Source organism: Momordica charantia, assembly GCF_013281855.1.
Source record: "Momordica charantia cultivar OHB3-1 chromosome 1 unlocalized genomic scaffold, Mcharantia_2.0 BLBB01000001.1, whole genome shotgun sequence".
Taxonomy (NCBI): Eukaryota; Viridiplantae; Streptophyta; class Magnoliopsida; order Cucurbitales; family Cucurbitaceae; genus Momordica; species Momordica charantia.
The window spans coordinates 17,465,743-17,581,360 of NW_028275157.1; the positions used below are offsets into that span (position 1 = coordinate 17,465,743).

The 115,618-nt window shown below is 33.2% G+C and overlaps 14 protein-coding genes, 1 non-coding gene and 1 pseudogene across 27 annotated transcripts; 6 read left to right on the forward strand and 10 right to left on the reverse strand.

Annotated features, from left to right (window-relative positions):
- Window positions 1–3,228: 3,228 nt before the first annotated feature.
- On the forward strand, window positions 3,229–5,011 carry LOC111005399 (alkane hydroxylase MAH1). Its single transcript, XM_022276877.2, has one exon. The coding sequence runs from the start codon at window positions 3,250–3,252 to the stop codon at window positions 4,783–4,785; it is 1,536 nt and encodes a 511-aa protein (XP_022132569.1). The 5' UTR covers window positions 3,229–3,249; the 3' UTR covers window positions 4,786–5,011.
- Window positions 5,012–9,935: 4,924 nt separating this feature from the next.
- Window positions 9,936–15,582, reverse strand: LOC111005642 (ABC transporter F family member 5). Of its 2 annotated transcripts, none has more exons than XM_022277225.2 (9): window positions 14,517–15,582; window positions 13,984–14,325; window positions 13,237–13,377; window positions 12,949–13,125; window positions 12,632–12,787; window positions 11,666–11,767; window positions 11,439–11,567; window positions 10,906–11,010; window positions 9,936–10,272 (listed from the first exon to the last, which is right to left on the reverse strand). In XM_022277225.2, the coding sequence occupies exons 1-9, from the start codon at window positions 15,402–15,404 to the stop codon at window positions 10,177–10,179; spliced, it is 2,136 nt and encodes a 711-aa protein (XP_022132917.1). In that variant the 5' UTR covers window positions 15,405–15,582; the 3' UTR covers window positions 9,936–10,176. The 2 variants fall into 2 exon arrangements, with proteins under 2 accessions (XP_022132917.1, XP_022132916.1); XM_022277224.2 differs by having other exon boundaries at window positions 12,949–13,128.
- Window positions 15,583–22,092: 6,510 nt separating this feature from the next.
- LOC111005740 (uncharacterized) lies at window positions 22,093–26,004 on the forward strand. 4 transcript variants are annotated; one of them, XR_015792124.1, is made up of 4 exons: window positions 22,093–22,245; window positions 23,352–23,594; window positions 24,729–24,873; window positions 25,621–25,805. XR_015792124.1 is itself a non-coding variant. In XM_088126259.1 (4 exons), the coding sequence occupies exons 1-3, from the start codon at window positions 22,228–22,230 to the stop codon at window positions 25,666–25,668; spliced, it is 309 nt and encodes a 102-aa protein (XP_087982385.1). In that variant the 5' UTR covers window positions 22,093–22,227; the 3' UTR covers window positions 25,669–25,699; window positions 25,830–26,004. The 4 variants fall into 4 exon arrangements, 3 of the variants coding, with proteins under 3 accessions (XP_087982385.1, XP_087982384.1, XP_022133053.1); XM_088126259.1 differs by lacking the exon at window positions 24,729–24,873 and adding an exon at window positions 25,830–26,004 and having other exon boundaries at window positions 25,621–25,699; XM_088126258.1 differs by lacking the exon at window positions 24,729–24,873 and adding an exon at window positions 25,833–26,004 and having other exon boundaries at window positions 25,621–25,699.
- A 3,484-nt stretch (window positions 26,005–29,488) lies between these two features.
- SK1 (shikimate kinase 1) lies at window positions 29,489–35,245 on the forward strand. Of its 2 annotated transcripts, none has more exons than XM_022276783.2 (11): window positions 29,489–29,651; window positions 30,041–30,291; window positions 31,542–31,597; window positions 31,801–31,855; window positions 31,936–32,008; window positions 32,422–32,509; window positions 34,207–34,289; window positions 34,365–34,494; window positions 34,623–34,701; window positions 34,833–34,897; window positions 34,984–35,245. In XM_022276783.2, exons 2-11 carry the CDS (start codon window positions 30,075–30,077, stop codon window positions 35,047–35,049), a joined length of 912 nt encoding a protein of 303 aa, XP_022132475.1. In that variant the 5' UTR covers window positions 29,489–29,651; window positions 30,041–30,074; the 3' UTR covers window positions 35,050–35,245. The 2 variants fall into 2 exon arrangements, with proteins under 2 accessions (XP_022132475.1, XP_022132476.1); XM_022276784.2 differs by having other exon boundaries at window positions 29,492–29,651; window positions 30,070–30,291.
- Window positions 35,246–37,075: 1,830 nt separating this feature from the next.
- SEP2 (stress enhanced protein 2) lies at window positions 37,076–38,180 on the reverse strand. Its single transcript, XM_022276789.2, has 2 exons — window positions 37,770–38,180; window positions 37,076–37,610 (listed from the first exon to the last, which is right to left on the reverse strand). The coding sequence occupies exons 1-2, from the start codon at window positions 38,097–38,099 to the stop codon at window positions 37,341–37,343; spliced, it is 600 nt and encodes a 199-aa protein (XP_022132481.1). The 5' UTR covers window positions 38,100–38,180; the 3' UTR covers window positions 37,076–37,340.
- Window positions 38,181–39,247: 1,067 nt separating this feature from the next.
- On the reverse strand, window positions 39,248–41,266 carry LOC111005326 (uncharacterized). 3 transcript variants are annotated; one of them, XM_022276786.2, is made up of 5 exons: window positions 40,849–41,266; window positions 40,234–40,284; window positions 39,957–40,090; window positions 39,761–39,852; window positions 39,248–39,706 (listed from the first exon to the last, which is right to left on the reverse strand). In XM_022276786.2, exons 1-5 carry the CDS (start codon window positions 41,140–41,142, stop codon window positions 39,522–39,524), a joined length of 756 nt encoding a protein of 251 aa, XP_022132478.1. In that variant the 5' UTR covers window positions 41,143–41,266; the 3' UTR covers window positions 39,248–39,521. The 3 variants fall into 3 exon arrangements, with proteins under 3 accessions (XP_022132478.1, XP_022132479.1, XP_022132480.1); XM_022276787.2 differs by having other exon boundaries at window positions 39,248–39,700; window positions 40,849–41,265; XM_022276788.2 differs by having other exon boundaries at window positions 39,248–39,695; window positions 40,849–41,264.
- A 624-nt stretch (window positions 41,267–41,890) lies between these two features.
- On the reverse strand, window positions 41,891–56,053 carry LOC111005382 (E3 ubiquitin-protein ligase RKP). Of its 4 annotated transcripts, XM_022276860.2 has the most exons (12): window positions 55,863–56,052; window positions 54,441–55,370; window positions 53,710–53,951; window positions 48,901–49,722; window positions 47,721–47,881; window positions 46,453–46,591; window positions 45,924–46,007; window positions 44,647–44,928; window positions 44,417–44,548; window positions 43,963–44,162; window positions 43,625–43,829; window positions 41,891–43,446 (listed from the first exon to the last, which is right to left on the reverse strand). In XM_022276860.2, exons 2-12 carry the CDS (start codon window positions 55,204–55,206, stop codon window positions 43,150–43,152), a joined length of 3,330 nt encoding a protein of 1,109 aa, XP_022132552.1. In that variant the 5' UTR covers window positions 55,207–55,370; window positions 55,863–56,052; the 3' UTR covers window positions 41,891–43,149. The 4 variants fall into 4 exon arrangements, with proteins under 4 accessions (XP_022132552.1, XP_022132550.1, XP_022132551.1 ...); XM_022276858.2 differs by having other exon boundaries at window positions 53,710–55,370; window positions 55,863–56,053; XM_022276859.2 differs by lacking the exon at window positions 55,863–56,052 and adding an exon at window positions 55,668–55,851 and having other exon boundaries at window positions 53,710–55,370.
- A 1,457-nt stretch (window positions 56,054–57,510) lies between these two features.
- On the reverse strand, window positions 57,511–61,458 carry LOC111005769 (NEDD8-conjugating enzyme Ubc12). Of its 2 annotated transcripts, XM_088126720.1 has the most exons (8): window positions 61,324–61,458; window positions 61,136–61,177; window positions 60,508–60,606; window positions 60,329–60,442; window positions 58,540–58,648; window positions 58,111–58,189; window positions 57,906–58,022; window positions 57,511–57,823 (listed from the first exon to the last, which is right to left on the reverse strand). In XM_088126720.1, the coding sequence occupies exons 4-8, from the start codon at window positions 60,435–60,437 to the stop codon at window positions 57,686–57,688; spliced, it is 552 nt and encodes a 183-aa protein (XP_087982846.1). In that variant the 5' UTR covers window positions 60,438–60,442; window positions 60,508–60,606; window positions 61,136–61,177; window positions 61,324–61,458; the 3' UTR covers window positions 57,511–57,685. The 2 variants fall into 2 exon arrangements, with proteins under 2 accessions (XP_087982846.1, XP_022133087.1); XM_022277395.2 differs by lacking the exon at window positions 60,508–60,606 and having other exon boundaries at window positions 61,324–61,457.
- A 5,476-nt stretch (window positions 61,459–66,934) lies between these two features.
- LOC148213363 (geranylgeranyl pyrophosphate synthase, chloroplastic-like) lies at window positions 66,935–68,388 on the reverse strand. Its single transcript, XM_088118986.1, has one exon. The coding sequence runs from the start codon at window positions 68,304–68,306 to the stop codon at window positions 67,191–67,193; it is 1,116 nt and encodes a 371-aa protein (XP_087975112.1). The 5' UTR covers window positions 68,307–68,388; the 3' UTR covers window positions 66,935–67,190.
- Window positions 68,389–80,746: 12,358 nt separating this feature from the next.
- Window positions 80,747–81,964, forward strand: LOC148213364 (calcium uniporter protein 3, mitochondrial-like). The gene is made up of 2 exons (XM_088125715.1): window positions 80,747–81,286; window positions 81,387–81,964. Exons 1-2 carry the CDS (start codon window positions 80,804–80,806, stop codon window positions 81,795–81,797), a joined length of 894 nt encoding a protein of 297 aa, XP_087981841.1. The 5' UTR covers window positions 80,747–80,803; the 3' UTR covers window positions 81,798–81,964.
- A 4,595-nt stretch (window positions 81,965–86,559) lies between these two features.
- Window positions 86,560–88,242, reverse strand: LOC111005330 (fatty acid elongase 3-like). The gene has a single exon (XM_022276792.2). The coding sequence runs from the start codon at window positions 87,832–87,834 to the stop codon at window positions 86,908–86,910; it is 927 nt and encodes a 308-aa protein (XP_022132484.1). The 5' UTR covers window positions 87,835–88,242; the 3' UTR covers window positions 86,560–86,907.
- A 5,205-nt stretch (window positions 88,243–93,447) lies between these two features.
- Window positions 93,448–95,090, forward strand: LOC111005272 (RING/U-box superfamily protein). 2 transcript variants are annotated; one of them, XM_022276717.2, is made up of 2 exons: window positions 93,448–93,761; window positions 94,162–95,090. In XM_022276717.2, exon 2 carries the CDS (start codon window positions 94,195–94,197, stop codon window positions 94,879–94,881), a length of 687 nt encoding a protein of 228 aa, XP_022132409.1. In that variant the 5' UTR covers window positions 93,448–93,761; window positions 94,162–94,194; the 3' UTR covers window positions 94,882–95,090. The 2 variants fall into 2 exon arrangements, with proteins under 2 accessions (XP_022132409.1, XP_022132410.1); XM_022276718.2 differs by lacking the exon at window positions 93,448–93,761 and adding an exon at window positions 93,811–94,050.
- Window positions 95,091–102,356: 7,266 nt separating this feature from the next.
- On the forward strand, window positions 102,357–104,032 carry LOC148213365 (putative galacturonosyltransferase-like 1 pseudogene; annotated as a pseudogene).
- A 31-nt stretch (window positions 104,033–104,063) lies between these two features.
- LOC111005386 (serine/threonine receptor-like kinase NFP) lies at window positions 104,064–106,484 on the reverse strand. Its single transcript, XM_088126089.1, has one exon. The coding sequence runs from the start codon at window positions 105,897–105,899 to the stop codon at window positions 104,064–104,066; it is 1,836 nt and encodes a 611-aa protein (XP_087982215.1). The 5' UTR covers window positions 105,900–106,484.
- A 4,112-nt stretch (window positions 106,485–110,596) lies between these two features.
- Window positions 110,597–110,905, reverse strand: LOC148213366 (signal recognition particle RNA). Its single transcript, XR_015793118.1, has one exon.
- A 643-nt stretch (window positions 110,906–111,548) lies between these two features.
- LOC111005959 (uncharacterized) lies at window positions 111,549–115,090 on the reverse strand. The gene is made up of 6 exons (XM_022277679.2): window positions 114,920–115,090; window positions 114,747–114,811; window positions 112,773–112,844; window positions 112,483–112,649; window positions 112,165–112,276; window positions 111,549–112,032 (listed from the first exon to the last, which is right to left on the reverse strand). The coding sequence occupies exons 2-6, from the start codon at window positions 114,786–114,788 to the stop codon at window positions 111,811–111,813; spliced, it is 615 nt and encodes a 204-aa protein (XP_022133371.1). The 5' UTR covers window positions 114,789–114,811; window positions 114,920–115,090; the 3' UTR covers window positions 111,549–111,810.
- Between the last annotated feature and the right edge of the window lie 528 nt (window positions 115,091–115,618).

Here is a 115,618-nt window from a genome sequence, read left to right on the forward strand (position 1 = left end):
CTGCATAGGAGGAAGAATATGTTGGAATTAGTTTAATATATAAATAATGTTTTAACGGGGTATGATAGGGCTTTCTGGGGAACTTTCCAACGAAATTCTTTATGGAGAGACAGTTCTATTGACAAAATCTGTAGTTATGACGATGATTTTATGCGTCGGGAAAACCCAAATTTATTGGAGTGATAATTAATATTTTAACTGGATAATAGAGTTTTCTTTACTTTTTCTTCCTTCTAATAACCATTGTCTGAAAAGTATACACCGCACCGTCAATCTCTGTGAAATATAAAAAAAATCTTATGATTAATATTTATATATTTAGTGTTATAGTTCTAAATATTTATATATTTAGCGTTATGTCTCTAGAGTTCTATGTAATGATGAATTGGTATATAATCTTTACCAACTATTTGTACAAAATATATATATAATCCCCCATATTTAGCCGAACTATATTTAAATCATGTAATTGTGTTCTATATTTATAAATCAGGGTTATAAGCTTGGATTTAAAATCATTATTTACAAGTTCATAACTAAATCAGACATTGCCATAACAAACTAAAAGTTAACAGCATTTAATTGGTTGGATTATGAAGTATACTCTCGTTTTCAAAAGATTATACCCAATCAACTTTTGTTCTTTCCTTTTTCTTTTTCTTTTTTTTTTCTCTTTCTTTCTTTATAATTGAATATGGGATCTACCACTAACTTTAAAATATCCATTAAATTATGCTCGAATTAAGATGCATTAGCATTCATGTTAGAAGGGAATAAAGGAAAAGAAAAATATAACAACAACAAATGCTTTACATTTGATGGTAATGATTCAAATATAGAAAGATGAGCATGAAATTGAGGTTGTTTGGTTGGCATTAATTGGGCTACATATAAACAACTCATTGATTTCTCATCAATTTTCAACAACCCACTTGTTGGTGCATGGTAGTGTCATAGATATCTCGGTTTGGTTTCCACGAACCATACATTTATTATGGAACTAACTATGGGGTGCCACGAGATCAAAACGCTGAAGAGTAAATATATTTGGGAGGTAAACATGACAATTTTACTGTTAGTTTTTTACTTTTATTTGTGTGTCTAAAACTAGAACTTAGCTCGATTTTGATCACAAGAAGATTTCAATTGACAAAGAATTTGCTGATAGTAACGTCCAGGGTCGGTTTAAGGTATAGACGATCGAGGCGATTGTCTAAGGCCCCAAATTCTAAAAGGTGTCATATCTTTCATATATTAGTATATATAATATAATATAATATTGTTATCTATTTATTAGGTTTTACTTATAAATGTACTTTAAAATATAAAATAATATATACCATACATATTTTATACAAATTAATAATAAATATACTTCTCTAGAAAAAAAATCTTTAATTAAATATGGATCTCTATAGAAATTCCATAAAAGAAACTGGACTGATTGGTGCGGATCTCGATCCGGGATAGCACAATCCCGGATCGAAATTGCATAATCTCGGACAGGACTAGAAGATGTGCTATCTTGGATCGGGATCCGCACATCAGTCCATTTTTCTTTCCTTTTTTTTTTTTTGTCTTCTCTCCCCTCTCAACCCTATTTCTTGATAAGTTGTACATTCATATTAAACAATTAAATATCTAATATTCCATTTTGTAATTTTAACTTTTTTTTATCGGTTTTTTCCATATTAAATTTTTAATTAACTATTTGAGTTAGATTTTTTTTTCTATTAATGTTATATTTTTTAAGTTTGTAATGGATTATTGTGAGAGATTTGTGGAGGGAATAAAGATTCAAAAGAAATTTGTGTTTTCTTATACGGAGCACGGAGAGATTGTTGATTTTGAAACATGAGGGTACCACAGTAATTTCACATTTAAAAATTATGAAATAGGTAAAAAAAATAAGGGGAATAAGGTCACAAACTAGTTTTTTTCTAAAATAGGGTCATAAATCCAAAATGAATTATTGAAAAAGTCATATATCCCAATTTCCCTCCCATCTATCGCACTCCTTGGTGCATTTATAGTGTCATTGTCTTCTATAAGTGCCTTCAACAACCTATGCATTTAGGGTAGTAATTTGAAAGGGATATATATATGTAGGCCATCCAAAGAAAAATTACAACATATTCTTAGTGCCCTAAAGCTTGGACTCATCAAAATTTTAAAGGAAAATTTTGAAAACATATATACTTTTGGAACCAAATTTTTTGGCTGAGGATTCAAATAAGACTGCGATGGTCACTTGTTATAAGTACAGAAAATAAATTGAAAATCTAAAAAGATAAATTAGAATTTCATTTATCACCTCAATTTAGCTAGTTTTTTAATTAATATATAAAAAATTATGAGAAATCTAGGAATTTTGTTTATTTGGAAATTCTATATAAAAAAATATATAATATATATTATATCGTAGGTGTGTGTGGGGCACCCTTGGTTTATATTATAATCACAAATGTATATAGGTATATATTACAACCATTCATTTATGGAAAAGAATCTATAGTAAATAGTAAAATAATATTACCATTTATATTTCATCAATGGGACACTATTAGGCGCTATTTACTTCTAGGAAATGGAAATTAAATTTGGATGTTGTTTACTTAAATTATAGGAATAGAAGTGAGTGGTGAGACCCACCCAAATTTTGTAATTCTTACTCCAAATTTGACATTTGTTAAGTACTTTTAACGTCAATAAAAATTTAATTGTTGATCTTAAAATAAATTATTTTTAAAAAATACATATATTGACAGTTATAAAACGTCAACTTACATATATATTAAAGTTGGCACGATATAGTGTCAACTTTTAGACTTTTATTGACGTTAATTACATGACTTTCCGTAAATTTTCGTAGTTCTCATGTTTTTTGTATAGTTGACGATCTTTAATCGTCAATATTGCACTTTTAATTAATGACTAAAAACTGTCAATACAAAAGATAATATTGAAACATTTTAGCCGTCAACTAAAAATTTGGATGAGATTATGAATTTTAATATAATTTGGATGAGATTATGAATTTTAATATAATTTGGATGAGATTATGAATTTTAATAAAATAATTAAAATAAATGAATACCCAATACTTATCATTTTTACACACATTTTTACACACGTGCGGAGGGTAAGAAACACACACAAAAGGAGCTAAGTTTTTTCCTTTTTTTTCTCATCAAATTTTGTTTCATGTGGCCTCTATATATACAACCAAGTTTCAGTTGCAGAGCTCCAATGGCTTCCCTCGCCTTACCAGAAAATCTTTTTGCCTTCATACCCTTTATTCTCCTCATAATTTTCTTTCTAATTTTGAAGTGGAATCTCGATGGCTTCATTCCTTGGAATTGGCCTCTTGTGGGGATGACGCCCACAGTGGCCTACCACATACACCGAGTTCACGATCGTATGACTGAAGTCCTAAACCAAACCGGCTGCACTTTCCTTTTCAGAAGTCTTTGGTTTTCTAATCTCGACTTCTTGCTCACAGTCGACCCTTCAAACATTCACCACATTCTCAGTTCCAATTTCGAGCGCTACCCAAAAGGCCCCGATTCCAAGTACATTTTTGACATCTTTGGAGACGCCATCATCAACTCCGACTTCGATTCCTGGAAGAGCAAACGCAGAGTCGCTCATTCCTTGGTTCGCCGCGACAACTTCCTCCGATTCTTGGAGGAATCCACGATGAAGAAGGTGAAGGAAGGCGTGGTTTCGGTGCTTGAAAGTGTTTGTGAAAATGGGTCGGTGTTGGATTTCCAAGATCTGTTTCAGAGATTCTCGTTTGATTGCACTTGTATGTTGGTCACTGGCTTCGACTTCAACAGTTTGTCTATTGATTTCCCGCAAGTTCCTTTCTCCAAGGCCATGGACGACGTGGAGGAAGTGATTTTTCTTCGCCATCTCATCCCTAAGAGTTTGTGGGAATTGCAAAAGAAACTCCAAATTGGACAACCCAAGAGGCTGAAAGAAGCTTGCGAAATCATAGATCAAACCATCGAAAATTTGCTAGCTTTGAAAAGAGAGAGCTTGCAAAAAGAAGAGCCAGCCCAAGGAGCTGATTTAATCACATCATATATGATAAACGACAAATTGGAAGAAGAAGATGGTAACTTTGAGGAAAATGACAAATTCTTGAGGGACACACTTCTAAATTTCATGATTGCCGGTCGGGACACTGTCAGCTCAGCTCTCTCTTGGTTTTTCTTCTGTGTCTCAAACAATCCGACAGTTGAAGCCAAGATAAGAGAAGAGCTCAAATCAAGCATCCCAAAAAACGAAGCTTGTGACCAATGGAGGATATTTTCCATGGAAGAGGTGGATAAGTTGGTTTATTTTCATGGAGCTTTATGTGAAGCTCTTAGACTTTATCCTCCAATCCCACTTCAGCACAGGGTCTCTACACAACATGATACTCTCCCAAGTGGCCATATTATCAATCCCAAAACTAAGCTTGTGTTTTCGTTGTATGCATTGGGAAGAATGAGACAAGTGTGGGGAAAAGATTGTGAGGAGTTCAAGCCAGAGAGATGGATTTCAGAGAAAGGGAGTATAAAACATGTGCCATCTTACAAGTTCTTGGCCTTCAATGCAGGGCCAAGGACTTGCTTGGGAAAACAAGTGGCTTTTACTGAGATGAAAATGGCTGCAGCTGCCATTATTCACAACTACAACATTATTCAAGAACTGGGGCATGAGGTTGTCCCAAATTCTTCCATTATTCTTCACATGAAGCATGGATTCAAGGTGAAGGTTACAAAGAGATGGTCTTGAAGTTCAAAGGGCAAGGAGGAAAATTTTCTTATCTTTGTTGAGCTCAAATTACATTATCTTAGAATGAAAACAAAAATGATGCATTGTAATCTTTTGATAATGTGTTGTTGTTGCTGCTGCCCTTTTTTTTTCTTTTTTTTTTTTCTTTTTTTAGTTATTATTGTTGTTGTCAATTGGTGACTTGACTAATGTTGTATGATAATGTGAATTTGGGCTTTAACTTTCACTACTAGTGTAGTAAGGTTTAGTTTATAAATTTAAATATTTACTGTTTGAAAATATGACAATACTTTAAAGAAGAAGAATAAAAAAAGGGATGAAAACAAATGTTGTGACAATAAATTTTTTATGGCACGATTTGATAGAGACGTGCTATTGTTATAATCCTCTCGAACAAAGTCTAGTCTAAGATTCTTCCTTCCATATTCGACAATATGTTTTTTTTTTTATTTCTTTAACATCAAGTCAATAATGTGAGGGTATAGATTTGAAGATTTTTTAGCAACTTCTATATTTTCTTTTCATTTGCTAACTTCTTTTTCCTTATAGCTTTTGCCTTTTTTTTATTTTTTACAATAACATATATATAGCAATTTGGCTTCAAATAATTTGCAAATATAGTACCATTTCTTCTTAGCCCTAATAAAAATGTATTAAAAAGTAAAAAAAACATCTCATCACCGTATCACAACATTGCATGTCTATTATTGATAGACCGTATCAATGATACACACGTCCCTCGTTAATAGATCCTAATTTATAATTTATAGTGATTAGCAGATATATCATAGATAAGTCATATCAATAAAGTGAAAAAATAGTATTTAATATATTAGTGATTATGTAATTTTTATTTTATTCTTTTTACATGCTTATTTATTATTTGGTTTATCTTTGATATACCCATATCAATAAAAAAAATGATATAACAATGATTATGTAACTTTTATTTTCTATCGAGTGTTCTTTTTCATGATTTTTTAATATTTGGTCTCATGATTGATACACCATGTGGTAGAATTAAAATGGTATGTATTATATTCTTTTTTCACATTGATTTTTTATTTGGTTTATCATTGATACATCAAATTAATAGAATGAAAATGATATATCGGTCATTAATTAATTATGATTTTCTATCGTATTGTTCTATTTACATGGTTATTTTGTCCAATCTATTATCGATATATCATATCAAGACATAGAAAGACAATGGTATAATAGTAATTATGTAACTTTTGTTTTCTATCTATGTTACGTTTACATGCTGATTTACTATTTGGTATATTGCTAACATACCATATTAGTATAATGAAAATGGTCTACCACCGATCTATAAGTGCTATTACTAATTGAACTCGATAATAATAAATGTAAAATAGAATATGAGTGGTATACAGAGGGTAAAATTGATATTACGTAAAAATATATAAATAAGTTGGTGAAAAATTAAAAAAGTTTTGTCACATTTACAAATTACTTTTTTTTTTTTGATAGATTTGCAAATATGACAACCAATTTTGCCTCCCATTAAAATTTCTCCTCTCTTTCTCAACTTTTACAGTGACATATAATATGTATACATTAATATCTATCCAATATTATGAATTATCAATTGGAGAATATTATCAATTATCAATGACACATGTGTCAACATGAATATATATCAGCATATATATAATCATACTAAAAAAAATTTAAAAATTTATCAAATGACGCATATTAAAAACAAATCCTATTGTTTTTTTATTAATTTGTCATTTAAATTTTTATAGTAGATAATGAACTTGGGATTTATTAAAATTTGAGATAAAAAAATTTTAAAAAAAAAAGTTAAAAAATGAAGATAATATTTTTAAAAAAAAAAGAACTAAAACTATATTTAAAAAAAACGTCCAAAAGTAGATAAGGAATTAAGGAATATCTCTAAAAAAAAAAAAAGAAATAAAGAGTTTCAAACGTGAGCAATATAATTCATGAGTTGAAATTTTACTCGTTGTACTAAAAACAAAGTAAAGAGTTTCAAGGTGAATTGTTAAATTTCAACCCAAACCCAACAATAAATCTGTCCTACACCTTCAATGCCACAACCAACCTTGTCGACAAAAGATATGAGATCTGAAAAAAATAATCCGATAAAAAAAAATCTTAAAAATTTGATCTCGATGAATATTCTAAATAAACTATAAAAATTTACCAAGAAATTCATAAAATTTATATGAATAAACATTTCACTTCTTAAAACAAGTCAAGTTTATTTATTAATAATAATTATGTGCAGTGATATTTTAAAAATACTCTATATTTCATTATTTATAATGAAAAATATCGAACATATATTTAATTCGTTGCCTTCAACTTTCTAAATTTCTTTATCTTTAGATACTTTTTTTTTTTTTGGTCAAATATTCATAAATTTGTTTCTGAAAGATTACTGACCTCACAAATAAGAAATGTACGAATTGTGGGCTGGAAGAAATTTCATCAAATTAAATGACTTGTTTTTTTCTTTTTTTTGGGGTTAATGAACTTGTCAGACTGCAGGTTGGAATTTAACCACTAGCACTCTACATTTATTTATCTGACAGTTTTTTTTTTCCTGTTTCTTTTTACTTCCTCTTTTTTTTTTTTTTTTTGAAATGAAATGGGATAGGTCTTGATCTTAAAGTAGGTACCATAAATTTAAGTTGAATTTATCTGATAAGTTTTAATTTTGACATTTTTTATCTTAAATCACCGCAAATCCATTATAAAAAAAATCACTACTCCAAATTTAGGGTGTGGTTCAGGATATTAAATATTTGTCGACATTTCCATTGACATGTCCATTTCTATAGATTTGATATCATAAGGGATAGAATGGACATTTCCATAATATTGAAAAAAAATTCGACAAAATATGAAAGTATCAACAAAATATCACTAGTATAGATATAATATTAATATTAATCATTTTTAACTTATTTAGAAATGTTGAAATGCTTAATTTAAATATTTTTTACGAAACTTTTTATAATATTTTCATAAATATCCATTGGCATGAACATTTTATCGATATTTTCATCAACATCGACATTTAAAAACTTACTGTCACCGGTTACTTCAAGTAAGAGTTGCGGTTTCTCTCTTCTCGAGGAGGGGTGACTAGTGGCAAGTGGCTAGTGTTCTGCTCCTCTCCTCTCCGTGAAGGATGTACGTTTTCTCTCAGTCTTTTGACTGATTTTTTTTTTCCAAAATGTGTTCCTCTCTACTTTGTTCCAGTTCTTCCATGGTTTTTCTCAAGAATTAAGTAGCACGAGTCAAGATATAACAGGGACCTCTCTTGCTATTGTGGAGACGATTTTTCGAAGAGGATCTCTCGTTCCTATTGGTTTCTGTGGTGGCAGACGGTGGTCGGGGATCTCCACGTTGGATGTTGATAGTGCTGCTGCGGCTAACAAAACCAAATGCAACGTTGTCATGTATGGTCCACAGCTTCGTCATCAAGATATTTTGAAGACTTATCACGCACAAAATTAGAGAGGGCACTCGCCTACGCGATTTCTTAGGATGCTTCTTCACCTTCTTTGCATCATTGTTCAAAGAACTTCCATGGTCCAGGGGCAAGTGGGCAATGGCAGAAGTGCGGCAACGATCGACTCGAATCATGTTTTGAAATCTGCAGAGGCTATAGGGGTGTCATAATTGACAATATTCCTCAATTAATTGAGGAGTCACTGCTGACATCATTGAATAAGGTTGAGAATGTTGTAACTGTTCTTTGAACAAGTAAGTTGTTTTATTAGTCAACGGTGTCATTTCTTTCCATCGATACTTTGATTAAAATTAAAAAAAAAATATGGTAATAGTTGTGATAATTCTCAATATGGTCTATATACACTTAATAATGTCACAATATATCTGGAAAAAAAAGTATAGGCCACAATTAATATTGACCACAGTCTATAATTGTGCATTATAGTGCAAATTAACCATAGTTCACCTTATTATACTTTTTTTTTTCTATTGGTGATCTATAAAATCACAATTATATAAAATATTATTAATTAATTTATTAACTTATAAATTTTGTATAATTATTATTTTATAGTATTGTATAATTTATAATAAAATGAAATGAGTTTATTAAGTAGTATATTTATCAAAATTTTGATATTTTTCAATGTAATTCTATATCTAAAGTTTTAAATTTAAAATTTTGAAACATATCAACATTGTTTTCAAAATCTAACCAATTTTGGATGACAAAATCTAAAGCATTTATAGAAAAACAAATTTGTTAGATATTGCTCTTATTTAATCAATATGAAACTTTGGTAGCATCCTCAACAACACTTGCTTCAATATTCCTCTCAAGAGACTCTCGGTCGAAGAACCCAAATTAAAATCCCGTTACTTGCATACAAAATCTCGTGCTGAATTTGTCTTCAAGGTTCAACAATGGATTCGATCTATTGCTGTACAGAATTGAAATTCTGTGTTCAATTTCCATATAGATGCCTGTTGGGGTTTGTGAATAATGAAGGTAAGAGATTTGAGGTGCTGCTACTGCCATGAAAAAACAAGTGACTGCGGAACTTCCAAGGGAAGTTGGGGAGAACGAAAAGAGAGGAAAGAGACAGACTTCCATAGAAAAAAAAGTTTCAGTCTCCTCTTTCGAGACAAGAGATTTCCAAACTACTTCCTCCTCCCTGAAAATTAGTGTAGACGACGAGTGCCATGGTGAAGACGCGAATGACAGATGAGCGGTGGCGAGAAGGTGGCCAGCAGCAAAGCTCACGGCCACCGGTGAAGCTCACTGGAGAAGGGATGAGGAGGGGAAGGAGAGAGGAAAAGTGAAGAAGGAGAAGAAAGTCCAATCACCACAAAAATATGGTTAAACTAATAAATTTTGCCTATTAGCACTTTTAACACTAGATCATCTTAAAGTTAGTCAACTAACCGTCAAAACATGTAGGGATCATTTGGAACCATTTTACAAACTTCAAAACCAAAAATATCTCTTATAAAATTCCAGGCACTAAATAGATACCTCCTCGAAACTTCTTAGCCCAAAATAGTTTTATTTCCCGTAACATTTTTTAAACGTAGACTAAAAGTCATATCAAACCACTGTTAAGGATTCAATCTAGAATTTAAACGTTCTCATCTGAATAGAAGAGGAAGAAAATAAATAAGAACAGTAGGCATGAAAAACCATGAATTTACAGGATAAGATTTTCCGTTGCAGCCTTTTAAACCAAGAGCTTATGATTCTATAACTATTTATACATTATAGACAAGGTGAGGAATCTGGCTCACAGTCGGGCTACACCTCCTAGGCTTTCTAATTTCTATCAGTAACATTAATCTCAACAAATAACGTTCAATGAGAGTTTAAAAGGTTCTCACTCATTTCCATCTCTTAGCATTCTTTAATCCTTTTGATTTTGATTTTGCTTGCTGAAATGCCTGCATCTTCTGTTTCTTCCGTGCTTCCTTCTCAGCCTGTAAAGTCACACGAGATAGGGGGAGTAAGTTTACCTCATCATTCATTGTGAAACAAGTTCCACCATAATCATACATAACCAATCATATCCAGGGTTCTAAAATGATTTCAAACGGCACTGAAATTTTTAAAATCTAAATATCATACTCCTTTCATTTTTAACATCAGTTAGTGACTCAATCAGCTTGGCCACACCTCAGCCAATTTTATGGACAACTACCTAACCCTTTTACATTTGGTTGTCCAAGAAAACTCGTATGATTTTAAATCTTAGTTAGGTGGTCATTATGCTTTAAACCCACTCCTCTGGCAAATTTTATGGACAACTACCTAACCCTTTTACATTTGGTTGTCCAAGAAAACTCGTATGATTTTAAATCTTAGTTAGGTGGTCATTATGCTTTAAACCCACTCCTCCTTTATTACTGTCATATCCTACTATACCACCGATGGGCGGCAGGTTGATAAAAGTTACAAAGGCAGCTTTCTTTTCCTTCATGTCAGAGAGAAGGGCCAACAGGATTGGTACATACATGCTACGTACTAATTCCATTAAAACTAACCGGATGCAAAATAAATTAATAAAGAGTGTAATTTGGAATTATCCCTATTTATTTTTAACGTTGGTGTACCTTTGACATCTTGGATTTGGCTTTAAGCTTGGGAGCTTTTTCATCGAGCTCTGCCTCACGTTCTAGCTCTCTTTCCCTGGCATCCAGATTCTTTTCCAAATAATACTGTTCGTAAACCACAAAGAGCGTCAAGTAAGAACCAAATAACAAAATTCACAACTACCATCATTAATACTCCACAGTGAAATGCCTAATACAGATCTGGTGTTACAAGCGATTTCTCCCAAATTTTTCTAGAAATTCATGATTTTCATGCTAAATCTACAATGGTTGGGGAAATTGAAACAAAAGGGAAAGGTTAGCAGAAGAGGTTTTATCTCCTTTGAATACAACAACAACATTATGATTGGACCTTGGTCCATGAACTTTTGCATCCTTTAAAGTCTCACGAAATGTTGATTTCATCGTGGGATTAAGATAAAATCTTTCTTTAAAGTTAGGAGCAATGGTTTCACAGAATAGATAAAGGGCAATGTGAACCAAGACATGGGTCACTAGATGATAAATAAGCGAAGGGTTGAAGCAGTGCTTACATTGTAGTCACCCGCGTAATCCTGTAAATTGCCGCTATTAACTTCAATGACTCTGTTTACAATTTGTTTTATAAAGTATCGATCATGAGAAACAGTGATGACAGTGCCACTGTACTCAGTTATTGCCTCCTGATAAGATATTCAGAGATTGCAATTGGTTATGATACTTCAAGAGTAATGTTATATAAGATATACGAATATTCAAAGGGGAAAAAATGACATTAAACCTCGAGCATTTCTTTTGAAGGTATATCCAGGTGATTTGTTGGTTCATCCAACACCAGCAATGTTGATGGTTTTACCATGAACTTACAAAATGCAAGGCGTGCCTGTAAAAACAGAGAGATGTACATTTTAAATTTTGTGCCACGCCAAATTGAAACGATACAGGTAAACATGCCAACAGAATAAGACAACATGCAAAAAGGAAAATTACAAGGGTATCTGAAATGGGAATTATGTAACACAGGGAGGAGAAATAAAGTTTTAGGGGGGAGAAAAGAAGAGGGAATAGACTCAAATAACTCAAAAGTAAATTCAACAATCAAATCTGTCTTACATTAAGGCTAAAGGCCTTTCTACTACAAAAAGTAAACCAAGGCAACCTAATGAAATAAAACAATGCCAAAATAAACTCAGAATATAATTAAATAGGGATATCTAAGGAGAGAGACTCAGTAATTCCTTATTAGGTGGTATTGGATTGCACTAAAAGAGCAATAAATTACAGTAGTATCATAAACGATAATCGTAATTTAAGGTTAAGGCAAAGGTGACATGAGGATCAGTCAGGACTCTGGATTTAAGACAACTTCAAATGTTTGGTTATGGTAGTAACCCAATTGAAAGTAATCCTGTCTTCAGGAATAATCATCTATGATGAGGAATCTATGATCTGTAATATCTGGATCCTACCAAAATCCCAACGATATTAACAAATATGTAATTAACTCTAAGAGCTTCAGCTAATTGATAAATATGTAATTAACTCTAAGAGCTTCAGCTAATTGATAAGGTAGACATATAGCTAGTAATATGTAAAGTCAGCTGCTCCGAAATTATAATCTAGACATCGTGAATAGTAACGGGAAAGAGAGTGCAATATCAGTCATAGAACATAAAACCTACGAGACTTCACAACCTGTTGAGAAAATAAACATTAATCTCAATGATAGTAGGTGATTTAAGATTACCTTCTCCCCACCACTCAGTAATGAAACCTTCCTATCAAGCATCTCAGTTTTAAAATTACAGCGTCCTAGGAGACCTTTTATATCATCAATTCTCCAGTCCTCTGCAACTTCTTCTACTGTCTCGAGAACTGTCTTATTCAAATCAAGTGCCTCAGCCTGAAAAAAAAGTACAAACAATATAATCGGCAATACATTTTCAGAACAGAGATTTGTCCCGCATAAAATTGTCTGTATTAAGTATCATATGTAAGTATTGAAAATGAGAAACACAGTTATTATAGATCAATAGATGTGATGCACAACTAACTGCAGTATACCTGGTTTTGCTCAAAATAGTTAGGCAACACATTGTGCTCCCCGAGCAGAACTTCACCTCCTTTTGGTTTTTCCAAACCCATTATTAATTTTAGTAAAGTACTTTTTCCACATCCATTTGGGCCAATAATAGCAATCTTCTCACCCTTTTCAATGATAAGATTTGCTTTATTGAACAACTGCTGCCACACCACAACCAAAAAACCCATATTAATATGGAGAATTATTAAATTCAAACACATTGAATCTCCCTGGAGCCTCTCAATATTTAAAGATCCTCATGAACTCACCTTATCCTCAAAGCCAAATTCCAAATTTTTTATTGTTACAACAGATCTCCCACTCTGCCCACGCTCAGGGAACCTAATCTTCATTTGCTTCCTTTGAAAAGGCTTTTCTACAAGATCCTCTTCTTGAAGTCTCTCCAATTTCTGTTGTTATGAGAAAGAGAGAGAGAGAACAGAAGAGTGATGTTAGGAAAAAAACTGAAGCTACTGAACGTATAATTTGGCCAACCCAACATAGATATAAAAAATCCCACACAGTGCAAGTGGAAGAATCAAATTTGAGGCAAATGAACTGTTTCTAGTGGCATCTTGAAGAAGGAGAAGAAGAGAGCAAGAAGCAAGCAGGTCATTTGAACAGGTAATAAGCTCATGGCAGCTATGAGCTAATCATACGTTAAGATAGTACTATGAACGTGGCATGTGATTTTACATGACAACATTTCAGTTCATCAATGAATTGGCACAGTTTAAGTATTTCATATCTTAAGTTTCTCAGTAAAAGAAGACTTGCAGAACTCTCACGCAGAAAAGGAAATTGACGGGAGAAAGAAATCTATAGGCTGTAAGTTTGCCAACTATAGATTAATATTAAAGGTTTTGCACAAAAAGTTTGAGGGGTACTTCAAAGTTCAAATAATGCTTACTATAATGAACAACTAAGAAAGTAATTTGCACATGACAATCATAACATAATTGTCATGGCTTCTTGTCTATCACGTTTATACCTAAATATGGAAGAGTTTTATGTACCTTTTCAGCTGAGGAAGCACGTCCGGAATTTGCACCAGCACGTAGCCTACTTATCAAGTCTTTTGTCTGTTCAATTTCCTTCTGCTGCTTCTCCCATGCTGCATTTTGAGCTTCAATCCATTCAGCCTTTGAAATTACATATTGTGAATAATTTCCCTCATATGTCCTCGATACACCCATATCAGTTTCAACTATTTTTGTACACAGCTGATCAAGGAAAGCTCGATCATGTGAAATGATAACCATTGGCACATCCTGCTTGTTGAGATAACCCTCAAGCCACTCTATAGTGTCAAGATCAAGATGATTCGTAGGCTCATCCAATAGTAATAAATCCGGCTCCTGCAGAGAGGCGCACAAGACTACAATTTACTAGCAGAATTACCAAACTAGGACATATAATAACCAATGGCAGGTACAAAAATAGTGCATTAAAAAGCCACATTGTCAATTGGAAAATTCAAACAGACAGTTAATGATAAACTAAGATTAGACTTATAATGTCAGATTATGATCTAAACACCCGAATATACCTGAAGTAAGATCTTCCCAAGCGACATTCTCATCTGCCACCCGCCACTAAAAGATGCCACCAACCTGTCTGAGTCCTCCTCAGAAAAGCCAAGTTCCGGCATCAGCTTACTGACCTTAACATCCACTTCGTCTAAGTCAACTGCTTGTGCTCGCCGCTGAAGCAAATCAAACTCATCCAGAAGCCTTCCCATCAACTGCAAATCCTCCACTGCACTTTCCAATGCCTTCTGAACCTTCTCCAACCTCGTTGCTATCTCCATTTCCTCTTTAAATGCACTCAAAAACTCCTCCTTCACTGTCCTACTCAACGAAACCTCAAATTCTTGGCTCAGAAATGCAATTTTCATGTTTGCCTTTGCCTTTATCACATTCCCTGAATCAGGCTCTTCGAGACCGGCAATAATTCTCATCTGCGTCGTTTTCCCTGCACCATTTACACCGACCAAACCAACTTTTTCGCCTTTTTTTACTTCCCAATTCACGTCCTTCAATACCGTCACGCCCTTATAGCTCTTGCTCACATTCTCCAGCTTCACACCTGACGAAATTCGAGAATCGCCAGCATTTGACTGTTTATACACACGTTTACTTTCAAATTCATCCACGGAATTGGTGGAGAACAACGACTCGATATCATCTTTGGTCGAAGTTTCCGCAACCGATGCTTCTACCGCCACCGCTTCAATTCTAGAATTCGCCCTTCTGGGGTTGGGCAAACTGCTAGCTCTAATACTCTTGAAGTTACCCCCAATGGATTGAGCGGCCATTCGATTGGAAACCTGATGCTGACACGACCCAAAAACAGTCTTCCGAGAATCCAACAGAGGCGAGCCGGTGAGAAAGCTCGAGCGGAGGTGGAGGTGATGAAGCTTAATAGTTAGGTCCATGTCTGAGATATCAGAGTAACAGCAAGAAATACAGATGAAACACAAGAAATCGCGATTCCTGAATGGAAGGAACTCGCAAATCAATGGAGATTGCGAGACTGGAGAAGAAGTGCGAGCTCCTTCAATGACAAAATGAGAGCAACTCTAACTCAGCCCATGGTTCATCAGATATTGGATTTCTCGTTTTAATATATATTTTTTCATTAATCATTTTAAATAATTTAACTTCTTCTAGATCAGAAAAGTCATATTCCTATTCTTGCAATAATAGATAATTAGTCACGATATTCTAAATTATAAATCTCGAAATAAGCATTAAGGCAGGCACTAGTAATTTTCCTTTAGGTCTTCAATCAAAAAAGAAAAAATCTTTTAGGTAAATCTTCAATTTCATATTAATTGTGCCACGTATTTTAGATATATGTTATTAATACTTTTATTGCACACATATTAAACACCAATCTTTTTTCTAAAAATAATATACAAAACTATGCACAAACAAAGTTGAAAATTTTACTTTAACTGTTCTTTTTAAGAACTGCAAGTTATAGTATAAAAATATTTTATTTTTGTGTATAGCTTTTTAATCTAATCATCATCCTTTTTCAGATATTGTTGGTATATTTTTGTTTTTGTTTTTAAAATTTTTATCTCCGTGTTATAAAAAAAGAAATAGCAAGTTAATAAATTAAAGTTGAAAACTATTAAAAATTTAATTGGCTTTATTGGGATTGTTTTTTAGGGATTAAAAAATGAAATGGAAAATAATAATAATAAGAAAATGCATGTTTCTAAATTAAGATGGAAAAAATGAATTGAAGAGCGAAGATTGCATTTTTGTGGCCCGCGGGAGAGATAAAGCCCAATTCGTCAATAAGAGTGTTTTGTGGTGACCGTTGCGCTGGGGAAGCTTTCCGTGGTTCATCGCATCCAGTGAGGCTAGGCCACGTGTTACCGTATTCGTGGATCTCTGCTATCCACGTATCTGGATTTGTAGGCAGCTTGATTTTTTTTTGTTCTGTATTTATTCGTTTTCATAAATAATAATAATTATTATTATGGTTAAATATTATTTTGACCTTGGTTGTTGAAAATTTCAACTTTATCGATGGCACACCTTGTTTACTCTCAATATTGAAATTAAAAAGTAATAATTATGATATGATTTTTTTTTTAAGTTCGATAACAAGTTTTGGGTGGTTTTAAATTAATATATTTACCATTTATATTCATGTTGATAATTTTATACAGCTTGTTGGTATGATGTCTTCTCTTGGACCTGGTTGAAAATTTGTTCTTGTCTTTCCATTCTAATCTTTAATTTTGTTTTTTTTACATTGGGGTTGGGGTTGTGTAAAGCCTTCAGAAAATAGAATTTCCCTCGCCCTTATTTAGTTGGATCATCTTTATCTAAATTAATTTAGGCCCATAATTAATGGGTTTAAAAGTATGGTTCGAATATAGAATAGACCGCCTTAATATTTATTGCTAAACCATAATCCAACTGGAAATCTTGGCCTGTTTCATCAATTTGTGGATCATCTCGCTCTATTAGGTTGATGTCAAAAACGTGGTTTGGATATGGATCGGGGAAATTCCCCACTTCTTTGTTTTTTCAATTAAAGTTTAAATCCTAATTTCTGTCTCTAAAATACAATTCTATATTGATCTCTCAAACTTCAAAATATTCTTTTTTTCTTTGAGCTTTTCAAATTTGTTTCATTTTAAAAATGTATATTTTAGTCTCTAGCTTTTTTAAAACGGCCTTTTTTTGTCATCATTTTCCTTTTGCTCCTAACAAACTAATAATGTAACTCCAAAACACGTATTAATATGTTAACATAGGTATATATTAAAGTCATCTAGGTTGGTTGGGTGACTCATTAGCCAAGCATGACAGAATAATATGAACCAATAAAATTGTTAGTTCTTTACCCTTCAATTAACTAAAATAGAAATTTTGAAACTTTATAAATGAAATAGTTATTTTTTATGTTTATAACTAAAAATATATATTTTGAAAGTTTTAAACAATTGGAACAAATTTAGAAATTTAGAGATCAAAATATAATTTAAGTATTTTATTAGTTCTTTTATAATTAAATACTAAAAGCATATATATGAAATACACATTCTTAAGCTAAAATGTAGATAAAGCTAATTTACAGGTTGTTGTTTATTATATATAATCGATAATGTATATTTTATATTTTATATGGATGAATGAATATGAAATTAGTAGTAGATATCATTATAATTATATATTATTTTTGGATAATTTTGAAGTTTATATTTACAAATATGTCATTTGTAATTATAACGGATTATTAAGTATATTTACTTTAAATCATATATTGTCATTTAAAGGGTTATAATATCAAAAGTTTTTTTTCTTTATTTTAATTTATTTAATGAATAGATATTACATTTTATTGTATAATATTATAGGTATCAGAATCTCAATAATTTTTTTGATTATTCATTTTTTACAACTATAAAATAACTGTCTTTATCTAATTTTGTATGACAATGACTATAAATATGAAATGTTACATATTTTATTAAATAAAAAAGCAAGAAAGAAATGCTACATATTTTCCTCCTTATGTTGAATTCAATAATAATAATGATATTATTTTATAATCCAAAATATTTAATTCGGCGAATTAAATTTTAATAAGGTATGATATTCATGAACACAATTTTTATTTAGATATGATACGTACAATTGATTTTATTAAACTCTTTTAAAAAAACGACTTCATTAAAAGTAAAAATATGAAAATATCAATTTGTTATTTTTGAAGTTTGATATAATAAAAATTAGCTTAAAATATTCATTGAAATTTAATTTACAAAATATAGAACTATCTAAATTTAGCTTTAGTAAATAAAAATTTAAATACATCATAAAATCCACACATTTATGGAATCTAAAAGACTTGAATATGTAATCATTGTCCTAAATTTTTAAAAAATCTTGACTTTATAGAATCCCAAATGAGTTAAGAATTTAAAAAATTTTCCTTACATTTCAATTCTCTGACATTAAAAATAAAAAATAAATCTTCTTAAACCATCACGATTTGTTTGTTTGTTAAAAGAAGCAAAGATGAATTAAAAGAATTTAAGAAGGGTGAATTCAAACTCCATGATAGCTAACCTTAGAATTAATATCGTTAGTCCGGGCGCTAACGATATATATATATATATATATATATATATATATATATATACACACACACACACTGGTAGTTCCGAAAGGTAAGTCGATCCCAGATACTTAGAAAATAAGTCAGTCGCCAGGGCTAATTTGCTGAATGTACTGTAAGGACCGATCCAATGTAGGTGGTTCGAAGGAGCCCGCATGAGCAGAAAAATATCCGGATGAGACAACTATCTACCCCATTGACCGTTATAAATACACCATCATTGAGCAAACTCATGTATGAAATCTGTCTGAAGCTGATATGTTAACCACTGATTCCTAACTGACTTAGGCGTCGGAGTGGCCTACTTGTTTTGCAGGTCCCCTGAAGAACACTCCAAGTATTGCATCCCAACTTCCCAGGTTATTCTTCGTGCCTTGGCAGACTTTTGCATCAACAAAAAAAAAAACAAATATATATATATAAAGTCCTACAATTTTTCTCACCAACGTATCTGAACTCAATTTATTTTTTCCTGAGTAGCGAGCTATTTATTCTCTAATTTTAATTTCTCACCTTTTTCATTCCATGAAGTTGTATATTGGTTGGGGTGTTCACGAGTTGGGTGGGGTCGAGTTAGGAGGGATTTTGAGATCAACCCGAATTTTCGAATTGGTCATATATAGGAATCATCGGTTTGAATTGGATAGTCACCCTAACCCAATATTTTCAAGTTGGGTTGTCAGTTTGTGTTTTTTTTTATTTCTAATTATCACGACGGCGATGAGGAGTTATGATTAAAACTTAATAGACGGTTGAGATTAAGATACAAAATAAAAGAAGATAATATAAAACCCTTAAATGAAGGGCTAGAATTAACACTAAATGGATGTTTGAAATTGAAGATAAAAATATTGTTATATATATAATTAAGAAAAATATAATCTATGCATAAATTCGGGTTCAGTTGGGTTGTCCCAATTTTTTAAAGGTTGAACCCAAAACCCGACCCAACCTCATCTGGTTGGAAAAATCACAACCCAACCCGAGGCTTCATCTAACCAACGGGTCGGGTTCGTCGGATTTTTTGAACATCCCTATATATTGGTATTTTTCTAGCAATGACGAGGAAAAGCTATTTTAAGAAAGTTATGTATAGCGTTTTGATTTTCTTTTCTACTATTGTTTTCTTCTTCTTCTTTTGTAGATAGTTCTTTTCTTTTATTCAAAATATTCGTGCCAATAGGCTCACTTTTATAAGAAAATTAGCATGTTTATTAAATTACAATATTTTATTGGTAAATTTAGATTTTTTAAGTTATTAATTTTTGTTCAGTTAAACTATTTTAATAATTTAGGTGAAAAAAAACAATCAATTCATATTGAATTATTATTTTTTTTAGTATAACATATGGTATATAATTTGAACTCGCGATCTTTCAAAGAGATAGGTATCTCAACAAGTTGAATAATACTTTTTAAATTATTGTTTTTAAATTGTTCAAATCTAGTATTTTGAGCCTAATATATATTTAGTCAACTACGAAACCATTTTTTAGTCAACTTTAAAATTCATTTGATTTTTTGAGCATGATATATGTTTAGTCAACTCTGTCTAGAAAGAATCAAAGAATTTTAAAGTTTCAACTTTCAATAATGCCTTAAAACTTTTTTTTTACAACGTCATTAATGTATGGATTAAAATTGGTCCATTCATACATTTATCCCATAGTGTCAATTTAATCAAAATTTAATTACTAAAATTATTATTTTAGAAAGTCGCACGAAGGAGCATAATTAAACCTCAACTGATTAAAGCATCCCCGAGCAATTTAAATTCCGTCTAGTTATTCGAATCAATATCCATGGAGTTTCATATCAAAACCAATTGACAATGAGAAGAGTAGCCTAGGTCTATTATAAACACTTGTTAGGTCTCATATCTTACCAATATGGGATCCTTAATAGATAAGGTCTATATGATACTTCCTCCAAGCTTTACATCAATGATTTCACAATGGTTTTTCGTCTACGAAAGCCGTGGTATGGTTTATGTCAGGCTTCTCGATGTTGATTTGCCAAACTTGTGACAATTTTAAAGAGATATGATTTTTTTATCATATTCTGATTATTCTCTCTTCACTTACACTGAAGGGTTTGTTCAACTTAATATATTGGTGCATGTTAATGATTTAATAATTTATGGCAATGATTCTATTGCAGTAACATGTTTTAAAGCATATTTGAGCAAGAATTTTCATATGAAGGATCTTAGTGCTTAAATGTTTTCTTGGTATTGAGGTAGCTAGAAATACTTTAGGTCTATACTTATGCCAACGAAAATATGTTCTTGATATAATTTTGGAGGTTGGTTTGTTGGGATCCAAATCGATTTCATTTTCTCTTGAACAAAATCATCAATTGGCGCATGCCACGAGCCCATCCTCTCTCAAATCCCAAGTCCTGTCCTATTGACACTTAGTTGGACGTCTTAATTATTTGGTTGTCACCTGTCCTAACTTAGTCTATGTTCCGACGGTGATATGTTTTTGACAAGTTAGTGTGAGAGATTGGGTAGTTTATCATCTTACTTGGTGATCTTTTTTTTTTTTTTGGGAATTCACCATTTTCATGGAAAACTAAGAAGCAACATACAATTGCCTGCTCTTCGGGTAGAATATCGTTATATACTTCTATTACACGTGAACTAAAATAATTGAAGGTATACTTCTGAGTTTGAGAGTTCATTGTCCAAAAACAATATCACATGTAGCATAGAATCCAATTTTCCATAAACGCACCAAACACATCGAAATTAAGTGTCATTTTGTTCGAGATGCTATCCAATATTGTCTAATTGCACCATGTTATGTTCCAAAATCGGTACAGCTAACAGATATTGAGAAAGAAGCAATTCAATATTTTTCTTGACAAATTGGACATTTACGACATACACGCTCTCACTCGAGGGCATGCAATGTGGAGATTCATGAATCCCAGGAAATAAATGAAGATTTAATTTCCCTTTTCTTTTTGGTTTTCCTTCTTTTGCCTTTTTTATATATATGTATCAATTGAGTCAACGAGAAGACAAGGAGAAAACCCCAATTTATCAATATTAAAAATATTTTCAAATCAATAAACAACTTTATTTAACACAAAAAATCAAAAGCAATTTCATATAGAAAAATAGGTCCTCCCACATCCATCTTGAATGATCAAAGCTTTATCTATAAACGCGAAAGAATCAGACGTCGTCGTTTGGCCATCCAATAATTTCAATCCGCGTAAGCGCCACAATATATATATATCTAATATTTAATTCCGTGTAAGGCTAAACATACAACTGGAAAAGCCTGAGAACCAGCGAAGGCCGCACCGAAACAGCCAAGACTAATGCTGCAGTGGCATAATCGTAATATACCAACACTGGAGGCCCATTATTGCCAACTGGGAGACCTATATAGACTGAAAACAGAGGCTTTCCAGTTTTCTTCTTCTTTTATCAGCCAAAGAACTGGTGTCTCGTTTCCCACTGCACCTGCTTTGCTTTTGCTATACGCTTTCACTCTCAATTCTATTCGAAGAACTCTTCTCTTCTTTCTTGTAGTTGAATCGTCTCGTTGTCTGCTGTTCTTCGTGCTGTTACGAGGTGAAGAGTTGTATTCGATACGATGGATGATCGGAAGGAGGTGGTTTTTCTCTCTGTTTTGCTTGCCTGCTTCTGCTTTTTCTTGTTTCTTGCTCTGTTTTTTTGCTTTGAGAATCTTCGGGTTTCGTTTTATTGTTTGCCTTATCTACTGGTTTAACTGAGGGAATGGAAAGAAATTATTGATCTAAGCTGACTGCTTCAGCGCGACTCTTGAAGAGGAGAGATTGTCGTTTCTCTAGTTTTTAACCTCGCCTAATGAAAACAGTCCTAGAAGCATTAGAATTTCGTAATTAGTCAAACTGTGAAGTAAGTTTCAAATGTTACTCTGGTATTGCTTCCTTTTGGAGCGTAATAATCATCGATGTTTTCCTGGCATTTCATCTTGCACATGCATGTGTATTTTTATTTTCCTGTTTGTAAATTGAATTTGATTTTTGAGTTTTCTGCCTTTTTCTCTGTCGAATTTTTTCTCACATTGCTTTGAATATTCAGACATGTAATCTGATTATCTCGCTAGCTTGGTTGGATTTGGACGTATGTGTTTTGTCACGGGAGAAATTGGCGTTATGCTTTTGCTTTTTAACCATTTTTTGATCAATTCACGGAGGCAATCATGTTACTTTTTGTAAGCTGGGAAGCAGTCAAATCTGTCTACTTTTCTTCCATCCTCTCGGCAATTGTTTTCCCTTGGTTACAAAATTTCAACGCTTTAGCTGATGAGTTTCCTTCAGTTGCTCTTGTATTTCAACTATTGACTTTATTTTTTGGGGGGGCTTGCTTTTGAAGACTGAATAATAAAAATTTAGAAAAGTTGCTGTCACTGACTTTGAAGGTGGAATAACTTATCCAATTTATTTATTACTCGCAGATAACGATTCGAACTCTAAATTGATCTGTAAAAGAAATTAGAAGGATTTTCTTGGCTCTAATAAGATAGTAAATTGGAATCAGATGAAAAAAGAAAAAAACCTAAAACAGTCAGTTTCCGACTCTGGTGACTATAAACCTTTGATGTGGTCGATGCCTTTGGTGACTATAGATCTGTTAGTTCTTTAAATTAGAAACCTGCAGAGTTTTTTTAATTGACGTTCTTTCTTTTATTTTTTAAGAAATATAAAACGAAACTGACATTCTTATTTTCTTCAGAAAACTGCTCCATGGCTTTCAGTGCCACAGTTTGGAGATTGGGACCAAAAGGGACCGCTGCCGGACTACTCCCTTGATTTTTCTAAAATTAGGGAAAATAGGAAACAGAACAAGAGAGATGTGTCTAGGGCGAGTCTCGGAAATGAAGAGGAGCTCATTGCCTCAGCCACGCCCCCAACCGTAACAGACTCTTTTCCTACTGAAAATCACCACCCCTATCATCAGAGTCACCATCCTCCACCAGTAAGATTCGTACTCTTCCTCCCTAAGATTTGATATTGGTAACTTTTTGATTGTCTGATAGGGACTTGCATGTTCTTGTAAACAAATACCGTTTGGAAAACGCAAGAATTGGTTGGGTTGGGTTACATCAATGTGTTGTATGTGCCTGGAAGTTTCTTTATCAAACTTGTGGGTCCATGCTGCTATTGTCTATTAACTTGTGGGTACAGCTATTAATTGTTGAAAAATCAATACAAACCTAAAAGTCTCGAGGTCAAAGCACTTCCCTGAATTGTCATCTAGTTTTATGATGAACTGGCTAATAGCACTTTGAATGTCTTGGATATTAGATTTCCTACCCTAAATGTTGTAGGGTTGAGGGAATTGTCCCAGACTCATTATAGTTATAAATTTATAATTAAAAAAAAAAAGAAAAAGAAAAAAGAGGATCCCAATGACTCAACAGTCAACACTTAGTTCTTCGTTTAACTGTTAGAGCTATCTATTGATTTTGTTGATCGTTAGATCCAGACTCTTGTACTGTTTTGATTATTGACAAAGTGAAACATGCTTACATGCCTGCTTAAAAACAGCATAAACATGCTTCAGTTTAGAGAGGAGAATTCTCAAAATATTTGTGATGAACGTCCTATACCTTATTTCAGTGCATAAAATTCAAACAAGAATATTGTCCAAAATAAAATTTAAACAGAATAATAAAACAAATTAATTACTGGAGAAAGATAAAAAAAATTGTTTAAGGAGCTGAAATTATATTGCCATAATTTCAGTTCAGTTCAGTTCTCAAGGTGGAATATTAGACTATTCATGAGCCTACTTAAATTACCAATTAGGCCTTGTGTTTGTTCAGATCCCATGTGGAAGTTTTCAATTAGAGTGAGAGAGATATTGACTTAAAGTTACGTTTGTGGAAACAAGTTGCGGGCTGGGTCCTCTTCGCACCTAGCCCACTAGAAAGCATAAGTGGTGTGCAGGCATCTGCAGTAAATCCTATGTCATGTTTTGGAACGGCAGTGGCCAGACAGGTTTTCTTTCCTTATATGGGGGGGAAGGTGAAGAGAAGCAAATTTTTCCTACCAAGGACGATTCTAACATATGTCAATGTCTAATGATTTTTATTCTTTTTTCTTTCAGTTCCAATTGAAGTTAAATAAACGGTGGTTGAGAAATTATTGGGTGTGTTGCTATATTGTGGCTGATCTCCCATGACCTTTAGATGTGTCGTCTTAGGCAAAATTTCTTGGTTTCAATTGAAGGGGACGTGATCGTGTTTTGGAAGGTCAGCCACGTTATGACAGCTAACTCTAATAATTTCTAGACCACTCTTGGTTTATATTCTGTTGATGTGTGCTTTTCATTGTCCGTATGTTTTATTGCATTAAACAAGAATCCTTGGCCACAGAATACCACATTAATTACTTTTGAAAAATCGACTTCTAAATTCAAAAGGATGAAAGGCCGGTTGCCTAGTCAGATATAGAATGAAATAAGCATGAAAATTTGTTACGATCCCGTTTTATTCTATTTTATCAGTTACATTATGTTTTAGGATTTAATTGGTTTCGGCATTTAGATTTTAATCTGGTTATGTGAGAGAGAAATAAATTGTATGAGGGATGGGGAAAGAGCGAGTCTTAGAGGGGAAGGAGGAACTAACTACACAGACAGTGCAAAACTGCAAACATGGGGAGTAATAGGATGGAGGTCGGGTTCCAAAGCTTTGTATTTTCTTTTCTTTTCTTTTCGGGTTTTCACTCCTTTTTGTATCTTTTTCATTTCATCAGTGAAAAGTTAGTATCGTTTCCGAATCTGTCTTCCAGTATTAGATGAAAAACCACGGGTTAGTTCAGTTGAATTTGTGTAACCTCCAGCTCAAGTGATTTGGGCTCTTACCCAAATCTCATTTTTGAGGTTCAAACTCATTCAAATGAGTGTTCCATCTTCTAAAATTTTACTTGAATATGAGGTAATATCAAAGTGTGTCCATTTTCGGCTGATTCTCATATACTTTCGGGTGTTCTGCCAGACGAGAAAGAGCATTCTAAGCTGCTTCAACTGCTGCGTGAAAGCCTGAAGTACTATTGAGAACCTCTGGAGGCCCACTTGTAAGTTGTAATGACATTGTATTAATTGCTTCCCTACGAATATCTCTATTGCCCTTTCTCTTTTGTGCTGATTATAACAACTGTATTATATTTTTGGATTTTTTTATGATGGCTGTGTTCTTGCCTGTAGCAGCTGCTGTTTCATTAGCTCTGCCATGAATTAATTAGGTTGCAGATTTATTTATATATAAAAAAAAAAAAACTACCAGGGCAGTGTAAATTAAAGCATTGGGTTTAGGTGAACTGTCTCCATAACTTAAAAAGGGGAAAAAAAGTTGTACAATGACAATGTTCCCTTCTCATTACTTGGCATATTTTTACCCTCTTAAAATGATTTATTTTTGGTATTACTATAAGAAACTCTAACGTAGCATGTTAAATAATTGAAGATAAATACCAAGTGAACACCCTTTAGTATCAAAATAGAAAATTTTCTTTTATTAAAGTGGCAAGTTACGCTTTCATGTGAAGTGTAAAACTGCAGAAGATGTCTAATTTTATTTCATGTTTGATGGAACGACATGCCATTTCAATAGCAATTATAGGAGAATGGTTCAAACAGCTTGAATTGTGAATCATAATAAAATGTTAAAACATATTTACTTTCTTCTCATAGTAAGTTCATGATCAAATAATAAAAGTTTAATAGAAAAAGAATTATATAACCATGGGATCAAACAACCGATTCTAGCTCGAATGGGCTATATAAACAACCTCTAAACTAAGATTGTTTTTAATTGCATCAATTAACTTCTAACTTGAGCAATCAAATCACGATCATGGGAGTGAGGTTTTAAATCTACACTGTGTTCAAGGGAGATATGTTAGTGATTTTATTTCTCTCTTCCTATATTTTCTCAATCTAACACAAGTTCTTTCCTTCTTGCTAATATAGTTTCTCTTCTCTCTCTCTCTCTCTCTCTCTCTCGTCTCTATTTCTATATCTGTACCACCATTTCTTAGTATTTATCCTATATTCTCACTCTCTAACACATTTAGACCATTTGACCCACCAACTTAAATATAACTACTCAACCATCGGGTAGGTTTGAACATAGCTCAATGGTTTAGATATTTACCTCCAGTCAAAAAGTCGTTCAAATTTCCACCTACTAAAAAAATTTGTCTCTCTCTAATATAAGATGTAATTTTTAATAGAATAAAAAAACTACATTTGTAACAGTGTACTCACCCTGTACAATAGTAATTTGTTGTCCCTTTATTTTTTTTTTTGTTAAAAATCAATCAAATAATACAAGCAGTAGATTTGATTAAGTCCATTCGTTAATACGTTCACAAATATAGTTATTTGAAATATTTACAAGAATTTGCTGCGGCCAAGAAGTAATGATGAATAACAAAAAAAAAAAAAAAACAAGAGAGAAAGAGTAAACAAAATTTAGCTCACTAATTTTTTTTTCGTCATTTTAGTTTTTGGTCATAATTTTGAACCTTCCAACCTTAATATAATTAAAAAAATTTAATGAAACTTAGAGTGGAAGCAAGTGGCACTGGATAGAGGAGAAAAACTCCGACTATACGCTACAAAAGAAAAAACTCCGACTATCCACTACAAAAGAAAAAAATTATTTAGTAGTTGGTTTGGGGCCCGGTGGTGGTAGGTGTGATGGGATTGGGAATGGAGTAGGTAAATGGATTTTATTTTTTATTTTTACTTTGAGGTTGAGTAGGTAAGTGGCTTTTATTTCCCATTATGATTGAGAAAGGGCCCAAACAAATCCGCCTTAATCACAATTTAGACTTACTTTTTGAATAATCATCTCAAGTGTTTATTTAAAAAGTGTTTTTAAATTTATTATCAAACACTCAAAAAACTATCTGATCAAAACATGCACTGTAAAATCGCAAAAAAACCTACATTATATACCCTCTAAATTAGTAATTCTTTCCAAAGTTACGCCAAAACATGTGCTATATTTATGTCTTATCTCCAAATCTAATCTTTTGTTGTTTTTTTCCCTTAGCAAAAGAAAAAACGATGAGAATGGTTAGTAAGGAAAGCATAGCAAAAATATGGTTAATGAAATTGTACCTTTACTCTATATGCTTTTACGCTTATGTCAAATTGAAGTCAATGGTTATATTATTGTTCGAACTTCATTAAAATTTAGTCCATGTAATTTTTTATTACATCTTTCAAATGAAAGAAGTAATGAGTTTACTCCACTCAAAAACCTTTATACAATCGTTATTTTAACTTACATGCTAAATATTAAACGTCAATACATCATTTCTCTTTAGAAAACGTGTCACATAGGAAAACAGTTAACATTGGGTAATACCAATATGACAATTTTGAGAGGTTTAACAAAATCATAGAAACTGTAATGAGACTTTTAAAATCATATAAATGAAATTGATACCAAACTCACGTCACAAAAACTAAAATGGTTGTCAACCTAAGAATCGTGTTAAAACATTAAGACACGTTTGGTAACGTTCCCAATTCTTATTCTTCATTTTCAATTTTATTAAGAAATCTAAATCTTCGATAACTATTTATGCAGTTTTTTAGAAACATTTTCCAAATTTTATAGAAATTTTAGAAACAACAAAAATAAGTTCTTATTTCTCGTTCTCATTTCTAATTTGTTCCAACATAAATTAAAATTTTGTTTTATTTATTTTTTAATCCATGGAGGTTGATAGCAAAAACGAGCATAGCTTAACGGTAATTAACATATAAACGAGAACGTTATTAAACGAGCTCTTAATAACTTTTTTTTATAGGTTGAAGTTTGAATTTCCATCCCATATTTGTAACGTTATATTCTCAAAAGATAATTAAAAGAATTAAAATGATAATTTAATCTTAATGAACTAACAATATCCTAACATTGAAAAATATATCATAAATATATCATGTGATTCACTCATTTTTAAAAGTAAAATAGGAAAATCAATTGAGATATTAAAATTATATTAAAACGACAAAAAGACAGTTTTATTCGGTGGATATTTTAAAGGATTAAAAGGTATTGTAAATTTAAAAGATTAAAAAAATATACAAATAAAAAGATTAAAATAAAAAAAAAATTTCCACCACGTGCCATGCATTAGAAGCTGGATCTTTTTAAAGAATTTATACCTACCCCCAAGGCCAACTACTCGACCTACCAACCCCACGACGTCACTCGTTAATTAAAAAAAAATCGAATGAAATTACAAAAAAATATATTCAATTTGACTAAAGTAAGCATAGTTTAGTGATAATTGATATACATCTCAAATCAAGAAGTTGTGAGTTCGATCTTCCAATCCCACGTGTGGTACTAAAAAGAAAATATGTATATATATAGTCAATTTGAACTTTAAGTTTAATTTAATTTAATTTGTTATGGTAATTGTCCCTGTTTAATAGATGAGGATGGATATTTGAACTCTAACCTCATGATTTGATATATGTGTCTAAGACTGTGGGTTTGATCCGTATTGTACTAAAAAAAATCCAAATGAAAAGGGCTGAATGACTCGAATATACCATTTGAATTATGTTTAATGTTCTGGATTCTTATCGTATTGGTTTATAAAAACTATTTTTAGATCGTATATCTAAAACAATAAAAATTATGTTAATCCATTATTTTCGAATTTCTCACCAACCGAAGGCAACCTTTTAATTCTAAGTTTCTAAGCACTGGAAAACAATGAAAAAGGGAATAATCCGTTTTTAAGTTGGAAATAATCGATTAGGGTATTTCGAAAACAAACAATTCTATAATATATTTTGAGAAGGGGAGAGGGAGAGCGACGGCTGTCATAATTCACAGCACCCACAGAAATTGATACTGTTGTTAAGCACAGCACTGACATTGAAACTTCTCCTGGAGAAAGCACATATATATATATATATATATATGGACGCCACTGCCAACTCTCTTCTCTTCGTCCGATTCGGTGCCCCATCGCTCGCTTTTGCTTCTGATTCCAGGTAACGCTCTTCTTTTGCTTTCTTTCTTACGTTCTCGATCATGTTTCGGCCTTCTAAGTTCAACTGATTCAGATTTCTTTTGACTCCGGTTACTGCAAATTTCTTGGGATTCATTCGGCCGTTCAAGTTCTACTCTGTCAACGAGTGAGCTAGAACCGTTTTCCTGGTCATTTTGGAGCTTTGTAATCGTTTGATGTTTATGTTTTACAATCTAGCGTGGTTGGAGTTGTTACATTTTGTTGCCGATCTTTATTTTGAATTTTGATGCTAGAAGTCGGGGCTTTTTCCTCCTGTCCTTCTCTTTCACCTATTTCTTCGCATAATAAATATTGGTTCAATATAACCTCTTGGTCGTGTATGGCGATCTCTGACTGTGAAGCTTAATTCAGCTAGCTGAGAAACTGGGGTGCGTTGGCAGGGACCATGGAGGCCAAAGTAGGACTGTTGCAGCATTTATCAATCCGGATTGATTCTGAAATGTTTGTGAGGAGACCGAGCGGTTTGGGCCGATTTATTCAGCCAATTTCTGATAAGCAGAAGCTTCCAGCGCTGGTTTCGGCTTTTCGGCAACCTTGGAGACTTCCAAATCGACTCAGGAAGATCTCTGTAGAGACCTCCTGCTCTCGTGACAATATTTCGGGTAACACAAGATATTGAACTTCCAGTGTGATTAGAAATGCGCATTTTTTGTTTCCTCTTTCCTGGTCATTTCATTTGTTTGATTTGTTTGAGTTGCATTCTCATTGACGATTTTGACTTGGTGATTGGAAACATCATCTGACATGACAAAGCTGTTAAGCAAGTATGCTTAGCTGCGATATTTTGATACTGTTGCTTTTCATGGCTGACGTTGATTTGTAGACAAAATTTCTGTTATTTGGATTCTTACAAGAGTTCTGGTGAATTCATTCATCCATTTTCTGTCCCAATTTTAATCTCCATTTGTCTAAACAATCAAAGATTACGAAAGTGTGAACTCCATAGTATAATTCAGTAACACGAGACTGCATCAGAAAAATTTTAGTTATTTTTGAAAATGAAAACATCAGCATCTCTCATGTCTTATTGCACCATAATCTCAGATTCTCGTTTACTGGAGAGAAGTAATGGTGTTAACTAAAATTATTGAATGCAGAGAAATATCATTGATAGTGTTCTCTAATCTTGGGATGAAGTCTAATATTAAATTGGTGAAAGACTCAGAAAAGTGGAGTGACACAGAAAAAATTAGGTTGTCCACCTCCTAGGTGGAATCAACCGGTGAGCATAACTCTTGATTTTGGCCAATGAGTTAAGAATTATTTATATTCTCAAGTAAGCAAGAGGAACAAGAATGGACGAAAATGATACTCATTCGCGCTGGCAAGTGTACCTCTGCCCCCCTCCCCCACAAGGGAGTGGGTTCTAGTTCAAAGATACCCTCATTCCAAGTAAATGAGTATTACTAAAGTATTTTTAGGTGCTTTACATGGATAATATATAAAACGGTCTCAAACTGATATAGTGTCTAAAATCCTTGATAAATGCACTCTAGCAATCATCCCTCCTTCGATAATTATATTTCTTGTTTAACTGATCTCTCAGTGAGTAAGCACCGTATTTATATGACCTTCTCTTGGACTTTTGAGCATCCATTGCCCTAAAATCTGTTGAAGGAGAAGTGCAATACTGAGCGGTTACTCTATCTTGTTTAATGCAATTAATGACCCTGTTGCTAGACCCATGTTGAAACATGCCTTTTTTTTTAATTGATTAAATATCAATTTTTTATTAGTTTTTACTTCTTAAAATTATTTTGTTGTTGACATGCCCGATGAATAATCTGTATCATATTGTCTTCCTCTCTCAACCAATTGACAGGCTTATTGCTTTCCATTAATTATTTTGTAGGTTTGACATTGGAAACTGAAAATTTTCATCCTTTTGACAAAGATCTACTTTTAAAGGTTTGAGAGAATCCTTGTCATATCTTGCCTTAAATCCTTGTAGAGATGTGTGGCCGTGGTATACGTGCTTTTCTTTTTGATGTGTAGCATTTAACCCCCCACCACCAAAAACATAACTTTTAAAGTATAATTAATGAAATTTGAGCAGAACTTTGATGTGCAACTTTGAAAGTTCATCTGACTTGAATTTCGCAAAATTGCAGGATAAATCACTAGAGGTCCAGCCTTGTCTAAATGGACGATGCATATATCTAGTTGGTTAGTGTCTTTTCTTTTTACATTTTATAATTGGCAATTATTCTCTTGGATACTAAGTCTCTCAAAATGTTCATTTGCAGGAATGATGGGATCTGGAAAGACAACCATAGGCAAGATTTTAGCAAAAGAATTGAGTTACACATTTTCTGACAGGTTTGCAGTTTAATTGCCAACTAACAAAAGACTTGTACTCTGATTTGAATTTTAGTAAATAAGGAAGTAAAGAATATATTGCAAGAAAAATTATTGCCCAATTTCCTATATCATCATATCATTATTCCAGCATCCACGGTTTATTATGAAGCTGAACTGGGTTGCATGAACAGTATTGAAGTGATGTTGAGGACTGTACAACTGAATGAATCTAGTGGATAGTTGCAGCTCCTCATGCAGAAAATTGGATTTGCATAAACATGGGATCTAATATGCTTTTGAGCTAGGCTTTCTGATAGAAGAGTTTGGCATCTATAGTTTGTCTTCTTTTTTAGTACAAATATGCTAATGCAAGTTTCTTGTGGATGATTTGCTTTCATATTAATTCTGCATTACATTTCGGGATGCTACAGTGATACATTAGTGGAGCAAGAAGTTGGTGAAGCTTCAGTGGCTGAAATTTTCAAGCGTTATGGCGAGGGCTTCTTCAGAGATAAGGAGGTAAGTGATGAAGCATGCGATTTGATTGTCCTTCACATTTGTGAAGTTGGTGGTTCTTACAGTCTACTGTATTTGATGTTTTGGTTTTCAAATGAATCGAGTGAAAGGTGGAAAGCAGAAGTACGCTGCTTCATACAATAATTTTCTGTGAAGTGAAAATTTTTAATAGTTGAGACGTTGGGGGACAAATGTTAGAATGTAATTTTCCCTTTTCCTCTATAGAATTGAAAGGATCCAGGATTTGTAGGTCTTAGTGTAGAACGGGGTGTCCAAAATGCCAGGTGAATTTTTCAAAGTTAAATTTGGTTTATAAACTTGAATGGATTGGTTTGCCTCCACTTAGGTTGAACCTTGGTAGACATCTAAGAAGCACGGACACTTCAATTTGGGAAACGTGTCCATGTTGGATACTCTGACACTCGGACACTTATTTGACACGTATCGGACACTTGTTAGCTCCATAGATGTGTGTCACACACTAGTTATACATAGTGAATATGGATTCAACACTTGTTATAGGCATGTATCAAACACTTTTCAAGCATAAGAAATAGACATAAATAGTAACATAGGACAAAATAATAAATTTTGAGAGCAAAATACATCGAACTCAATTTTTAAAGTATGAAAATGCATAAACTTATTGATTTTGGATTTCCTACTTGTATAAAAATGATATATACTTAAAAAAAAAATGGTATATTTTAATAAACATGTCCTTGACGTGTCCGTGTTCTAGATTTTTAGAAAATGACGTGTCATATCTGTGTCTCGTGTTTGTATCTCTACTTCTTAGGTAGATTGGGTTTGTTTGTGAATACTAAAATTAGTTTGGATTGAACTGAATCTATTCAAGCTTATCAATTGAAAAAGTATCTCTTTATTTCTAATATGTTTAGTTGTATATATGTCTTTTTTTGTTTTATTTCATTTCACAACTCTTTTAGATTTTTGTATTCTCCAATAACTTTTAGGAACTAATTTGTTCAAGTCTTTGGAATAGTACTTTTGGTAACGGAAAATACTATTTTGAACGGCCATTTTCAATTTAATGTGTTAAAATAGGGTAATTGATCCTTATTATTATTTTTCTTGTTTAATTATTAATGATTCGAATGATACGAACCAACCCAGATATTATATTGGGTTGACGTTGGGTTTGGTACACTACTTTTAACTAAAGGTTATTTGGTTGAACAAATTCTGTGTTGGGTCCAAAATGTCTTGGCATTCAGCTCAATCCACCCCAAACACATCTATTGTTGAACATTACTATTTTTATATTTCTAATCATTAATAAGTTGCTGGAAATTAACTTCTAGTCCGTTGGCTCATGCTCACCTCTATGACATCCATTCCCCCCTCCGGTCCCAGCTTCAAATCTACAAACTTAACAAATATGGAATTATTAATCAGTTGGGTGTATTTATTGATTAATTAAAGGATTGATTGTTGATTTCCTATAATTAGGAACCGAACTGCTAATCACTGATTGATTGATATTTTAATAACTATTTGAAAATTATGTCCTTTTCAAATGTGATGGTTTTTAGCGATTCTTCCTATCATCCTAGTAACTACTGCTCTGTCTTTTTCACCTCATCTAGCTGCTATGATTCCATGCAGCTAAGTAAAATTTTTGCAACTATAAGCTGTTATAGCCAGATCAAAGTTAGTGACAGTGATTTTCCTGTTAGACTGAAGTGTTGAGAGAACTATCATTGATGCACGGGTTTGTTATTTCCACTGGTGGAGGTATTGTTGTTCGGCCTATTAACTGGTAATTTATTTTGACACACACTTTCTATTCGCAACGTGGTCGTCTGTTTTGTTAAGCTGTCCTATTTAATTGTAGGAAATATATGCGGAATGGGATTAGTGTCTGGCTAGATGTACCGCTGGAAGCCTTGGCAAAAAGAATTGCTGCAGTAGGTACCGACTCTCGCCCCCTCTTGCATCATGAGTCAGGCAGTGCCTACACAAAGGTGGTGAATTCATTTCCCATGAGATAACGTTTATCCAGAAACTATCCTCTTTTCATTCATTTGGTTATTCGGGGATGTTGCTTATTGGTAGCAAATTCGTGATGCTTGATCTGCTGATCCTCACACAGGCTTTCAGGCGATTGTCGATTCTTCTGGAGGAGAGGGGTGACGCATATGCCAATGCTGATGCCAAAGTCTGTTTAGGAAGTATGAAATTAGAATATCTTGATATTCCTTAATCTGCATGGAAAAAAGGAAGTAAAAAGTTCATAACATGACATCTTCCCCCTAAGTTCCAATGTATGTTTACTTTTCCAGTATCTTCTCTTGACTTTCAGGTCTTGCTACCAAACTGGGTTTGTCAGACGCATCTAATCTGACACCTGTAGATATTGCCATAGAGGTCTCTCTCTTAACAAATTTGGATTTTTTAAAATTTATTTTATGGAACTGCTTGAATTGTAAGTTGTATTTTGATTTTCTTTGCAGGCGCTTGTACAAATTCAGCACTTTCTGGAAAAGGCAGATGATTATTCTGCGGCAAATCTTCAATAAGCCTCTGTTGCCAGTTTTCGAACATGGCATGGTAAGTGTTTCTTTGAATTGATGATTTGGTGTGAGTAACCTTTGGAATTTCAGTGTCAGAAGTGTATCTATGAAAATTTTGAGATAAATACAACTTTTGGGTGTGTAATATATTCGTGTATGCATGTACTGCATTTGAAATGAAAAACAAATTTGTGAATTTTAATTTGGTGTAGCCGTTGTGATTACCATATACTCCATTGCATTTGAAATTAAACCACATTTGTGAGTTTTAATTTTTATCTTTGATTACCATATTGGTTAATGGTAACAAAATATATGTTATTTTATTATAAAATGCCATGAAATAGTTTGAATATAGATTTTTTTTTTTAAAATGCAAATTAAGAAATCTTGAAAGAACTCGTTTGGTAATTTTCTTCTTTCTTATTTTCTATTTTTTTAATTGGTAAAATTTCTTATTTCTGGTTACAGTTTGAAAATTATTTTTTGTTTCTAATTCTCTAAATTTTTAAATTAGAAAAATATTTATATAAGAATTAATTTGATAATGAATTATGCATTCGATCCAACAGGTAAAAAATGGTAGCGGTTAGTTGACTAACAGAAAGTGATGTGGCATAATTATATTAAATGACGTGGTAATGTTAAATAATTTTATATTATTTTTATCTTTTACGTGTGATTGTCTTTTTTTCCTGTTTCTTTCTCCGCTCTTCCCTCTCTTTTCCCTTCATCTTTTTTGGAGAGCCCTTTAAACTTCCTCGTCCCCTTTGCGCAGCCTCCTAATTTAGTTCTCATCCAAGCACAAATGTTGTGAAGAATTTAAGGATTTGAAAGCCATAATGAAGTCTACTATGCTCACTAAGCAACATAGTAGCAGAGATCTAGCTGCTGATCTTTTTTAAGAAAAGTCATCGATTTTTTAATAGGTTTTCTTCCTAATTAGAAGAAACCACCTTGTTGACAACAGCTGCCATTGATGAGGAAACACAGCTCTAGAGAGCTTCAGATGGAAGAAGGGGGCATTTGTGGAGTATGAAAAGGAGGAAAGGAGGGTTTTGATAAATGGCATAGAGAGAGAGAAGGGAGACATGACGGGACCATGCCATCAAAAATCCCTCCTCTTTTTTTTAAAGAAAATTATGGTGTTTCAAAGAAAGATGGAATGGAATCGTGGATATTAGAGAAGATGAAGGGAAGGGAAGAGAAAAAAAAATAAAATTATTTAATATTACCACGTCATTTAGAATTTACCAAACTCATGTACTATTTAAAATTATTTTCTAAAGATTTGGACCAAATTAATTAATAAACACTTTAACCAAAAGTATATTTTACCTTTTTAATATTTATTATACACATTTTATAAGTAAAAAATTGATGAAATAATAATTTATTTATGTTTTGAAAAGAAACAGAAACAAGTTCCTTAAAAATCAAAATCAAGAAAGAGACCAAATTGTTCCTTTTTTATCTCAAAATACATACGCAATTTTTTAAGTTCAAACTATGGTCATTTACAAAGATTCAACCTTAACCCGTACGGATTTCAAAAAATAAATATACACATACTCATCCAATTTTCCACCTTTTTTTTGTGGTTATAGTATATAGAGAAATAATTAAATAAAATCAATCCTAACTTGGACTTGTAGGTGGAAATCAATATAAGGTGAAAAGTCAATGTCTTAACAAAAAAATTATATTGAATTTTCTTCTAGCCTGGACATCAAAAGATGCACCTCGGTGAGGTAGGCAAATTCGAGAGTGAATTTAGATATCCTATATATATATATTTATAACTGGGAGTCAAACTTTGCTCCCCTACATTCAAGATATATTGCTCGAGTTTTTGGTATTAAATTGATTAGGAGATTCGAACTTAGAAGTTTTCAGCATAACCAAACTCTTGCCCTTTCCTTTGGGGAGACATAAGTACCAAAATTTTCAATAACCAATTGATTATACAATATTTACGCTATAGATTCTATTCATTCAGCGGAGACTATTTTAGTTCCCAATGCCAACTCCAAAAGATAAAAGTATTTCTTGTTTTCCAGTTTGATACAATATCAAATACATCCCTCATCTCAATACATTTTACCTAAGTAGCAACATTCAACTGCTAAATATGTTTGTATCAATAATTGTACGCAATTCAATCACTATGTCCTAAACTTTTATCTAATCAAGTGACACTTTAATCATGACTTAGAACGATAATGTAACATTACTCTGTTAAATTTACTCGTATATACATACTTGAGATTGATTGAGACTTGATATGGCCGGAGAATTCAGATATCATCGGACCAGTCGCCGGGATCGTTATCGTAGAAAAGGCCATCCACAATCTGATCAATTAGCGAATCAATGAAGGTGCTGCAGCTGATGCTGAAGATTCGGCCTACTCTGTTTCTGGCGTTGGAGGAGAAAGCAAAAATGGCCGCCAAAATCACTGCTCCCAAACAAACTCCTGCCGCCTCCTCAATCCCCTCCAGATCCATCTTTCTCAACACTGAATTTCCCGTCACCACCTCTACTGTTTCAGTCGCCGCAAACACAATCTGCAAACGTTTGATTTTGCCGAATAAATTAATTACTCGCTAAGAAGTTGTTTCAGTTTGAAGATCGATCGATCAATCAATCGTACTTCTATTTGGCTATTGTTTCTATTGCCTAATCTAATTTTAGACTTACGAGATCGATGAAACCTAGAAACTCACCATGGCGAGGCGACCGGAGATGATCTCGAAGTCGTGGCTCTCCTTCGAACTCTCGATGTACTCCGACAGAGTCGCGAAGAACGGAGAGACGTCGTCGTTTCCACCGCCTCCAGAGACTCTCCTGATCCTCGTCTTTATAGGGACGATCGGATCCGATCCGAAGGATCTCAGAGTACATAGACGAGGCTGTAGAACAATCTTGGCGGTCTCCGGATCGCCGGACTTAGGTTTCGGAAGCGAGACGGGGACGGCCGGCGATCTCGGGGGGAGATCGGGCAAGGAGGATCTCAAGCGGCGGCCGCAGAGAACAGTACGAGCGGGCGCCGCCATGGGAGAGGTCTGCGATCGAGGGCGGAGAGATTCGAGGAATTTGAGTACACGGACACGTAATCATATCAGGGAAGGACTGACGTGGCCGTTTTTCTGTACGCTAAAGTACTTTTCAGTTGGGTGAGACACGTCATCTCACTGATTGGTTCTCCCCTTTTTTGTTCTTTTTTGCAACAATTAAAAGCTATGCCACTATAATATTAATATGTATAATTTAGGTTTTTTTTTCCCCTCAATTTGATCTTATCCTTTGTGAATTGATTATTTTTTCAAGGCTTTAAGAAAATAAAATAAAATAAACGATGATATATGAATTTTAAAAACTATCACGAAAGGGAAATCGACATTTCTATCGAAAAAAATCAAACAAAATATAAAAAATATCAATAAAATGTGACTAATATATACATAATATTAATATTAATCATTTTTACGATTTTTTATTTCTCTAACTTCGACATTATTTTTATGAAATTGAATTCTAGACATATAATACCTTAATTGTAGTATACAATAGATCAATTTTCTATAACAACCAGAAATTTTATTTCCAAGACAAGTGGGTTATTACGTGCTAAGTTATGTGTATTTTTCATCAAATTTTAACAACTTATAATAATAAGAACTAATGAAAAACGTAGTATATAAAAGATTAAATTCAAACTTTTTAAAAGGTTAGAAACTATATGTTTATCCCCAAGAGAGATGGTTATTTCCTTAATTGTTGGCCTTTCTTTATAAACTTAAAAGAGAACCATTGGATTCTCTTTGTAAGTTATAGTCGCGATTGAATAATTACTACGACAACATTGCCTGGAAATTTTAGTTAAATGAGTCAATTTTAAATCTAAAAATTTAATTTTAATAAATTAAATTCTGAACTAGAGTTTTTTATTATTACAGAGGCTTAGTATGCAATCTCTATATTTTTAATTTTGATGAGTCCTTGTCGAGAAATTAGGACTGCACTAGATCTTATCGAATAATCAGATGTCTACAATCAATGAATTCTGTAGATATTTTCTCCATCTCTTATAGTCTTATTTTCAATAATTTAAACTTTTTAGCTCATTTTTCTAAATGGAAGTTTGGTTTCTTGACAAGGGGAAACTACATAATCTTCCCCAACTCGCCAAAAACGCCAATAGTTAACGTTAACAAACAAGATATCTCTGATACTAATAGTCTTGTATCACAACCAGAAATTCCTTCGCCCGCATAAGCTATAAACCTTATGCCTGTATATCAGAACTGAACAATAACGGAAGTCCTAAGCTGGGAAGAACAGAAACCAACTATGCAACAAACCATCATCTAATGGCAGCAAAAAACGAAAGAAGGGAAGTTCCTTCCATATGAACTTGTCAACTCAAAACGAAAGGCTCACAGCAGTCAAAATTTAATTTTGCTCCCACTTTTACTCTACTTTTTACCTCGTCCAGTCAAATAATTCAAGGCCAGCCCAGAAAATCTTGTAAGAGTTAGAAATAATTTGAAGATGGAACGGCCCTTTACTATTCCCTCCTTAATGCCCCTCGCTCTTTTAGCTAGAACTGGCTCTGCTGCCCCCACTTTCGGACTGGTTACTGTCATTTCCTGCACTGAGGCTAATCAAGTAAAAACGAATTCATTGCTCAAGAAGCATAGAAATCACAGACAACCTGTTGGAGTCATGTTTGTCAAGCCACGCAATCTCTCTTCTGTTACTCGAACAGCTCTAGTGGAACTTCTCACACCTTGTGTGATTTCCTGCCTGCAAAAGATATACCAAATGAGTCTTCTGTCCTGTCCTTTGCAACATATGTTTATAATGACTGGGGGAACAGAGAAATTCAAAATCTTATGTGTTATGCCTACCCAAGATCGCTGAGCTCCATGGTCAGATCACTAATTTCCATGCCAGATAACCGAATGGCTGCCATAGTGCCCGGAAGTTCCTCCCTTGTGACATCCATGAGCTTCTCTAGTGATTCGGCCGCTCTCTTGAATGCCTTCGACATGGAAAACATTGGGGATAACAAATTTTTGCAATGTGAGCCATAGAAAGAATAGCATTCAGCCACAGCCATCTGATGCATGATGCATCGCGTTAAATTGAAAAGAAAAACTGTAACCAAAGTTGAAGAATACAAACCAGAAGAGTGGGAATTGCAGAACAAAAGAGCCAGGTCGCAGAAATAGCAGTCTGCAAGGAAGGTGTAAAAATACATAGTTATCAGCCCAACTATATTGCTACACTTCCCAATTACCAAGAAAAATACGAACAGAATAAGATTTTTACTGCTTTATAAAGAGGTCCAAACGTCGAATTACTTCACAGGCTAATCAGACTCCAAGCAATAACTATGGAATTTAGCACAATTTCCCGAGTTCATTTGAATTCAAAGGCCCTAATATCACAAGAATTGGCAAAAGTAAAGCAATTACCAACAAAATAACGTAATTGCTCGAGAAATATTTTCAACCATTGGCGCCGAAAATACGTAAATGGAAATTTTCAAGTACATCAATTGAACTATATATTCCAAATTCTGTCAGTCAAGAGAAATCAATCGCAAAATTTGGAGGCGGGGAGGGCGGGAATAGGTTTTGGTGCACTGCTAGGAAAGACAAATTTCTCGTGCTTTGTAACTAAATCCATCTGAATTAAACGCATCCAAAGCCTTTAACTTACAGATTCTTAGAGTTGTCAAAAAAAGAAAAAGAAAACTCGGATTCTTAGTGAAACCAGTAAGAGAGAGTGGTTTACCGCGCAGGCAACGACATTGAGAACAAGGATGTGGCGTTGAGTTAGCGCCCACTGAGAGAGCTGAAGAATTGCAGGAGAAGAATGTCCAATAGTCTCCGTATAAGGCGATGAAGTCGATGGATCAGACGGCGATGACGATAGCGATTGTGATCGCACCGAACGCAAAGCGAGTCGTCGATTCGGCGGCCTGAGATTGTACGACAGCCGGCAGAGCTTAACGGCACTGGGCAGTGCGGGAGTGAGGTTATGCTTCGCCGCCCGGCACGGTGGCGGCAATTTCAAAGCTCCGAACATTGCTGCCGCTGTTCTTGCTCCGCTAAGCGATCTCCGAGCTCGGAAGCTGAGGCATAGCCGGGAGGATGAGAATATCCTGGGCCAGCGGCGTAGCCCACACTGTTAAAGGCCCAGAACCGAAATATCCTATTTCATAGTATATAATATATATGCAAACCTATATGGATTTTGTAGACTTTCCAGTTATTTAATTTCTTAAACATACTTTAAACTTCAAAAATTTTAAATTATATTCCAGCTAAAACTTGGATCAACTATGTAGCCTCATTCCACCCTCAACACAAATATCTACGATCAAACTATTTTAAAGGAAACGTCTTGATTCTTTATTTCTTCTGAATTCAAACTTAAACTTTAGAAATTAAGGTTAAGGTTGATGGTAGTAATTATCTCATCCATTGAACTATTTTCGCACTAACATAACCTTCTTGCTGAGTGGTGACTTTTATCACTTTTCTCTAATTCATTATAAGAGTTTGATAAAAGAGATCAATTCCAAAAAATCTAAACGCCTTGATATCCACAAGCACAAAATCAAATTCTGAGAGATCTCCATCTTCGTTTTTGGGCAAATTTTATGCTGCTATGCAACCCAAAAGCCATCCTTCATATACATACTAATTCCTAAACATAATTATACCTTATACGTCATACAAAGTTGATTGTAATCTATAAGCGGGGGAAAAAATTTAACCAACAAAAAAATGTAATGTTCACTTCACAAATAAACTACAGTCATTTTCCTCTATGAAGCAAAAACCGTTTTCCCACTGCATTTATCAAATGGTCATTAGTTACTCCAAGATGCAGAATATGGAGCTGAATAATCAGCATGTCTCTAAACCTACTAGAATAATCATTAGAACATGAATTCCCTAATTATAAGGGGAGACAACCGAATTCCAAATGAAGGAATATTTTGCACTCGCTATAATGGTGCGCGGCATATAGATTTTACTAAGTAAACGTATTTACACAGAGAACCGACAGAAAACTCACTTGTATGGTAATACATGGGGGAACTCTTCAAGAGGCCAGTGCCCTTGTTTCTCTGCCCACTCACTACTTGGTTCATTTCCAACAATACCTCCTTTCTTCCAAGGATCAATCTCGAAAATTGGATCAAAATCACTTGTGGAGGCATTAGAACTTCATAACTTCGCTCTCTAGCAGTTACGAATGAAGAGCACGAGCTCCACCGCGCCATCAGAGCAGCAAATCAATCTGTGCAATTGGCAGAAGAGAACCCGACTGCTGCTGTTATGGGCGGTCTGTCAGCTGCATCTTCCTTTTAGTAAATATTGTTTGTTAGCAATGCCACTTTCTGCTCCATACTGCTGTCTTTTTAGCTCTTGAACCAGAAGGCAGGACAGATTGTGATGGTGGACACCTTCCTTTTCCTCCAATTCTCATTTAAAATTCCTTGAATATCAGAGGAATGAGGCAGGCTATAGTCGAAATCCGTTGAGAGACACCAAGAGAGAAGCTGCATTTGAGGAACGGATCTCTATGGACAGGTATGCTATGATTAAACAAAATTATAATGATTCACCAAGTCAGAGAAGACGATAGAGAGAAGGGAGAGCCAACAAGTATTTTCCTTGGTATTTACATCTCATATATACAGAATTAAGGCCCCTCAAACTTCTTACTACAAAATTCCCTAACCATGGTCTATGCTATAACATATTCTCCCTAACCGAATATGCTTTGACTTTTAACCATATTTATACACCTGTACAAATTTATATTTCTACTCTTCTGTGAACCATATTCAAATTTGATTGAAACTTCCTCTACCTCCCCTCCCAGCCCTCCTAAAAAAAGGAGCAAAAAGTAATAATAATTAAATTAAATAATGCCTCCTCTGATAGGACTTCTTTATGCATCAGCAAAGATTGCCTACTCAGACGTCAAAGTTCATTGGTTGCTAGGTTTGCACCACCAAAATTGGTGCTGTCTTATTTCTTTTTCCATTGAGTGGAACGTGATTACTCACTAAAATGTCTAATTAGTACCAGCCCTCATAACATCCTCCAATGGTGCGTTGCAAAAGAAACATCTCTGACAATTCAAAAGATGCCTGGAAATACAACCATAGCACGACCGGTGTGAACAAGGTTTAAAACACGTATCAGCTTCTCTTTCATAACAGATGCAGCACATGCTATCATTAGCATCTGTTTGGTCACTGAATGCTGAATTATCGAAAGCTGAAGACTCCATTCGATAGAGAAGAAGGCTTAAAAAGTTCTCAAGCCGTTCAAGTTTTGCAACATAACCATCACCCCTAAAGGATCCAGCCTGTAAAAATCAATGATAAGAGTTAAGATTCTATTTAGGAAAAATCTCTCCCATTCAAGCAAGTGATTGCATCAAAACACAAACACACAAGTGCAGAAAGATTAAATAAATAAGATATATATATATATATATTAGAGAGAGAGAGAGAGAGAGAGAGAGAGAGAGAGAGAGAGAGAACCCAGTTGTAATCCAACAGAAGCCGTAATCCACAGTTTACAGTATTTAGACATTCCATGCTTGCAAAAATGCCAACAACGTCATTATATTCTTTGTTCTTCAGCTCTGCACTAGCATCCCACAGATTCAAGATGATTCCAACAAGAGGAGCCAATATCATGCCTCTGTTTACTTTCTCCAAAGATTGTCCATTGCGTCTAAGTGACCTGAAAATATTGTTGAAAGTTTATGCATGCCCCTAATGACTTCAATTGTAGCTATGCAATCATTTAATATTCCCCCGATGTTCAACAACGTAAAGAAAAAAAATAAATTTGCTCCGACTAATCTGAAACTTACAAGTCAAAGAACTCTGCATCTGCTGCTGAAGTTACATGGTTCAGTATAAAAAGTATCAACTCAGTCAACCTTCTAAGGTTTGTATCAGTTCCTAACAGGAATGCTTGAGGGATCTCGCGTGTAAAGAATTCCAGAACCCTTGCAAGATTGCATGAGAGGTCAAATATGACATTGCATTTTCTTTGTTGAGAATCTAATACCTGCAAAAGAGAGATTCTATGACAATTACAACCATGCCAATACGAAATATGATGCTCTAAATAATTAATAAACAAAAAGTTTCTAATTGAAACGCATAGTGCTCTATAGCAGCTATGCGATTAAATCGTATAGCACACTTCAGGGATAATTGCAGGTCTTCTTACTTCGGATGAGAATTCTTTAACATGGATGCGTTCATTAGCAGAAAAAGGAAAAAGGATATTACAATGTTGAAGACAAGATATTCGTGTACCTGGTATTTTTCTTGCATTTCTCGAATTGAAACTGAGAATTCAGTCATAGTCCAGCTGAGAGTATTGAATAGGCGATTAAGAAAGGGTGAGAACAGGCCTTCATCAGTGACACACGCCTCTCGTAGTAGTGCCTTCGTAGAGCAAGAGAACAGGGTGAAAAAAACAAACTGATGGTGAGAGACTAATAAAAATAGAACTCCAAGAAATAGGAAAAGAAAGATCATTTTACCTGAAATATAATAGATGATGATGATGATTCTCCATGTTTTGAAGAACCAAAGCCGGAACCTTTGCACAGTCGCAGAAGAATGTTCGTAACAGGGATCCAGGATCTGTTATCAAATGCTAATAGCAATGACTTTGGCAACTTTTTGGTAGCTGCTTCATTGCTCTCAAAAGTGACCAAATATTCTTTGTACTGTACAAGAACTGATATGGACTGAAGAAGCAGATCTTTTAGATCTGCACTTGATATCCTTGGATCATTGAAGTGATTAACTACAAATGTTACCTGATTAATGGAGACCACAAACAATTTACTATGGCGACTGTCGATTAATTATATTCAGAAAAAAATATTTTAATTTGTGAAAAAGCTAATCAAACATCTAATTATGAGAGATTATAAGTTGGTATATAGAAGCCAAAATAAATACTCAAGAGTCAATATCTGCAACGTCTGATGTATTGAAGTGACAAGATCTATGCACATCATAGTTCCAAGAATAATGCACGCATAATGTTCTTCTTTTCCTTTCTCGTTGCTTGCTTCTCCATTTAATTTTGGCAATTCTTCCTCTTGCTATTAAGGGGGGGGGGGGGGGGGGGGGGGGAGCTGTTTATTACATTTACTAGGCTTCCAGGTTTTACCAATTCCTAGTCTCCAACAACCATTCCATCTACCTCAATGGCTCCTAGCTATTCAGGTCATCAGGTGAGCATCTTTTCTCTTTTCCCCCAAAAATTAGGTCTCAAAAAGAAGCAAGAAGACCAGCGAAACACAAAGCTCCCCTTACCAGAGTTCCACAGATTATAACTGGAACAAATTAATTAGCTAGTCTTGCCAAATATGCTACAACACTACTTTTTTTTTTTTTTTTTTGTGAAAGAAACAATTTCATTGATGTATGAAATTACAAAAACCTCAAAAGAGGGGTATCATAAATCTTATTGTTACAACACTGATTTTGAAGAAAAATAGAACTATGGTTAATTTAACGGTAGTATTTGATACCTTCAATGTTTTAGATACCTGCCTGCTATTCATAATAAAAATCAATAAATTGAAGTACAAGGGTATCGGGAATCTTATTGTATTTGAGAAAGAAACCAGTTAACGTCTAAGGAAAAATATTAGAAAATATTAAAAAAGAAGAAGAAAAAAAGACATCATCAATAACTCTATTTGACAAGGAAATATTATTAACAATTTATTTTATAGCTTTATGCACTTGAAGAAAAGTAACCAGTAGAGAATAAAGAATCAATATGAAAATAAATACATACGAATGAAGCAAGCCCTTGCTTGAGAAATATAGTAGAAGGCACAAATGGAGGATCTCCCTTACGTAACACATGAAAACAGTCCACCTGTAAAGAGACAGAACAATATACAGAATAAAAAGTGGCTGGCGCCATGAAGAGCTAGTCTAAGAATACTCAAGTAGTATTTTAAATAACATATTTTCTCAACTGGCAGTTCTTAAAAAACATATCCATCCTGCGAGTTTCAAAAATATATTGAAGCATTCTCAAATTCTTTACAAAAATATCATGAACATTTCAAATGTTTTGGCCATTTAAAGTACTTGAAGATTATAAAAGATTACTGAACGCATCAGGAAGCATCTTAGAAACAAAAAAAAAAAACACTAAAAAGTTGAGGTAAACCAACTTGCTAAAAATGTGAATATTATAGAAAATTAATAACATAAATCTTACAGTAACAATAAACTTTGACATAGCATACTGGGATACCCAAGTACGAACAGCCATATTCCTTGTATTTAAAAGCATAATGGATTAGATGACTTACCAGTGTTTCAACATAAAATTCAGGGATATAAACAAACACTGAATCCATTTTGCTGAGAACAAGAAGCAATTGTACAGTCCACATGCACATTGCGTACATTCCTCTTTGCTTCCATCGGGAAAACAACGAAATGCGATTCCTATAACGAGGAACAGACAGCAGAAGACATTTAGAACATTGAGTAAATGAAATCACTGAATGTTGCATTAGAAAAGATAAGTGGGGAAAAGAAAAGGCCAAAAATAAAAACATCTAAAAAGTTTAACCATCAAGAGTACAAGGTAAAAGTACTACCAAAATGTAATGACTTCAATTCTCCAGGACGTTTTTAGACCAACAAAAAAAGTAAACAATTTTGTTCCAAACCACCCCAAATCCCTACTTCATCTTCAATACCCTACCTAATGAAAGGTTAAAACTATAAATTCCAACAATTAGAAAGAAAAAATCCACCCACTAGCAACTCTTCCAATAATGTCTCCACAAAATAAATGAAATTCTCTAGGAAAGATTCAACAAATATTACACTGGTAAAGGAGCTTGTACCATAACTTAAAGATGAAAATCACAAGAGAGAAAAACTGATTAACTGATTCATGGGCAGTCTGGGAATGAGTGAGCATGATTCATGAGTGAAAGTTTGTATATGAACCATAACCTTCGTTCATCTGCTGCCATTATCCCTTTTTTTTTAACAACTGGGATACGGAGCTTTGTTTCCCTATACCCAAGGGGACCTGCGCCCACCCCAAGGTCCGGACCCAAGAGACATTAAGGGTTTCCGGAATTAAACTAACCAAAAGTTTGAACTTGAGACCTCTAAGCCAGTATGACCCAGACTCCAAGCCCTTGTCAACTGGACTACCATTTGGGGGTCCTCTTGCCATTATCTTAAAAGAACCAGATTCCATATTGATTTTATCCTATTTTGAAGCTTGTTGTATTGTGATAAAGATTAGATTGTATAAAGTATAAACTTGAAAATTATATTTATCTATTTAGTTTCAGTCTTCTCAAATTTAAGACAATGTCAGACAATAATACAATATTGTATTTAAGAAAGGGGAGAATAAGAAAATCTCTTTTACTGGCAACCCTAATCTACATATATAAACAATATCACAATTTGCATAGATGCCCTATCAGAATCAATAGATAAGGAAGAGCAAAGCTCCTCTTTCATTAACATTTCTGGTAGTAGATACTTGGTCTTGTTTCAATTAGAGAGAATGGATAGGGTTCAAAAGAAAGGAAAAAAAAGATCTTACCATGCACAATGTCTTACGCAATCGATCACTTCATCTCTGTAAGTGCTACGAGCTTCTTTTAGACGCTTTAATTGCTCCCTACAAGCTCGCTCTCTTATTTGTTTATCAGTTTCTTCAAGAAGAGCTATTAACTGAGATTGGTGTGACATGTAATGTGATGCCTAGACACAAAACAACTTTAGTTAATTTTAGAACATTTAAAGAAAATCGAACTTAATGGCTAATTTACAACTGAAAATTAATCAGTTTTACAATGTGCATATGTGAGTGTGCATGAACACGTTCATGGAACTCATCAGTTAAAAGAAACACAGAATGGGTCAGCATAAGTAATCAGAAACGGTAAAATTGAAAATGTGATAGGAAGGGGACCATAACAACCAATTTTGCAAACCCAGGTTTTAAAGGATAATACTACTATTAATAATAATAGTAATATAACTATTACACAGATCACCACCACTTCAAATTTATACAAATCTACTAGCCATAACTTAGATATAAGATAGAAAGTGAAAGATCAACAAGAATGAATTCAGTAGGTTCAACACAACAAACGCCACTCTTCCACCAAGGTGATATTCAGAGTCGTTTCTGAAGTCCTTATGCCACAACTTCATTCCACTACACAAATATAAAACTTTACGCGACCACTATGCTTCAGATGCACAATGATCAGATCAGTATAGTTTAAATTGATTACTTCTCAACTCCTTAGGTTCTTCTTCATAGTCCCTTGCAGAATGCTCCAATTAAAATGTAAACATTTTTCCAATTCAGAAGGCATTAAAATGAATTTTGAAGATCGAATATGGGTGGGGATCAATGGATTATAGAAGTTGTTGTGTGGAAAATAAATCTTTCCTTATTAGATTAAGTATTAGCCAAAGGATTCTTTGATTAAGATAGAAGTGATAAAAAGATCATCATCCATCCCTTTAGATCAGGTTGCAATGGAAGCAACTAAGGTGGTTAGAACAAGTGACGTGGATATAAATTAATACTATCAAATGATAAATTGAAGAGGAGCATCTCAATTCCAAGAGGCTTTGGTAAAGCAGAACGGAGTGTATTTCGGGAAATGATTATAGATTTTCAGTGGAAAAATGAGATTAAGAGAAGCGATTTGATCATCCGTAGCAATTTTGTAAAGAAGAAGATTATCTATCTGTCCAATCACCTGCTTAAAATCTGGTGCAAGTCCCATGTGATAAAAGAGAAGCAAGAAGTCTAATAGTTCTTCTTCTCTTAACGTAGCTGAAGATGTATTAGTCTCCCTTTGTACAATCCTCATCTGCTGCTGCATTGGGCAATATCCAAACTCTGTATCAGATTGTTCACTTGAACTCGGTTTGTCAGTTATTTCATCATTCAAATTTCCAGCAGTACATTCAGTAGCAACATGAGCAGATCTATCATGCATGGGAATTCCACGAGAACTTCTGATAGCATATTTCATAGGATCTTTTGAACTTCTCATGCATTCAGCATCATAGCTTGAACAGCAACATGGCTTTTGCCTGGTTGAATGAGTTACTCTGGTCTCATTGTCATCCATGCAACCTTCCTCCCAACGAATTACTTCAACTTCTTGATCACAAGGAGGATGCAATTTTAATATATGATTGTATGAACCTCCAAGCCTAGCTGTCACAGTTTGATGAGACTCATCTTTAAAGAACAAATATACAGGGAAACTGCGCTGCCCACCTCTATGAAGAAAACCAATATCAGGACCATCAGTTTCACTACTTCTCAACCAGTCACAAACACTGCCTATTCCAAATCCTTCAGATAAAAAATGAAGTATCACAGCATATAGAGAAACAACAATAGAATTACTTAGAACTCCAGAAGGGGATGCACTACGATCAGCTCCTCTGTTCTTCAATAATAGGTTCTGTAAAAATGTCCTAAATACTGATCCTGGTAATTGAGGAGATGTTGTGGGTGGTATGAACTGAATGACTAGGCGGCAAAGATCTCTATGCTTCTCCTCAATCTGCAAATAAAATAGAATTTTACAAAGAAAAATTGAAGACTAACTAAATCTCCAGAGCTAGCATCTACTCAGTTTAGATCATATTACTTAAAGATAAGCCACAAAAAGGAGTATTTCTGCGGTAAGTAATGAGGTGTGCTGATTATATTGAAAACATGAAATGATAATGTGCCAAACACATCCATTTCAATGATAAGTAAAACTGACAGATAATAGAAAATAATTTGAAAAAGCAAAATGTCTAGTATATTTGAACATGAATACGTTGCGAGTGTAAATGAACGAGTCGGGTTCACCTTTTTTTAATCCCCGACTTAAGTTGATATCCATCAACATTAGCAACAAATATAACAGTACAATGAAGCAATGAAATAAGAAAGCAAGAATTCAATTTAACATGTTTCTTAAAATCCTTGCCCCCAACTTCTTCCATGTCATCCAGATAGGAGATTTCATTCCAAGTCAAAATCTTAGCTAAATAGATATCCGAGGTTTGCTTGCTTAGAAAGATCTAGAGTTTAAGATTTGGATCATCAGTTCAGGATAGCAATTGGTCATCACCGCCCATATCAGAAAGAGAATCACATCAAGTTTGGCCAACATGCGGCATGCCTATCTGACCACCACAGGACATGTGCCTGAGGCTCACATGTAGCCAACTTGATTTGTGTTCCAACAGGTGGCCCTGTTCAGGCCTTGGTGGGGAATGCTACTTTGACAATTTCTTGGGCTTTGGTAGGGAAAGGAAAAGGAACAAGACAAGGTTGAAGAGTTTGATTTTATTTCAACAAAATTGAGGAATGAAGATCCTCATTTAGTCATTCATCTTTAGTGCAGTAATACAAAATCTCCAAGTATATTCCATCTCTTCCTTGTCTATATAGTCGAAATAGTTTCATGTAAATTTTATCCTTGCTTAGGCCTGAGAGCCTCCATATTAACAATAGGAAGGAAGCTCTTTTTTTTCAGCTTGATGGGCAGGGGTTTCCTCTAGCCAGCCCCTAGGCAGTCTTTCTCCTTTATTTTCTGATTAATATATTCTCTCTTTTCTTACCAATATATATTTCTGCATTGTTTTTCTTTCTAATTTGTAGAGGTATATTTTATTGATAGTTCTTTTCTCTTTCAGATAAATGAAAATGTTATAATGTGAAAGGTGAGCAAACCTAAAAATTTCTTTTAATAAGAAAATAAGAGAATAGATTCAAAAGAAGAAGGAACAGCCTAAAGACCAAGGGTAAAGGTAACACTCGGGGAAAGAACTACACAAGAAAGGTCTTCCAATTATTAACAATCATTAAGAGCCTATAATTACAAAAGATTTCATATGATTTGAGCACCACCAAGAGGCAGAATGCTTAAAACTATTACAAAGAGAATCAAAAGAAGACAACTTATCTTTAAAAATTCTATAATTCCTTTCCTTCCAAACTTACCAAAAAAAAAGACGTTACTGCACAATTCCAGAGAACTTTTGCCTTTCCTTTGAATTGTCACCCAACCGTAATCTTGAGGAGCCAATCATCTATGTTCTATGGGAGACGTATGTATAAGTCGAAATATAGAACACCAACCTTGCCTGAGGTGTGAAAACTGACAATGGATAAATAAGTGGTTTAAACATCCTCCTTCCCTTTGGCACAAGCAGCAAATTGAGGGAGAAATAGCCCACAAGGGATTTTTCTTTGCAGCTTCTCTTGCATATTCAAATTCAAACTTCAAAAAGTCAATGACCAAAGGTAGAACTTAGCCTTTTTTGGAATTTTAAACTTCCACACATAAGCCACCAAAGGAATTCTCAGCTTTGATGAGTGGTGAGCTAGATTTAGAAAGGCTGACTTTGAATTAAAATACCCAAGGCATTTAGGAACCATCAAACTTTATCCCCTCCATTGCTTAGGATAGCTGAATTGAGTTTATCTATGAGGAGCACCCAGCTAGCAAGCTCTCTATCAAAAAGACCTCTTCTAACCCCCAAATTCCAAACAAGATTTTTAGAGTTCCAGAAATCAGAAATAGAGGCATTTTTCCTTGAAGATGCCGAGAAGACTCAAGGAAAGACTTACACCAGAGGTTTAGAGTCGAGTCAAGAATCTTCCCAAGAAACAAATCCTCTTGCCATCCCCAACCAACTATAAAATTCACAAAATCGAAGAACATACCCCCGTCCTTCACAATCTGAGGCCAAATTCTATTTCCTTGAAAGAAATAGTAGACCATCCACAAGAATCCAAGTCATAAATGATAAATGCTAGCAACAATTCTTCTTCTCCACTGTCATTTTAGAAGAAAACCTGTATTTCTTTGATTTAAGGATCCCACACCTAGCCCCATGACTTCTAGTATAAATCTCTTGCCATTTTAGAATAGAGCTGTATTTCATTGTTTTAAGGATCCCACACCTAGCCCCCCTGAGGGGTGGGGAGAGAGGCCCATTCCCATCTAACCAAGTAAGACCCTGAGCTGTAGCTTCCACCACTCCAAATAAACTCTCTTATCATCTTTATCCAGCAAATTGATGACTTTTAGGAGGCACTCTCAAGAGAGAAAAGAAGTAAATATGGAGACTCATTAGCACCGATTGGGCCAAGGTTAGTTTTCTCCCTTTAGAAACCATCAAGCTTCTTCATCTATCCAACTTTTCTCCACCAAAAGATCCCTAAAAGGCACTTTTTCGATGAGCTACTCCCAGAGGAAAGCTTAGAGGGGAGCCTAGATAAGAGAAAGGAAGCTTTTCATTTTTACACCCAAGCCCTCCTACCAGCACCTTCAGCCTTTGCTCCTCAATGTTAATACCAACGAGGAAAGTTTTCATTAAATTCAAAGTCAAACTTGCCAAGTCGAGAATGACCCTTAAGATGGACCACCAATTGGATAACATACTTTCTTCGTCCAGACAAAAAATAAGCATGCATCCGCATATTCGAGTGGAAAATTTCAATGGGAGGATCACCCATGGTAAGACCTTTAAGAATTTGTCCTTTGCAGCAAAAATGCACTATACAATTTATTGTGTATCCAACAATGGTGAAGTGACAAGGAAAGAAAAGGAGATAGGGGTTTCCTTGCTTGAGGCCCCTTTTAGCTATAATTTTCCCCTTGGGTAGTGAGCATAACTACAATTAAAATATCTACCAAAATAATTTATCATAAGAGGTTTAACCGTATGGTTGACGAAATGTTCTGTATCCTAAAAGGGGGGAGAGAGAAGAAAGCTCCTTCTTGCATTTCTCAACTATATCAACTTGTGCCCATGTTGCTCAGGGAAGACGATGATCCATTCTATTCGGCTATTAGACTTAATCTAAAAGCAGAAAAAAGAAGAAAGAAGAATAAAATAAAATTTAGGCCTTGTAGAGAAGTTACTGCAAACTTATGTACTTTTTGCATCTCAAAATAAAAGGCAATGAGACTAAGAAAAAGAAAAAGATTAGTATAGCTAATTAATTATATTTTCATAAAAAATCTATATGACATGGATATATGTTTAAGAAGAAAAGAGGGGAAAATATAATTTCCAAGAAAAATCCCCTAATAGTCAACAGCATAAATAGCTTCCTAATTTACTCAAAAAAAAGCAAATCTAACCAAGCACAATGCTTGAAGCAAATGGGAAATGGGTAAGGTGGATGAATTATTGAGAGCGTGAGGTTTAGCACAAAAGAGATAGCCAAAGGGAAGGAGAACAAATAACCACACCGACTTTCTCCTTCCCCAAGGAGTTTAACTATAATTCAAAATTTCAATAGTTCATATTATTAATTAATACTTCAAAAAGGGTCTTCTCAAAAATTATATATATATCTTAAAAAGGATGTCCATCTTTCCTTAGTAGTTTTGGTACTAGGGTATGAGCACAACAGGCCTACTCTAGTAGACTTTTTTTCGCCTTGAACAACAATATCATTTACACATGTGACATGAACCCAGTCTTGGTCAAGGAATACTACCATAAAGGCCACAGAAAAAGTGGAATTGAAGAAGTACCTCATTAATTGCTTCAGATAGAGCTGTTGTAGTTAAATCCATGCTACTTTCATATGATACATCCTCGCGTGAACCAGGCCACCAAACTGAAGGCATCATATACTCAAGGTCCTGCTTATTTGGATTCTTCCGTGATAAAAACCCTTCAAAGAGGAATTCAAAATCAACTGACTTCCACCAAAGCACCATTAATTCTTCACGTCTGAATATGTGACAAGCCAATGCGAGATAGGAATAGGATCCTGAATATGGGCATTCAGTTAAAATTAGAGGTGATGTTTTACAGCTACATGAAAGGGCGTTTATTAAATGCTCAAACAACGCTAGGGAGCCTTGACTCCTTAGAAGAACATCCATAATTCTATCTAAGCTTAAGTGATTATGGGGTGGCTGTGGTCCAAAGACTTCCATCATGAATGACAAAAAAGGACCCCATCCTATATACTCAATACCATTTGTATCAGCTTCAAGTGCAGAGAAGAATACATCACAAATCCCATGAGAGACAGGATGAAATAGTTCTTCAACTGAAACAAACCTTTTCAGTCTCCTCAATTTCTCAGTAGAGTTAATCTCAAGGCATTCTATACGTTTCTCTTCCAAAATCCTCAATAAGCATTTCAACATATGGGAAGCAAAACTGTCTATCGATGGGGGTGCTTGAAGGGGGAAGTAGCCATCAATAGGGTATTTAAACGGGTGAGCACCAAAATTTAATTCACATCTCTCACCTTGAGATAGAGATATTGCTGGATGATATCCAATACCAGGACCCATCTTGCGAATCCCAGAAAATGCCACCCCAAGTGAGATGCCATTCCTGTAGAACGAGATTTCATTTCTATCCAAATCAATACAACATCCAATAACATCCCCAACAACCCAAGACTGACCATACCTCTCAGCTTCCTTATTCCATTTGCGAACTCTTCTTCCATCAAAAGCATAGGAATCATCTGCATCACCAACACCCTCGTGGTCAGTGAAAGGGCAAGCAAGAGTTGCCCATCCAAGCTGTTGTATACCTGAAGTTTCTAAAATAACTTCATACATCCATTTTCCACTCCAGACGCAAGCATTGGCCCTAGAACTGCTAAACATCGAAAAACTTTCCATAATTAAAGGCGGCTTAACTATCCTCATATCACCACAGATGCTGACTTTCTCAATACAGACTACATTAGGCCCCAAACCATTATCAACAATACATATGCCATCTCCCTCACCATATGGGGCAATTGGATAAGCAAGTTCTGAGAATCTATTCTTTATGATGGAGCGAATAAGATCCGTATCAATTGGACTAGTCACAGGATCAATGGATTTGTTGGGGAGACCAAATACATATTCAAGTGTCCGCTCAACAGATTGATGACGGAATTCATCACAATACGAAAAACACCGGCTCTTCGATGAACTCCCTCTGTGATCATTATCACTTAAAATAACAGCCAACCCAGAAGAAAGCCCACTGATCCTTGGACTGTCTTCTGCCATATGCTCGTAGATAAGCTCTATATTCCAATTTCAAGCAGACACGGAAAATAATGATAAAATATTCTCAAATCCAGGTATGGTTCCAGAGCAGCCAAGTAGGCCTTCAAATATATTAACCCATTCCAACCAACCCAAAATCTTGGAAGACAAGCATCACCATGATCCTGAAGTATTCAATAAAAAAATAAAAAAATAAAAAGCAATTTCAACACCAAGCATGAAGGGTAGACAGCACCATATCTTGAAACTTAAAAAAGGCAAATGTCAAATTGAACTGGTGATCACTGAAAATTAGCACTTAAGAAGCTACAGTTTACATATGGAGATCCCAAATAGTAACACGGGCGCCAGAAATGGGCAGGCAAAATGCAATATAGTATAACATCTAACCATTTTTCCACAATTTGACGATAATGAAAGAATTAGAACTAAAAACAACGACGGAAACTCGTAGATACTACTTTAGACGCTTTCAATTTTCCCATTTTAGAGCAAAAACCGGTAGCATGATGTGCAAAATTTGTCGGCTTCCTTCTCTTCCGGGATTTTACTCGGCAGCCAAACAGCGATGAAATTGCACAAATTTCTAAACCATCCGACAAAATTAAAACACGCAAGAAGTTGGCGCAAACACTGAACGAAAGAGGAAGGCTTACAGGTTTTGATTTCAGTTATTTACTGATGCGCAACAGTGAAGGCGGCGTAGACATGGCAGGGCAAAGTAGTTGAAGTTGAAATTTGATTGGACCGAGAGAGACGGGAAGAGAGAGAGAGAGGGATTCTCCAATTTCTGCCAAAAAGTCAGGGAAGAGAAGGACCACACAAACGAAGCAGCTGCCCCGAACCAGAGAACGCCGAGTCGGAACCCTAATATGGAATGGGTGACACGTGTCGAATTATGCCTATGATGACGTGGCACTTACAGCAAAATTACGCGCGAACTCACGGGCGCCGAGGCTGTGGCTCGGTCAACTTTTCCATGCCCCGAACGTCCGTTGCCGTTAAAAGAACTGCTTGCTTCGGAAACATGGCGCCTCCACATTGGTAGAAACCATGATTTTTGGCACCTTCCTCTTTAAAAAAAAAATAATAATAATTAACCATTTTTTATGCATTATCTTACTTTTAAGCCTTAAATTTCATGCCATTGAATTGTAAACTTTTTAAGGATCGACACTTTCAATTAAATAAATTCTCTGTCTTTTAATTTAAATATTTATAGCCAGTTATATATATAAACATATTTATAGCTAGTTATAAATATTATTAGGGCGTAACTTATATTTGTTATTTGTAGGTATTGATTTTGCTCGCGATGCTGGAATACTTTTTAATTAGATATATTTTCAATATAAAATTGAGTGCTCTGATTATTGAAATGAATATGACTTAATTGTTAATTCACGACCATTGGAGACATATATTTTGTTTTGTGGTGGGATAATGAATTTCTTACATGCCGGGAAAAATGTGCGTCACGTTTATAGAACATTCGAGCACGCGTAACTTGGGATACTTTTCAAAAAAGTAAGTCAACCCAAAATTTAGCAAATGTCCAATTAAATTCTTGTAAGAATTTAAAACTTGGCTACCATGGTTGACGAAGTTCTAATTAGAATGCATGATGAAAGTGATGTTACGATAACTCATTTTGACAACTTCTGAAAGCAAAAACAAAAGTTCTTTTTTCTTCGAGGCAATTGTATATAGAAAATCACTTTTGGAAGAGGTCTTTAAGCAGTCCTGGAATCTTTATTTCTCTAAAAGAAAAAAAAAAGTTCTGTTTGTGCATGTTGTCCATGTGTTTGTGTTGGTCCATATGTTATAAATCAACACCAAATCATAAATTAAAATTCCAAATTCAAGACGCCACCGCCGGCACATGTTTGGTGGGCATACAAGGCCATCCCAGAGTGGGTTGCTGTTGCTGTTGCTAGATTCTAGCTTTCTATGAAAAGTCTATATATATTCATTTTGCCACCGGCAGCTATGCTCATTCAATACTCACCCTAGCCATTGTACTACAGCCAAACATAATGAATTAACAGAATCCTTACGTCCGATGAATAATGCAAGACCCGTTTTCTCTGATTCAAAATCTTCTATTATCTTTCCAAACAGAGAGTTCGACACAGGACATCGGTATCTAAGAAGCATTCCCCATTTGGCATGTTCCTTTTTGAAATACAACCAAAAGGACACAATTAGGCCATGGTATGGGCCTAGGGGGGACGAAACACAACACATTTGAAGGACTTGCCTGCCCCATGCCATGGCTTCCATCCATAATATTAAGATAATACGGGAGAGAATGTAACTTGTTAATTAACAATGTAGAAATGTTACACATTAACGTCGCTAAGTCCATTGGCTAACACAAGCGTAGGTGATATCTCTAAATGAGCACTTGGTGTACTGAGAGACAAGAGCTAAATACAGCACAGGAAAAGGTGAATAGGAAGGTCGGATTCAGAGAAAGTTACATACAGCGTGGGAAAAAGGTCTGTCCCACGTAACCCCCAGCCATAGCCCTTCTCACATTAGATTCAAACAACTTGGGATTGTCTCTTAAAACTGCAGCAGCATCATGATTAAGCGGATCCTCATCGTTTGGTTCCTGGTAGGAAATTAAAAACCAGGGTAAGAAAACAACTTATGATAATAAAATGCAGCCTTTTACTAATGAGGCTTGTTTATACCGTGAACAAATGGTAGAGTCCATAAATAACAGTGTTGATATTGAGAACAGGTTTCCAATCTTCCCGTAAGATGTTGAGGCAGACATTTCCTTCCAAGTCGATGTTTGGATGGTAAACCTGTATAAAGCATTAATAGTTACACACAAGGAAGATTTCCTTTATATGCTGAAACAAAACAAATAGGTAAAGAGTCATCCAGGTTTACCTTTGTCTTGCACTTGACTTTAGGTGCTTCATGCGGATAGATGGGGGAAACTGTGAAGGAGAACAAAAATGTGCCTCCTCTTAATTTAGGGAGGAGCAAATGATTAGTAGGACAACAATAGAGATATTATTAGAAAATTAGTAGGAAAACTTGGGATTGGTTAGTCGAAGGCATAAATAGAGGAAGTAAGAGAGTTTGAGGTTACTGATTTTCTAAAATAGTTTGGGAGTCCAGGACTCTTGAGGCGTTTCGAAAACTTATAATTTTACTTCTTTATATCAAAACTATTTTTATATTTATTCTGTTCCTGGTTAAACATATCGACTGTGAAAGATATTAACAAAAAGAGGAAAATATCCTCCACTAGCAGGCAAAAGTTTAAACTAAAGATTGCTCGAGTATGAAACTTGGAGAAAAGAGAATTCTTACAAGTAATATCCCTCATCTGGTCGTATTGTCACCTCAAAGTTCATGAGGTCATCCTTGCCATTGGGAAAGGTTATGTTGCATGATTTTGGTAGATTCAGCTCACTAATATCTGAAACAGATTATGCCCGACACGACAATAATTAACTAACAAGGTATATGTCAAATCAGCATACATATGCTGAAAGTAGTTAACCAATAACTCCAACTGAATAAATAGACTTCCAATGCCATTCAGTGCTGAAGCACGACTTATTTTTAAATGCAATTAGAGAAGTCATCTAAACAAATAACTGGAGAGTAAATAACAAAAAGCCAGTGAGATTTGGCACCTTAATCACTTATATGATATGAAATAAACAGTGAAAAGAAAATGATACAAAGTAAGTCACTCGAGAGCTTCTAAGTCCATGACTATTTAGCTATCAAGGTTCTTATGGGCACTAATTCCCTATTGTTGCTCAATATGATATTACAACATCGTATGTGATCATGATCTTCATTGAACATAAGAAAATTTTGGACTCCCGCTTAAATTAACCAAATTTGATAACAGCTACGCAATTGAATTGTGACTTTCCAAAGGTTCCATTAATGATTAATCTTGTAAAAGAAATAAAATTCACTTCAAATACCACCACCAACTTTTATATATTGAAAAGATCATTTTGGGTTTCACTCCTCATATCACCAGAAAACAAGCAAAGATATCAATTCTTTGTATTCTCATGCACTAGGCATCCCTAAATTTTAGGTGAATAACTTGTCAGGGTTTCTCCCAATGTACTAAGTATAAAGAACCCTAGCAGTTCACCATTGCTTCCAGTTTCACAAGCTTCCCAGAATCCCACATAAAGAACTCAACTCCCTAGTGAAAAAGCCAGATACCTTCCACTCAATATCACCTAGGAAACTACCTATGACACTCAATCGTCTAAACAACAAGATGAAAGCAATAATCACGGGAAGTCAGCTCTAGAAGCATAATACATGAACATTCTACTGCACTCCAATAATTAGCTGTTAGGAATGGCAAATTACCAAAGGTTATAAAAATTACACTGGCTATCCGTCTTTATATAAACTCAGGGTACCCATCCATCTTAGAACAACATCAAACTAATCGGATAAGGCTCAATGTTATTTATCAAAACAGAGCATCAAACAAGGGAGATTTGAAAGAGCTCCCCACCTCTTCCTCAAGGACTCAATGAGCCTTACAAACTTCACAATGTCAAAAAAGATACCCTCCCCTCAACAAACTTCTATTTTAACCTCTCCCCTCCCCACGTCACAGCTCTTACACCTCATTCCTTCTAACTAACAAATTTCCTAGGGCCCACACACATACCCTGCTTACTTGGCTTCTTGTTGTCTCACATGCCTACGCTTATAGTACTTAGTGATTTGGGGCCTATCATAATCATGAACCATCACAAGTGCATTGGAAACAAATTGGAAAATATGGCATATTTAAAAATAAGACTTTTCCATTTGTACATGAGATCTCAATCCACCAAACCATTAGGTTTTAAAAAATATGCTAAACTTTGCAAGATATTGCCATTTAACTGGCATAACAACACCCAATCCACAGAAAAACAAAAAAAGAAAAGAAAAAAAGACTCAAAGGTACAACTCCAAAGTCTATTATCAATATAACTGGAACCACATTGCTATAGTTTAAAACAAAATCGTCATCTCTAGAGGGACCAAAATTTTTCACCTCATTGCTTCTCAATTGAAAATAATAAAGAACCGGAATAATACTTTCAAGTTTCAATAGTCAAACCTTTGTGAAGACGTAATTCCCCAGCACTTTGCTTCTTCGTAGGTACCCCATTGTTGGCATTTTCAGCAAGTTCTCTCTGCTTCTCCTTTACTTTAAACAGCTTAATCATATCTCCTGCAACAAAATATGCAATTACACCCCATGCATATATTATTATGTTCTTTCAAAATTTTCCCTACCTTTAAGGATAAGAAACCAACTTTCAGTAGTAACTAATAAGAATGAAACAACCAAAAAGGCCACGAGAAAACAAGGTCAACCCTCCAAAAAATCAGCACCTAGAAAAATGAGCCCCAGTAGTATGTTATAGAAAAGAGGGAAATTACCAAACAACTTATTACAAGAAATCCAATTGGAGTCATAAAAGTAAGTCACACTCGAAACCTCTTTCCAAACCCCTCCATATCTAGATAAACCCTTCCGATCCTCCCCAATCAAATATTATTTCATACCACAATAAAGAAAACAGCCTGCAAAGTCAATCTGTATCTCCCTCGAAGACCTCTTCAAGCACACAACATCAGTCGTGACTAAGATCCAACACAATCCCAATTCCCAAATGACTACAAAAACCCAAAGGATGCCGGTTCTGATCCTCCAAATCCCCTCTACAAAGAATGATGAAACGAAATCCACGAAGAAAATATTCGTACGGAAATTGATTATATTATCCACAATCCAATACCAAAAACCATCCCGAACAAATAAGTATATGCAAAGCCTGATTCAATAAAGAACAGAAGTTTAAACAAGAACCACCACAATTCCAATGCGATTTCGCGAGTAATCAAATTCGAATAACGTTACCAATTACTGTTGATCAGTCCACAGGCTAAGATTCCAAAGACCCTACAGACAACAACACAGAATTTAACAAAGAAAACAATGCGGAAAATAGCGCATGAAAGGACCTCAGGAGCAAGAAGTGATAGGAGTAAGAAAATTGCAAGAAACCCAAAATTAAGAAGGGAAAAAGGGGTTAGTAAGAAGCTAACCTGTAAGGCGTGGCAATATGGGAGAAGGGATTTAGGTCTGAGTTTGCAGAAGATGGAGAGGAAGAAAGCAGGGCGCGAGGCGAGCGTGGCTGAGCCCTATGGTCAACAAATAAATGTTGGTTTATTATTATTATTATTATTATTATTATTATTATTATTATTATTTTATTTAAGCCCACCCGTATTCCACAAACAATTCGGGAATTTTTTCTTCGCTTTTTTGTTACGCTGCTTTTTTTGTTTTCAAATATTATATTATTCATTATGGCAACGGCTGCAAAAAGGAGGTTAATTTCACACTAAATTATTTTTTTACCCTACACTTTCCATTTTATTATTTAATTGCCAATATTTATTGTAAACTTGGATAACTATTATAATTTTATATTCGAATAAGCTTCTGTTTGAATAATTAATAAAAATATATATTTTTCATGTGCAAATTATAACACATATTTCTAATATAAAATGGATACAAATTTTGATAAAGTAACATTAGAGTTTGATTTCTTTTTTTGTTTTTTGTTTTTTTTGTTCAACTGTGAAACATAGTGGATTTTGTATATTCGCAGGGGCAGAACTATAATTTTTATGTTAGGTAGCATAAATATAATAGAAAAAAATCAATTTTAATATGAACTTTTTTTTTATATGAATTTGCAAAGTCAACTCCAACATAGTTCAATTTGATAAGTCACCTATCTCCGATAACAAAACTGTGAGTTTGAATCTCCACCTCCACATGATGTTGTACTGAAAAAATATCAATTTACATTTTATTCGAGGATAAGTATTGTATCTTCTTTTAAACTTTAAAAAAAAAAGTGTTGCAAATTTAACCTTTTTGATAGATTTTCATTTGAAACATTGTTGGAAAAAATTATTATAATATTTATCGAATTAATTAGAAAATATTTGGATAGAATTTAGACAAAAACAACATTATAGATTTTCCTTTTTAACATTATAGTTCGTCTTTTTTTAAATATTAGTTTTCTTACTTAAACGCGTAAATTTTTAAAAATTATTTAATGGTATATTTTGTACATTAATCGAAATTAATTGAAATTTTTTATTTTTATTAAACTAGTAAGAGTTTTTGGAGTTTTTTCTTCAAATCAATGTCTAAATTTAAGTCGGTGAATCGGAAGAAATTGAATAGAAATATTAAAATTATGACACTCATCTAAATATAAAAGCTAAAACTACTTATTTTAAATGAAAAAACATACTTCTTGAAAAAAAATAATTAAAAGACTAAGAACGGTGAATTAAGGGCTCGATCAGGAAACTACGTGGAAAAAAACATACTTTTTGAAAAAATATAATTAAAACACCAAAAATGTTGAATTGAAGCTGAACTCGGGATGTTGAATTAAAGTTTGATGTGATAGAAATTAGTGAGTTTTTTTAGATGTTTCGATTGCATTTTATAATTAATGAAAAATTAATAGGTTATAAAAGTTGAAACATTTATTTGAGTTTAGGATCAAAATTGATAAAATTTGGAAGTTGTGGAAATTGTGAATTATCTGTTTAGTAAAACAGCTTTTGAACAAAATGACGAGTTTTGTGAAGAGTGGTTTTAAATGTAAAATAATCGCTCACTTTTAGTTTTAAACACAGTTTTTAAAATTTTTAAAATATAATATATAATTTTGAAAATAACTTCCCGGGAAAATATAGTAAAACTTGTAATTCCTCTCTCTTCGGGGTAAAAGTTACAAATATAGTAATATAGTTTTAGGCTTTAAGTTTAGCCTTTGAATTTCTTTTATCTTTTTAAAAAAATTTAATTATCTTTTTCTATATTAAATTACGAATTTTCTCTTTTAAAACTTTGAATATTTGAAATTTGTATCTAATAGATTATTGAGATTAAAATATCTAATAATTTCATTTTATTAGAATAACGTCTAATAGGTTTTTAAATTTAACTTTAAAAAATGAGTCTCTAAAATTATGACTTTGTGTCAATGAGATGTTTGAACCTTAATAACGTTTAATAGGTTAGAGATTTAGTAAACATCAAATTGAAAACTAATATGCTTATTAAACTTTTTTTCTTTTGAAGTTTAGATACTTATTATATAATTTAAAGTTTAAGGATGCATTATTTACCACATTCAAAAGATTAAGGATTAAACTTATAATTCAATTGTTTCTATTAAGAAAAAACTTATAATTCAACTAAATTTTTATCTTAACCAACTTAAATCTAGCTTGATTGTTTAAGGCACTTATTTTTGTGAGTTTGAATCCCAACCTGATATGAATCTCCAACATATTCAAATTAAATACAAGTGAACTCAAGCTTCATTCAAGACAAAAGCATCAATTATGGATTTCAAGTTCATGCTAATATTAAATGAGGCTTCATTTAATCCTTTATGGTTACAAAACTCTTGTTTTGCTGATTTAATATTTAATTTTCAGATTTCTGTATTTTTAAGTATTTTAAGTTTTAAGACTTTTCATTACTTTTTAGGTTACAATTAGTTAAGGGTTGTTTATGGGATGGACTTAAGTGTTCCAACCTTTCACATGCCCATATGTTACTTCTAAAGACTATTTTGAAGGCTATATATAACCATGTATGTTAGCTTTGAGAATATAGATTTGAAGATGTAATGAAATGAACCTTTGAGTATTTCTTTTTAGCCAAGAGCTAATGTACTTTGCAATCTTGTGATAGTTTGCATGTTTAAGACCATTCAAGTGAGACTTGATCTATCTCGCTTGTGGAGTGATTCGGATCTCAAACAAGGAACGAGTTTTCTTGCCTTGAGATATTTGATCAACAAGATAATCTGGTTTTTACTTTCCTTGTTGTTGATGCGTGAATTATACTCTTTCGGTTCCCTCGAGATTCACACCAAACCTGATAAGAATGGGACAAAGAACCTGCAAAACCAATCAAACCTAAACCGGTGTGACTTCGATCACACAGGCTCCGATGCTTAAGTTAGCAAGGAGAGTGGAAGGATCTAGAATTTGAGTCTCAAGAATCGGATCCCTTACCTCTAGGGTTCCGTTCATCTTATAGCAGTTCCCTATGAATCCTCGTCGATTTTAGACCCGTTGCGGGTGTAATTGCGAAACGGGAGGTATCGCCAAACGATCGGGTGAGCCGTTATAGTTCTCAGCCGAGGGCTTGGTCAGTTGAGATCCCCGGGTCGACGTTTTCCGGCGCTCACTTGGCCCGTGCACTTCTTTCCCGGTCTAATCATTTCTTTTGTTCCCTATAACACTTGTGTTGATTCCATAATCGATTTCAGAGTTTTTGAGTTTGTGATTTAAAAGTCTTGTTTGTCAACAAGGTTGTTAGATACAAATCTCAAGGGTTTCATAACATTTTGGTATCAAAGGCTCGACCGAATATATGTTTCTTTTGCGTTTCTGTTCAATCCATCTTTGATTTTCTTGTTATCTTAATTTCATCAACTTTTCGTATTATGTCAAAAAGTATAAAAAAGTCATAATTTCGTACGACTTTTGATCTTATTGTCTTCTACGTCTTTGTAGATCTCGTTCTGCTCTGAACCTTTGTATATAGAGAAACACGTGGGAAGCCACTTGAGATCGTGTGAACAATGCAAAGCCCCAAGTCTGTCATGATTTGGGCTTATTGGGCCGCCAAGCCTCGTCGTTGACTTGAAGAAATTTAAATACAATTAATATGATTTGTTAAAGTATTTCCATTAAGATTTCAAATGTCGAACAACTTCGTTAGAGGGGTCACGAATCGAATACAATAGAACTGGAACAATATACTTAATAATTTTATAATTGTTGCCAACACATCAATATAGCTTAGTGATTAAATTTAAAGTATTTCTATTTTTTTTATTAGATTATAATAAGTCACGTTGGTGATATTTCAATTTTATGTTAAATAAATCGTTGAATTTTAAAATTTAAGAACACGCTTTAAGATTTACAAGATAGAAATGGATTATATGCAGCACCTGTGAAGCTTTGTCATGGAGCTCTTTTTTCTTTTTTTAATTCTTTTCCCCTTAAAAAAGTAATAGGAAAATTGGAATTTTTGAAATGAATAGTTCGTGCCTTTACAATGGATGTTCTTGGTTGGATGCAATGATGCAATAGCTTTCTGATCACTGATATATTATTTCTTTTTTATATTAAATGCCACGTAAATTGGCCTTAATATTTTGGAGATTCGAGATACTGCATGACAATTCAATTCCATCTCATTTTCCTAGTACAATTGTTCAAGCATGGTATCTGGTTGGAAGATCTTTGGCAAGAGTTACAGAAAATTTGTTACATTCAATGGTTCTGGAAGATGACACAATATCTGCATCTTTTTCTTTTTGTTTGTTTTGTTTGCATGAAAAAAAATATATATATATAAAGAGCTGACAGCAGCAGAAGATTTGTTACATTCAGTGGTTTTGAAAGATGACATGTCAATATCTTCTTTTTTTCTTTTTGTTTGTTTTGTTTGTTTGTATTTTTATTTATTCAAATAATTGCACCTTAAATTAAATTGACAGAAAAGAAAAAAAAAAGTTTCCTACTTTAAATAGTTATCGATAGATTTTACCTGTGGTGCATTTACTAACACATAACACTCAATTGCAAGATTTTAAGGTTGTAATTTTACTGAATGCAAGTACAGAGTATAAACAATCAATTTTTTTTGTTGTAAAAAAAAAAAAGAGAAAGAAAAAAAAATCCAATTTTTTAATTGAATCATTTTCCTAAAACATTATATTTTCTTATTAATGAATCTCACCGGAGATGGAAAATGAACCAACACTATACAACTTAGGCACACCTCACCTACCAAAAAAACCACAACCATTTATAATTTTTATGAATTAATCATTCGAACACAATATATTTAAAAATGGCATTTTTTTTCTTTTTTGAGAAAGGAAAAATACAAATGGTTTTCTTCTAAAAATTGTTTTCTTTTTCGTTGAGAGGGTCGAAACTGAAGAAGTAAATAGATGCAATGTGATTGGAAAACTGGCTAAAAAAGATTTCAAGTATCTTAGAAGAGGATTGTTTTTCTTTTTCTTTTTTTTTAATATATAATTTATTTGTACTATGTTGTGTATGTTGAAAAAAAATACTTATATTCTAATAAATCACATGTACACGAACGAGTACAAAATTTAAAAATATTGGTGGCTTAAAATTACCTTTAAATATCATAAGAAAATTCAATGAAAATAGACACCTAAGAAAAGTTTTAGGAGAAAGTTTGTTCAACATTCGTATATTTCTTAAGGGTAAGAATATCAAATCTCAAATTTATGGAGGATAAGTAATATATGGACCAATTTCTACCATAATCAAAATCTTGTGTTACTTTTCTGTAAAGTCCATCAATTTTCGTACCAAATATTTGTGGTCTGCTTTGTTAAGCGGACATAAAAATATACACACCTCTTGAAATTGAAACTTCATGGTAAAATTCGATTTACCACTAAACCTGTTACCATTTTGTTATTCTTTTTAAAGTGATAGTTCGAGAAACTAGTTAGTCTACAACCGAATAATTATCCAAACCGGAAATTCTATCCACTGCAATAAAATCGGAAAAAAAAAAAAAAGAAGAGGTAATTTGGTTGATGGATACTAAAAGGAAAAGGCATTTCATGGTTCAGAGAGAAACAGAAAGCTGTGAGTTCTGACATTGACATTCACCAAGAAAACAAAAAACAAAAAAACTGCACAAAAGAAACACATATGGATTCTGCCCTTTTTTTTTTTTTAACTTTTAATTTCTAAAACGACACACAGTACGACAAGTCGTTTGGCCCCGGGCTCCTTCCCCCTCCCCTGTTTTCTTTTGTCGTCTCGTCGTTATTCCTCCGAAATTCCTAAATTGATCAATTTTGCCTGTAAGCTATGTAATTCGACAACGCAATTAATGGCGCAGCCTTCGCCGGATCGAATCCGGCCAATTCCTCCGCCGCTTCTCTCCTCAATTTCTCCGCGAACTCTTTGGATTTCTCTATTCCCAGTAATTTCGGATACGTGGTTTTGCCCGCCGCCACGTCCTTCCCCGCCGTCTTCCCCAGCTCCTCCGACGACTTCGTCACGTCCAATATGTCGTCCACCACCTGAAACAGCAGTCCGATGTGTCGCGCGAACTTCCTCAGCTTTTCCACCTCCTCGTCGCTTCCGCCGCCCACGATTGCCCCGAGCACCACCGCGGCTTCCAGCAGCGCCGCCGTCTTGTGCACGTGGATGAACTCCAGCACCTCCAATCCGACGTCGCTTGACCCTTCCGAGTCAATGTCCACCACTTGCCCGGCCACGAGTCCTCCCGTTCCGGTGGCCTTTGCCAACTCTCCGATTGCTCGGACCACTCTGCTCGGCGCCACCCCCACCGTCGCCGCCGCGATGTGCTCGAACGCGAACGCCAGAAGCGCGTCTCCGGCCAGCACCGCCACGTCCTCGCCGAACACCCGGTGGCTCGTCGGCTTTCCTCGCCGGAGGTCGTCGTTGTCCATGCATGGAAGATCGTCGTGGATGAGCGACATGGTGTGGATCATTTCGATGGCGCAGGCGGACGGCAGGGCGGCCGACTCATCGCCGCCCACGAGATCGCAGGCGGCGAGGCAGAGGATCGGGCGGACTCGCTTACCGCCGGCTAGGAGGGAATACCGCATGGCCTCATGGATCCTGAGCGGGTCCTGCAGTAAAACGGCCCCGTCAAGAGCTCGATTGACCAAATTAGCCTTCTGTTGCATGTAGCTTTTGAAACTGAAGGAGGGTTTTTGGTCTTTTTCTTCGACCTGATCAGGTTGGAGAATCTCCTCTTTGGTGAGGACTGCTGACAAAGGACGACGATAGAAATTCTGCTTTACTGATACAGATGAAAGGGAAGAATAAGAAGAAGAGTTGAATTGACGAAGAAAAAAAGATTTGGATTTGATTTTGTGAGAATTGCTGAAAATAGAACAATTCTGTATCAGTAGATTCGCAGTCACAGAGCTCATCTTTTTATTTTTCTGTAATCCCTCTTCCTCTTTCTTAAAACTTTTTTTTTCTTTTTTTTTTTCTGTAGAGGGTGAGAATGAATGGAAAAATGCAAAACAGCAGTGTTTATATAGTAGGAATCTTGAAAAATTTTAGTTGTCATATTCCTGATCTATATTTTTAAATATTCGATTTTAATTTTTCTAATTTTGTATTGAAAAAGACATCTTTCATCTTTGCTATTGATTTTTCATAAATAACTTGACAAATTTTGACTACATGCATCTGGGTAGATGTCTATATTTGGTAAAAAATTCAATAACGAAAAATAAAATAGTTTTATTCTTTTTTTTTTTGGTGAATAAAATTTCAAGTATTAAAATATAACCTTCGAAAATTTTAAGAAGAATAAAGAATAGTAGGTATGCAATGAAATGTTTGGTACGGATATAAAAATAAATATGTTTCTCAGAATGAAACTTGGAACCAAGTATTATATTATTTTACAAATTGGAAATAAAAAGGAATATAGGAATGGGAATAATAATATCCTTTCGTTTGGATGACAAATAGAAGACAAAATATTTTTAAGGATTAGTCTAGAATCAACTCCAAATGACATTCACATGTATATTTTCTTGGGTGCAGACCATGTTTTATCCTCCGTCACATATTTCTTACAAAAAAAAATTTTAGCACGCTAAAATTTAGAATTATTATGGTTGAATTATCAAAGGAGTATTTTGTTGTGTTGAGTAACTACTATCTATTAATTCTTTTAAATATTTATTAGCTTCCATGATCTCAAAATATTTTTCATTTAGATGTAGAGTGTCACTTTCGTTTTTTAATTTTATATTTTTCATTTTACATGATTGTGTCATCAAAATATTTGTTCGTGTATTCGTTCTCTACTCAGATGTCAGATTCAGACTTTCGTCTTTTAAGGTGGTAAGTAACGCCTTTATTATTTAAACTAGGCTCATTTGGAAAAGAATTATTGAATTTGTTAAAAGAAAAAACTAGCCTTGTAATTCTATATAATTGATTTCTTAACTTGTGTTTTTTTTTTCCATACTTCACGATGAAAAGCAGCGAGGGAAAAAAAAGTAACCGTTATTGCTTTTTACTTTGACCCTGTAAAAGGCACGATCAACTTCATAAAACACTAAAAATCACATAACTGTTTTTGTTGGTTTGCTTTGAAAAAATGTATATTTTTTAAGTAATTAAAAGGATAAATAGGAAAGAATGAATTTAGGAGACAATACATACTTGGTCTCCAAAGTTCGTTGGGGTTGTTTATTTTGTTCCTGAAATTTTAAAATCGACACTTTCTGTAACTGATTTAAAAATTTTATTAATTTAATAATATTTTTATGGGTAGATTTTTCATCTTGTTCATCTCTCCTTCTCCTCTACTCTTTTCTAGCGAACTTTGCCACCGACAACCTCCTTATCACCATTGCCACTATCGATCTGCCTCCTCGCTGCAGCTCTGACACTTGCCCGCCGTCCGCCCTCCATTTCAAAACTAATGGTAGCAAAGAAGTGGGCAACACAGATCTGAAGGCACGTTGTGGACACAATCCTGTATCATCAGGTCACTATGAAAGGTATGTTGCCTAGTTTAATTTGTGGGTCATCCAAGAGCAGTCAATCGTTGTTACAGACGTCGTTGGAAATAATATATTTATCAAAATTTTTATTCTTTTTAATATAATTCGACATTTTAAAGTTTCAAATTCAAAATCTAAGGTGGATTTTAGAAGTGCAAATAAGATCGTACACAAATAAAGAAACGAATTTGGACACTCAAGTAGAAGAGTCCGAGGTGTTATCAAGATGAGCAATCAAATTCATGCTCCTACACATCGAGAACGTTTGTGTATTTATTAAGGTAGAAATTTGGGGCCCCGTTAATAGTTATTAAACACTACCATAAGAATCTAGACAAAGTTTCTACTATAGCGGCGAACGATTAGACTTGATTTTAAATTGCATTGAAAGTGTGTTAGGATAAATTCAAGTGATTTTGGAGGGTCAAAAGTTTTATTTTTCCCTCCAAAATTTAAAGTATTTGATTTTTAGTATAAAATTATTTAGTTTCTAAAGAGTGATTGAATGCGAATCACTTTGTAATTTAACTTTTATAGGATATTTTTAGATGTATTGTAAATTTGTAACCAAAAAAAAATGTGATTAAAATAATTAAAAGAAGGTAACGAAACACACAAATATTTTAATTAAAACCATTTGGAAAAAGGGTTTTAAGAAAAATATGCTTTTAAAAATGATTAAATTAGAAGGGATACCAACTCACCCTAACATTCTAAAAAATATAATATTACCATTTGTTTTTAATAAATTAAAGAAATTTATTTGATTAATATATTTTGTTCATGTAGATATAAATATAGTTTCGTAATAATTGACATCTACTCCTCCCAAAATTCAAACCGAAAATGAGAAAAAAGGTTGCCCAACAATTGGCGTAGCTAAAACAGCACAGAAAGCAAGTTAAAAGAGAAAAAAAAAATAACGTATGTAATTATGAAGAGAAAAATGGGAAGGAAAATAAAAATAATAAATTGATAAGGGTATCGGTTACAGCACCAAATGAAGAGATGCCAAAGCGTAGCATTTTGGATTTTACAAAAACTATTAAACTAATTACCTAAGTTGGAATATATCCTTTTCTGGACTTGCAGTCCACGTAGGATTTTTATTTTTATTTTTCTTTTTCATTTACATAAAGCCAAATCCCCCCAGCCTTCTCAACCAATCTCTATCACATTTTGTTTTAATTTTAATCTATAAATACAGATCATATATTATTTTGTTCACCATCTCTTCTATTTTAGTCTATAAACTTTTCAAATGTCTATTTAAATAAAATAAATAAATTTTACATATCAACATTATAAATTAACTTTTAGAAATAGTTCAATTGGCCAGCATTATTTTACAAGACTCAGAAAATTAAAACGTAACTTTCGAAAATTTAGATAAAGTGAAAATTGTTGGACTACAGATTAAAATGTTTAGTTAAATTATAAATTTAGTATATTTATTTAGTCACTAAATTTTTTCTTTGTTATGATATGAAATCGAGAACGAGACAAAATCGAGAGCAACGCCGTAGCCGTGGAAAATGAAATTCAAGCAAGGCTGCGGTGTGTTTGTTTTTGGACCATTTCCACCATCAATATCAGTGAACTTGTCCCATCCGAGGACAGTCTCATGATACACATTTTTTGTTTCCATTCAACGACATTCAAACCTCATATCTCATTCAACAAGTTTAGTTAATGTTTTTCGGTCATTTCTAAGTTTGAATCTTTTCCACGTTACAACAACAATGTGGTGCATTTAATAGGTCCATTTAAGGTAAGGATTTGACTAAATATATGTTTTAGTTCTAATTTAATTCTTATTAACAGTTTTCTATATCCTTGTTTGGTGGATGTGTTAACATTAATTGATGGTGAACTTGGTCAAATGGGTGGAAATTTAACCAATTTTAACATTAACCAATAGTAAGGGATTAAATTGAGAAAGGTTAAATATAAACAGCTAAATTAAAACTTTGCAAACCATCGAAATAAAATTGAAAATGCAACCCTACATATTTAGCTTAAGGTTTATTAAAATAGAAAAGATAAATTGTGGTAAAATAATTTCTGCACATCTTAATTCATGTATTGTGCATCTACTTATACACGTGTAATCAACCAAAGAAAAATGGCTAACATATGCCAAACAAGAATAGCAAATCATAAATAACCAACAATAGAGAATATTAACCAACTAGTTAGAATATTAACCAAATAATTAGAAATCTAAATAATCTCAATAGGCACTCCTCAAGATGATGGACGGTGAATATCCATAACGTCCATCTTGGATAATAAGGGAATAATAGAGTGGTTGGCAAGGCTTCGTAAAAATATCAACCAGTTGAAAAGCCGAACGAATTAGCAAAAACTTGATAGTACAATCAAGGGGCTTATCTTGAACAAAATGACAATCTAACTCAATAGGCAGTAAAAACAGGATTATATACGATATTATTACACAATAAGAGGGTAGGAAGATTAAAAAAAAAAAAAAGAAACTTTTAGATCTTGCAATAATCAGTCAACCAAACAATCTCATGAGCCACTGCAAGAGCCTTCAGCCTCGGTTAAAGAACGAGAAATAACCCATACTAAAAACTAAACAATCTCAGAGGTTCTATACATTTGATAGGAGGGAGAAATTTTTGTTTATAATATGATAGAGAATTTAGGAAGATGAAACAAAAAAACGAGAGCCATGTATTTCCTAAACTTGATTTTTTTAAATTTGTAACAATTTAATTCATAAACTTTACTATATAATAATTCATATTTCATTATGATGAAAGATGAATTAAATTGTTACAGAATTTAAATTATCGGTATCAATTATTACATACTAAAGTGTTGAAGAATAAATACCAACTAGGTTGTTAGTCGAAGAAGTAAAAAAGACAAATATATATATATATATATATATATATATATATATTAACCTTAAAAATTTATACAAACATAATTTTGTGGATATTTAAAATGAATAAAAATGGAGGAAAATGAGATGTTTTTATCAAATAAACTCATGAAAATCATCCAAAGGAAGAAACGTGTGTTGAGACAGAGATTGATTGATGGTACACTACAACAAAGCTGAATCCGATTTGATTTCTTCTACCTCCAACTCTCGACCTGTCCCCAAATTTCCACTGTAAATTGAATGTTCCACTTGTTTACTTTTAAATTTGTGTTCATATATGTTCATAAATAAAAATTATTTTCCCATCAAAACTACTTAGTTTTTTTTTTCTAATATTGAATTGCAAATGCCAATGAGAGAATGAAGATTCGAATCTAAGGCAACCCATAATAATAATTTCGTCTCATCGTTCAAATGCTCAAAATTATTATTAAATAGTTTGGAGATAAAAATTTAATTAGTTAAGGATATTAAATTCTCTACTTATTCAGGTTTAAGATTCAATTTAGATGTATTAAAATAATTCAATTTAGAGTTTCTAAGTTTAAATTGACCTGGAGAAGCTAGTTTGAAAATAGTTTATTCCCCTCATTTATTGAACTTAAAAAGAAAATGTTACCTTTGCTTCTCTTATTTAAATGAGAAATAGATATATTGCACAATCTATCTTTCATAATATTTTCTGAATGATACAACATTTATAGTCTCATCACTCATGGGCTTGGGCTTAAAAGGAAACCTGGCCCACGGATCAAATCATATAAATAAGATTGTAGTACAATTTTATAAAGTTTTTCAAATTCATCCTAGAATTTTGTCCATATCCAACAAACAAAATGTAAGAAATTTTAATTTGAAAATATTTTTGCAACAAAAATCTTTCAAGGTCGACCTAATCAAGGTTGGCTGCTGGAAAGGCCTAGGGCGTCGTTTGGTGAAGAAGGAATTGCACAAGAGAACAAATATTCTGATGTTCAAATCAGTTTAAGTTTGACGTTAATATATGAAGATCGAACTAGAATAAGATATCCAAACTCTTCCCAGCACTCAAGTTCTTCCCTGTTAACCTACCTTGACCAAGTCGACATCGACTGACTTTTGTTGCACAAACAAAAAAAAATGGTGGGATATGATTTTATGAGAATTTTCAATCGATAGCATAAATTATGCTAAAATTTTGGAAACGGCAAAATGTGATACAATAGTAAATTGTGGTTATTGTATCTCGAAAAAAAAAAAAAAAGTAGTTACTGTGGTTTTAATTCATTTAGAATTTACCATGGCCCATCTAAATGGATGAGTCAAGCCAACCCAGGATTGTTTTTCTCTGTTAGAAAGAAACAACCAACTAAAAACGAAATGCTACCAAACAAACTCTCAAATTATCACTCCAAATTACTAGTGAAAATGATGGTATATTAAAAGAGTTTTTAGTTGGCAAAGTAACATCGTGAATATAGCTTAACTAGTTAAGACATATATTTTTTATCAAAAGATCTTGGATTCAAATATGTTGTATATACATAAATAAAATTAGGTCTCTAGTCAACATTCGACTATTAAAAACATTAACCGATGTTAAGTAATATTTTTTTCTTTGAATTTGGTCTTATAAAAACTCATCTTACATGAAATGTTTTTAGGTAAATTTCAAGCCAATCATAATATTTTGTTCCTCGGTTCATTTTGATCTTAATATTTTTAAAATGTTCAGTTTGGTCTCAGTACTTCTAAAACGTATATTTTGGTATCTGTACTTTTAACTTTTGTCCATATTTAGTTCATGTACTTTCGAAATGTTCATTTTGATCCCTATACTTTTAAAAAGTAACTCTTTTTGTCCTTTCATTTTTTAAATCACAATCTTAGTATGCAATGCACTCAATAAAATTTTTGAAATGTGCCACAACTATATATTAAAGACAAATTTGTGCCAAATTTTTACAAATAAAGACAAGTATTTTTTAATAAATAAAGATTAATTAATTATATATTAATAAATAAATATTAATTAATTATATATTAATATATAAAATATACCATATATAATATAATTCAAACTTTGGATCGACTTAATGAACAAATCTAAATACTACTCAAATAGCTAGATAGGTCCATTGACCGTGATCCAATTTAAATACACAATAGACCTTCGATCGGCTTTAGACTTCAGGTTGATGATTAAGTCGATCTGACATATACATAGAAAATAAAAATTCGAGAAAACCTATGACCCGACACATAAATAAATTATTAACTTAGAAATAGACATTATATTATGTTATCTGAGTATGAACAATCCTTACACTATGAGGTTAACCAAATAACAGACTAACTAAATCATAATTGCAAGAATGGTTGAACTTAATTTTGTTAATAAAATATGTGAAATAAAATTTGCTTGAAAAATATATCGCATCTCAAAATGTCGTTAATGCAAGGATATAATTAAGTTCTCAAGCAACATTAATTTTTTATAATTAAATATTGAAAATAATAAATGATATGAGAATTTATGAGTTTGATGATATGCAACTTGTTTTGTCAAAAAAAGAAAAAAGAAAGAAAAAAAGGCAACTTGTACAAAATTGAACGAGTCAAAAGCTTTAGCTCTGCTGGAAGGGAAAAAAACACTTTATCTCATTTTAGTTTATTACGGCCATTTGATAATCTTGATGTTTGTGACTTGTTTTTTATTTTTTTAATTTTTTGAAAATATGTTTTGTAACTGCTTTTATTTATCGTTTTTTATTTTTTTAATTAACATTTTAAAAATTGTATACAAATTACTTCAGAAGCAAGAACTTAGTTTATACTTTTTTTTTTTTTTTACTTTTTTTAAGAGAATAAGAAACAAAAAAAATTATTACAAAAAAGTTTATGTTTTATTTTCTTTCTAATGATAAAAAGAAGAACAATAAATAATAAATAATTATCGAGTGCAGTTATATTTTTTATGAAAAAAATAAACGAACAATATCACATAGATCTTTAATATTTAAATGGTTCGCTAAACTAAATTTATAATTGAAAAATTCCACTTTATAGGACTGGATTTGTATTAAAAAAGTTATTTATTATTATTATTATTTCTTAGTACAACATGTAGAGTGAGGGATCGAACTTACAACCTCATAGTTGAAAGTATATGTCAATTACCGTTGAGTTATGCTCGCTTTGATAACACATAAATGTTATTAATTTTTCAATTTTATAAAATATAACACATAAATACAAGTCAAAGCGAGCATACTCAGTAGTAACTGATATATATCTCAAACCAAGAGGTTGTAAGTTCGATCTCTCACCCCCATTTGTTGTAATAAAAAACACACATAAATGCGACAATGAATGTTTTACCTCATATTTTAGTTAGAAATTCATTTAAATTATGGTAAAGGTTTCAAACTTTCTACGATACACATTTATTTCATATTAACTATGTGAATGTCTCTAAATATTTTAGGTAAATGACTGCTCTAAGATCAAAGCGAATCTATTAGGTATGTAGTAGTTTTTTTTACCCCAATATGTATTACTTTTTGTAAGAGTCAATATTTAGTACTAAAATAAAAATTAAAACTCTTATAAATTTTTGTATTTACATCAAAATAAAATTCGAAAGAGATCTAACTTATCCACGTAGTTGGGATCGGCAAAAAAAAAAAAAAAGAATATCATGTAATCAATTTTGTAATGTTGAAGATAAGAAAAAATAAAAAAAAATTGATGATAGAAAAGAAATGCAACTCGCCCTCACCAGGTAGCTGGGTGTCTGGATAATGACTCATGCGCGCCGTCAGATGGTTGGGTGGTTGGAGCTGTGTTCAGGTGTGAGTCAGCAGCATGAATCACAATGGTGTGCTGCTTCCTAATTGGACGCCTTTCCCACGTGTAACCCAATCCGTCGTTATCCAATTTCCCAATAATTGCACAAATATTTCTCTTTATTTATATTATCGGCTCGCCCTTCCTTTCTTCTTCTCTTTTGACTTTCTATTTTGTTTATTTTTTATTTTTTGTTTTTCATTTTAGTTCCCATGTTTTTCCTTAATTATATACTTTTTTATTTTGCCATTTTTATAGTACATGTATAAACACAAAAAATTTACCACGTTTCTCTGATTCTCCGCGAGTTTCGCACGTCTTTCTCCGCATCACAATTCCATTTAGTGTAACAAAGAGTCAAAAATATTTTCACCCGAGAATCATGTGTTTGGCATTTAGTCACAACATTTAAAAAAGATGAAAATTATTTCAAATTCAAATGAATTTCAAATCATTGAAAAATAAAATTTATTATTTGAATATTCTAAAAAACGAAAATAAAGTATAACAATTTACTGTTATGTTCTGATATTGTATTAATAAATAATAATATAACGTTAATACCAAAACAATAATAATAAAAATGCAATCATTTAACCAAATCAACCTAATAAATTACAACTTGCAAATGAAATTTTAAAAAAAAATTGTAAATATCTCCCTTCAAATATGTAGTTTTAAGAAATTAAAGTCGTATTATTTTAAATTTAAACAAAAATAGTCAATATGTATATTATAACTAGAAAACATAAATCATAATCTAATTTCCCCTCATCTTTTTTCCATTTATTTTATTCTTTATTGTCGTGTCCCTGTTTTTTTCCCTTCAAAGAAATATTTCAACCATTAAAAATGTAAAAAAAAAAAACAAGACAAATATAGTTAAAAAAAGAAAATCCAAATTAGTGTTATAAAAGTTTAAAAAATGATAATAAAATTGATCGAACACATACCGAACAAAATAGTAAATCAACTTGTATTTTAATTGAATGGTGGTTCAAAAATGTGTTCGTAGAAAGGGAGGTAAAAGAAAAAATCAAATACCTAAAAACAAAATAAAAAATAATTATATGAATGTAAGGTGGGGTGGAAATAGATATAAAAATAAAATGAAATATTTATTTTCCTCCTAGTAGGGTAAATTTGAATTTTTTTAGTACAATATATGGGGTGAGAGATCGAATTCATAACTTCTTGATTTGAAGTATGTGTCAAATTACTGCGTAAACTATATTCACTTTAGCGTAAATGTGAAATGTGTCGCATATTATAGTCTAGTAGTTCAAAATCTCACGTATTTGAAAGGGGTTTTTTTTTTAACGGGATTTCAAATTCCTTCTATTTTCTTTTCCTTTACAAACCAAACAACATGACTTTAAAATTATAATTTTGAATTTCTGTTTGAAAATTGTTTCACTTTAAATTTGTACTTTTAAAAATTATGTTTGATTTATATCATTTCCTTAGTACGTTTTTATTTTTCACCTCCTTTAAAAAATACATTTTAATTCTTATCCAAATTTTAAATAATTTTTTTAAAACTATTTTTTAATTTCTTTAATTTTAACTTAGATTTTAAAAATCTTTCAATTAGATATTAAGATTATTAAGATAAATAAACACTGGTGGGAGTAGTGTTTCTAAACATAATTTTTAAAAATATAAAATAAAACAAATGATTATTTAAATGTTTATTGAAAAGTTTCAACAATAAAAATCAAACATTAAAATAATTGTGTTATTATTCATCAAACAATTTTTACAAAAGTACTTATAATTATAAATAAAGTAACAATCATTTTTTTAGAACATTAGTATTATCTTGTTGAGTAATTACATGTTATAATTCATCATATTTTGGTGTTTTTTATATAAATTAAATTCCTATGGTTTCAAAAACTTCACCTTATAGTACTCGAGGAACAAAAAAACTTCACATTATCTATCTACATTTAAAAAAAATATTAATTATACAAATTTTGATTGATAAATATTAAAATTAGTGACTGCTATGATACTTAATTAGCATAAATTATAAAAGAAATTAAAAACTAAAGTTTGTAATTAATTCGCTTAGTTTTACCCATAAAAAATTGAATGAAAATTATACTATAATAACATAAAATAAATATGTATTTATAAATATATCCTTACTTTTATTTTTTATAAATGTTACAAAAGTAGTTTTTAATAAGTTATATCATTTTTATAAAATTTTAAATCTCATAACATATAAAAATATATATTCGACATTAATTTAACTCAGAAATTATTTGTATCGGTTAATGATCTCTAGTCAAGAGATCATGAGTTGTCCATTCACTTGTATTAAAAAAGTAAAATTCGTAATTATTTGTATTATTTTTCTAATTTTCTCTAAATTTAAAAGCAATAGAGATGATTTTTGTTGGGTTTTTTTTTTTTTTCGTTTTTCCCTTTTTTTTCCTTTTTTTAAATCAGGCATGATAGATATGTTTGTTTTTCACGCAGACGTGTCGCCACATACATAACGTTGCGACCTGACTGCCGGTGCCGACTAAAAAATGTCAAAGTTGAAAGTCCGATTTTTTTCCCTTTATTATTAATTGTTTTTTTTTTTTTGTCAAAATAATAATTTTACATTCAAATGCCATTTCCATTTACCACGTGTTTTTTGCTCTCAAATGCCTGACTGAATTGAAAATACAAGTTTCAATTTTCAAATAGTGTTTTGTGTTATAAAATTATAAAATTTAAAAATTAGCTTTGACTCGAAACCTATGGTAAAAATTTAACAATATAAGTTTCATTTGTTTATTAAATCATTGAATTTAAAAAAATGATTACATTTTTAGATTTTAGATTATGCTTATCTTCAGTCCTCATATCTCAATTATATTAAAATGTCAATGTGATGCTTTATTAGATAAATTTTATTTCTGATAGCATGATAATTAGTTGGATAAATTAGAGTTTTAGGTGCATAGTTAATTCAATCTTATTATCCAACTCAAATCTAATTTAGCTCTAATTATATCTAATTATTTATTTGTAATCTGGAAAACTATGGTTATTTGATATTGTTTCATCCAAATCCTATCTCATAGATTTTCATATTCATTTTTTTCTTTATTTTTTCTTTTTGGTATTTGGAGACAATAACTATAGTTTAATGTCTCTAGTTTTTTTAAATTTAGAGGTATACGGACCTAATGTTTAAATAATTGGGAACAAAACTTATAATTCTACCTAAAAGGAAACAATTTCTTTTTCTTATTTTTAGTATTTTTTTTCATTAGCTACCTAAGTTTCATAATAAATATATATATGTGTGTTTGAGGTTTTTTCAAGTTAAACTAAAACATTGGTCCGAATGATTTCGAGGCATCTCAATTTTAATATTGGTTGTTTTAAAAATTTCAATTGAGTATCTATGATATGAATTTATCTTCATTATGTCTCAATATTTTTAAAAATTTCAATTTGATTCTCATAGTTTGATTTTAGTTCAATATAATTTTAAAAAGTTTCAAATTGATTCATGTAGTTTAACCAAACTCGGTGAGTAATAAACTTTACTATTAATTTTTCATTTTACATAATAACAGGTTTGTATTGGATAATAGTTCATAAACAATTTGTAAGGTTTAAATAAGCTACATTGATTAAATTCAAAGTTAACTCACACGATAGAAATTAAATTAAAATTTAAGGTTAAAATCCTGAAATTTAAAATTAATTAATTAATTATTTAAGTTTTTGTTGATTTCGTTTGATTTCCTAATCATCAAAATAACAACTCTCCTTATCATCATCGCCCGGCTGCCGCGTACGTGACTTTAGTAGATAAACTCAAAATCTCTTATGAAAACCGAAAACTCAAAATCTCACGTATTATCCAACCAACATAGAAAATTAATCTTTTTCCGAGTCCGAGTCGGAAGAGGAAAATAAAAATAAAAATAAAAAAAGAAAAAGGAAAAGTTGTTTTTTCCTTTTCCGTTATATATTTAATCTCTTACGTTACTAATTTTGCTGTGAAGACGCGGCGTGCGGGCGGAGTACACCTATATATAAACAAATAAAATCAGAAATAATAATAATAATACACCTAACTTCAACTTCTTCCATCCATCCCTCATTCTCTTTTCCTTCCCCCCCCAATTCTGCTGCAATGGCGTCCTTCAAAACCCTAGCTCACCGTATCTTCAGAAATTCCACCATTCGCCGCACCACTATACCCACTGCCGCCGCACTGGACCCCGGAGATCGCCGGAGATTCCTCCACCCGATCAGGCCGAACAACAATTTTCACCCTCCCGCCACCAGCTTCCCGCCGCCCGCCGTCGTATTGCGTAATCTGATGGAGAAGATGACGTCGCGTGAGAGGATTCTGCTGGATGGCCTGGTGGCGCCGGCGCCGGCGATTTCGGTGGAGGAGACGAGGAAGTTGGTGAGGTTGGTGGAGGTGGTGAGATTGAAGACCAAGCTGAAGGAGATCTCGAGGAGCTGTATTACGTATCAGGAATTTGTGAGGATTTGCGGCGAAGATTGCTCGGACGGAGATGAGAATTACGGTGCCGAGTTGGCGAAAAGGCTCGATGATTCCGGAGCAGTTATCGTTCTGGGAAACCTAGTCTTTCTCCATCCCGAACAGGTAAGAGTTCTGAAACCATGTCAAAGACTAATAAATATTATTCAACCTAAAAGCAAAAAGCTAAAAACTGATGAATTGTGTAAATTTAATTAATGATCAGATGGCGAAAGCGATAGGAGGGCTGATTCCGACGGCGGTAACGAGCAGCAGTGAAGAGCTGGAAAAAATGGAGAAAGAGAAGGGCGTGATAGACAAGAAGGCTGGGGAGGAGGTTCGGCGGGAGCTGTGGTGGGGGCTGGGTTTGGTGGTGGCTCAGACGGCGGCACTGATGAGGCTCACATTTTGGGACCTGACGTGGGACGTGATGGAGCCAATCTGCTACTTCCTCACGTCCACGTACTTCGTGGGTGGATACGCGTTCTTCCTCAGAACCTCCAAGGAGCCGTCCTTCCAAGCCCTCTACCAAAGCCGCTTCCGAGCCAAGCAGACGCGCCTCATCAACCACCGCAATTTTGACCTCCCAAAATACAACCGCCTCCGATCAGAAAATAATATGCAGATTAATAATTAAAAGTATATATATATATATATATATACTTCCTTTTTGACTCCCATCCCATCCAACTGATCTGAGTTTCACTAATTCTTTATGTGAAAATTAATTAACTCGATCCATCTAATGCCTCTTCACTGTACCCTTTTGGGTTAATTCAATGGATCTAATTTTTTTTTTTTTTTTTTTGGAGAGGTTTGAACTGTTTGTTTGTTTGTCTAATTAAGATAAGAAAATAACATTCGGCCTAATTATGTGATTAAGGTGATTCGAGCCTAGTTAAGGTATGGGCTTGAAGATTATACATTGGGCCTTGAGAAAGAACCATACATTAATTGGCCTAACCCATGTGGAAATTAAAAAGAGCTAGTTTTGAAATGTTTGACTCTAGTTTTTTCATTTTTGACTCCTGTAAGCCTTTGTGATTGGTGCATGGGACTATGGATTAGGTCAAACAGTTTGCTTCTATAAGTTAAAGCTGTGAGTTAGTGATGTGCAAAAATTATTAATTGTAGATGGTAATTGGTGAATCAAGGTTGATTTGCCTTCCAGGACTAATTAGTGCAAATTTTGTAAAATTGAGACTCAACTATTAACTAATTCTGATGCAAATTTGCATTCTAAGAAAATGAAACTAGAATTTGACCACAGTTGAAGACAAAAGTCGATTGATTAAGTTGCTATAGAATCTACAAAATTACATTTTTTTTCATCACAACTATATGAGGGATCGAACTTCCAACCTCGAGAGAAGGAGTATATGCCAATGAATATGTTGGCTACGAAATTACATTACTATTTTTAGGTCCGGGTTGATGTGCAATGCTACAACAATGTGCAGTAACTGAAAATTTCAAAATAAATGGCCAAAAATTATTTATAATTATGGAACTCCAGTTTTTAATCCAAGCTTAACATATGTCTATGAATGCCTAGCTTTAAAACATGCAATTAGTTCAGTTTCCTATTTTTACAAGAAAAAGCATAAGACATGAACCTACTTGTATTTCCACAAATTTTAACATTTTTCAGAGTTCAAACAAGTTAATATTCAATCTTAAGTACTCTCGAGAAGGAAACAAAGTTCAAAATGTCATGTAGGATAAAAATTTTGAGGAAAATCATTGAATTTGTGAAAATTGATAAAAGTTGTTCAAATTAGTAATTAAGATTTAAACTTTAGTTTTAATTAGGCTATAATTTATCCCTTTTAACCATCCTATATCTAGCGATACGACCAATATACTTGTAGAATGTCGAAATTTGTTTGAGTCAGTTAATTAAAGTTCAATAAATAGTTTAATTATGTTTTATTAATCATTTCTGATCATCATTATCTTAACTAAGTTAAAGGAGATGAGAGAGATTGAATGAGAATTTCGACTTCTTGGAGAATTTGAGATTGAGATGTGAAGAAAATTCAGAGGATAGAAAAATAAAAGAGTGAGTATTGAAAAATTGAGATTGAATCGTAAAAGAAAAAGCATATTTAGTGTGAGTAAAAAATAATAAAAATTGAAAAATAAAATAAAAATAATTTGAGTGATGAAATGAGTTTAATTCACGTTGAAGTTGGAAACAAATGCACTGAAATTAAACTAAAATTATTCACAATTTACTACACAAGTCTCAGTTTTTTTTTTTTTGGCCTTTTTGTTTTTCGTATAATGGCATTTTTAAGGTCATAAAATAAAAAGTAACAATAATAATAATGAACATTTTGTAAACAGAATCTGCGTCACCCAACAGCTCACCGAAGTGAGCTCCAGTTTGCGTACCAAATGGCTAAATAGTAATGCTGTAGCACAACACCTCAACATGCCTTCTTTTTTCCCTTTAATTAATAATTTAATAGTTAGATTTTACCACAACCGAAAAATCAAATCTACAATTAATTAAATTACAATAAAGACTAAATGAGTAAAAGAAAGAAGAAAATAGCAAGATAAACTAAAATTACTCGACTCCTCACTAAATTTACAAGAAACTCACTTCAAATCAAGAGAACAAGAATAAGTAAGAAAAGATGCCAAATTAATCTAATTTTGGTTAGATTTGAGGTTCCATCATGAGGGGAAAAATCTCATTTTTCTGAGAGAAATCCCATTTTGCTAAGGGACGGGGTCAAATCGGGAATTCTAATCGGGATCCCGATGGAGACGGGAAAGGTCTCCTCGCCTCGTCCCGGTCCCTAACCCTGCCTTGTTTAATATTTTATAAATTTTTATATTTTATATACAATAATATTAATATATATTAGTTTTAATAAATAATTTTTAATTTTTTTTAAAGTCTAAACCCAATGGCCATTTAACCATTTTTTTTCTTTTACTTTTTAACACACATAGGATAAATAAAAAATAATATAAATTAAAATTTTTATCGAGGAATCCCCACTCGTCCATTCTCTAAAATTTCGAGGACAGGATAGGGATGGTGGAAAAGTTCTTGAGTGGCACGGGGATGGGGATGGCTCCCGGCCCCGCCCCGCCCCATCTCACCCCACCCCACCCCACCCCATTGTCATCTCGGTTATAAATTTTTATCAAAAGAGTAGGATATAGGATTGTATTTTCACTAAATCAAATATTCCATTAATATATGCTTTGCATATGTGTTTTTAAAAACTATTTTTTTATTCTATAATATAGATAATGAAAAATTTTAAAAATAAATTTATGTTCTTTTCCTATTTTGAATTTGAAACTTTAAAAAGATTATGTTATAAACCTATTTTATTTTTGTTAAAATTAGTATGAGTAAAATATAATATATTATAATTATATCATATTATATTATAAACAATTAATTCTACAAAGCTTATAAATATATTTTAATAAATTAATTAATAATATTTTGAATTAAACTAAATGTTGAGGTTACTTATTTACAAATATATTATTAAACATATTGAACATTTTTTTAAATTATGGATTTAATTTTAAAATTTGATTAAAAAAATATCAAATACGTCAACGAAACTCATCCCTAGTGTAGACACTAGAGATTACATGAGGAGTCAAGTAGAAATCGAAAAGACGAAAAAAGTCCTCTCAAATCATCCCTTCGATTCTAGAGAATCCGAATCTCCCTCCATTTCCCTGTGGGAAAATTATCCTAAACAACATTACCAAATAGTGTTTAATTAATCTTTCCTTTGTGTCTAATTTATAGTTTTTAGACACATCCACAAAATATAAAATCACGTTTTTATATTTTATCATGAGAGCGAAAGATTGGGTTAAGCCAATTCCTCATCGTCACCCATGACATATAATTCTTCCATTTTAAATAAAACACATTTTTATTTAAATATTTTTTTCACTGTTTTATTTATTTACTCTACTAAAGAAGAAATATTTTATTATATCCTTCAAGAACCTTTTTTTCTTCTATAATAGGAAAGCTACATTTCTTTGTATTGTAGTCTCGTTGCTTTAATACCTTTGGGGATTTTATTTTATAAGAAATATTTGTTTTGGTGAGACTACTCGAGAGAGTATTCTTTAATAAAAATAGTAATAATATTTTTAAATATAAAATCTTGAATTAAACAACAATATAATGATATTAATAAATAATTACCATTAGTCGAGGCAAACCTCAATATAATTTAACATTAAGACATCTTACTTCTTTTATAAAAGTTGGGTATTGAATTCCCTATCTGTACTTAAAAAATTATTATTAAGCGATCGTTGAATATTATATTAATAGGTGTACCAACAAAAAGATGAAAAAATGACAGGGTTTGATTATGATGTTTTTTGAGAAAACAAATTTCTCAAAATACTTCTCTGGCAGAGAACAACATGTTGAAAAACAAATTAAAATGTTATGTCCGGCTAATTTGTCAATTTCCATCAAATTTTACATATATATATATATATATATATTTAAAATTACCTCTTATTTTATGATTAAATTACAAATACAATATGCAGATAATTGTTTTTCTAATCACTAATTTTCTTCTAAAATGCAAGATGCTACTAAAACGGACAAAGTGGGTATTAATCAGCCACGGTAAAAAAATATGGTTTAAATCTATTTTAGTTTTCTCAAAAAAAAAAAATCTTATTTTAGTTATTTAAATAATTATTTTCATCATTGCGATGACCAATTTGAGCGTGTGTAGTTCAAATATATGTACACGTCAAAACAAATACATGCCACCAAAGCCACAATATCCACTTGTTAAAGAAAAAATAACCTTAAACGATTAAAATGAGTATTTTAAAAGTTTGAGGACAAATAAATATAAAATTTAAAGATTAAATTAAGATATTTAAAAGTTTAGAAACTAAAATTGAATAACCTTCAAATAATTTACTCTACTCATTTTCTTTTTCATGTCCCATCCCTTAAAAAAAAATGTTGGGGGAATCCTTTACCCCAATCTTTTTTTTAAGGCAGCTCACCAACCATTTTCGAGGGGACCATTACGTGGAAATTTTATTTCCACTCTTAAGATATGAATAATATAGAGAGAAAAAAAAACACTTTTTTGTGACCCATCATTATTAATAATTTCTGTCCCATCCTTGGGTCGTTAGAATTGTCTAAAAAAAAAGAAAAAATATATATATATACATATACACGAGTTGGTAGAAATGTGTATAAAGTCCCTTCGAGAGAATGAACAATTCTATTAGTACGAGGCGTGTTGGGTGAAATTAAAATTAAATGAAGTTATTCTCCCCCTACTTTAGAATTGAGAGATTGAAAAAGCAGAAAGTTTTATGGGACCTGATGAAATGAAAGTAGGAAGACAGAGATCTCAGAATCAATTTGCCCTTTTGAAGTGCATATCATTTGGTGCCATTTTAGATACATTTGAAGATGAAATCATTTATTCTTCATCCTAAAAAGCCTAAACGCTACACAGCCATAAACCTCTACACATTACATGTACATATATTTACCTCTCAAGTCTCTACACAACCAAAATTCACAATTTTCTTTTCCATTTTCTCGGCTTCCAAACGCCCACCCACCGACGTACCCTACCAACACAGTGGCCAAAAAGTTGTTTTTTCCCTCACTTTCTCACCCTCTGCCGCAATACATATACATGATACACCAAAAACCGAGGGGCATTTCAGTTCCATTTCCTAAACAGATCTAATTACTGATTCTTGTTCTTTTTCAAATTTTCAGCCTCCATGGATTGATTCTCCAGATTCCCAGAACAGGGCTTTTGCTTGATGGCCTGCAGACACGAAGAATCGGCCATCTTCTTCCCCATGCCCCGATGAATTTTCAAATAGAAGTTCAAGAAAAGCAGCAAAACGGCACCGTTGAGGACAGAGTTGAAGCTCCAAGCCCCGATTCCGTTGCACCCACCCTTCATAAAATGGAGCATCAGGACGCCCACATGGCAGGCCAAATTGCAACCCATAAGAACGATTTGGCAATTCACCACAAAGGGGAAGCAGGCCCTCCGCAATCCGATCGCCGTCCAGAATCTGTACCCGTACACCACCGCGTACACCATCGAAGTGGACAGAATCGCCAGAACCTGAAACGACTGCGAAAACTCAAGCCACATGAACGACATGAATGTGGAAATCGAATGGTTGAAGAGGTGGAAGAAGGAGAGCTTCCGCCGCCGAAGAATGGTGAAAATTGAACGGAACATGTGGAAGAATCGGGAGAGGTAGTAGATGTAGGACCAGAAGAAGACGCGGCCGGAGGGGCGGGTGCCTAAGGGGAAACAGAGGAGCCACTGGAATGGGGTTTTGGAGCGCCGCCAGAACCAGCGGGTGTCGCGGATCTCGGCGGCGGAGGAGAGGAGGATCCCGGCGGAGATGAGGGCGGAGATTAGGGCCATGGAGAGGCAATGAATGGCGGGGATGGGGCCCAGAGGGACGGGGCGGCCGGGGCGGAGGAGGAGGCAGAGGAAGAGATGGAGGGCGGTGGAGAAGACGAGGTAGAAAGCTATGGAGGAGAAGAGGAAGGACCATGTGGATCCCCACGAATGGCTGTGGCTCCACCGGAATCCGACGATCGATGGGTGCTCCGACAGCCAGTAGGTCAAATCCTTGATCGGCATGATTCCGACGGGGAATCGCCGCCGACGGTGACAGAAAAACGATCGATTGGCGTCAAAATCGTCGGCAGGCAAACAGAATGCGGATTTGGGGAATTGGGAGAAAAATTTCCATGGGAGAATCTGAAACTGGTAAACAAATCAAAATGGGGAAAACAATTCCTGAGCGTTGGGGGGCCGTTTTTGTAGCGTAAACGAGTGGTTTGAAACTTGCAAATAGGTTTTCCTTTTTCTTTTTAACCCTATCACACGTGTCCTACCTCTCTCGCACGTGCCTGCCTTATCTCCATTTCCTTTTAATCCCTAATCCCTACACTTTTATCAAATTACACTACCGCCACACACCGTCTACGGTGCTCCCCTCCCGTCCCTCTCCTGGATTTCACACGTGAAACTCGTGAGAATTAAAATTAATAATAATAATCCTTGCCTTTCAACTTAAATTTTAAAGTAGGTTACGTTTTAATTTGGTTTCAGGCTAATTTCAATTTTATTTCCATGATTTTTAAATTTCAAATTAATTTCTATGCCTCATGAATAATCCATAATTCACAAAATGCTTCTTAAAATTTCAAAGTTTTCTATTTTTTTTAATCAACCCATGCATCCATAAAATACGACATATTAACTAACTCATCATCAATGTAAATGGAAAAAAAAAACAACAACAACAATTTTATGTTTACTATAAAGTGAAGTTTCTCATAAAATATTAAATACATAATTTAAATACATATCCTAAAATTTTAATTTAAAAAAATGCAAAGAGATTGAAAATATGATGTCTTAAATGTGGAGCCGCTATCACTATCATCGTGCCTACGATCAATGGATTACAATTGAAACAGCTTCAATTTCAAAACATACACTTTTACAGAATAAATATTGACGAATATCTATATTATGAAATATTCTTTTTTCTAGAAATTAGACGATGATATCTAAACTAATATTTTTCAATTTTTTAAAATAAGTTATTTTTAACTGTACAATTTTTGTTTTTTTGGAACTTGGCAGTATATTTCTATTGGCTTCCAGAAATAAATAAAACAAAAGGAAGAAATTTACTCTTCTCTTCGTGTGTAGGTGGTGGAATAATATTTTTTTTTAATACAAACATGTGAGATGACGGATATCCTTCATGCACGTTGGAGATTGAGCTATACTGAATTTGGAGATTTATCCAAGGGTAAGGTTGAATTGTAAAATAATCTCATAAAGTATTACTGTATCATCCCTATTTCTTTTTTAATAAAATTCTTTCTCTCTTTTTTTGTTCTTTTTGAGATAAAAAGGAAGTTCATTAAATAGATATGGACAAGACCAGTCCGGTGGAACCTGACAAAGCAATAAACTGATTTTGCCAGAGCCAACAACCTCTAATGCTGGGAAATGGGCCATGAATTTGAAAATAAGCCTATTACATATCTTACAACTTATTATTATTTAAAAGAAAAAATCTATTTTTATATTTTCTCCTTTTCAATTGGCAAACCTTAAATTTGTATGTCTCTCAAAAAGATGAATTAAAGAAATCGGTAGCAATTTTTGGGATTTTATGAACTCAAGTTTATTCTTCATTTAGGGTTTCAATTTTATTAAAAATAAGTTGGATTGCTGCAGTGGAGTTAGATTCGAACAAAATTTTTGGTTTCATTCCGTTGTAATTTTTGCTTGGTGATCAATTATCGGCTGCCACTGCCACGTGTTGATGGAACAAGAATTCCTCCCTACTTCCCAAGCAGCAATAGGCCTTCTAAATTAACGAAAATTGAATAAATTTGGTTTTGCTATGCGCAATAATTATTTAGTCGTTGACCGGTTAATATTCATTTTTTGTTTGACTAACATTAAAATTATTATTATTATTATTATTATTTTCTACAACATAAGGCAAAGAAAAAAGGTTGAATCTTATAGTCGGGATCAAAGCAAAAAAGATAAAAAAAAAAAAAACTGCAAAAACATGTAAACCTATAATTAAATAATACCAATTAAAAAATAAAAGTAATTCTCCACCTTTTTATTAAAGATAACACAGACTTATTTATAGGTCAAAATACACTTACACGGATGTGAAAAATTAAATAAGTGATCAAAGATATACCAGAAATAATCAACTAACTGCAACTACAATCGGTAATATATACCGCATTAAAGCTTTGATATATAAAAAACAGAAATGTAAAAATAAAAGAAAGAGATATTTTTTCTATTTTTTCAAAAAATAAAGAACTATCAAATTTAGAACCGTGAAATATGAGTGGTTTAGTAAGCGTCCCAATTTTATTCCACGCATGATTATGGATTCTACAAACTAAATCAAACTAATTAATTGCGGTGAGATGGTGATGAACTTGAACTAATATAATAATTTTATGTGAAATCTAACTGTATAGAATTATTTATTTATGTAACCAATGTTTCATTTTTCTTTTGCAAGCATGCCTAACATATTAAAATACACCTCAACGTTTTGTGCGAAGTGACATTTTTTTAATCCAAACTTTTTTTTAGATTGTTACTAATTATGCGATGATTTGTTTATTTTCATTGAATTTTTAGTGATATCAAATCTTTTTTTTTTTTATTTTAAAGATTTCCTAACATTTCAGGCCTTAGGTATTTCATTCAAATTAATTGCATTCATTTCAAAATTTCTGGATGATTTTATGTTGTATTTTCAACCAACCTATATAAATAAATAAAAATTAATTAAACGAAATGTATTTAAATTGATTTGGTCCTTCTTCAATAATTAATCATCGACGGTAATTAATATATATTTCAAACCATGAAATTGTGAGTTTGTTCCCCACCTCCACATGTTATACAAAAAAAAATAATCAATTCAGTTTGAATAATTCATTAGACTAAACAAATTGATTTGTGGCACATGTGATTTTAGTTCAATCAATTTATGTCCCCGCTATAATTTAGTTTAAGAAAAAAAACATAAAATATACTTGAGGCATATGTGGATGGATGGTGCGATATTATGTTGGATTTAGGTCCCATAATTTACAATTATTAAATTTGGAAACATGAGCTTTAGCAATAAAGAGACATGGACACATATTATTTACACCCCAAAACTGAGACTAGGGAGGGCCACGGCCTCAAACTTCGCGTCCATTTCTGTTTAATAATTTATGACGTGTCTTTCTACATACTTTTTACTAAAAATTTTAAAAGTTTAATAACAAAAATAGAATAATTTTTTAAGTTTAGAGATTAAGATCATGAGATGCATATATTACCAAAATAATATTTTAAATTTTTTTATTTATAATTAACAGATAATTCATCATTTTTCTCTGTATTACTATGTTTTGAATATGTGTATGTCCTATAAAAGCAAACTATATATATAGTACTTTTTAATAGAAAAATCAATAACCACTGATTGATTTTTAAAAAAAATTAGAATATCAGTACCTGCGATCCACCTACCACCATGTAAAATTACATTAACAATCCAATTATGATGATAAACCAACTACCAACATTTTTTTTTTTAATGAAACTACCAAATAATTTGATACTTATTAATTAGTACCAACTATTTTAATTTTTTTATTTTTGGAATGAAGCTACCAACTAATTTGATACTTATTAATTAACTATAATTATAATAATCTCTAATTTAGTGTGTTATGCTGTTTACTGTCTTCTTTTATAATTTATTTTAGTACAACACGTACGTACGTGTGATATTCGAAGTCATAATCTTTTACAGTAATTTATTTAAAAGATATAAAATAATACGAGGTGTTGATTCAGGCCATTCATTCACAATAAAGACAAACCTTAATCATTAAGCTCGGTTGATATTAACTAATTTTATTATTATATTGGATTTCGCATTCAGAAGGTAATGGACATCAATTTAAAGAGTTAAATGGGCCTCCATTTTCAAACCCAAAATTATCCTCAATAAAGTATATAATTAAATATTTAACATTCAGGGATTAAAAATAATGTAAATGTGTGCGCTATGATTTGATGGGTGACATTTTGCATTGTAGATGGGGCCTCATGCCATATTATAGTTGGCCTCACCAGACATTGTGTCCTACTATGACTCATTCTTAGGTGTCACGTAATATTAGCTCATTTTCCTTGCCATATATGTGCCCATGATAAAGTTCCCCTCGAGTTTCATGTTCGATGGCTTTTAGGGGACGTTTGGAGTGCGGGTTCGGTATCTATAGTTTGAGAATGTTAAGCTCTACAGATAGATTTGGGGTATTGTAACGTTTAAGGTACAAGCATGTACTGTAGCATGAATTTAGATGAATGTGGTGCATTTAGATGGACTCGGTTACTCTTATAGTGCATTTAGGTGAATGTTGGTTCTTGAGACTGCTTGTAAATATAATTAGCTAACCAGTTAGTAGATTGTTTAGCTAACATGTTTGTTTGGTTTGATAGTTAAAGATAGCTCAATCGCTTGGTTAATAAAATTGTTGGCCACAATGATACCTACAATTCAATTCGAACTATGATGGTAGGCCAATTCGATTATCTAAACTATTAAATAAAAAAGGGCAGTTGACAAACTTTGTTTTAATAGATTTGATTGGTTTCAATTTTTTTTCTTCTGATATCGACGTTGATGTGTTCCTTAAATAGATGTCACTTAGCTTACCTGTTTTTTTTTTTTTTTTAAGTTTAATGTGAAGGTGGAGATTTGAACCGTTAACATTTTAAGATGATTGTATAAATACTTTAACTAATTGAGTTATACTAAAATTAAAAGACATTTTTTAAGTGAGATGGTTAATACCTTAATTTTTGGCCTTTCTTTATCAATTTAGTAGATAATTATTGGCTAACAGTAGCATAACCCAATTGATTAAGGTTAAGGTAGGCTGTGAGTTCGAATCTCCACCTATAAATATTATATTAAAAAAGAAAAAAAGAGACAAAGACGATAAAAGTTTGTTTTTTGTTTTTTATTTTATTTTTTGGACAGAAGTAAAAGTTTGTTTTTTGTTTTTTATTTTTTATTTTTGGACAGAAGTAAAGGTTTGTCAAGGGTTTCGATATAGTACCTCTATATCATCTCAATTTTATTTTTCTTACTTTACGTAGAGTTGAGACTTGAGAGATAGAAGTTTAAGAGTTAAAATTAATTTTACTGTAAAAAAAGAGCTAAAATTAATTTGAAATATAGAAGAATGTTTCAAAGGGAATTTTGAAAGGTTTGCATGTTAAGAAAAAATAAAAAAAGTGAGTTCGAAACCACTTGCAGCAACTCAAAAGACAAAGTGGCATTTTTTCAAATGAATTTTCATTTATTTTGGGGTTTTTCCCAATATAATTTCAAAAAAATTGTGTATATCAACAACAAATATTGAATTAAATAGAAAGATAAGTGTGTATTAGTAATAAAAAAATTCATTAATCACTAAATATCTGATTGACTAATAATTATTTTCTATAAATAATTTGATTAACTATTTGATATTCTAAACTTACATTTATAGTCCTACACTAAAATGAAAATAAAATAAACAGATAACAATAAGAATCTATATAACATATTAAATGTGAGGCTTCCCATACCTATTGGCAGCAATAATTAAATTGTAAAAACAAATTTCATCGAAGCGAGGAGTTCTGAAAGATGGAATAATAGGAGCCGTCGGATTCGTAGACTTCAAAACGCAGCGTTTTGTCGTACATGACGGAGACGACGTAACTTACGCGTTGTTATCCGTCGACTAGGCAATTTAATAATAATTTCTAAAGAAAAGATTATTAAATATTACAAAGCCCTTGAAAATTGGAATCTCGATTCTTCTTCTCCTCTCTTCGGGAGTTCCTGATTTCGCAGATTCTGCCTTTTCCGGAGGACCAACGCTTTTCTTCCGAGTTGATTTCGCCATCGTGTTCTCGCGATTTCCGATTTCCTTCTTCTCAAGGTTCGTACACTCTCTTCTCTATTACCGTTGAATTTCAGTTGTTTTTCTTCGATCTCTTTGTTCGTTTTTCATTTCCTCTTGCATTCTATGTATTGTTGTTACCAATTCGGTTTACACTTTGCGTGTTGGATTAGGATACATAATTGGGGGTTTATTTTTGTTTTTGTCTGTCCTTTTGTGTGGTCTGGATCACCCACCCGAGATATTTATTTTGTCTTTTCAGTAGAAATTGAACCGCGTTTGTTTGTTTTTTTCTATCCACACTGGATTGAAGAACCGATCTTACTTGGTTAGCATGTTTTTGGGATTTTTGTTAGGTTTCAACTATGCTTTCGATCTTCATAGTATGAAATTGTTAAATCTTGTTCTGATTTGTTTCGTTTGGTGACGGTGATTGTAGGCTGTAGCTACTGATATTGGGCGGCAAATTAGAATGGCGAACGAGTTTGGAGAATCAACAAGCGTGCCACATCAAAACCCCTTTTGTTCCATTAACAGTGACAGCAGCAGCAATGACACTGGTGATTTCGAATGCAATATTTGCTTCGAGTTAGCTCAAGATCCAATTATCACTCTTTGCGGCCATCTCTATTGCTGGCCCTGTCTGTATAGATGGCTGCACTATCACTCGCATTCCCAAGAATGTCCAGTTTGTAAGGCTGTTGTTCAGGAGGAGAAGTTGGTTCCCCTTTATGGTAGGGGAAAGATACCATCTGACCCAAGATTAACTAGATATCCCGGTATTGACGTTCCCAATCGCCCTGCTGGGCAAAGGCCTCAAACTGCACCTCCCCCTGTTGCCAATGACTTTGCAAACTACGGGTTTGGATTCACTGGTGGGTTTATGCCAATGGCAACAGCAAGGATTGGCAACTTCACTTTGGCTACTGCTTTTGGTGGGCTGATCCCATCTTTATTCAACATACAGTTTCATGGATTTCCTGATGCTACAGTTTATGGAACTACTTCTGGTTATCCCTATGCTTTCAATACATTCCATGGGGGTCATGGCCACCATTTTCCTCAACCGCCAATTCGAGGTCAGCATGCTGATAACGTACTGAAAAACCTCCTTTTGCTTGTTGGTGTCTTTGTAATTCTTGCCTTGCTTTGGTGGTAAAATAATCTTCCATTTAAGTGGAAATAGCACAAGTGTAGAGATTTCATTTAGTATTTAAAAGTAGATTAGTTAATACTCTGTGATCATATGTATGGCTTGATGGTGTTACTTCCTGTGAGGTTCCCATCAATTCTTGTTATTGATATCCGCAAGGACTTCTGGATGTTTCTTTCTTTAGTACAGACGAACCCCATATTCACATCCTGCCACTCCAAACTCCTTTACCTCTCCTCAACTCTAATTTATTTCAGCTAAGATTGCCTACGTCTGGTCCATATAAAATTTCTATATTTCCATGTGACTGTGCAATGCATCTCAGCATCAAAATTAGTATATTTATCGAGTTGAAGTTATTCACATTAATAGACATGGCGGCCCTTTTTTGCCTGAATTGTGGTTGAAGGATTTGCTCATTAATGTACTGTAAAGTTTGCTATAGACGATTTGGTGGTTTGCCATTTTGAAATTTCAGCTCATTGGGAGTGATTTCACTGTCATTTTCAAAAATTACTTGCCAAAATTACTTCTATTTTAAGATAGTAACGTCTTGCCATGATATTAGTTTTGGAAAATGGCAAGAGTGATTTGACCATGCTAAAATTACTCTCTAATATGTCACGGCCTTGTTGCCTTACTTGAACAGGATTTGCTCTATAAGTTGTACAACCGCGTCCTTGAATTCTGAATTCTAAAAGGTCGCCCCCGCTTTAACATACCCTTGTGTGGTGTTCATTTTGAAGTGTTGTTTCTTGATTGCTTGGGCCAGATCTTTTCTTTCTTTTGATTTGATTTTTGTTGTCTTCAACTCTGGCTTTTGGTTCTGAACTAAGGCAGCATTATAGACTTTGCATTTGAAAATGATTTGGAGTTGTAATCTGACACAAAATTAAAAAGGAATAAAATCAATTGAACATGGTTACAATTGGTTTTTTTGCATGCAGATATAATGTATTGGAGACTAATTTTGTTCATATATGTTCAAATATCCAGTTTGTAACTTCTTTTATTTTTTTTCTGGAAATTTTGAAAACCATCTCAAACCCAGTGTGAACTTGACCAAAATTGAACTAAATGGAACCAGATCAATTAGTTATATTTCGATTTTAGATGAAAATCAAACCAATCAACCACTAACCAAACAGGTTAGTGTCACTAATTAATGATGGAGTAATTCGTAATGTAATGTCTGATTCGACACATTTATTATTGAAGTCAACTACAAGATTGGTGAAATGTAATAGAGCAATTTTTTCTATGTATTTATGTGCACCCTCAACACGTTGAATAATTTAATTGTAAAATGTCACTATCAAAAATTGCTTCGGATAATGCCCTTTTATACTTGCTTTTCCCTGGTCAATAACTTCAATTACTGAATATTCAAATAAAAATTTTCCCTTTCTAAACAAAATTTAAAATGATTCCTAATTTTTCATTGATTACCCGAGGAAGTGTTCTCTGGGCCGTGGGCTTGTTTAGAGGCTAATTTTTCATTGGTCTTAACCACTTGAACTATGGTCAGATTAATATGTTGGAATGTTTTCTTTTTTTAATTGCTTCGAGTATACATCCACATCCCTTACTTGATAAGATATTCAAAGGCATAACAATATCAAATTCAACATATTTAAATAAACTAAATGATAAAAAAATATTGGCATGCATATTTTTATAGATAAAAAAAGATGCATTTTCCCATTCCTATAATAGGGAGGGAGCATATTCATTTTTTGTACAAATGTGGAAGCACAAAAGCAAGACCACAAGGGGGAAAAATCATACAATCCACCTGCCCTATTTAATGTGTACTTTTGTTTTCACTTTTCTCCTTCATGCAATTGCTTTTTTTTTTTTTTTTTTTTTAAATGTACATTCTTTTTCCTCATGATAACAAAATCAAAATGAAATACCTTCTACACAAGTAGAATTTGTACGATACAGAATGAATTTAACATATACTCTTTCTAGCTAGATGGAGGATAAAGAGGGAATCCCTATTCCTGAATCAATATTTGATTCAATTTTATGAAAAATAATAAGAGAATTTAATTTTTCTTAACGAGTCTTTAAGTTCGATAAAAAATTACTGGTTTCCTCTGTGCCTCTAATGTATTAAAAATAATTCCTTTCAAAATGTTATAGTTTTGAACTTTTCTGGCCATAATTAAATCATGGGGTCATTATCATCTTTTTCTTACTATATTTTTGTAAAAAAAGAAAAGTTTTTCTAGAACAAAGATCATAATTCTGTTTCAAAATTTGGAATATTTTAATACCTCTTTTTTTCTTCTCCACATATGCGTGAGATAGAAAAATCAAACTATTACCTTTGAAATGATGATAATTGTATCATCTATTTAATTATCTTGAAATATACTTTGTTTTTTAGTACAACATGAACCTCTTAATTTGAGATATATGTCAAATTGTTTTTTTTATGAATATAATTTGCTTTTTTAAGGTAAGATAAAAATGGTTGGAATCGAAATAAATGAGTGGGATGAAGATGCCAAAAAGAAAGGTGTGGAATTAAATTTTATATGATGAGTGAACCAATGGATGAATTGAACTTAAACGGAGAAAATCAAAAAATAAAAACAAAATGTGAAGAAAAGGGAGGGGGGCCCGTAAATCTGGAGGGAATGGAAATGAAAAGCAGAACATGTTGTCGTTGTCGTTCGACAACGACACGACATATCTACTTGTCTCCTTTTAAATGTCGTTCTCGATTACAAGTATCAATAAAATGTCGAGTCGATGAAGTAAGTTAAAAAATATTAATATTAATAATATTTTATTGATATATGGTATATTTTGTTACTTTCTTTGTTACTATGGAAATGTCGATCCATCCTTTCATGTTGATGTCAAACCCATAAATTATATAAAAATATCTATACGTCGATGGAAGTTTAATATCTTGCGTATCTCCTTTCCTTATTTTTTTCTTTTTTAATATGTATTAAATCTACGTTTATATAGTTTATATTTGAATCTGTAAAATAAAAAGTATACAAATTTAAGCTGTATTACTTGTGTCTAATTTGTTGGTCTATGGTTAGTTAAAATGGGTGTGTTATATACACAATGTGGGTTTCATAAAGTTACTTTAAACAACATATTTTAGTTGTCTTTTGGGTATAGCTTCAATCTGCGTTACAACAATTCCTTATGATTTGAGTTTAGTCTCAATTTGTAAAGTATGATTATAAAATTTTTAATTTGGTCCCACTGGTAAACAAATTTCACATCATCATCTCTATCATTACCATATTGATAGATTTTTTTACGTGGTAATGAGTTTATGTTTTCGCTCAATAGTATAAGTTGATTGTATCAGGTTTTAGGACTAAGTATAAAAAATGGAAAGAAATAGGTAGATTGTAGAGTGGGTAAAACACAATTTAACCAAACTAGAAGGACTAAATTGAAACTAAAAGTTAAATGGAAGGTAATTAAAATTTTTATATAGTTTGAAATTATGTACCTAATTATGAGATTATATATCCTGTAGGCAAATCTTCTTTGATATTTAAGTTTGGCCTTTTTAAGCCAAATACCTACTTTAAATTTTGACGGGGAGACAGGAGTGTATCTAAGGAAATTGGATGGTTTGAAAAATAAGATACATGGAAATTGGATAAAACAAGTGAAAATAAAATCTTTGACTTTGTTATTATCGTTATTTCTTAACCAAAATTTTAGGTATACTTAAAGTAGGGAATATATATAAACATTGTCTCCCATCGACTAGAATTAGGAAAGATGTATAAAATATAGACAACGACATCTCATTTCGAGTGAAACTAAAAACAAATTCCAACATATATTTTTAAATCCCTTTTGACAAATCATAACAGCAATTGCTCATTAGTTTGAGTTAATAATTGGAAGCAATAATTTCAATTAATATGAAAAAGAAAAAAAAAAAGTGAAGGGGGAGTTTTGTCATGTGAGGCACATGGTTTTGTTGAATGAAGGCCTCCAAATAATGGGGGGAAAGTGTTTGTTACACCCCACACTTTGTCTTAAAACCCAAACAAACCCTTTCTAATCATCTCTTCCCTCCCACGTGCCAATACATTTTTATTACAAACTTTTCTTCCATCATTTTATTAAGTCCTTTTTTTAATATATATATATATCTCTATTTGTAGTAATAACTTGTCAAAAACAATTTGATTGATAAGAAATTTGATTCTAATACTTGATTTAGTATTCATATGTTTATTAATTATTTTTTTCTGTATTAAAAATTTTGTCCTCTACATTTTATGCCTCAAGTACTACTGAGCTATGCTCAAGTTAACCGTCTAAATTTTTTGGTATGCTTTATGTGACGTTTTCTTGTGAGTCCCACATTCATATGTTTACAAGACTTGTATTGTCCGAATAATGATGACAAAGGTAAAGATCGATGTACTGTTCAAGAAAAGATTGGTTCAAGGAAGAAGAAGATAAACTAGCAATTGAATTAAGTGCTTCATCGTCATCCATGGTGGAAGAGAAAGGCACGAAGGAGGAAGGTTGGAAAAGTAAGAAAAAAATGCATGATACTGCCAAACAAATGACACAAGGCCTTTACAAATTTTCAGAGAAAATGATAGGTATCTTTTGATATCATATTACAATTGTTGAGAGTAAATAAATTCTGTATGTTCCTTCGATAACTTTACCAATATATATAGACCTCAAGAAAAACCGTCAACTATTACCAAAACTTAGCAAAATGAACAATATTACTAACTAATTAATATCCTAATAATTATGAGTGAGAATTGTTTTCTTTTCTTTTTTTAATTTGATATAATGTTAATATGATCCATTAATCAATTAGCAAAGAAAAATCATATGAGAAAGTCTAGAATAGCGAGTCAAATACTGCTTAGATTACATGTCCAACATTAATATATAAATTAAATAAAAGTTTTCACAAGCTCAAGTAATGTGACAAAGCCAAATTAAATTTGACTAATGCTAATCACAAAGATATAATGCAACTCTGCAAGCACATGCATGTTGACTAATTTCTCAAACCAATGAGAGAGCATTTAAATTTTTCTTTTACTATAAAAAATAAATAAATAAAGACTTGCAATATTTTGTTAAATATCTATGATTATATTTTAAATGATTATATTTTATGACCTAAATATCTCTGATTTATATCTAATACAAATGTTGGTATATCATTGATATACCTAATTTGTTGGGTACTTAAGTACACATAGTTATGAATATCGATATATTTATAGCATATTTGACTTGAATGTTGATATATCAATGATTATAGGAATATATGATTGATATACTTGAAAATCTAGAGAAGAAAAATTGGAATAACTAAAATAATCGAAATAAAAATTATTTATTTTATATTTACCAAATCCAGGTACTGCCTCCAATACTATTTATAAACATAACAAATATTTTAGGTTATCAATTACAAATTCCCTAATAACTTTTGACTTTGTCGAATACTCGAATGGACCAGCTCTTTCAAGGCCCACTAAATAAATCCAGGCCCAGAAAGGCTTGTGGTTCCCAGGAGGGAGGCCACGTGTCAAAGCGAGATGAAGAGTTGCCATTCCACTATAAGTGGTGAATGGCGAAGATGGACCCCACAAGGTTTTGATGGGGCCGTTTTTGTCAAAGGAAGATCAAAGACCATTTAAAATTACCCATCTGTCCCCAGAAATGAATGCCCTCCTAGCAAATCTGGTAGGACTTCACTGACATTCAATGCTACCCTAAATATCCGGAACGAATCGAACACGCCAAAATTTTCATACTCTTTATATTTACTTTTCCAAAAAATTTTTATTTTTCATAAATTAGTTTCTTTTTATGAAATGTTTTAATTTTAATTAAATTATTATATTATATTTTTTAAAAAAAGTTTACTAATCTTACCGACGGTGTAATCTATAGCTGAGTAAACTAAAATTTTTTAATCGTATCTTCGAGACTAAAACAATTTAAATTCATTTTCCCCCTAAATTTGTAGATTAAGAACATTGTGAAATTTTAATTTCATCATATTGAAGAATCATAAACTTGAATAACAAATAATACTAATACTCTTTTTTAAAAATCAAGTTATATATATATATATATATATATATATTTAAATAATCCAATCATAAGAAAACATAACAAAAGGGGAGAATAATGATCAAACTTATAACTAAAAAGAGAAAATATACGTTAACTCAAGCATAACTCAATGGGCTAAGATATATATTCCATATAAAAATGTCAAAAAAAATTAGGAAAATATAAATATAGTCATATAGATATCTCATGGGTCGTCCCATACAATTTTTAATAGATAATGTAACCAAAAGAAAGCATCCATTTGACTATTTATTTAATTGAATGAAATTAAAATAAGGTTAAATATGCCCAGAGTACTAATAAGTCTGACTCGTAACTACTATATAGATATAATATTTTTTGAAATATAATGATTATTTTCTTAACATTAAAAACATAGAAGAATCGAGTGATTGCTATTTTTGGACAAGCATCAAATGCATAAAATAAAAACAAACGAAGAAGAAAAAGAATAAACATGTAAAAAAAAAAGTGAATGGAAGGTAATAGTAATAATTATTATTATAAATTATCGATTTAACTTATATTACGTATAAGATATTACATTACACAGAAAATATATATAATTTGAATTTAGATTATATACGTAAATATCAAAACAAATATTATAATTTGATTCTTTGTTTTTCTTTAATAAATAATTATAATTTGCTAGCATACATATAAAAAATAAAAAAGAATTTAAAATAAAAATAAACAAAACTTGAGGCTTCTCAACGTGGAGGGCTGGATGAGAGAGAACCTTTTTAATTTTTCGGCAAGGTAAAATTTAAAAATAGAATAATTATTTGTATAGAAAGATCATATATAATATGATTTGTAATAATCACTAACAAGATTTTACCATCTATTTCTATTTTTGCATCTTTGTAGATTTAAATACAGACTACCATTGTATTACAAAAAGTGTGCAATACATCATCATTTTTATTTTTTCATTACTTATTTCCGTAATTCCATTTCATTTTCCAAAAAAACAAAAGCTTATTTACTTAATTTGGTAGTTGAAAAAAGAAAAAAAAAATTTGTATTTGCTTGATTAAGACCATGTAGGCTTGAAATTTGATGTCCAAAAAACCAGTTGTCTCCAATTACAATTACGCCCTTTTTGCTCTTTAAACTTAATTGATATTTATTCATTTCAACGCTTTCAATCCCCACTTTACAGAGAACCCAATGATCGAAAACAAAATTTCATAAAGCAAACAAAACTCCAAACTATATTATATCTCATAAAAAAATTATTATATTATACATACTATTGAAAGTCCCTAAAAATAAAATTAAATAACAAATACATATGTATATTTATATATTTAAAAAAAAAAAAAAGGAAAAAAAGGTTCCTGGAGGCAACGTGGGTGTGTGTTGAATTGAAGTTCAAAGGCACGCAGAAACCGCGGTTGTGTCCTCTCTTTCGCATTCATTTATATCTCTCTTTCCCTTTCTAAAACCTTTAATTCCGGTTCTCTCTGTTCTTCTCCGGCAACATGCCTCGCCCTCCGCCGCCGTCAAATCACCACCGCCGCAACTTTCTTCTCCTCCTCCTCTTTGCTCTCTCTGCCGCCGTCTCCGCCGCCGCGTTGAAGTTCAAGGAAGCGCCCGAGTTCTACAACTCACCTACCTGCGTCTCCATTGATGGTCGCGGCGATGGCGTCCTCTGCTCCCATCAGGCCGTACACGTGGCCATGACTCTCGACGCCGCCTACCTCCGGGGATCAATGGCGGCGATTCTCTCCGTTCTTCAACACTCCTCCTGCCCACAGAACATTATCTTCCATTTCCTCGCCTCTGCCTCCACCGACACCGACGCTCTCCGAATCACCATCGCCACTTCCTTCCCTTACCTGAAATTCGAAGTCTACCGATTCGACGACGCCGCCGTCGCCGGCCTTATTTCCACCTCCATCCGCTCCGCCCTCGATTGCCCTCTCAATTACGCCCGCAATTACTTGGCCGCCCTAATTTCCCCCTGCGTCCGACGCGTCGTCTATTTGGACTCCGATTTGATCCTCGTCGACGACATTGCGAAACTCGCCGCTACTCCGCTCGGGGAAACCGCCGTCCTCGCCGCGCCGGAGTATTGCAACGCCAATTTGACGACGTATTTCACCCCCACGTTCTGGTCGAATCCGTCACTGTCTCTAACGTTCGCCGGAAGAAATGCCTGCTACTTCAATACAGGGGTTATGGTGATAGATCTCGAGCGGTGGCGCGCCGGCGACTACACGGCGAAGATCGTGGAGTGGATGGAGCTGCAGAAGCGAATGCGGATCTACGAGCTGGGTTCTCTGCCGCCGTTTCTGCTGGTTTTTGCAGGGTACATAGCGCCGGTGGACCACCGGTGGAACCAGCACGGCCTTGGCGGGGACAATTTCCGGGGACTCTGCCGGAATTTGCATCCCGGTCCGGTGAGTCTGTTGCATTGGAGTGGGAAAGGGAAGCCGTGGGTCCGGCTCGACTCGAACCGGGCTTGCCCGCTCGACGCGCTTTGGGCTCCTTATGATCTCTTACGCACTCCCTTCGCTATAGAATCTTAGGGATTTCAATTTACAGAACCACAGCTTTGGATTCTGGGTCGGAGCCGAACCAAGCTCGAGATCATGCCCAAAATGGGGAGAAGAAGGAGAATTACTTCTTTTTTAATAAGTTTTTCTTTATTATCTCTTAGAAATTTTTGGTGTCGGTTTCGGGTTCGGTGGTTTAAGTTTAATATATATATATAATATGATATAATATAAACTGTAAGAAGAAGGTAGATTAGAGGAGATTGAAGAATTGGTATCCCTCGATCTTGTCCATAAAGAGAGATTTTTCACATATTTGTTTGTTGTACGTTAACACACAGCCATTAACAAGAGCTTCATTATTACAGCTCTTACTTTTCTTTCCAACTTTGAATTTTCAGTTACATGGAAAAGAAGATGATCCTATTAATTGGAGTTTGAACGTAAATTTGGATGGATCACTGATTATGTAACAGAAACGAATGCTTTTTGTGATATTCGTAATAAATAAAGATCTAAGTTTATTACGATTATGTGTAATAAATGATATTTACAGTTTCAACGAGCTCTAATGGAACTATGGGTATGCCCGATTTCATCTGCCTCAAGAAGGGAAACCCATGATTTCTCTGTCCCTTCAGCGGAAGATTCAGCAAGAACACAGAGATTGAAGACAATTTCCGCCATGGTTGGCCTTGACAGAGGCTCATCTTGAGTACATGCCCTCGCCATTACTGCCAAGCTCAGAGCTTCTTCAATTGGGTATAAGCTTTCTAATTTTGGGTCCATCCAATTTCTCAACTTTTCTTCTCTTTTCTCTTCATCGTCTAAAACATCCCTTATTTCCTTCCACGACGTCACAACTTCTCCTTCTTCTTCTTCTTCTTCACCATTTCCTTTACTCCCCCCCATGGCCTTCTTCCCTGAAAGCAGCTCCAAACACACGACCCCAAAAGCAAAAACATCCGCTTTTGTTGACAGAGAGTCGGCGGCAGGCCTGGCCATGGCGAGATTTGAAATCTTTGCTCTGAATCTCAAGTCCAGAAGGATGGTGCTGGTTCTCATATCTCGATGGACGATGCTGGGTTGGGTGTGTTCGTGCATATACTGCAACCCATTAGCCACATCCAGTGCTATGTTCAGCCTCTGCCTCCACGAGAGATGGGATTTCAAGTTTAAAGACCCAGAGGAAGCTGGAGATTGAGAATGCAACCACTTATCCAACGACCCATTTTCAGCAAATTCATAAACCAAGTAAAAATTCTCCTCATCATCTGATGAGAAGCCCACCAGTTTCACCAAGTTTATATGATTGACTTTCTGTAGAATCATTAGCTCCTCCTTTGAATCCTGTTTGGCTTTTTTTATCACTGAGATTTGTCCATTGATTGTGGCTCTGTATACTGATTTCCCAATCTTAAACCCCTCGTTGAAGTTAATTGTTGCGTCCACGATCACGTTATAGTCGTAGAAAATTGGCCTCCCCAAGTAGTCTGAGACCACAGGAGCAAGAAGCTGGCCGTTCTGTTTCATCTTCATCTGGGTGAGAGTTGAATTCTCAAAACTAGAAATTCCCCAAATTGGGTTCTTCTTTCTCTTGTATATAAAGCAAATATAAACCATTAAAGAAGCTCCCAATACGAAACTAAGACCCAAGGTCACAGCAACGATTATGACCACAAGATGTTTGATCTTTTTCCTCTGAGGGTAGAGCTGAGAAAGCAGAGGAAGTTTCGAAACAGGAATCAATATGGGGCTGCCAGTAACAAAATTGGTCAAATTTTGATCTTTCATTTCCTCAGAAATGGCGTCTTTCGAGACGTTAAAAATTGCACTCACATCAGAAATCCCATCGGTGGATTGCCATATATATGTGATAAGATGGCTTACACCCTGTTCCAAATTTCTCGTGGAGGGACACTTGCAAAACAGAGGAAAAACCAGCTCGTCGCCCACCTGCAAATGCAGAGGTTTAAAAGTTGGGTTCATTTTTTCCGCTATTTCCCAGTTGCAGAGATACTCAAACGAAGAGGTGCAGACGTGAAAATAGGTGTCGTTGTTCTTGATTTTGTATGTGATGTTGGCAAAGAAGCCATTTCCAGTGCACCCACAAGCCACAGGAACCAGCAGAAGCTGCCCTTGAAACAATGGAGCCGTTTCTGATCCCAAGTTGCTGGCTTTCGCAATCTCCAAAGCACTGCCTCCGAACAATTTCGATATGCTCACAAGATCCGAGAACTCTGAAGATTTTGCAAAGTACGAGACATAGGTACGACAAGAGCGTGAGGAATCGACAGAACATGAGAAGCCTGTGCTGTCGGCTCCGCCATTGATGGCCAAAAAGCAGAGGAAAAGCATAACTTGTGAGGAGAGGAAGAAATTTGCCACTGCCATTTCTGTGAAGCTGTAAGAATCTGTTGGTAGTGATGTTGTATTGAATCATTCTCAAAACTGAGTTTTTTTTTTTTTTTTTATTATGGGCAGGTAATATCGTTGCATCACAATGTTGGAATAATTCAACAAAAAGGTTACGAAAGCAACTATTTGTTTAGTTTTTTTAATGGGGGATTAATTGAGACGGCTTGAGGGTTTGTTTTTTTGGTAGCCACTTTTGAATTGCATATTCTTTTATTAAATTAAGGGAGTGGAAATGAAGCATATGATGTAAGAGCTAAAGCGATAGGAGACGTTTGAGATTAGGGCGAAGTGTTTTAGGCGAGGGATGTTAGTTTAGAGATAAGGTAGGTATGATTATGATTGGAAAGATGAATATGTCACACCCGAGTAGAGAGAAGCGGTACATCAACTGACGCCACATTTGAGTGAGAGATCTTGAGATCATATAAGCATAATAAGAAATGTTTAAAAAAAATTAATAAGAAACTCCAAAACTGATGTGTTTCCTTGAGAAACCTTATTGATCTTGGAGGAGACCTGTATTTTTATGGTCATTTATTTTGAAGCATGAACTTTGATATACGAGAAAATGGATGTTGTGGTTAAATTCGAACGATAGTATTATCTATACTCCAAATGATAGATGATTAATTGTCTCTGCATCTTACTTCGTGTAATTTCTATTTTACTTTTTTATATAGCTAAGTTTTTATTAGAGTTTGCTAAAATAAGTGAGATTTATTTGTATAAGACTTTTTACTTTGATCATAAATATTAAATGGTTAGTTTTCAATCATGAGATAGAGGTCAATAATAATCGTTGCTTTCTTTTTTCTTTGTTTGTGAAATAATATAATATTGGTTGCTAGCCTAATAAAATAGCTTGACCATTTTGTTTCTCTTTCTATTGGACTATACGATATATAATATGATTTCAACCTTTTCTCTGTGAAGTCATCACAAATTGGAATATGCTTGGGAATGTGATTGAATTGAAATTAGTCTTGCAACATAAACTTTTGAATTCAATAAATAAACAAGCTAATATAACTCTACAAGGAAACTTATAAGTTTTAAGCAATTAGTGTCAATATTTGAAGTCAACAAAAAAAAAAAAAAAAACTACAGAACGTCATTAAATTGAGATAAATTATACTTTTTCATACATCAATGTTGATGCGAAAATCTGCCAAGGTTTGGAAGACGACCTGGGAGGTCGTCCGACTATACTTGGAACTATTCCTGGGGTACCTGTAGGGAGGTAACCATTCCGACGCCCAAATTAGTAATAATTCGAGCTCAACACATAAGAGTCAAACAGATTTCACACCTGGGGTATGTGATGTGATGGTGTATTTATAGCGGTTGATGGGGTAGATAGATGTCTCATCGGGGTATTTTCCTGCTAGCGTTGGGCTCCTCGGTCCCTACCTTGGATCGGTCTGTTCTGTGCTCCCACGTTTGGGATCTAGCGTGTGGCTTTCGCTTCAAAGTAATCGAGACCAACCTTACAAGTCGGTCCTTTCGATTTCGCTCGAACAGCGCGAATGTGTGCAGTTTGACCCCCAACCATCAATAAATTAATTAAATTGAAATACACGACTCTAGCAAATTGAACTACAATAAAAGGGATATAAATACCTTCTCCCTTGAACCATAACCTTTTTTTTTCTTTTCGTCATTTGAAAAGTTTCAAATATACCTCTATCATTTTAATTTATTCTCTTCAAAATAACCCTTCAACTCTAATTGGCCAATACAAATACATAGTCTAACAACTTTCAAAATTGAATGCATGAATTTTTTTTAAGTGTAAGAATAGAATTGAAGAGGTAGGCATAGTAAAAAGATAAAAATAATTATAATTTAATTACCTCATGTAAATTGCATAATGAGAAGACTTTTGAGCATACATTGGATTCAATTTGAATCCTGAATGATGAGGTTTGATTTTAATATGGCAAGATTTTCTTGGGACATTAAATACTTTTCTTAAACCAGATGCTCTATTTATGATCTAATTGGATCATGAACCTTTTCTTTTTACATTGACTTTCAAGTTTCATTTTTATTTTTTCAAATTTCCAATACCCTGATATATATATATATATATATATATATATATATATATATTATTTATTTATTTTATTATTTATCTTTTAATCAAATATTTTCTTTTATCGCATCATAATTAAAGAATAGGAATTCAAAACTACAATTTGACAGAGAGAGAAAATATGTTTTAACCATTCAAATATGTATTATTTTATTTAGTAGTGATTCAATGGGCTGAATATTCTACATGTTTTGGTAACTTTCTTTTTATAAGAGGGAAAAGCACAGTTATTTTATTAATATCATCAATTTGAAGGCTAAATTAGCAAACTTTTTTTTCTTTCTGTTTAAAAATATCTCTTCATGTGGCTGTGGGCAGTGCCAATGTGACCCTCTCTTTCAATGTGAACTGAGATTTTGACAAATCTGACTCTCTCTCTTTCATGGGTGTAGGATTTAAAAAAAAAATATTTGATTATTAATTTATCATAACAAAAATATTTAGGTTTCGACATAATCAAGCTTTCACCGATTTCATAGCGTCTGCAGAACACAAGTTTGATTGAATGTTCTTTACCAAAAATCCTTTAAATTTGGACGAGCGGTTACAAAGCACAATGTCTACCGTAGAGATCATCTCTTACATCTTTAAATCGATGTTATTATTAAATTGTAGGACTTTTAAAAAATTATTTGATTATTGTTTTGTCATAAGAAAAATATATAGAATTGAAAATATCAAATACAGCTCAATATTAAAGCTTATTTAATATTTGATTATTTCAATAATGTCATTTGTTTTATAAATTCATTTGTGACGTAAATTCAAAACATTAGAGACTCATGCAAATTTATTAGCATTATGGTGTAGTTTTATTTGATGTTATAAATATATATGGCTTTAAAAAACCCGTCTTGTATAGAAACAAAATTTCAGGTTCATTGCAAATAATATTTTTTTTTATATTTTAAGAATATGTTTGGAAGGGACTAAATTTAGCTATATTTTAAAGATACGTTTGGCCATAATTCTTAAGTGTGATTTCCACTCTAATAAGAAAGTAGCTTCTTCTTTTTTTAAGGATAAGAAATTAGTTCTTCTCAAAAAAAAAAAAAAAAAGGATAAGAAATTAGTTTTTTTTAATAGTTATTATTTTAGAATTCAAATTTATGTTTCTTTTTACTTTGATTTTTGAAATTTTTGTTTATTTTCTAAAATTTTTGTCTCTCTAAATTTATTAATCTTTAATTTTTTTAGCAAATATTAATCTTTAATTTTGTTGGTTGTTTCTATTTTTTTTTTCTAAAACTTTTGTAATAACCATATAAATTTTTAGTCCACATTTCTTTCTAAATTTATTTCTCTCTATAAAATTTATGTCTCTCACTCTCTAAAATTTCTCCCCAACATTTTTCTCTCTTTAAAAATTTTATTAAATTATCTCTTTAAATTGGAAATGTCAATCAACTTTTAATTATATGAAAATCACTCTTTGATAGGACGTGTAATTAAATGTTAAAATAATTATATACAAATTATTTTAAGAAAATCACTTATATTTTATTGTCAAACATTAGTACGTGTTTGAGAGTGATTTTGATACAAGCAAAATGATCACTTTTATCATTATGTTTGACGACAATATACAAGTGATTTTTTTAAGTACAAAAATAATTTTGACCACCCCAAATATGCTTTAAATTAATTTTGTAATAGTACAATTCTTATATTAGTAAATTATAACAAGAGGGAAAATTACAAATACTATAGCATCCCTATCACAACCATAACCATGGCACAAAATTTAAACTCTTCCTCTTAATTTTTTTTAAAAAATATTTTGAGTACTTTTTCTCTTACTTCTTACCTATGAGAGATAATAAATCAAAAAGTAATGCACATTAAAACGATTTAGAAAATGAGTATGCATTACTAAACAGAATAGGTAATTAAAAAAAATATTTAAGGTACTTTGATTTACAGATATAAATACACGTAAAGATAAGATTGTAAAAAATAAAAGATACATGTATAATGAAATTCAAATATATATATATTATTAATAATTTAATTTATTTCAATTAAACTAGTTAAGTATGTATCAACCATTAAACGATCCACCTCATATTGTTTTAAAAAAGTTATTTGATAATAATTTGAATTACAATTATGTCAATAAATGAAAATTAAAAAAAAGAAGGTGATGGGGAGGGAGGCAATGATATGGGAATCTTATAAAAATGAAAAAACGCGGTTTGTTACTCAACTTTTATTAAATTGACTTTGAATGAATTTATAGAAAAAGTAGATCTGGTCTCTCTCTCTCTCTAGTCAAAGATTTATTTTATTTATTTCAGAAAAAACAATTCTGTCGGTGGATTCCAAATTTGCTTTTCATTTTCCCTTAATTGGAAAGAAACTTCATATTTTTATTCAATGCCATAATAAAAGCTTAGGTTTGCATTTCGAGACATATGTATATTTCTTACAACCAAAGCGAAACTAGGGAACCCCAAAAAAAATAAAATCATAATAATATATATGAAAGAGCCCTTCACTTCACTTCTCTTATACGAAACAAAGTGTTTAAAAAACAAACTGAGAAGTATATGAACGTCTTATAATATATAATTTAGAAAAAAATGATGGTTTGGTCAGGGACACACCAATGGGCTATATTGGACCCAATAGACACGGCTCGTTATCCTTTCACGGCAAAGAGTGGGAGGTGTTCGCTGCTCTGTAAAGCCAGCCTCACGCTTTTCCCTCCACTTTAGAAGACCATGAAGTCACGGGCCTCCGCCCAAGCCCCATGGCTTGGCTCTTTGCTTGAAATGGGCAGGCCAGATTAAAGCCACATTCAAATCCAACCCGATCGAAGTAGAACCTCCATTCCATCACTTTAATGCCCCCACTTGGGTCACAAGCTTGCGCAACCAAGCTCGGCGATGGTTTTTGTTTCAAATGCATTAATAAATAAGAGCAACCTTCTATCTCCTTCCGATGTGGGAGAAATAGAAGCCAAAATTTATGAGAGATGTTTTGGCTATAATCTATAATTGGCACCATCTCCGCGACAAAAACGTGATGTATAAAGAAAGACAATAAATCTAATCCAAGCCAACAAAAAAATTATTGACGTGAATAACTCTCGCTCTAGCGGAATGGTTTGTCAAGGCATTAATACCCCTTGCTACAAAGTATTAAGAGAAATTTTCTCCCTTACAATTGTAATGCTACACTATATTCTATGGGAAAAGAGAATCGACCAAAAATTAGAAATAGAGGTTTTTTTTTTTTGTTTTTGTGATTTTAATTTAAGCAGTATTTTTCATCTTTATCATTATAGTTGATTAATCTAGATTTTGTACTAAATAAAAAAAAAAGATAATCAATTAACGTGTATTCTACTTTTTGCATACTTGCAACTACTCTTTTGAACTTGAACTATTATTCTTGTAATATTGAAGTTTTTGTTCTCTTTTGGCACTCTCGCCATTCATCCATAAAAGCCGTAGGGTTAAAACGTACATAATCTTCTGAGATGCACGTTTAACTCAAGATTGATAAATAAATAAATAAACATAAACTAATTCAAGTGAACTTGATTTAATTGAATCTCAAGCAAAAGCTACAAATCTCGACAAAGGAGTTGAATAAGTTCCCATGGAAATCCAAGCTTTGAACAAACCTCACATCAAATCTTTACAAATGATATAAATCCAATTGGTACCTCCCAAGGAAAATAAAAAGGCAACCCTGATGTAATTAAATGAATTCAAAACTACTTCAGATCTTCCATGGCTAATGATCCACACAAACTCCATTAGAACAGAAGGAATTTAATCCTGTTTACGCAATTACTTCTACCTTCTCTTCTTTCTTTCTACTTTTCCTTGACTCATTGCTGCCGTTTGTTTGTTGTTCAGCCTTTTTCTGTGCTCGAATCATGGCTCGTCTTACACGAGGACGCAGCTCTCTTACATTTCGAGGTGGCATGATATAGGGCTCAAGTGGGCGGTCGCCAAAAGGGTGTTCATCTCCAGCAAAAATTCTCAGTTTCCTATCTCTATCCTGCATCCATGTAATAGATCAAATAAAGCTACTGATAATATCAAATGCCTGTACAAAACCAGAGGAAAACGGGGTGGAGATTCTATCAGCAACTGAAGCTAATTCAAACGCCAAATAAAGTTAAGAACTAACATCACGCAGTTTGTTTCTTGGAAGCATGCGCAATACAGCTTTCCGAATGACTTCTGTAGGGTCTTTGGCCAACTGATCCTTCAAACTTCTTTCCTTGAGGTTGCCAACGTACCTACAAGCCACCACAGTTGAAAACAAAATATGAGATTCTGTGGACAACAAACTGTTATGAAAGCAACACAAAATTGATTTCCTGATCCCGCCTCTACTTGGCTAGAGAAACCAAGCCATTTAGTTTAAGAATTTTTTTAACAAACTTCAGATTCCATGCCAATGACCACTAATTTGAGTAAAACTTCAAAAAGATATAGTAATTACCCAGTATGCCAGTGATAAAATTTATCAGTGAGTTTTCTTCCTGTGACACAGATATCCTTAGCATTAAGCACGATGCACATATCCCCATCATCTCGATTTGGTGTATATGTTGGCTTATCCTTGCCTTGAACCACGGTAGATATTTGAGATGCCAGTCTCCCAAGAACCTAGTAGAACAAAATTACACAAGTTATATTTGTTTCTAGCAAATTGCTACCGTTGATCATATTATCTCTAAAATCTTGCATAACCAATTGATGCCAAGTGAAGAGTTGATACTACATTCTAACCTGGCCTTTTGCATCAAACACTCTCCACCTCAGACCTTCCAAATTGATGCGTCTCAAGCCAGCAAGTGCTTTCTGGAACATCGTTAATACATAACAATATTAATCTCTGGGTATATATGACAGAAGTACTTATCCCAAGAATGCCAAGGGGAGGCTATTATAATTTTTAAAAAATTAAATAAAAAGCCAAAAATACGAGAACCCTCTATCCTCCGCTACAAAAGTCTTCCTATTTCTTTCCTACTATAGTTTATACTTCCTAAGTGATAACTTTCAACCAAATTCTCCCAAAGATTTGAAAAAGAAATATGGACGAATAAAAATGATAATGAAGCTATCTATCAGACCACAGTTCCAAGTATAGAAGCAATGAACAAAAATGCTTCTTTTTTTTTACCCCAAAGCTCCACCAACAATCTATCAGTACCCAAAAAATTCTCCCATTTCTTTCCAACCGACTATTCCACCCAACAAGAAAGCAACATGGAAATGTAAACCACCTATGCGGCTATGCCCAAATCAAAGGATCAAAAACAACTTCCTCAATTATCCATGCAGTGCCACCTATGCCCAAATCAAAGGATCCAAAACAACTTCCTCAATTATCCATGCAGTGCCACCTATGCCCAAATCAAAGGATCCAAAACAACTTCCTCAATTATCCATGCAAACACTCAATCGTAGGAAAAAGCTTAGATGTACACCGCCACAAAATACAATTTTTAAGTCTTCACTTCTCCTTCTAACAAAGTATGCTTATAGAAACAAATTAAACTAACAGGAGGAATCCCTCGGAATCATCCAAATCCAGCAACCATCATGAATGACATCCCATGAAAATAACTTTGCTAAGTAGTTATTTTTCCATATAAACTTGGACATGATGGGAGGTTGAGGATGATTTCTTTGCTCGCCTAAAAAAGCAGAAAATATATATTTTGAAAAGTACCCCAAGGGATCCAGCAGCCAATTAGCCTCACTATCCCTTTCGTTATAACAGGTCTTATGAAATACAAATCCCTGGGACCAGTCTTAAGAATTTCTCTACATAGTAATTAGGAGTTATCTTTAGGAGGTGGAGAGAGACGGGGAGTCTATTTCGGAGCTCATTAGATTTAATTCCTATTTATGGGGGTTGGTTTTGAAGTTGTTTTGTAATTATCAATTAGGAGTTATTCTTTTGGATCGGAAACCATTTATTTAGGCAATTCTCCGATTATTGGGCTGGTTTTTTTGCATGTCCTTGTATATATGTTTTTTGTTTTCATTTGTCTCAATGAAAAGTTTGGTTTCTTATATTAAAAAATTAAAAATATATATATATGTAGCAAATTCCTCCAAAAATGCAAAATCCAGCAATTAGAAATATGGGCTGCTTATCATTGATGATAGCACATAACCATGGATCCTTGAAGCATAAAGGTACCAACCGCAACAAAGGATATTTGACTTTTCTTCCACCACTCCAAAGACAGAATCAGAGTCAATAAGACAAGTAACTTAAGCAATAGAAACCAAGAGCTTCTTCAGCTACTATACAATACAAACTTTTCTTCATAAATCATCCAAATCCAAGACCCATAATTGTCTTTAATAGAAACCATTGCACAGTTTCTCAATGTCCGGAATTTAAACTCTAATCAAAAGCATCCAAATTACCCCAAAAAAAAAAAAAAGTGAGTGAATAGAAGAGCTGATAAACACTAAAGCCTTTTCAAAACCAACTAGACAATAACAGACACAATCTCAAGCACAACTTAATGGCACATCCAACAGCAAAATAAATTGCCAAACTTCACAAATCTCATCAATTGATTGCACAAAAACGAAAATAAAATCCACAAGTAAATTCTACATACAATTGGCGTGCAGTAAACAGGAAGCCAATTTCTAACCTATAATGAACACAAATACGCATTACACAACCATTTCCTATAAGTAATAAACATAAGTGTTCAGGTAAAGAAACATTGCCTTCATATTGCCATTGAAAGAACTAGCTGCTTGGCTTGCCATGTCTCAATATCTTAGTTTTTTCACTGTTCCACATGCCATGTAGATATTCATCAATACATTCAATTCGTAACAATTGACATACAAAATAATTAATTCACTAGAATCTGGAATAAGGATTACAGAAAGCAAACCTCTGAAATACGACTATCCCAGAAACCAACTTGCTTTGTTTCGCAAAAAAATTAGCTCAACACATAAACTGGCGAGGGGTTTTGGGATTCTGGGCAGGCCTCGTTTGCGAGAGAGGGGGAAGAGGAAAGCGAGCTGACGGTGAGCTCCCGCTACTACGCAGGGGTTTTTTCATTTTAAGTATAATACAATAAATACAGAAGAAATTAATTAATTTTAAAAATAGGGTAATTTTTGTTCATATATATAAAATTGCTTCTTGTCAACTTAACAAGGTTGAATTCTTTTATTCTTTTATTTTTATTTTTGACAAAACATGGTTGAATTAATTAAGATGTGCACAATCATAGCTCAAGGTTAAAGAGAGGTGTAATCCGACCAACTAGAGCATTCAATGGGTATCAAACCAAACCATGAAGTTGAGAGTTTGAATCCTCGCCCCCACCAAAAAAGTATAATTGGGTGGATTATTTTCCTTCTTTTCCTCTCCTAGGGTTTCTTTTACGGAAAGGTCAAGTCTATGCCACGACAATCTAACTCAATAGCTTAGCAAAAATTGCAAAAGATGAGAAACCATTATTTTATTGGATTGAATCAACTATTAACAAATTCGAATCTACGAGTTTTTGAATCGATTTGATTTCTTACCTCCTTAATTAAGACATATAATCGAACAAAATATTGAAGATTTGAATTGTCAC

Coding starts and splice junctions, on each gene's coding strand:
- LOC111005399 (XM_022276877.2), top strand. CDS start 3,250: ATGGCTTCCCTCGCCTTACCAGAAAATCTTTTTGCCTTCATACCCTTT.
- LOC111005642 (XM_022277224.2), bottom strand. CDS start 15,404: ATGGACCTAACTATTAAGCTTCATCACCTCCACCTCCGCTCGAGCTTT. Junction 13,129..13,236: donor AATTTGGCTTTGAGGATAAG/GTGAGTTCATGA, acceptor GTGGTGTGGCAG/CAGTTGTTCAATAAAGCAAA. Junction 11,768..12,631: donor TACTGAGTGGTGGGGAGAAG/GTAATCTTAAAT, acceptor CTGTTTTTACAG/GCACGCCTTGCATTTTGTAA.
- LOC111005740 (XM_088126259.1), top strand. Junction 23,595..25,620: donor AGAGTCACCATCCTCCACCA/GTAAGATTCGTA, acceptor GTGTTCTGCCAG/ACGAGAAAGAGCATTCTAAG.
- SK1 (XM_022276783.2), top strand. CDS start 30,075: ATGGAGGCCAAAGTAGGACTGTTGCAGCATTTATCAATCCGGATTGAT. Junction 30,292..31,541: donor CTCTCGTGACAATATTTCGG/GTAACACAAGAT, acceptor ATTATTTTGTAG/GTTTGACATTGGAAACTGAA. Junction 32,009..32,421: donor AGTTACACATTTTCTGACAG/GTTTGCAGTTTA, acceptor GGGATGCTACAG/TGATACATTAGTGGAGCAAG.
- SEP2 (XM_022276789.2), bottom strand. CDS start 38,099: ATGGCGGCGCCCGCTCGTACTGTTCTCTGCGGCCGCCGCTTGAGATCC. Junction 37,611..37,769: donor TCTCCGGTCGCCTCGCCATG/GTGAGTTTCTAG, acceptor AAACGTTTGCAG/ATTGTGTTTGCGGCGACTGA.
- LOC111005326 (XM_022276786.2), bottom strand. CDS start 41,142: ATGTTCGGAGCTTTGAAATTGCCGCCACCGTGCCGGGCGGCGAAGCAT. Junction 40,091..40,233: donor CTGCAATTCCCACTCTTCTG/GTTTGTATTCTT, acceptor TCCATGTCGAAG/GCATTCAAGAGAGCGGCCGA. Junction 39,707..39,760: donor GACAAACATGACTCCAACAG/GTTGTCTGTGAT, acceptor TTACTTGATTAG/CCTCAGTGCAGGAAATGACA.
- LOC111005382 (XM_022276858.2), bottom strand. CDS start 55,206: ATGGCAGAAGACAGTCCAAGGATCAGTGGGCTTTCTTCTGGGTTGGCT. Junction 44,549..44,646: donor CATCATCTATTATATTTCAG/GTAAAATGATCT, acceptor TGCTCTACGAAG/GCACTACTACGAGAGGCGTG. Junction 43,447..43,624: donor TTCTGTTGGATTACAACTGG/GTTCTCTCTCTC, acceptor TGATTTTTACAG/GCTGGATCCTTTAGGGGTGA.
- LOC111005769 (XM_088126720.1), bottom strand. CDS start 60,437: ATGATTAAGCTGTTTAAAGTAAAGGAGAAGCAGAGAGAACTTGCTGAA. Junction 58,190..58,539: donor CCAGATGAGGGATATTACTT/GTAAGAATTCTC, acceptor CCCTAAATTAAG/AGGAGGCACATTTTTGTTCT. Junction 57,824..57,905: donor GACTCTACCATTTGTTCACG/GTATAAACAAGC, acceptor ATTTCCTACCAG/GAACCAAACGATGAGGATCC.
- LOC148213363 (XM_088118986.1), bottom strand. CDS start 68,306: ATGAGCTCTGTGACTGCGAATCTACTGATACAGAATTGTTCTATTTTC.
- LOC148213364 (XM_088125715.1), top strand. CDS start 80,804: ATGGCGTCCTTCAAAACCCTAGCTCACCGTATCTTCAGAAATTCCACC. Junction 81,287..81,386: donor TCTTTCTCCATCCCGAACAG/GTAAGAGTTCTG, acceptor ATTAATGATCAG/ATGGCGAAAGCGATAGGAGG.
- LOC111005330 (XM_022276792.2), bottom strand. CDS start 87,834: ATGCCGATCAAGGATTTGACCTACTGGCTGTCGGAGCACCCATCGATC.
- LOC111005272 (XM_022276717.2), top strand. CDS start 94,195: ATGGCGAACGAGTTTGGAGAATCAACAAGCGTGCCACATCAAAACCCC.
- LOC111005386 (XM_088126089.1), bottom strand. CDS start 105,899: ATGGCAGTGGCAAATTTCTTCCTCTCCTCACAAGTTATGCTTTTCCTC.
- LOC111005959 (XM_022277679.2), bottom strand. CDS start 114,788: ATGGCAAGCCAAGCAGCTAGTTCTTTCAATGGCAATATGAAG. Junction 112,845..114,746: donor CTTTCAATGGCAATATGAAG/GCAATGTTTCTT, acceptor ACGATGTTCCAG/AAAGCACTTGCTGGCTTGAG. Junction 112,650..112,772: donor TGTTTGATGCAAAAGGCCAG/GTTAGAATGTAG, acceptor TTGTTCTACTAG/GTTCTTGGGAGACTGGCATC.